The sequence below is a fragment of the Mya arenaria genome, chromosome 6 (assembly GCF_026914265.1).
Source record: "Mya arenaria isolate MELC-2E11 chromosome 6, ASM2691426v1".
In the NCBI taxonomy this organism is placed as follows: domain Eukaryota; kingdom Metazoa; phylum Mollusca; class Bivalvia; order Myida; family Myidae; genus Mya; species Mya arenaria.
This window is the reverse complement of record NC_069127.1, coordinates 48,628,311-48,747,628: the sequence shown is the minus strand read 5'-3', so window position 1 is coordinate 48,747,628 and position 119,318 is coordinate 48,628,311. Positions and strand designations below refer to the sequence as shown.

At 36.1% G+C, this 119,318-nt stretch overlaps 5 protein-coding genes across 10 annotated transcripts; 2 read left to right on the top strand and 3 right to left on the bottom strand.

Annotated features, from left to right (window-relative positions):
* Positions 1 to 4,174: 4,174 nt before the first annotated feature.
* LOC128239279 (uncharacterized) lies at positions 4,175 to 17,138 on the bottom strand. The gene is made up of 4 exons (XM_052955854.1): positions 17,040 to 17,138; positions 14,167 to 14,375; positions 13,021 to 13,151; positions 4,175 to 10,789 (listed from the first exon to the last, which is right to left on the bottom strand). Exons 2-4 carry the CDS (start codon positions 14,225 to 14,227, stop codon positions 10,247 to 10,249), a joined length of 735 nt encoding a protein of 244 aa, XP_052811814.1. The 5' UTR covers positions 14,228 to 14,375; positions 17,040 to 17,138; the 3' UTR covers positions 4,175 to 10,246.
* A 1,176-nt stretch (positions 17,139 to 18,314) lies between these two features.
* LOC128239436 (uncharacterized) lies at positions 18,315 to 51,465 on the top strand. Of its 6 annotated transcripts, none has more exons than XM_052956064.1 (7): positions 18,315 to 18,846; positions 45,554 to 45,699; positions 46,601 to 46,814; positions 47,200 to 47,643; positions 48,021 to 48,602; positions 49,131 to 49,233; positions 50,308 to 51,465. In XM_052956064.1, the coding sequence occupies exons 1-7, from the start codon at positions 18,801 to 18,803 to the stop codon at positions 51,035 to 51,037; spliced, it is 2,265 nt and encodes a 754-aa protein (XP_052812024.1). In that variant the 5' UTR covers positions 18,315 to 18,800; the 3' UTR covers positions 51,038 to 51,465. The 6 variants fall into 6 exon arrangements, with proteins under 6 accessions (XP_052812024.1, XP_052812023.1, XP_052812026.1 ...); XM_052956063.1 differs by lacking the exon at positions 18,315 to 18,846 and adding an exon at positions 19,850 to 20,380; XM_052956066.1 differs by lacking the exon at positions 18,315 to 18,846 and adding an exon at positions 27,272 to 27,684.
* A 2,899-nt stretch (positions 51,466 to 54,364) lies between these two features.
* On the top strand, positions 54,365 to 57,239 carry LOC128237852 (heparan sulfate glucosamine 3-O-sulfotransferase 1-like). Its single transcript, XM_052953431.1, has 2 exons — positions 54,365 to 54,483; positions 56,125 to 57,239. Exon 2 carries the CDS (start codon positions 56,127 to 56,129, stop codon positions 57,237 to 57,239), a length of 1,113 nt encoding a protein of 370 aa, XP_052809391.1. The 5' UTR covers positions 54,365 to 54,483; positions 56,125 to 56,126.
* A 1,698-nt stretch (positions 57,240 to 58,937) lies between these two features.
* On the bottom strand, positions 58,938 to 80,486 carry LOC128239220 (synaptotagmin-12-like). The gene is made up of 10 exons (XM_052955767.1): positions 80,161 to 80,486; positions 73,209 to 73,377; positions 72,297 to 72,462; positions 71,221 to 71,356; positions 69,821 to 69,953; positions 64,825 to 64,917; positions 64,421 to 64,540; positions 63,182 to 63,302; positions 61,879 to 62,012; positions 58,938 to 61,395 (listed from the first exon to the last, which is right to left on the bottom strand). Exons 2-10 carry the CDS (start codon positions 73,374 to 73,376, stop codon positions 61,225 to 61,227), a joined length of 1,242 nt encoding a protein of 413 aa, XP_052811727.1. The 5' UTR covers position 73,377; positions 80,161 to 80,486; the 3' UTR covers positions 58,938 to 61,224.
* Positions 80,487 to 82,836: 2,350 nt separating this feature from the next.
* Positions 82,837 to 115,268, bottom strand: LOC128237851 (CUB and sushi domain-containing protein 3-like). Its single transcript, XM_052953430.1, has 62 exons — positions 115,127 to 115,268; positions 114,815 to 114,982; positions 114,504 to 114,671; positions 114,098 to 114,265; positions 113,813 to 113,980; positions 113,445 to 113,612; positions 113,143 to 113,313; positions 112,821 to 112,988; positions 112,509 to 112,676; positions 112,198 to 112,365; positions 111,792 to 111,959; positions 111,507 to 111,674; positions 111,139 to 111,306; positions 110,837 to 111,007; positions 110,515 to 110,682; positions 110,203 to 110,370; positions 109,892 to 110,059; positions 109,486 to 109,653; positions 109,201 to 109,368; positions 108,833 to 109,000; positions 108,531 to 108,701; positions 108,209 to 108,376; positions 107,897 to 108,064; positions 107,586 to 107,753; positions 107,180 to 107,347; positions 106,895 to 107,062; positions 106,527 to 106,694; positions 106,225 to 106,395; positions 105,903 to 106,070; positions 105,591 to 105,758; positions 105,280 to 105,447; positions 104,874 to 105,041; positions 104,589 to 104,756; positions 104,219 to 104,386; positions 103,917 to 104,087; positions 103,595 to 103,762; positions 103,283 to 103,450; positions 102,972 to 103,139; positions 102,566 to 102,733; positions 102,281 to 102,448; positions 100,876 to 101,043; positions 100,562 to 100,729; positions 100,269 to 100,436; positions 99,733 to 99,903; positions 99,323 to 99,490; positions 98,951 to 99,118; positions 98,246 to 98,413; positions 95,202 to 95,369; positions 94,538 to 94,708; positions 94,197 to 94,364; positions 93,899 to 94,069; positions 93,609 to 93,776; positions 93,296 to 93,463; positions 92,634 to 92,801; positions 92,322 to 92,492; positions 91,800 to 91,967; positions 91,266 to 91,436; positions 90,726 to 90,893; positions 86,490 to 86,522; positions 85,985 to 86,023; positions 85,356 to 85,462; positions 82,837 to 85,046 (listed from the first exon to the last, which is right to left on the bottom strand). Exons 3-62 carry the CDS (start codon positions 114,571 to 114,573, stop codon positions 83,214 to 83,216), a joined length of 11,352 nt encoding a protein of 3,783 aa, XP_052809390.1. The 5' UTR covers positions 114,574 to 114,671; positions 114,815 to 114,982; positions 115,127 to 115,268; the 3' UTR covers positions 82,837 to 83,213.
* Positions 115,269 to 119,318: the final 4,050 nt, after the last annotated feature.

Below are 119,318 nucleotides of genomic sequence, written 5' to 3'. Positions count from 1 at the left end.
TGTCCACGAGCCTACCCCTACATGGATGACGTATATGCCAACGAGCCTAACTCTGCATGTCTGCTTAAGATGACCACGAGCCTACCTCTGCATGTTTGACTTAGATGACCACGATCGCAACCCAGCATGGATGACATGGAAGACCACGAGATTACCCCTGCATGTTTGATTTAGATGACCACGAGCCTATCCCTGCATGTTTGACTTAGATGACCACGACCCTAACACTGCATGTTTGATTTAGATGACCACGACCCTAACACTGCATGTTTGACTTAGATGACCACGACCCTATCCCTGCATGTTTGACTTAGATGACCACGACCCTATCCCTGCATGTTTGACTTAGATGACCACGACCCTAACACTGCATGTTTGACTTAGATGACCACGACCCTAACACTGCATGTTTGATTTAGATGACCACGAGCCTACCCCTGCATGTTTGACTTAGATGACCACGATCCTTCTCCTTCATCGATGACCCAATTGACCACTAGCATACCCCTGCATGGGTTACTAAGATGACCACGAGCCTACCCCTGCATGTAGGACTTAATTGACCACGAGCCTACTCCTGCATGTTTGACTTAGATGACCACGAGCCGAACCCTACATGGATGACATGGATGACCACGAGCCGAACCCTGCATGGATGACTTAATTGGCCTCGAGCATGCCCCTGCATGTCTGACTTAGATTACCACGAGCCTACCCCTGTATTTTTGACTCAGATGACCACGATCATACCCCTGCATGTATGACTTAGATGACCACGACCCTAACCCTGCATGGATGACTTAATTGACCACGAGTATGCCCCTGCATGTTTGCCTTAGATGACCACGAGCCTACCCCTGCACGGATGACTTAAATGTCCACAAGCCTACCTCTGCATGTTTGAGTTAGATGACCACGAGCGCAACCCAGCATGGATGACCACGAGCCTACCCCTGCATGTTTGATTTAGATGACCACGAGTATACCCCTGCATGTTTGACTTTGATGACAACGACCCTAACCCTGCATGTTTGATTTAGATGACCACGAACCTACCCCTGCATGGATGACATGGATAACCACGAGCCTACCCCTGCATGGATGACTCAGATGACCACGAGCCTACCCCTGCATGGATGACTTAGATGACCACGAGCATACCCTTGCATGTTTGACTAAGACGACCATGACCCTAACCCTGCATGGATGACTCAGATGACCACGAGCATACCCCTACATGTTTGACTTAGACGACCACGACCCTAACCCTGCATGGATGACTCATTTGACCACGAGCCTACCCCAGCATGGATGACTCAGATGACCACGAGCCTACCCCAGCATGGATGACTCAGATGACCACGAGCCTACCCCAGCATAGATGACTCAGATGACCACGAGCCTACTCCAGCATGGATGACTCAGATGACCACGACCCTAACTCTGCATGGATGACTCAGATGACCACGAGCCATCTCCTGCATGTATGACTCAGATGACCAAGAGCATACCCCTGCATGGTTGTCTTTGATGACCACGAGCCTTCTCCTGTAATGGATGACTTAGATGACCACGAGCCTACCTCTGCATGGATGACTTCGATGACCACGTGCCTACCCCTGCATGTTTGCCTTAGATGACCACGAGCCTACCCCTACACGGATGACTTAAATGTCTACGAGCCTACCTCTGCATGTTTGACTTAGATGACCACGAGAGCAAACCAGCATGGATGACATGGATGACCACGAGCCTACCCCTGCATGTTTGATTTAGATGACCATGATCATACCCCTGCATGGATGACTTAGATAACTCTATGCGTAGCCCTGCATGTATGACTTACATGACCACGAGCTTACCCCTGCATGGATGATCACGAGTCTACCCCTGCATGTATGATTTCGATAACCACGCGCATACATCTGCATGGTAGACGTAGTTGACCACGAGCATACCCCTGTAAGTATGACTAAGATGACCACGAGCATACCCCTGCACGGATGACTTTAGATGACCACGAGCCTACCTCTGCATGGATGACTCAGATTACCACGAGCCTACCCCTGCATAGATGACTCAGATGACCACGAGGATACCCTGCATGTTTGACTTAGATGACCACGAGCATACCCTGCATGGATGACGTAGATGACCACGAGCCTAAACCTGCATGGATGACTTAGATAACCACGAGCATATCCCTGCATGGATGACCACGAGCCTACCCCTGCATGGACGACTTTATTGACCACGAGCCTACCTCTGTATGTTTGACTTAGATGACCACGAGCCTACCCTTGCATGGATAACTTCATTGACCACGAGCCTACCCCTGCATGTTTGACTTGGATGACCACGAGCCTTCTCCTGCATGGATGACCTAATTGACCACTAGCATACCCCTGCATGGGTTACTAAGATGACCACGAGCCTACCCCTGTATGTTTGACTTAGATGACCACGAGCCTACCTCTGCATGGATGACCACGAGCCTACCCCTGCATGGACGACTTTATTGACCACGAGCCTACCTCTGTATGTTTGACTTAGATGACCACGAGCCTACCCTTGCATGGATAACTTCATTGACCACGAGCCTACCCCTGCATGTTTGACTTATATGACTACGAGCCTTCTCCTGCACGAATGACCTAATTGACCACTAGCATACCCCTGCATGGGTTACTAAGATGACCACGAGCCTACCCCTGCATGTTTGACTTAGATGACCACGAGCCTACCCCTGTATGGATGGCATGGATGACCACGAGCCTAACCCTGCATGGATGACTTAATTGACCACGAGCATGCCCATGCATGTCTGACTTAGATGACCACGAGCCTACCCCTGCATGTTTGATTTAGATGACCACGAGCCTATCCCTGCATGTTTGACTTCGATGACCACGACCCTAACCCTGCATGTTTGATTTAGATGACCACGAGCCTGCCCCTGCATGTTTGACTTAGATGACCACGAGCCTTCTCCTTCATCGATGACCTAATTGACTACAAGCATACCCCTGCATGGGTTACTCAGATGACCACGAGCATACCCCTGCATGGTGGACTTAATTGACCACGAGCCTACCCCTGCATGTTTGACTTAGATGACCACGAGCCTACCCCTGCATGGATGACATGGATGACCACGAGCCTAACACTGCATGAATGACTTAATTGGCCACGAGCATGCCCCTGCATGTCTGACTTAGATTACCACGAGCCTACCCCTGCATTTTTAACTCAAATGACCACGATCATACCCCTGCATGTTTGACTTAGAAGACCACGAGCCTACCCCTGCATGGATGACTCAGATGACCACGAGCCTACCCCTGCATGGATGACTCAGATGACCACGAGCCTACCCATGCATAGATGACTCAGATGACCACGAGCCTACCCCAGCATGGATGACTCAGATGACCACGAGCCTACCCCAGCATGGATGACTCAGATGACCACGAGCCTACCCCTGCATGGATGACTCAGATGACCACGAGCCTTCTCCTGCATGTATGACTCAGATGACCACGAGCCTACCCCAGCATGGATGACTCAGATGACCATGACCCTAACCCTGCATGGATGACTCAGATGACCACGAGCCTTCCCCTGCATGTATGACTCAGATGACCACGAGCATACCCCTGCATGGGTGTCTTAGATGACCACGAGCCTTCTCCTGTAATGGATGACTTAGATGACCACGAGCCTACCCCTGCATGGATGACATGGATGACCACGAGCCTAACACTGCATGGATGACTTAATTGGCCACGAGCATGCCCCTGCATGGATGACTTAATTGGCCACGAGCATGCCCCTGCATGTCTGACTTAGATTACCACGAGCCTACCCCTGCATTTTTAACTCAAATGACCACGATCATACCCCTGCATGTTTGACTTAGACGACCACGAGCCTACCCCTGCATGGATGACTTCGATGACCATGGGCCGTCTCCTGTATTAAGAACAACGAGTCTATCCATTCCTTTTTGGCATAGATCTAGCTCACAAATTTAAATATGTACCCAATACAATCTTTTAACATTTACAAAGTACACAAACATGGGTGAAGTTATATCCAGAAGATACAAAACACATAGAAGTCGAGTTTCCCAACCGCCCTCATTTGTCGGACATAAACATGAAGAACACAGATGTGAACTGTCATTTGCCATTTTATTCAATACGCAGAATAGGATTACATTTTACAGGCAAAACTAAATCACAAATACATCAATAAACATTTATCACGAAATATTGCCATCACGTATTATTCTCTATTACACACGTGTAATATAACATTGCTCTTTGTCTATTGGTCAGAAAATGTATCACTCCACATGTTTGAAAAGCAAACTAATAGGCAAAGATAATTGCTTGATTGGCAACATTAAAGCCAGTCACACCTTTATTTGTTATTTTTGTATTGATGATGACGATTTTTTGAATACAGAAGTACATTTTCAATCCAAATCTTAAAAGGAAAGCATAATATGTTGTGTTGATTCCATGAAACACATTTTTAAAGACGTTCGATCTATAATATATTAAAACCCGAAAGGATGTCATGATCGAACATATAACAAATTATGACATCATCTTACTGGATATACTAGTTAAAAGTATAATGCTTTAGTTGTAATTAGTTAGTTGTAATTCTTATTGGATATCATCTTAGTTTGCATTCTTCTTAACATAATTATATCTATCCGTTGTATCTGTGGTTTTAAATTATTCCGGGAACCACAGTTATGCAATGCATGTAGCGCGGGAAACGGCATTGCTTTGTGGTATTCGGGTCATCAATTGAGCAGGTGAAACAGGTCGGTCGTTTTTGCTATTATTTACTGTTCAAGCATGTGATAAAATGAATCTGACTCTCGTCGTCATATATAATACACAAATTAATTCAACTCTACCAGGAGATATGTTAGTAACCTCACCAAAGGCTTGCTTATTAGACTATTTCCTGAAGTCATTAAAAAATAAAAAAAGTTGTGTAGTAAATGACGACTCCTTCAAGATTATATATATGTATACATATATATATATATATATATATATATACACAACAATTCCTAATACATTGACATCTTGTAGAAATAAAAGCAAAACTGCATATATGTCTAAAGAGCTGGCTGTTTTTTTAAAAATAAAAATAAATCCTAGATGTTTGTTTAAAATAGTTGAAATAAAAGTTATGATACATTTCCAAGCCATTTCTAAAAATATGTTTTTTAAAGAACATTGTATCCATGCAAGCATACACCAGAATATAAAATCTGAAAATAAAAGTAAACAAAATAAAAAATGGATATCACAGTTCAAAAACACTTATACACTACAAAAGGGACTGATATAATACAGGTATAGGAAAACACACACTTTAATACAACATATTCAACAATATACATTGTATTATTATTCATAGTAAACAAACACAACATTGTCAAAGTTAATTTTTCTACACTGTATTTCTACACACTTTTTACACAAACATTATTTGGAATTATGTGCAATAAACAAGAAATATTCAATTCAAATAATTAACAATGAAGAAATAAACCATTTAAATGTAAGTCAAAAATGAACAATAGTATACAAATTTCTATAAGTATATAATTGAAGAAATGATTTGTACACCCCATTTCTTTGAAGAAAATACTGGTGCAATGTCAACAGAATAACAGATATTATACTGATGCAATGTCAACAGAATAACAGATATTATACTGGTGCAATGTCAACAGAATAACAGATATTATATACATACAACCAAAATGTATCCATTTATTTTAAAAGTAATCTTAATTTTAAAATCAGCTGAAAAAAGGCACAGCTGTGTAAAATACTATTTTTCACATGTTAAAGTATTTGAATGAATGTGTGCCAACAAGCATTTTCAGTGAAAAGATATCCCCCGCCAACGATGGCTTGTTTGTGCTTGATGGCTTGTTTGTGCTTGAAGGTTAAACAAATCTCAGAAAGAAAAAGATAAGCACATTGGTTTTACTGAGAAACGGCTGCAAACAATGATTTTTTAATAAATCAAGGGCAATAACTCTAAGGAAAATTGACCAATCCAAAAGAAAAATAGACAGGCATCATCACAGTATGTTAGTTCTTATTTATTCCAAGTGTCATGAAATTCTACCAGCTAGTTGCATAGAAAAGCCTGCAAACATGGAGCTTTTAATAAATCAAGGGCAAATAACTCATGTAGAAATTACACAATCCAAAATATAAATAAACAGGCATCATCGCAGTATGTTGGTTCATATTTATTTCAAGTTTCAAGAATTTCTACCAACTAGTTACTGAGAAATGGCTGTAAATGAGTTTTTCAAAAAATCAAGGGCAATAACTCCAAGTACAATTGACCAATCCAAAAAAAACAGGCATCATCCCAGTATAGTAATTCATATTTATTTAAAGTTTCATGAAATTCTGCCAGCTAGTGACTGAGAAATGGCTGTGAATGTGCATTTTTCAAAAAATCAAGGGCAATAACTCCAAGGACAATTGACCAATCAAATTTTGTTTTTGGACTGGCATCAATCCAGTATAGTGGTTCATATTTATTTTAAGTTTCATGAAATTATACCGGCTAGTTACTGAGAAAACGCAGGTGACGGACGGACGGACGGAAGGACGGACAGAAGGACAGACGGACTACGCCATTTCAATATCCCCCTCCCTATTTCATAGGCGGGGGATAATAAATAAGTATGCTAGTATCGTGTATTTCATGAACACAACATTGTTTACACATTGCAATGAATTAACTTGTAATCAGGGACTTCTTCCAAGGGTTCAAGCAATAATAAATGGAAGCTAACTCACATTAATTTACCTATAACAAAACTATAAGATACACCTTTAATTCAATGATATCATACAATTCACTTTTTATGTCAATAATTAAACATGCTCAAAATGCAACATTCCAGACAAGAAATTGGTTAAAATACTGTAGAGGTGTACCCCAAAAGCCCTTGCCAACACTTTAGACCACTTAATATTCCGTTCTGAGGGAGGAACGAATGTCAAAAGGTTATGTACCTAAGTTATGCCCCCTCTAACGTCAATCCGCCCATGGGTTAAAGTGTTTACACAACAACGAAAATAACTACATGGCATCAAGGCCATGCCATTTCTATTCCAAGTTTTTTTCTTCAATGAACAGATGAGCTTAAAATGCAATATTAAAACAAGTAAAATGTTCTTGAGTATATTACTTGGAAGCCTTTACACCTACCTTTAATACAATTTTCCACAGGTATGAAAGAACATTTTGGAAGACAACTAATAATTATTGACAATCAATACAAAAAAAACAACCTTTACCACTAAACACTGAACACTTCATATGGTCATGGTAATTATAAATACATGTACATTTGTATTAAAAGATATTTATAGCACTTTACAAATCACAATAAACTCATGGAAATTCTCCTATCAATGTTATAGAACATGTAGATATAGACTTAATATATATATATAACATATAATATCTATGGCAGCATGTGTGACATTGGATATTGTCAATAAAGAGCAGAATGTTACCCGAGGCGTTAGCTGAGGGTGACATTCTGTTTCGAGGGTTGACAATATCAAGGTCACACATGCTGCCATATGATATTTATATATTATACCGTACAAAATTAGTACATAAAAAAGTTTTATAATGTTTTTAATTCATTAAATAAAACAAGTTTAACAAGGTAAACAAAATATAACATAATAAAATAATTATATATAGAACAAAATTCAACCGTTAATTTTCTGTCGTATGATGTTTTTGTGTACACATTGAATAGTGACGTCACTACTGTATCTGTATAAGGGAGGCAATCAGGTCATGATTTAGCTAAAATATTTAAGCATTTATTTGCACTTATATGACATTCAAAATGTTATTGTGGTCACTTGACTTGACAGTGAATTTTCGCTTGGTCACATGTCAAAAATGTTGCAAATGTTTCTGACAGTCAAAATATCTCTTTATCGGGTAATGGACCATTGTGGACAGAGCGAGGTATAATAATAAGCAACTGAATGTACAGGTCAAACAAAGAAAACCATGTATGCAAAATCAGCAGATAAGGTCTTTAACTTATAAATTACATGTACATGCAAATAATTATGGGACTTGGTTTACTTGAAGAAATCAGTTCAAAACTAAAAGTTGTCATGGTAATCATGTGATATAACATAAGTGCTTTAAGGTAAGCCATCCATCATTAGAATGCAGGGATGTGTTTGTGCATTTATAATTAGATATTAACACCAAGATTATTTCTATGTTAAATTTATAAAGATTTATTATAATTAACAATTTTATTAATTCTTTTCTTAAATAACATAACGTCTCTATAAAAAAGAAAAGCTGTCAGTAAAAACTTTAAAAATATTCAAACTGAACATATTGTGATCTTAAAATGAAACTTTACCAGGATCAATTTTTTTGTATTTATCATGGATGGCTTACCTTTAATACAAAATGACAATTTATTTAAATGCTATCACAATTAGCTTAAGTTTTGTAAAAAAAACTTTCGACCGGGAGGAATGAAACTGTGCCTTCTATCTGGTATATCTTTACATAGGTAAAATTCTTATCAATCTAAATACCAAAGACAAAATACCAAAAAATGAACAGTAAAAGTTCAAGACAATACTTACACACACACGAGTACTTAATGCATGTTTATATATAAGATTGTGCATCACAGTACATGTACATGCATTCATGTACAATTCTTCAAACAACTCACCGGGTCTATAACTACATTCATGTACAAATACATACATGTAGGTTTGTGTGTGTTTCAAAGAAATATACAAAAGTTGTTTTTAAAGGATTTTGCATGAAACCTGCACCATTTTCATTTCATAATACATTGATAAATAATGTTCTCAAATAAGATTTCAACTGATGCTAAAATAAAAGTCATAATACACACTATACAGCAACAGCTATCACACAATGATAAATACCCCCCCCAAACACCATCTTTGCACAGGAATGTTTCAAAGTTGTGTTTTGGAATTATTAACATAAGCAATAAAATTGAAAAACATTTGTCTATTTTTTATACCATTATTTACAATTCAAAGGCCATAACTATTATTATACCAAGTGAAATGCCACACAAATCATAGGTGCATAATTGCCCATGGAGACTAACATTCCTACAAGGTTTCAGGAGTATAGGTGCAACACTTTTGGAGCTACATGTAAATGCTTCACAAATAAAATCAGTGATGTGACAAAATCAGACATGACTTTGTGATAGATGGTGTGTTTTAAAAAATGCATACCGTAATCTAATTGAATTATAATTTGTATATTTTTAATTGAAAATATTGATTTTAAATATCAACTGTTCCCTGAACACCTGGAGGTTACACCAGGCGAGCAACGTCAAAGAAAAGTTTCAAAAACTTACATAATGCTTCATTGTTTGTTTTGCAATGTCATTCGAACAATGAATCCAGGTTATTTCCTCATAATGTGTAATCATTATAATTAAATTGTTTCCCCATTTATTTCCTCATTACAGTAAAGTGTATTAACAAAAACAAATATATTTGTTTCCGTATTATCAAAAAAAATGTCTTTTGAATGCATGTATACTAAATATTTTATCATTGAAGTGCACAGAAACTTTTCTTTGGTGATCTAGATGCAATGTTAAAATTAATGAAGAACTAAATTATATTATCTATTCCCTTGATACTAAAATGATGTTGCTGTATTTGTAGGAAGTCTCATTGAATTTGACCTGATGGTTTCAGGAAAGATGTATTTCAAGCAATTATTTACAACCTAATGCCGGACAAAGACTGATTCTAATAAAAAAAAGCGATGAAATATGGTGAATATCGTCACATTGGTCCAACAGCAGTATTTTCAAAACAAAAGCAGGACAATGAAAGCAAGTTTCAAGGCAATCCCTTTTTTTAAACAAATCACAATAACACAAAACACCAACATTCTGGTAGCTAACAAGGTAACAGTTAAGACAGTGCATATATGGAGTTTATAAAAGCATTATACAGCATAGTATATCGCCAGTAACCATATAGAATTTCAATCAACTCTCTCAATCCAAAGACAAAATTAAACTTGAATGAATAAGAATTTAAACCATTGCAGATTAACAGTTATGAAATAAACAAAATGGATGCAAAACATTTGAGCAACAGAGGAACTGTTAACACTAAACATCAGCCTCTAACTGAAATCCTGGGTACCCTTCTTTCGAGTCAACGCTATCGCAGAGAATTTCCCCGTCAGCCTCTAAGTCATCGTACGACTGTGAATCCAACCGTACACTTTCTCGATTAGTACCGTTTACTGTGGCACATTTAATATCACAGTCAATGTCTATACTCGAGCGCACACTACTTTCACTGTCACAAAAACGATCACTGGTAACTGATCTCGAAACTAATGCTGTCAATTCTTGTTTATCATTTTTAACACCCAAACCATCCACCTCTCTTTTATCTCTTCGATTCTTTTTATCGTTGTTTATTTGGTCCTTTCTGGATTCAACTTTAATGCTATTCTTTTGAGTATTTTCAAAAGCATTGGTGTATGCTGAGGCATGTTTCAGCTCTATTTTCGTTGGACTGGAATGCGGATTATTATGAACTGCAGTGGAAGTGTTTTCTGATTGGCTAATGCTTGTCCCAGAACATATTTCACCATCAGTTGATCTGTTCTGATTATGCCTTGGTTTTCTTTCATGAACTTGTCGCTAAAACAAAAAAGCCCTCAAAATTACTTGATAACAAACAAACATGTCAGAATGTCAATAATAATAAATGGAATGAAACATTAATAATGCTGGAATCAATCTATTTTAACTTAATTTTGATGAAAGCTAACTACAAGATAAGTACTGATAAGAAGCACTCATGTGTCTGTTTTCTTGGTAGAACCAGTACTGGGACCATGATTCTGAACAGTCTCAAGTCCGAGTTCAGACTCAAGTGGCAAAACTCCAAATCTTCGTTTTATTAACTTTCTATTTGAGTTTTGATGATGAAATTTGGTGAACTTTATTACTGGTACAATTCGAAATTGCACAATTATTCACATTTCCTTTTGTAAAACAAATGGCATGAAGAATGATAGTTTTTTGTAATTAAATAAAAGTACTCTTATGAGTCTAGATGTGAACTTGAGACTGTTAGTAATTATGAAGTGGGCCCTGGTGTCCCTTCATAAAAACTTGATGCATTTTTCAGACATTTTTAAGCTGGACTTGATCAATTAAAAAGACAATTTTCATTTTCTTTTCTTTCCCAACATGACAAAAGTAAATGCAAGATGACATTTATGTTAACAAGAGCTGTCATAGAGACAGTGCGCTCGACTATTCTGCCGCTTTTCAGTGTAATGATTGAAAAGTTTTGGCGAAACATGCATGGATCACTGTTAGAATAGATTTCAATGCAATGCATGATGTGCTGGGATATTAACATAAATGTGGTTACATGGAAAATTTTAACCAGAATTTTTAAGTCTAATAATAAAGGGCCATTATTTGCAAAATACAGTTATCTAACTTGGTTATTCAATTACGTTGAGTGGTTGAATACCATTGTATCAAGTCTCAATGCAATACATCAAGTAGTTGCTGAGATATTATCCTATGTGTGCTAACATGCAAGACCTTAACCAGAATTTCTAAGTTGCATAATAAAGGGGCAAAAATTATATAATATGAAAGATAGAGTTATCTTACTTGATTAAAGAAGAAGGTTAAATGGTTGGGAGCCTGTGTGTAAAGTTTCAATGCAATACATGATGAATTTACTGAGGTATTGACTTAAAAGTGGTTACATGCAAAACCTTAACCAGAATTTCTATGTCAAAAAATGGGTCATTATTTGAATTTAATGCAAACTAGAGTTATCTAACTAGGTTAATTAAGTAGGTTGGATGGTTGAGTACCATTGTATAAAGTCTTAATGCAATACCTCAAGTAGTTGCTGAGATATTAACCTATGTGTGCTAACACGCAAAACCTTAACCAGAATTTCTAAGTCAAATAATAAAGGGCAATTTTTTATACTAAATGCAAACTAGAGTTATCAAACTTGGTTAATCAAGTAGGTTGAGTACCACTGTATCGAGTCTCAATGCAATACCTTACGTAGTTGCTGAGATATTAATTATATGTGTGCTTGCACGCAAAACCTTAACAAGAATTTCTAAGTCGAATAATAAAGGGCAATTATTTGGATTAAAAGCAAATAAAAGTTATCTAACTTGGTTAATTAAGTAGGTTGGATGGTTGAGTACCATTGTATAAAGTCTCAAAGCAATACCTTACGTAGTTGCTGAGATATTAACCCATGTGTGCTTGCACGCAAAACCTTAACCAGAATTTCTAAGTCAAATAATAAAGGCCTATTATTTGCATTAAATGCAAACTAGAGTTATTTAACTTGGTTAATTAAGTAGGTTGGATGGTTGAGTACCATTGTATAAAGTCTCAATGCAATACCTCAAGTAGTTTCTGAGATATTGACATATGTGTGCTTGCATGCAAAACCTTAACCAAGGTGTTACGCCGATGTTTGGGTGAGTAGTATAGCTCTCCATATTCTTCGAATAGTCAAGCTAAAAATGACCATTTTTATCTGAATTTCTCACTTGAGTAACTCAAAAGTTCTTCATGGGCTTTTGCATATATACATACATAATTCTTATGTGCTCATCATGCACTTGGTTTTGTAGCAAAGGTAATTTTTTGGAACTATTGATACTTGAAGATCAATCCTGTCTGACTGAGAAATGACTTAAATATCCTTAAAAATTCTAGATACATACATGTATGATGTGAAACAAGTAGTATGTACACTGTTGGAACACGCTCCTGGTGGAGCTCGAACATTCACCTGAGGTGACCTCTTTGGTAAAAGTCTGAACTCAATACCACTCTGACCCTTATAAATCACAACAGCTTCAATAACATACCTTACTCTTCTTCCTCTTCATGTATTGACAGTACTCGCCGATACAAACAATCAACATGATTGTCATAAAGAACACAAATGTTGATGTGATTGTTATCAGAGCGATCAAACCTGGACTCAATGGCGCCTTTCCTGAAACCAAATAAGGCAAACATAACTTGAGGTGTCTTTTTCAAGACTTGCAATCCATTATGGCTATTTCGGCATAATTGACTTGTATCTGTGCTTATTAAATAGGCCTTTATATTTATTTATTAAAAAAATTGCTTTCAAACAATGAAATATCAATTTGACATTTTCACTGTTTTAAAGTTTTATCCTGCTTTCACCCCCAAATCAAGTTCGGGGTGTGCCACACAATTCGAACATCATTTCAGAAATAACGTAACGTTTTCATACAATTTGTTAAGCTTTTCTTAAACACTACACTAAAATGCCTTTTTTTCTTTTTAAAGCATAAAAAGAAATCATATTTGTTTATGTGTATGCATCGCATTATAAATTTATTTCAACTCATTAACAACAAAAGTAAAAATTTCACTCCTGGCTTTCCCACTAGTGAAATATATAGATTTTGGTCCTCACTGGGTGAAATATATTTATATTTCAATCTTACACTGAAACAAACAATTCCGCCTTATCATTTATTAGCAATAAGTAGAAATGGATCGTTAAGTATTTGTTTTAATATTCACTTATGGCATTGTATGAAGTATGTTCTTTTACAAGAAATGTAAATTACTTCAAAAGAACCGGACATTTAATATTCATCACACCATGGGAACCTCTATTTCCATTTAAAGTTAACTATGACATAATCTTGTTTGCTTTTGTCATAACTGAATAAGTCTTAGACAGCCATTTGGACAAATACATATTTAATCACATGTACTGGTAGGATAAATGAATCATTTTTTTAAGGTTTAAAAATGAAGAAAGGAAACTTGACAAGTACACTGTTGTGATATAAACTTTACACAGGGCTTTTAACCTAAGAGTGTGACTGTGAGACCAAAAGAGCAATTTAAGGGAAAGCATTTGTCCAACTTTATGTGTTATAACTGCATAACTTAGTCCAATATGAAAATGTGAGTCAAGATACTGCCAAACGTGAGTAGACTGTATTACACAGAGTGCCCTCTCTTACCATCTTGGTCTTTAACTGTAGTGTTGACAGGTGGGGAGCTGAGTGGTATATCCATCGACATGAGTGAAAATGATGCAAGAAGAATCGGCAACAATGAACATTACTTCGGAGATCGAATCCCACTTTAGTATTCAAAGAACGTAACAGGTCAACAGTCTTAAATTGGAGAAGTGACTGTACACCACAACCTTTCATGTTAATGGTGAAATCTGAAAACAAAACAAAAATAAAGCATTTTAATACAAACTTAAAAACCTATTGGTCTTAAAAACAACAAAATTATCAGTCTGTTAATACTACTTTAACTTATTGAAGTGCACAACTCACACAATAACTTTATATATGGCATACATTTCTTTGCCTGCTCCACAATGATAAAAATCGCAACTGGAAAATCAGAGACCTTCTTGCTATAGCAAACTGTGCAAAATGGGTGAGAAAATCTTCAACTGAGGATGATAAGTAAGAATTTTTTAAAGGACTGCATTATGGATTGACCCCATTGCATCACCCATGCAGTTAAGAAGTAATCAGGATTAAATTTATCATCATATGTGCTGATGGGGTTAATTTAGCTCCCCAAAAGTGATAAAATAATTAATTATATCCATAGTCTCAAGTTTTACACAACTGAGAGAAGAAAATAAAGAGGGGTTTGCACTAGCTGAATGAGTGCTCGTGTTCACCTGGGTTTGGTCGCAATGAATACCCCCAAAGGATCAGAGCCTGGACTAAGACTATCATCCTTTCTGATGAAAACCAGAGCTGTCTTGTGAAGTGACCTTCAACTGCTTGTATTTCAAATTATAAAGCCTTTGTTATCAAGCTTCCTATGCTGTATATAAGTTTTTTTGAGTGGTACATTGTTAGTCTTCTGATACTATTTATTAACATAAAACATAACATAACATAAGCTGTCAAAAGACAGTGCGCTGGACTCAGAGGAACTTCAGCCTTCATTGTGAGATTCAGATTCAACTGTTTGTTCTTTTTTTAGTAACAGTGGTCTTGACCTTGACACCCTGGGCCCCATGGAATTCCAAGGAAGTCCTAAATAAACTCTTCCAAGGGCCATAATTTGTATTCAGGGTTGATATCGAGTTATGTAACCTAATTGTGTGATGGCCGTTAACAACTGGGTGAAGTATTAAGTCAATTGAATGAAAGGTAAAGAGGTCATTAGTGAAAATCCAAACTTGCCCTTAAATTTTAACTGGACACAATGTGCCCTAAAGCTCACCTAAGTTCCTCAATCAATACAGGGCCAAACTTGTATTTTTTAACAGATGAAAAGTTGTTATTTAACCTAATTGTAAGATGGTGATTAATAATTGTGTGAAGTATTAAGTCAATTGAATGAAGGGTATAGAGGTTACTAGTAAAAATCCCAACACACCATAAAACTTTAACTGGACTTTGACCAAACTCCTACAAGAGGGCAAGTAGAAAAGCCTCCTTATTATTCCAATAGTTGAGCTAATAAGCAAAATGCAGTGCAAATATATTTTTTGATTGTTGCAAGTATTGTTTGTGGCCTTCCAAGTGTTAGTATGGAAATGTACTGTACAGTCTTGCCTTAGAGATAGAATGTTTTGTACAGGACATACATGTCTGGTAGAGCATCCACTTTAGGTGCAGAAGGTTCCAGGTTCTATCCCTGATTGCGTCATACATTTTCCTTATTATCAGGCTAATGAACTTTTACAATTGGTACCAGTAGATCCCTGACCTGGTACTTGGCATGAGCGGGTAATACTGGGAAATTTCGAGGACTCAGTACTGGTTTAAATGCAGGAATGTTGTCTCTGAGTATCAGTACATTACTACAGGCACCTTGAAAAACCAAGAGGTCTATTCCTAAAGAGCTTATGTTATCATACTGGAATCTCCTTATAACTCATTCTTTCTTCAACTCTCCTGGTAGCTAGATGGTTTTGGAAATTTTTAACTCATTTCACTCACAGCAAGCTGTAATGGCATCACGGCAGGGTCATTTAAATTAGTTACAGCACACTTAACGAGTTAGACCTACTTTCCTCCATCTAACTCCATGTGATAATGTCGATTACCACGGCTTCCTCCAAGGGTAAAACTGTTTCTATTGCTGAAAGCCCCAAAGTTCTTCCGACAGGCTGGTTAACTGCAGAGTTTAATGCACCAGTCAATTGTAACCATGGTCTCCCCCCTCCCCCCCCCAGGTCCGGGGAATAGCAGGGACTTTGACATTTGGTCCAGCCATGCCCGGGTAAAATCCCCACCATGGGGGGACAAACTGCTGGTAAAATCCCTGCCAAATTCCCCAAGGATCCTAGGTAAGGCCCATTTCCCGCTATTTTGGGCGTGAAGACAAAACCACCAAATTCACCCGGCACTTCAGCGCCACCTGGAAGGTTACTTGTAATTGACTGGTGCATAATATGAAGTTTCACTCAGTTTACCGGTTGACCCCTCTGCGCAATGCTGCATTAGTAATTCTTCTGTCTACTGATCAACCTACAAGGGCCGTAACTTCAAACTCCATGAAACACGGACAGTTAATAAAATCATTGTGTAGGCATGAGAGTGAAAATTCGCGCAGTGAAATGGAAAGTGGGTCTAATTGAATGGACTGTATCAATTGGCCTCCATTGATCAGGAATCTTGTACTAGTGTTAAGATTAATATCCAGTGTAATTAGATGCCATAAACATGCTCATATTTTCAACTTTGTATATATATGACTATGACTGAGAGTTGGATCTGCAACTGAACATTACGCTGTACATAGTGTTAAATTAAGCAGATATTTTATAAAGAACAACAACACTGTCAGTTCATTGTCAGTTAAAATATGGGTTTATCTCATACATAATATCCGTTTAATGAATGCTCACCATTCTTTTTCAAATTTGTATCGTTCTTTGGATCAGAAATCTGCGAAATATTTCAGAAATCGAAAACATTACTAATCTGCAAGGGAAGTCACTCTTGCTGAGAAAATATATTTTGTGAAATTTGCCACAAGGCTACATCATACCCGGGAGTTGATCGTACACGAATGATGAATGAGGATGTAATGATGATGATGATGATGATGATGATGGTGGTGGTGGTGGTGGTGGTGGTGCTGCTGCTGCTGCTGCTGATGATGATGAAGATGAGGAGGAGGAGGAGGCGGAGGAGGAGGAAGAGGGCGATGAGAATGATGACATTCTTCAATTTAATCATGTTTATATGTCCATAATATAACAAACAAACGCATAAAAACCAGCTGGTCTGATTTCAATATTTTAAACAGACTGCATCCAAGACAAGTAACTATTTATTGCATTTTGATTAAAAATATTGCAATGTAATGCAGAGCGAATACCTCCTGGTGAATCGTTTCAAAAATGTCTTCTTCAATACCTATCACGGATGAGTGTCAAAGGTTTTAATTCTTATATTGACAACCATTTTATAACACGTACAATTAAAATAGTAATTTTCTATTTTATAAATTATAAATATATATATATTATATAAAAAAAACCGTTATCATATTTTTCATGTATTCAGCGCATTGGTTGTTTGATGTTTGAAGAAAATCTGTTTGCCGGTATTTGATTCGGTTTTCAAAAGTTTACTATTGTGCTCTAATATTTCAATGTATGATGTTCTCAGACTGACAGATTTAAAGCATTACCATGCCGACTCTAATCTGCAATGTAGTTATGTTGTACAAAGTGTTAAAGTGTGCATTCGAAACAGGCCGACACGACTTTATAATCACAACGGCAGTATGGTTGATCTACGCTTCTATAAAGTATTCATTGTTACATTGAGTTAAATCCGGACGCTTCAACGAAAACAAAAAGAAGAAGAAGAAGAAGAAGAAGAAGAAGAAGAAGAAGAAGAAGAAGAAGAAGAAGAAGAAGAAGAAGAAGAAGAAGAAGAAGAAGAAGATTTGGTTTCAAATAATTCAGAAAGGCGACTGATATACTAGATTTTTTTAAATATGGCAATGCATGAATGTTAAAACCAAATATTGCTATTTGATAACAGAGGCTCAGAAATACCACAACTCGTTATTGAATACCACACCATCCTGGTCTATCTAAAGTTTATGTTTAGCCAAATTATCATTGATGTTGAACAATATCGGCTGATCGGGTCACAAAAGCAGTGGGTGACTTGTTAAATCTAAATGCACGGATTGAGATTTTATTTACTTCAACATTAGATTATTGTGTGACTAATCGGACGAAAAAAGTGTACACACATTTCATTAAGAAGCAAGCCACTCTGGAGTAAACGGACCATTTTAAATTAATTTATTTTTAAGATGTGTGAATGGCTCACTGCAGAGTCTCGTATATTAAAGTAATATACTTTTTATATGCTGATGCAGAGCATATCTTGACAGTTGACAAGTTTTAAGAGAAGTGCATTATCATTATTTTATAATATTTACCAGAGCACTAGTTGTTCATTGGTATAAAAAGTACAGTGTGATGAATCATATGGATTACGTAAAGTCCTAAAAAAGTAATACTTATAGACAAATGATATTCTGGTCTCAACTCAACGTCAATCAGTTGAATGGATGAACTACAGAACTAATACACTTTAAATACTCTCATGGTATTATTTTTTTACAGAACTTCTAATAAAAAATGAATGGACTGAAAATGGACAAACGATGGATTATTGTTATAATCGGTGAGTGATAATGTTTCCTTTGTATTATCATTCGTAATTGTTAACAATTGAACATCATTTTCCACTGGGACTATTACGGTATGTAAGCATTTCTTTCTTCGTATATAATGATGCCATGACCATATGTCGCCTTATTTTGTGTCGAGTTATAACATTACTGCATGGGCGTGGAAGTTTTTTTCTCTTGTTGTTTACTTAATAACTGGATATAAACTCCACGTTTTCATGTCGACAAAGTGTGTGTTTTGGTTTATAAATGATTAAGCCGAACAAGTTTGACAACTTGTCTTGATATAACTCCCGAATCATATATTCAACTTAATGGAGACATTACTAATGCTTATATTTGAGTTTAATTTAGTGAATGAATGACTACGCTATCAAGTGGACAACAGGCATACACAAATGCACGTAAAGCTCATGCACGCATGGCAGTTGCCAATTAAATTGCTCACCGTTCTGAAGTTCAACATGCATTGTAAATATTTGATTGCACAAATCTACTCAGTGTTGCCTTAATGAAAATATAATATTTCCCTGTTTTGATCAATACGAAAATGAAATGGAATACGTAAAATCAATCATAAAAGCGATCATGGGATGACGTTATCAATATTTTAATGGACTATATTGAACAATTGATACCATTTCTGTGCGACTTTAATACATTTCGGAATGACCATCCTACTTAACTTAAAAATATAACAATCAATATTTAAACCGGAATTTAAAATTTAAGTTTCATGAAAATGGACAAACGTTAGATTATCGGTGGGCAGATTTGTGAAGTTTGCTATTTCCGTGATACGAAAAAACCGTACTTATGTTACGAAACAGTAGGTTTATTTACCATGGGCACATGCATGTGCAAATGTGAAATACATGTGCTAGTTATAATGAACAAAGTTTGAAGCATGATCTTCCGATTGTGACCGTATCCAAAGTGTTACGTATGCTTTTTATAAACAAAATGTGTTGCAAATCGTTCGATATTCACTATAGTTCATAAATATAATTGCCATAAACAATTGGTCGTTTTTACCACATTTTTTATTGCTATTTATATTCCTTTTAAATGAAGGTATGGTGTTTGGATTAAAAGAGTGTATATTTTAACAGTGCAGTAAAAACAACAAACGGAGACATCACTGGATTTATTATGCAAAACAGAATGTGTTTTATGAATTTCAGATAATTTCTCATCAAAAACTGAAAGGACAAAAACATGCATTGGCATTAGTTACACAGCACTCTGCCTTGTACATTTAATTTAGTTTAAAGTGGAATCAATTTATCATTGTTTTGTCAACACATATATAGTCACCTGCACTTGGAAAATATAGATTTCAACCCGGATTAAGATATAGAACACCGAAAACTCATTAGGAAGTGTAAGAAAAGCGCAATTATGGGCTTATGATGTACTTATTTGTGTCGCGCTAAATTGATGTATAATAAATGATAGTGTTTTTTTTAAATTTGAATATGTTATTCTACGGCAAAATGCACAAGCAGTGGATTATTCTATTTATACGTAAGTCAGTTTGTAAATATTTTATTTGTACGTATTTTCGAAGAGAAAGTTTGGAGTATACTTATATAATTAATTTGTTTAAAAAATATTAGAGGTGTCATATTTTTCAAAATTATATTTATTTTTACTCAAATTCTACAGTTTATCTATGCATTCTATAATTATTTTATGATGAAGTATATAATATCAATACCCCAAAACTTGAGACATTCGGGAAACGAGATTCGATGGTAATCTATACTTTAAGCCACTTTTGAAAAGAATGCTACCTGAGAACCTTACCATAACCTGCACTAAATTAGCTTTTACTGACTAAAACGGATATTATGAGTTGTTTATGTTCATGCCTTTATCTAAAGTAATTGAAATTCGAAAGCTTACTTTTGCAAATAATAAGGATTTGACACTACGTATAAATATATATCTAATACTATACCGATAATTTTCCAATTTATTGTTTAAATGCAAACCAAATACTTATAAGGGAAGCCAGACTGGCGCATGACATTTAACACCAAGAATTGATATAAAATGCATACAGCGACCTTACGAAATCCAATTGCATACCATAGAAGAGGTTGACTCGAAAGAATATTTTGGCCTCAACATGCACTGATCTTTTACTTGGAATCACCATTTTTATCAACTCTGTCAACATGAACACGGACAACACCCGCTCTGCATTGGCTAGAACGCCACCATGGTCTGGGAACCTTTCACGAATATCAACATTCGTCGGTCAACAAGAATAGTTCAGATGCATTGAGCTCAATTAAGCCCGGCCAGGCAAAATAACGTGCGGGTGATGTTAGCGTCCCAGCTAGTTAGCTACTGTTGTACAAAGAGTTGTCCAATTCCTCTTTCTGAATAAGTTAAAACCAAATCTTCTTCTAGTTGCGGAACGGTTACTGGGAATGAGGCTTTCTATTATGTCTGATTTGTGTTAATCATATGTATAGCTAATTGTTTCATCAAGATATCTCACTTAGAATTGTTTCTATCGGAAACACGACATAACCGCACAAAACATACGTAACACTGTGGTCACGGTTACAATCGGTTGATCTGTTTCATAATTATGCCCCCCTTCGAAGAAGAGGGGTATATTGCTTTGCACAGGCATGTCGGTTATGTCGGTCGGTCGGTTGGTCGGTCGGTCCGTCGGTAGACCAAAGCTTGTCCGAGTGATAACTCAACAATTCCTGGACGTATGGTCATCAAACTTCACATGAAGGTTGGGCCTGACCACTAGATGACCCCTATTGATTTTGGGGGTCATCAGGTCAAAGGTCAAGGTCACAGTGACCTTTAATGGTAATTTTTTTTAAAGCTTGTCCGAGTGATTACTCAACAATGCCCGCACCCATGGCCCTCAAACTTGACCTGGAGGTTGTGCCTGACCAGTAGATGACCCCTATTGTTTTTAGGGGTCATCAGGCCAAAGGTCAAGGTCACAGTGACCTTGAATGGTAAAAGGTTGTCCGAGTGATAACTTGACAATGCCTTCACCCATGGCCCTCAAACTTGACTTGGGAGGTTGGGCCTGACCAGTAGCTGACCCCTATTGTTTTTTTGGGCTCAATGGGTCAATGGTCAAGGTCACAGTGACCTTGAATGGTAAAAGGTTGTTCGAGTGATAACTAAACAATGCCTGCACCCATGGCCCTCAAACTTGACTTGGAGGTTGGGCCTGACCAGTAGATGACCCCTATTGTTTTCGGGGGTCATTGGGCCAAAGGTCAAGGTCACAGTGACCTGGAATGGTAAAAGGTTGTTCGATTGATAACTCAACAATGCCTGCACCAATGGCCCTCAAACTTGACTTGGAGAATTGGCCTGACCAGGAGATGACCCCTATGGTTTTTGGGGGACATCTGGCCAAAGGTCAAGGTCACAGTGCCCTGGAATGGTAAAAGGTTGTCCGAGTGATAACTCGACAATGCCTTCACCCATGGCCCTCATACTTGACTTGGAGGTTGGGCCTGGCCAGAAGATGGTCCCTATTGATTTAAGGGGTCAATTGGCCAAAGGTCAAGGTCACAGTGACCTGGAATGGTAACAGGTTATCCGAATGATAACTTGACAATGGCTGCACCCATGGCCCTCAAACTTGATTTGAAGGTTGAGCCTGGCCAGAAGATTGTCCCTATTAATTTTAGGGGTCATTGGGCCAAAGGTTAAGGTCACAGTGACTTTGAATGATAAAAGGTTGTCCAAGTGATAACTCAACAATGCCTGCACCCATGGCCCTCAAACTTGACATGGAGGTTGTGCCTGACCAGTAGATGACCCCTATTAATTTTAGGGGTCAAAGGTCAAGGTCACAGTGACCTTGAAAGCAAACTCGACAATTCTTGGACCTATGGTCATCAAACTTGACATGAAGGTTGGGCCTGCCCAGTAGATGACCCCTATCGACTTAGGGGGTCATCAGTCCAAGGTCAATGTCACAGTAACCTTTAACGCAAAAAAGTTAACAAATCTTCCCCCACTGATATCTCAACAATGCCTGAACCTATGATCATTAAACTTGACATGGATGTTAAGCCTGACCAGTAGATCACCCTTATTGATTTTAGGATTCATAGAGCCAAAGGTCAAGGTCACAGTGATCTTGAATGGTGAAAGGTTGTCCGAGTGATAACTCAACAATGCCTGAACCCATGGCCTTCAAACTTGACTTGGGAGTTCCATCTGACTTGTAGATGACCCCTTATGATTTAAGGGGTCATCGGGTCAAAGGTCAAGGTCACAGTGACCTTGAACGAAAAAAAACTTGTCTTGTGATAACTTGACAATGCCTGCACCCATGGCCCTCAAACTTGACATTAAGGTTTCTGGTGACCAGCTGATGACTTTGGATTTTGAGTTCATAGAGTCAAAGGTCATGACAGTCATAACACACTTCATCCTCACACTTTAATGGTCATAATCTTATAAATCAGCAACAAATCAGCTGTCATTTCGGTCCATGCATATTTCATTCAATTGTCCATATAATCCTGACAACATGGCGCTCAGGGGGGCATAATGTTTGACAAACATCTCTTGTTAATTCAGTGTTACAAGCATCTCACTTTTTCAGATGAATGTGTCCATTGATATACCATCATCTGCAGATATGTGATTGACAAATTAAAAAAAGGTACTGAGTGGCTGGAAATATAGATTTTACTTTTCTTGAAATTAATGAATGTTTAAAAGTCTTTAGCCTAATTATAATCTTTGAAAACAATGAATTATACTAAATTTTCTTCGGTCTACTAATTTTCATAGTTTTAGAGAAAGACGCAACACTTACGATGTTAGGCACAATACTCCAACTATAGTCGAAACATGGACAATCATAATGAAACATAAGTAAGGCCATTGGTATTGGCTTTTTCGGGTCTTCACCATCGAACGTCATATTCAAACTATTTTACATGAATTGACCATATTAATTAAGGTTATATATGAATCAACAATATCGAGGACAAGCAAATTACAATTGATGATGAACAAAAACGGTCAAAAATAGATGGAAGCTTGTTTAATCTTAAAGCATGGATAAAGCACAAATTTAATTTAATTGCAACATTACTGAGGCTTTTCTACGAGTTTATGTTTGTGAATGAGTGACTGTGTACGCTATGAATCATAAAAAGTTGACAAGCATGTATGAGTAAAAGTACATATAAAGCTCTTGCGTTTCAGTTGAGTAGTTAGACATCCTAAATATTTTATGGCACCTGACAACACAGTTTTCCTTAATTGAAAATATAACATTTCACTAAAATGATCAATAAGAAAATGATATGGAATACGTAAATCAATCATAAAAGCAATCATGGGATGACGTTATCAATATCTGAATGTACATTATTGAACAACTGATAACATTTCTATGCCACTTCAATACATTTTGGGATGACCATCCTATTAAACTTTTAATAAAGATTGGAATCGGAATTTCAAATTTCAATTTCACGACAATGGTCAAACATTGAACTTTTGTTATCATTGGAGGATAGATTTGTGGACGTTAGTGTTACCGTGATACGAATATACATACATATACAACACATTTATTTACCATGAACACATGCATCTGCAAAAGAGATATGCTAGTACCAATGAACAAAAATTATAATTGAAACGGATCTACCGATTGTAACCGTATCAAAAGCATGGTTTTCATGAACGAAATGTGTAGCAAATCGTTTAATATTCTCTGTAGTTTTGACAAATACTTGCCATGAACTATTGGCCGTACTCTACCACATTTATAGTGTTATTTAGATTGCTTTAAAATGACGACGTGCTTTAGGATTGAAAGAGTACATTATGCAGATCAAAATTCGTTCAACGAATTTAAAAATATTGCTCAACGAAAACTGAAAGGTCAAGAGAATGTATTGACTTCAGTACTGCAACACTCTGCCTCATTCCTTCATTTAATCTAGTTTAACTGATTGGAGAATCAATACACTATTGTTTCGTCAACATTTAGTTTACTGCGCTTTATATTTGCATCTCGGAAAATAAAGTATTCAACTGGGATTACGATATGGAAACTCGAACAATCAATAGGAACTCGACCAAAACGCAGTAATGGGCCAATGCTATACATGTATCTACAGATATGTTCTTAGGAAATTGATAAAATGTTTGTGTCTCGCTAAAAACTTAATGATAGCTTTTTGAAGTTCTACGGCAAAATGCGAAAGCAGTGGATTGTTCTATATACAAGTCAGTCAGTTTGTATACATTTTATTTCTGTCTTACTTATTCTTTTAATGTTGTACATTAATTGATTTGATTGTACATGTTTTCGAATAGAAATGCTTCGGGTATATTTTTATATTCATTTCATATAAAACACGACTAAAGGCGTCACATTTTCCAAACTTGGTTACATTTATATACACATTCTGTATTTAATTTTATGGACTAAACATTTATAAAATTGAGACATTCGATATATTAGATTCGATGGTAATCAATACTTTTTAAACCAAACTTGAAAATACTGCTACTTGAGAATCTTATAACATTAAACGTACACAATTAATTATTACTAACAAAACAGAATTATTTTAATGATACGTGGTTTCTGTTAAATATGTTAATGCATTATTCTTAAATAATTGATATTCAAATATAATATTGAATATAATAAGGATTTGACACCACATAGAAACTGATAAATATAGATCTAATTCAATATCGAAATATCCAATTCATTGTTCAAACGCAAAACAAAAACCTATTTTAGGATCGTCATACGATTATTTAAGATGTATGGAGTGCATGTCCGTCTTCCACACAAGGCATTGGCCATTCACAGATAGGCTTGAACATAGGTAGCGATATCATTAGATTCAAGATTGAACACATTTATTTAGTAATTTAACACATCATTATTTCGTGACATAACCTGTTATACAATATAAACATACATTCACCGATAACATAAGAGGTATGCAATTGAAACTTTCGTTTTTTTTATAAAACGGGGTAAGAAGGCGTAAAACACAGGCTAATTTTGTATACTGAGAATTAGAGAGACTTGCATTATATGTTCATCGCTTGTCATCCATCATCTGATTTTGGTTAAAAATAACAATGAAAGTAGAAAGAACATGTTATCAAACCTACACATTACTCAATGTCAGTTTAAATACAAAACAATGCACCAAACACCAACTATGCAACCATTGTTTTTTTATGATTGGCTTAACCATGGGCTAGGAAACATACTTTTATTTCCGCATAATTATATCAAGCACTAAATTATGTTATATGCAAATATGGAACGAATACCTTTAGAAATGATCATTTATATTTTTTCCAAACTTTAAGTTTCAGTTAAATTAAGACACGATACAAAATAAGAAGTTCAGAACAGCGTCTACACGGCTTCACATAAATCAGAAATAGTAACCGGTAGAATGCATAGATTAAAAATATTAACAAGAAACAAAAATGTCAATTTTGTAATGCACTCGAGGATAAATTTGATTTGCGCCTATAATGGCCATTTTATCATGATTTACGAATGGTATGTATTAGGCAATACTACTGACGCTAATGTTTCATTTATTGGCATAGACTACCACCATTTACCAAGGCTGTAGCATAAAAATATAATGATAAAATATTCATTGAAATTGAATTGAAAACTGTGTGTTTTTTCTCGACTTTAGCTTGCACAACTCCAACTATCACACACATCATCGCTACTATCATGAGCATACTACTACTACCGCAGTTGCCATATATAAAGCGGATAGAATCGTGCACTACCACTAGTTACACCTGGCCCCAATTTCTCGAAACTTCTTAAGGTTAACAGGCTTAAGTAGCTTATTTCAATAAGTAAAAATACATAGTTAAATTATTTTTTTATAAATTAAAAAAGGTTTTATGTGATTATCATAAAGATACATCCTCTCTGAAATATAAAAACTTTTAAAGAAGTAAAAATTAAGCAAATCACTGAAAAACAAAAATAGTGAGTTTAGCTTAATCCTGTTTATAAGGGACTTAATAAGTTTCGAAAAATTGGGGCCAGTACCTAAATAGTGCCTACTTAAAAGTGTATGTATATATTTAAATCTTACAATACATAAACGTTAGAAAGAATATTGCTTTTTGTATCCAAACTCAGAAATACCACAACTCATTATTGAATACCACACAAAGATGGCCTAGATCTAAACGTGATGTTTATCCGAATTACCATTCATATTGAACAATATCGGTTGATCGGGTCACAAAAGCAGTGGGTGACTTGTTAAATCTTAATGCACGGTTTGAGATGTTATTTACTTCAACACTTAATTCATGGAATGACTAATCGGACGAAAACATTATACATACATTTAGTTAATAAGCAAGTAATTCGTGAGTAAACAGACCATTCTAAAGGATTCTTTATTGACGTTTTGTAAATTCTCATACATTAAAGTAATATACTTTTAATATACTGATGGAGAAGATATATTGAAAGTTGACAAGTGCATTATTATTATTTTATTATTATATTTATAACAGCACTGTTAGAACACGCTGAAGTGGTTAAGAAGAAGTAAAAATTACAGTGTCATAGATCATATGGATTATGGAATATTTTATATTAGAAAGAAAATGATAATATAGACATGATATTCGGGTCTCAACTCATCGTCAATCAACTGAAAGGGTGAAATACAGAAAATACTAAACTTTAACACCATCTTGGTGTCAACTTGTTACATATATATTTTTATAATAATTTAATGGACTGAAAATGGACAAACGATGGATAATTCTTATAATAGGTGAGTGATATTGTATCTCTGCTTCGTTTAATTACTTGAACATACTTTTCTACTGGAAATAATACAGTTTGGAAGCATTTTCTTACATCGTTATGCTATGACCATATATAGCCTTGTGTTGTGTCGAGTTGTAACATCATCTGTTATGTAAGTATAATTTCGACTTATTTTTCACTGAATAATTGGATTTTTAACACTTTTCTGCGTCGACAATGAGTGTTCTCCGGTTTATAAATGATAAAGTCAAATAATTTTGACAACTTGTCTTGATATAACGCGTCGAGTCGCCATTAAACAGATAGACAAGACTATAAGTGGTCCCTGCTATGAGCGCGTGTATATATTCTTATGCATACAACTGATTTAATGTGAGAATAAACGATCCGGGCTTCAATAGATATTCATATTAAATATTCAACGATACTTTATTTTAATGTATTGAAGCATTTACAAAATATTAAAAGGCAACTCTTGATAAAAAACAACACAACCCAAGGCACTAGAGTTGGAACACAAACAATCACAATGGAACTTAGGTGGGGTTGTTGTTGTTGTCGCTGGACTCCGCAAGCCGTGATCATCGACACGTCATTGCATAAACTTTTATATATAAATAAATCACACTGACTAAGGATTCATAAAAAAATAATCATGATGTTTGAGGTTGTAGATAAATTAATAATCCTGATTGTGGTTATATTTAATTAATAATACTGAGAGTGGTTATTGTGGTTATAGATAAAATGGTTGAGGTTAAAGATGAATTAATTACAGTTATTAGGGGCAACTAAGTTACAATTGATGTCAGGGGTGGATCCAGGATTTGACGTTAGAGGGGGTTTAACTAAGGAGCGTAACCTTTTGACTTGCGCCCCTCCCTCAGAACCAAAATTGTTTTGTTTAAAATTCTTGGCAGGGGGGTTGTGGGTACTCCCCATTTTTTAACAATGTCTAGTCCCAAATTGTGCATTTTTTGCGTATTTTGTTACTCCTTCAGTGAATAAAATGTAAATTTGGACGATGTAAGGTGGGACCAGGGGACGCGCCCGGTGCGCCCACCCCTGGTACCGCTTTTGGACGTTAAACAATAACGATCACAATGGTAGATGGGGCCTTAAAGTGATAAAAAAACAAATTAAATTAAACAGTGACGGAAGGTTTTATTTGAGTTTAATTTAGTGAATGAATGACTGAGTACGCGATAAAGTGATTGACAGGTCCTGCATAGCAGTTGACAATTATCATGCTCACCATTCTGAAGTTCAACATTCATTGTAATTATTTGATTTTTAACCAGGTTTTCACATAGTGAAACCTGGTTATTAGAATGAAAAACGTCGTTGTTCGGGCGGGCGGCCAGGTGGCTGGGTGGCCAGGCGGCCGGGCGGCGTCAAACTCATTTATGAAACTGAATAATTCCATTAAGGGTTGACATATCTTGAGCAAACTTGGTCTATAGGAAGAGTTTATGGATACCTTTCATGTGATTGCGGTTTGGGTCCCAAGAGTCAAGGTCAAGGTCACTGTTACTAAAAATAGAATAACGGTTGAAACTGAATAACTTTATTTAAGGTTGACATATCTTGCTATATGAATACAGTATTTCCTTAATTTATTAATTGTATTGGATTTAAGGGGGAACATGCGTTAACTTGACATTACTTAATGGAAACATAATATTTCTCTTTATTAATCAATACGAAAATGTTATGGAATACGTCAATAAATCATAAAGCAATCATGGGATGACCTTATCAATATATGCATGGATATATTGAGAAAATGATAAAAACTGTCTGTGCGAATTTTATACATTTTAAAATGACCATCCTATTTTATTTAACCAGAATTTGAAATTTGAATTTCATAAAAATGGACAAACATTAGATTATTTTTATCATCGAGCAGATTTGTGGAGTTTTGTGATACCAAAAAACTTAGCTATATCATAGAACATCGGGTTTATTTACCATGGATACATGCGTCTGCAAATGAGAAATACATGTACTAACTTGACAGTTACAAATAACAAAAATTGAAGTAAGAACAATCGATTGTCACCGTATTCACAGTGTAACGTATGCTTTCATAAAATGTATTGCAAATCGTTCGACATTCACTATAGTTCATACTTCAACCTGCCATAAACAATTGGCCATTTTTACCACATTTTTATTATTATTTAGATTCCTTTGAAATGAGGGTATTGATTTTGGATTGAACGAGTGTTTTATTTCAACAAAGTAGTAGAAGCAACAGAGATATGTCTGGATTTATTATGCAAATCAATATGTGTTTAATAAAGATGCTTCAGATTATAACAAAACAAACTTAAAAAACAAAAACATGCATATATTTCAGTTCCACAGGCCTCTGCCTAATTCCTACATTAAATCAATGTTAAATGTGGACAATCAATATAATTTATCATTGTTTCGTCATCACGTAGTCTTCTGCACTTGGAAAATATAGTATTCAACTGAGATTAGGACACAAAACACCTAAACGTCGATAGGGAACGCGGCAAAAAGGCAGTGATGGGCAAAGGGTGTATAAACTTCTGCAGATAAGTTCTTAGGAAATTGTTAAGATATTTGTGTCTTGCTAAAACGGCGTATTAAATGATAGCTTGTTGAAACTGGAATATGTGCCTCTACGGCAAAATGCACAAGCAGTGGATTGTTCTTTTGATTTGTAAGTCAGTTTGTATATATTTTATTTACTGTCTTGGTTATTGTTTTGTTGTCGTAAAATAATAGTGTGTACATTATTTCAAATAGAAATGTTTGGAGTATATATTATGTTTAAAACAAAGTCAAAGTGTCACATATTTCAAACTTTGATTGATTTATACTCAAATTCTCTATTTAATTAATGTAATTCACATTTATTTTATGATCGAGTCTTTACGATCAATACCCATAAACTTGAGGCGTTTGTAAAACGAGATTCGATAGTAATCTATACTTTAAGCCACACTTGAAAAGAACGCTACCTGAGAACTTTACCATAACTTGTACTAAATTAACTACTACTGACAAAAACGGATATTTTAATAATGAGTTGTTTCTATATATATGTAAATGCCTTCTTCTAAAGTAATTGATATTCAAATGCCTACTTTTGAAAATTAAAGCAATTGACACTACCTAGATACTACGTTTTAATTAATGACCTCATGCAATATCAATATATTCAATGTATTGTTCATAATCAAAACAAAAACCTAGATAAGGGTCTTAAAGATGTTTGGAATGCATGTACGCCTTCAATACCGACATTGGCCATACACACAAACCCTTACACATAGTTAGCGACAAGATTCTAGATTGAAAACATTTATTAAGTAATTTGAACTCTTATGCCCTCCTCAGTATATGTATACAATGATAACAAGATGAAATAGAAACAAGATAGGAATATTATTTTATCAATAAAAACAATGGGGATAGACTAACAAACAGACACACACAGAATATAGGATAATTATAGAGGATAGACTAACAAACAGACACACAGAATATAGGATAATTATAGAGGATAGACTAACAAACAGACACACAGAATATAGGATAATTATAGAGGATAGACTAACAAACAGACACACAGAATATAGGATAATTATAGAGGATAGACTAACAAACAGACACACAGAATATAGGATAATTATAGAGGATAGACTAACAAACAGACACACAGAATATAGGATGATTATAGAGGATAGACTAACAAACAGACACACAGAATATAGGATGATTATAGAGGATAGACTAACAAACAGACACACAGAATATAGGATAATTATAGAGGATAGACTAACAAACAGACACACACAGAATATAGGATAATTATAGAGGATAGACTAACAAACAGACACACAGAATATAGGATAATTATAGAGGATAGACTAACAAACAGACACACAGAATATAGGATAATTATAGAGGATAGACTAACAAACAGACACACGGAATATAGGATAATTATAGAGGATAGACTAACAAACAGACACACGGAATATAGGATAATTATAGAGGATAGACTAACAAACAGACACACAGAATATAGGATAATTATAGAGGATAGACTAACAAACAGACACACAGAATATAGGATAATTGTAGAGGATAGACTAACAAACAGACACACAGAATATAGGATAATTATAGAGGATAGACTAACAAACAGACACACAGAATATAGGATAATTATAGAGGATAGACTAACAAACAGACACACACAGAATATAGGATAATTATAGAGGATAGACTAACAAACAGACACACAGAATATAGGATAATTATAGAGGATAGACTAACAAACAGACACACAGAATATAGGATAATTATAGAGGATAGACTAACAAACAGACACACAGAATATAGGATAATTATAGAGGATAGGCTAACAAACAGACACACAGAATATAGGATAATTATAGAGGATTGACTAACAAACAGAAACACAGAATATAGGATAATTATAGAGGATAGACTAACAAACAGACACACAGAATATAGGATAATTATAGAGGATAGACTAACAAACAGACACACAGAATATAGGATAATTATAGAGGATAGACTAACAAACAGACACACACGGAATAATATAGGATAATTATAGAGGATAGACTAACAAACAGACACACAGAATATAGGATAATTATAGAGGTTAGTCAACAGACACACAGAATATAGGATAATTATAGAGGATAGACTAACAAACAGACACACAGAATATAGGATAATTATAGAGGATAGACTAACAAACAGACACACAGAATATAGGATAATTATAGAGGATAGACTAACAAACAGACACACAGAATATAGGATAATTATAGAGGATAGACTAACAAACAGACACACAGAATATAGGATAATTATAGAGGATAGACTAACAAACAGACACACAGAATATAGGATAATTATAGAGGATAGACTAACAAACAGACACACGGAATATAGGATAATTATAGAGGATAGACTAACAAACAGACACACGGAATATAGGATAATTATAGAGGATAGACTAACAAACAGACACACAGAATATAGGATAATTATAGAGGATAGACTAACAAACAGACACACGGAATATAGGATAATTATAGAGGATAGACTAACAAACAGACACACGGAATATAGGATAATTATAGAGGATAGACTAACAAACAGACACACGGAATATAGGATAATTATAGAGGATAGGGTAACAAACAGACACACAGAATATAGGATAATTATAGAGGATAGACTAACAAACAGACACACAGAATATAGGATAATTATAGAGGATAGACTAACAAACAGACACACGGAATATAGGATAATTATAGAGGATAGGCTAACAAACAGACACACGGAATATAGGATAATCATAGAGGATAGACTAACAAACAGACACACAGAATATAGGATAATTATAGAGGATAGACTAACAAACAGACACACAGAATATAGGATAATTATAGAGGATAGACTAACAAACAGACACACAGAATATAGGATAATTATAGAGGATAGACTAACAAACAGACACACGGAATATAGGATAATTATAGAGGATAGACTAACAAAAAGACACACAGAATATAGGATAATTATAGAGGATAGACTAACAAACAGACACACGGAATATAGGATAATTATAGAGGATAGACTAACAAACAGACACACGGAATATAGGATAATTATAGAGGATAGACTAACAAACAGACACACGGAATATAGGATAATTATAGAGGATAGACTAACAAACAGACACACAGAATATAGGATAATTATAGAGGATAGACTAACAAACAGACACACGGAATATAGGATAATTATAGAGGATAGACTAACAAACAGACACACGGAATATAGGATAATTATAGAGGATAGACTAACAAACAGACACACGGAATATAGGGTAATTATAGAGGATAGACTAACAAACAGACACACGGAATATAGGATAATTATAGAGGATAGACTAACAAACAGACACACGGAATATAGGATAATTATAGAGGATAGACTAACAAACAGACACACGGAATATAGGATAATTAAAGAGGATAGACTAACAAACAGACCCACAGAATATAGGATAATTATAGAGGAAAGACTAACAAACAGACCCACAGAATATAGGATAATTATAGAGGATAGACTAACAAACAGACACACGGAATATAGGATAATTATAGAGGATAGACTAACAAACAGACACACGGAATATAGGATAATTATAGAGGATAGGGTAACAAACAGACACACAGAATATAGGATTATTATAGAGGATAGGGTAACAAACAGACACACAGAATATAGGATAATTATAGAGGATAGGGTAACAAACAGACACACAGAATATAGGATAATTATAGAGGATAGACTAACAAACAGACACACAGAATATAGGATAATTATAGAGGATAGACTAACAAACAGACACACGGAATATAGGATAATTATAGAGGATAGACTAACAAACAGACACACAGAATATAGGATAATTATAGAGGATAGACTAACAAACAGACACACAGAATATAGGATAATTATAGAGGATAGACTAACAAACAGACACACAGAATATAGGATAATTATAGAGGATAGACTAACAAACAGACACACGGAATATAGGATAATTATAGAGGATAGACTAACAAACAGACACACAGAATATAGGATAATTATAGAGGATAGACTAACAAACAGACACACAGAATATAGGATAATTATAGAGGATAGACTAACAAACAGACACACAGAATGTAGTATAATTATAGAGGATAGACTAACAAACAGACACACAGAATATAGGATAATTATAGAGGATAGGCTAACAAACAGACACACAGAATATAGGATAATTATAGAGGATAGACTAACAAACAGACACACAGAATATAGGATAATTATAGAGGATAGACTAACAAACAGACACACAGAATATAGGATAATTATAGAGGATAGGCTAACAAACAGACACACAGAATATAGGATAATTATAGAGGATAGGCTAACAAACAGACACACAGAATATAGGATAATTATATTCTGTGTTATGCTGAGATATAAAAATATTTAAAAAGTATTATAAAATTCTGAATAATCAATGTTTTGACGACGCATGAATGAAGTTGAACAGTCTATTCCGTGTCTCGCATGAGACCAATGAAGTTCATCATGAGATGTGATACAATTGAAGGAAAGAAAGGTCAGTTCCTATACTAAATGCATTGAAGGTGCGTAAACAGCAACAGCCACATTGCTAGGACCTTGATACGACAAAAATCTGACAAATCCCAAATCGTTACCTATTGCGGGCACATAGGGGACGACATTTGTAATGTGTTTTGAAAAATCACTCATAGTCTTTAAACTTGGGGATTCATAAAAAATAATCATAAACTGGAAGTGCCACGTGTATTTTCGAACTTTTGAAAAATGTTGCGGCGCCAAACGATGTGACCAAACCATACATGAGGCCTATACAAGTCTATAGTAAATCAATCTGGTATATTCGTATATCCATCACTTTCTTTTGCAGGTAAATGCTGATTTTTTTTGTCACAATTCAGTACGAATAATGAACGATTTAATATATATGTGCTACGTGTTGAGTTTGTTTACGCTTTTGCTATAGTTTTGTGAATTAACGCCTTGCCCTCCACAAAGTAAGGCCTGACTTGCTCATGGCATTTAACATCAAGAAATGCTATTCAAAGCATAAACGTCATAACGAAACACAATGACACAACTATAAAACATACACACTTGTGGTCATACGATAGAAAAAGTGAACTCGCCAAATATTAAGGCCTCAACATGCACTGATCTTTTACTTGGAATCAGCTTATGTATCGAAATTGTCACCATGAAAACGGACAATGCTCGATCCTTCTTTAACGTAGCATAAGTAACAATTGTCTTGAAAGAACAAGAACTCTGCCATGGCGAGGACGCAACCATGGTCTGGGAACCTTTCACGTATATCAACATTCGGAAGGTGGAATGGTGCAGCGCCGGTTAACAATAATGGTTTAGATACACTGAGCGCAAAGTCCATCCAGGCGAAATAATGTGCCGATTAATGTTCTAGCCGGTGAGCTTCCCAGCCTTGCAATTAACACAAATCAGATGTATATTGAAGTCCTCATTCCAAGACAGCGTTCTGCAAGATTTTGTTTTAGTTATTTCAGATAGGCGACTTGCACAACTCTTAGTACAACAGAAGCTTACTATCTTCTACTCTAAAGTTAATTTATATATATTTTTAAATCTGCAAATGCATGCATGTAAGAACAAAATGCCTTTTGTATCCAAACTCCAAAATACCACAAGTCATTCTTGAATACCACACCAAGATGGCCTATCTAAACGTTATGTTTAGCCATATTACCATTGACGTAAAATAATACCGGGTGATCGATTAACAAAAGCAGTGGGTGACTTAATAATTATCTAAATACACGGGTTGAGATATTATAACTACCATTTAAAAAATTCTTTGCCTAATCGGGCGAAAACCTTGTACACATACTTTGTTAAGAAGCAAGTTGCTCTGGAGTAAACGGACATTTTAATGAATTTATTTTTAAGATATGTGAATGGCTCACTGCTGAGTCTCATAATTATATTGGTATAATTAACTTTTAATATATTGATGCAGAAGATATCTTGCCAGTTGACAATATTTAAGAGGTAAAAGTGCATTATCATAACTTAATCATATTTGCAAGAGCAATGCTGGGACACGCTGAATTGTTCACTGGTTTAGAAAAAAGGCACATTGTGATATATCATATGGATTGTGTTAAATCAGCAAGAACAGATTAAATATAGATTAACGTTCTGAAGGTCTCAACTCAACGTCAATCAACTGAACGGATGAAACGCAGAAAATAATATAGTTTTATCACTTTGTTGGTATTGTTATAAAACGTTTTGTTTCACTTGAATGGACTGAACATGTACAGACAGTGGATTATTATTGCAATCGGTGAGTGATATCGGATCTCTTTTTCGTTTCATGTTATAAGATGATATATTATAACTTTTATTACTTGAACATCATTTTCCACTGGAAACAGACCGACACGAATACCTGATCACAACCCTAGCATATACGACAAAACTTCCATTAGTGCATTATTTTCATGAACTTAAACCTTAAAAATATATTGAATGCTATTTTTTGATGGATACAACTCCAGGCACTACAGTTGGAACATACACACTCACAATGATAGTGGGGTTGTTGTTGTTGTTGGCCTCCACAAGCCTCCGCCATTGAAACTTCATTTAATAAACATTTATAGATAGATGAATTAATCATATTTATTGAGATTATAGATGAAATGATCATACTGAATCTACAAATACGATTATCACACTGATTAAGGACAACCAAATTACAATTGATGTTAAACAATAACGGTCACGGAATAAGACTTGTCAGCTTTAAATGCACTGATAAAACACAAATGAAATTAAATTGAAGCCTTGCCGAGGTTTTAATGTGGGTTTAATTTAGTGTATGAATGAGTGAGTAGGCTATCCAGTGGTTGACAGGCAGGCATACATGAGGTTAAGTGCATATAATGCTTCTGTATAGCAGTTGATGATCAACATGCTGAAATTGAACATGCAGTATAAATATTTGATTGCACATATTAACGCAGTGTTTCCTTAATCAGAATATAATATTTCGCTGTGATGATCAATACGATTGTGATATGGAACACGTAAAATCAATCATAAAGGCAATCATGGAATGACGTTATCAATATCTGCATGAATGTTATTGAGAAAATGATAACATTTCTATGCCACTTCAAAACTTTCGGAATTAACATCCTTAAAGTATCGATATAGATTTGAACCGGAATTTGAAATTTCAATTTCACGACAATTGTCAAACATCGGATTTCTCATCATCGGAGGGTGTAACTGTGTACGTTGGTGTTTCAGTGATACGATAATACGTATTTATATTACTGAATTTATTTACCATGGACACATGCATCTGCAAAAGAGATATGCTTATAACAATGAACAAAGTATGAAACGAATCTACCGATAGTACCCGTATCCACGGTGTAAAGTATGTTTTTCATGTCAAAGTGTGTTGCAAATCGTTTGATATTCTCTTTTGTTCTTTCATCTACTTGCCATAAACATTTGGCCGTTTTTTTTTACGAAATCTTTATTGTTATTTAAATTCTGTTTAAAAAGCTGTACAGTTTTCCGATTGAAAGAGTATACTATGCAAATCAAAATGGGTTTAATGAATTTGAAAATATTGCTCAACGAAAACTGTTAGTACAAAAACATGCAATCTTAATTCAGTTCCACCGCACTCTGCCTTATTCCGATGTTTAAACTAGCTTCGTCATCTCTTAGTTTACTGCCCGGAATATTTGCACTTCGGTAAAAATATAGTATTCAACTGGGACGAGATGTAGAAAACGGAACAGTCAATAGGAAACGCGACAAAAACGCAGTAATGGGCCAATTGTGTACCATTTATATCTGCAGATATGTTCTCAAGAAATTTATCAAATATTTGCTTCTCGTTAAACCGGCTGGTTAAATGAAAGCTTTCTGAAACTGGAAAATGGATCTCTAAGGCAAAATGCACAAGCAGTGGATTGCTCTTTTTATAAGTAAGTCAATTTGCATACATTTTAATAACTGTCTTGCTGATCGTTTGATGTCGTACATTAATGGATTGTGTTTTACATGATTTCGAATAGAAATGTTTGGAGTATATTCTTATACTCAGTTTGTCCAGATTAAAGGCGTCACATATTTCAAACTTGGATACATTTATATACGAACAAGTTAATGGATTTCACATTTATTTTATGATGGAGATTAAAAACCAATAAAATTGAGACATAAGAAAAACGAGTTCGCTGAAAATCTTTACGACTTATACCTTCGAATCTTACCATACTTAATTTTGCAGTAAATTAATTAATATTTACAAAACGGGTACTTTTCAATGCTACGTATTTGTTTGTGTGTATAATGTTAATGCTTCTTGTAAAATATTACCGCGCCCATAGCATTTTAACGATTTCAGCCCTTTCATTTGATCATTTGTTCAAACGTTTTGCGAAATGTAGCCGTGTTAGCCAAATGCTTGGTATAGGGACAGGAAGATATTCAAGTCATTTACGGGTAAGAAAACTGTGTAAACTTTTTTGATAATAATTGTAGATGTAATTGAATATATGTATACTGTTATCATTGAATGTAAGAAAGAAACTAGAATATGAGGTATTGTAACGTTCATCTTAAGGCGGAAATGCGTTCGTAATACGTTTATGTACTTAATTATATGCAATTTGGCATAACCAGGTCTCCGTGTGGATGGATAATATATGTATATAAAAGACCAGGTTACTCGTTTGGGGTTTAGCATGCTTTTCTCTGAATGGATGTCTTGGCCTTGTTGGCCTCGGACGTCATTTAGACAGTTGTATGACAGATTTCTGTATTAGAAACAAATTGTCTTGTATTTTCTCAGATGAGCATTTTAGACATGTTTTTTTTCTTTATAGAATACTTGATTGTTTTAATTGATGTTCATACATTAGTGTTGATAGCAATCATGAAAAACTGACACTTACCATGAGAGGAAGTGTGGGGTTATGAGTGTTAAAATAATTGATTCCTTAAATTGAATGCACAGATCTTACGTACACGTTCGTAGATGTCTTAACATTTGATTAATACAGAGATATTACCGATCATTGCGTCTGTTGTCCATAAACTATTATACTGCTGAATGTTAAACCGGCCAGTATATGGACTAACCTCGCTGAGGCCTATTCCATTCTTAAACCCCAAATAATCTGTAAAGTAACAAACACTATCTGGGCGTCGTGTACGTCCTCCTAAATGTGACCGGGCTGGTAGTCGTTTGTAAAAGAAACTTATTGGTCACTGGGCCACCAAATTCAACCATTGTGGCACGATTTGATGCAATTGAGATGAAGCCAGAAAGCAATGCCGATTACGATTGCGTTTAAATGACAAAAATAAGGTATACTCCTCATGTGCCTTTAACGACTAAATAGTATTTCAGCACTTTCTGACATATGGATCTTCCGCTCAATTAAACATAACTTATTTTACATATTTATAGTCGGATACCCAGGTTAAACACTGTATGTCATGGCGTTTGTTATTAATGGGATTATAACGTACATAACTCAACGATGTGTAAAAGTGCAGCCAGGCAACAAAATATTTGTAAATCGAAAGATTTTACATGATTGTTCAAGAGAAACAACTGAACATTGTTCCATCAGTGTTGGCAGACAATATATGCAATACGAATAGTCAGTATGATGTCTTAATTAAAACGGAAGTGTTTCTCATAGTTTCTGCATTTGGCAAGGTTAATTTACAACTGAACTCACGTAGGATCCTCACACAATATTAGTGGTCAACATACTATTGTGTCCAATGACTGCAAAGGACAGTATTTTTTAAGAACTCCAATACTTTTATTTCACTAAATCAGCAAATAGCCGTTATTGATTTCACGTTAAGCGGTATCAACATTGATGGTGGGTAGTTTACACAATATTATGTAGACCACAAACTACCACTTTAAATATTGTAAGGATGATTAAGATTAGCATGCTACTGTGTCGCATCGAACCAATTATTTTTCTCTGTACATATTAACAACAATCTTTAACTATTATATAAAGTAAGTGGAACAAGAACCATGCGACTATGTTGAGAGAGAACATAAAACGTGACAATCCTGTCTTATCTCAGTGCGTCTATTGACCTTGAAATCAAATCTACTACTTTCATCAACAATACCACTTAAACTGTATCACTTAGAATTATTGATAAATCATTCATATGATACTTCAGTTTTCATAGGTTTTACATTACTCCTACAGACCCAATCATCACGCTACTATCATGATATGCATGTGCTTACGAGCATATAATAATAAGTAGGCGAGAATCCAACACAAATTAGTTACCATATTAGGGGGGAAAATCGCGCACAGCAAAATCTCAAACCCTAATTGGTTATCTTTCTTGTTGTTTTAGACATCTGTTTCACTGTGCTCAACGTTAAGACTGGAATCATGCTCCTACTACAGGCATATTTCATTCGAACAAAGGCAAATAACTCTGATACATGAATGAGTGTAACCGCTGATTTCTGCCATTTTCGTCGTTTTGATTTGTCGTTGGCGTCAGCAGGAATCATCTTTATTTGTAGTGTTGTCTTCCTTGAATTCCTAGGAAAAAGAGCAGCTGCACTATTGTAATCACTACATATATGTACAAGGCATGGACGAATATTCGTTTGTGTTGTCAATTCGATGGGGTGCAATATATGATATTATATGCAGCCTATTCTAAATGAGTGGCTTTTGCCAACGGTATAAAGCCTGACTGATTATGAACTAATAAGATCAATCGGAACCGATATGGGTCTATTAAAAGAAAAAAAAAACCATTTACTCTGTAACTTTGAATTCCTATAATATATCTGGATTTTTCATTATACTGGGTTGCAAAAGCGAACATATGCGTCTAATCATTCAAGTATCTCATTCCAAGATGGCGGCCACGGTCGGTAAACAAAAGGCGTCAAGAAATCAATAATTGTGTTCTCTGGTATACGAAACTTATTGTTACTGATGGCAAAACGATTTCTCTTAAATATGAGTGAAATTTAAAGAAGCTTGCATGTAACCTGGCCAAAATTCCATTGGATAGTTGCTTAATACACCGGTAATTGGTACATCCAGGATACATTAACAAAATACAAGTTAAAATATAATAATACTCAGTCGATTCGGAAGAAAGCAATTTGGCCTTTTATCAGTTTCTCGCTTTGAAGAGATCATCGGGTTAACCAGTCAGTGGCAGCAATAAATCGATGAAAAAAAATTCAACGCATTAATCCGATCATCTTTTATTACTTTTTACATTATACCCAACCATTGCATGTACACATTTATTTAAAGCTCTGAATAAGAAAACAACTGCGATTCTTGTTTTCATTGGCTATAGATATTACAGTATGATATCAGCAAGATCCAGTTTCAATAAAGATCGTAAGGCATAGATAGTAAGTTTCCGGGTGTAACCTCGTTATGGCGTCAACTGCGTTTCTATAAACACTATCGTAAGGACATTTTTCGTATAGATTCTGCCCATAAGTTTAAGGGTATACCTTAGCACTCTTCCGCAGCCAATGTTTACGACTAAGATATATAAAAAAAACATATTGAAATGGAGCTGAAAAAATATGCATCATATGCAAATATGCAATATGACATCCGTTCCGGAGTAATAAATCCTTTTAAAGAGAACGCTTGATGTTATCTCATGTTAATATCCTATTCATAGAGCTGATTGTGATCTTCAGTATTTGCAAAACTATGACAATCATGATTACCATTCTCATATTCATGCACTATATGTGTAGTTTGTTTTGAAATGCCCAGAATAACTAAGGTGTAACAACCAATCGTAAAATGTGGTTAAGATGTGATCGTATGTAGGTGAAATTTCATACAAAATCAACAAAACTATACATTTTGTGAGATTTATTATTGGCGATACATTAGATTTTTAAATTTGTATTAAATATTTTAATTTCGATGAAATGTTCTTTAAACACGAGACCTCATGCTTAAGTTTCAAAATTAGTTATTCTATAATTGATCGGAATCTGAGCGTTTTTATTGCCCGCAAACAAGGAAGTATTTGAATAACTATATCAATGCATATTTTTGAATGCGTCATCTAGTCCATTATACTTTATTGTGCAATTTTCAAACATTTATTTGGTCTCAACATCAATGGCAAATACACTGAGTATTCATTCACCTTTATAAAAGATGTTCGCTTTAAAATTATAGTCGATAATTGTAGCGTACAGTGTTACAACCGGTTACACAAAGAATGGGCTCTTTATGGGCTTGTCTATTCAGCTCAAAGAAAGCCCAGGGTAACCCAATAGCTGGCAATGTACGCTTCATGGTCTCTGAATACCTAATCTTCCTGGTCATATTTGAAGAGCTTTAGCGATTAGCAGTCTTTGCGAATATATTTACACTAAATAATTTCGTTATTATCTATTCGTCTATCCGTAATTCTGACAGTGAGTTTTGAGACAAAGATACGTTTGAAGGATTATCATAAACGGTTGTGTTTGGAACTAAAACGAGAGACTTTGAGAAGATTTGTTCCTGCATGGGCGTGTCCCGTGCGCCATGGATCGAAACAGTTGTTTAATTGTGCTTTCTATCATTACAGGTATATTCGCGATTTTTTTGTATTATGTCTCTGGATGCAAACCTATTTATTCTCTTAAGTCTTTTTGCGCAAAATAAAAAAAATAAAATACAAACTGTATTATTCTATGTCGCGAAAAAGCGTTTGGAAATTAACTTTTCGTACATAATTGCAGAATGTACTGTAGGTGATACTTGTTACCTGATATTAGTAATATACTTATTTACAGCATCTCAGTCAACAAGCGCAGTCTTTAAATAAATACCAAAATCGAACTCGGCTTTGAATTGATTTTGTTTACATGTTTAACCTAAATACGCTGAACTTACTGTTTAATGGTAGATTGAAAGTATCTGAGGCTATATTAAGATCGGCCATGATCTGAGTACGTTTTTGTAAGATGATACAAATCGTGATTTCAAATATCGATCAAGCGAAACTTTCAGGGTTAGAGAATGCTTTTAAATTACTTGGTCATAGAATGAATGAAAAGCAAAATCGATCAGGAGTGCAACTAGCAAATACCAGATTGTTCACTCTCCTGCTTTTCCTTGTTGTAAGCCAGTATGCACTATTATGATTATATAGTTGTCCTGGTATTATTCCGTGTAATTAGCATCATTATATAGATCAAAACAATCGGTTAGAATATAGAGTATTTACATAAAATGTTAAACCATATGCATAGTTTATTACAAATGCAAAACAAGGTAATAATGTTTTATAGTCCATACATTTCATTCCCATTTAGTTGCCTGTCTTGCATTCCATTGCATGGCTCGCTAACTCCCAGTCCATCAGCTATCCAGATTTAAATCTTACCTGCTAAAGCTTAAAAGCGACGATCTCTTAAAAAATGTGGATGGTATGTATATTTGAAGCGATAAATTATCCATGAAAGTAACATTGTAATAGTTGGCTTACGGAAGTTTTTCTTTACTATCTAGAAACAAAATCCATCCAGTCTAGAACACGTACTCATAGCAACGTTTGTTGAAACAGAATACTTGTACTTTCTAGAGAGCGGAAAGTACTAATTGAAGTAAAATTTACATTGTCAGTAATTATTTAACATAATTCCGTAAGTTAAACCATCGTGTTGCCTTGTTTTTAATCAAGCAAAATATAAATATATATACATGTAGTATAAGCTCTTTTACGACTAAAGACTACTTAAAAATCATTTTGAGGACTATCTAAGCTACCCTGATAACGCATCAGACAGTGGGACTTGTGCCATGAACTAAGTAAGGTAAGCTGCATAATAACTGTAAGCTGTTTTCCTGCACATTTATTGAATACCTTGTCGGGCAAAGGTCTTGGCGCCTTTTTAAGCATCCTAGCCTTTTCCAGGCTAAGGTTAAAGAACATTACTCTGGTTATTTGGGTACCTTGGCATGGGCGTAGCTAGGCCTAATATCGTGTAGACCCGATGGCTCTATGTGAGTTTGGGGATAGGATCTCTTTCTAAATTAGAAGCAAAGTAGTGCAATTTGGGAGCGTTCCTGGAGAAAAAGAAAAGGCAAAATTACATCCATTTGTATGCACATTACACAAAATTAATTGTTTATGCAATGATTACAATAAAAGCAAGCAATACACCTAGCACATAGTTTAAATAAACACCAGAGTTGCTTTTGTTATCACACCTCTATATAAAACTTTTGAGTTGTAATTAGGTTTAATTTCATGTTGGGGTTATTTAAATTTTGTTATTTTTCAAAAAAGTTGAACACCCAGGCCTACGCGGCCTATATGTAGCTACGCCACTGCTGGAGGACCTTAATTTGGATATACCGAGAGTTTTCAGTCTACCATGGCTTCACTTCTAGCTTCTTCAAAGAGAGATATAGGGTTTAAGTAAAATCGAAAATGACTCTTGTCTAGTTCTTGAGAATAATAATAAAGATATTTTAACACTTTTGAAGTAATTTATGTAATTGACAATGTTGAACAGCTAAGGTTTGAGTTTGTTGGTTTAAATTATTGACCGGTTTTTGAAGATACTGTAACAATTAGTGTTTTTAATCTCTTAATCGGCTGTCCCTGATATCGCTAATGAAACTCATTATTTCTTGATTGTGTCTCTTAACAGGTCAGTACGTGCGATTACTGTGCTTGTTCCTGTAGTTGTCATTTTATTAATAAGAACTAGTTTTAAAGTATTCACAATACTATTTGACTATTAAATATTACGTTGACCAAGCTCTGACTGCGTCCTGTCAGATGTTTGCGGAGCGGACGTAGTGGAAACGTGGCCTCGTGTGATGGGGGCATTAGTAACCTTGGTAGTCAAAAAGCCGTCAGATTGTCTTCGCTTGCCGTTTTCCTAGGACGTCCATTTCCGGTTGGAGTCAACATCGTCTGTAAAAATAAAAAATACATACTACGAATTGTGGTTGATGAAAGAGACGATCCTCCTTATGCATATTTATACGTCAAGATTTACTTTGCAGAAAACCGTCACGAGTTCAATAACATGAGGTTATAAAACCGGTGTTGTCATTTAAATTCTAGATGTGAATGTTTACGGACGTATTGTCAGCATTCAACTAATCAAATAGCTTTTCCTTTTTCAGTACTAGCCAGCGCCCAAGACAGCAGCGGTTTGATTGGCAATGCTTGCTATGGGACTAATATTGCATGCGATTTCTACAGCCTTCAATGTCCAGAAGGAGAAATCATTCACCTCAATAATCTCCTCGCTGGGGGGAAGTCGGAGCCGGTAAGTTTATACTTTAATAGGCGATCTCTGGTTTGTATCGAAAGAAGAGAGTTGTTATTTTACAAATTGAGTGGGTAAAACTCAAGTTGTTTACGCGCATGTATCGGATAAGTTATTTTGATGCTTGTGTGGTCTGCTTGTGGTGTTTGTATTTGTGTATGTGGTGTTTGTATTTGTGTATGTGGTGTTTGTATTTGTGTATGTGGTATTTGTGTATGTGGTGTTTGTATTTGTGTATGTGGTGTTTGTATTTGTGTATGTGGTGTTTGTATTTGTGTATGTGGTATTTGTGTATGTGGTGTTTGTTTTTGTGTATGTGGTGTTTGTATTTGTGTATGTGGTGTTTGTATTTGTGTATGTGGTATTTGTGTATGTGGTGTTTGTATTTGTGTTTGTGCTGTTTGTATTTGTGTATGTGGTGTTTGTATTTGTGTTTGTGGTGTTTGTATTTGTGTATGTGGTGTTTGTGTATGTGGTGTTTGTATTTGTGTTTGTGGTGTTTGTATTTGTGTATGTGGTGTTTGTATTTGTGTTTGCGGTGTTTGTATTTGTGTATGTGGTATTTGTGTATGTGGTGTTTGTATTTGTGTTTGTGGTGTTTGTATTTGTGTATGTGGTGTTTGTATTTGTGTTTGTGGTGTTTGTATTTGTGTATGTGGTGTTTGTGTATGTGGTGTTTGTATTTGTGGTGTTTGTATTTGTGTATGTGGTGTTAATACGTTTGTGTCTATAAATCACTGTCGTTTGGCCCTTGCAGAGTTTATTCTTTGAATGTTCGACTATTGGGCTAGTTTTCTTTGTGTTATTTAAAACTATTCCGAAAATATGTAGATGTTTTGTGAAGGTGTTAAACATTGGAATCAAATTTTGGAGTATTCATATACGTGTTTATTTACCATAGACATGTCGATCCGAGCAACACTGCTCAGGAGGGCTTGACTGCTGTTCGTATAGCCAAGGGGACCTAACCTCTATTTTCGACCTAGAGAACACGTACCATACATACAGAAACTGTTCTGGGCGACAATCATGTGCAGCCATTCAGGCTCCCTGGCAGCGCTTGGACACGCAGACGTTTTCGTCTTATGTTCAGATAGAATACAACTGTGAGAGAGGTAAGACATGTTTAAAATGGTTGAGGAAATCCAAAGGAAACGAATCTCATTTTCTGATTATTGTTTTGGTGTGGAATCATAGACGAAACCGGTTTGCGTGTTTTCTGACCATGTGGTAACAGGTATAATTTGAGTGCTTTATCCAATATTTTTTTTAAATGATGTAAACGTAGTTTTGTAGTGTGTCGTTATTCAAGGGGACTTTGGAAGTGAAACACCTACGTACACTTTATGTCAGTGAGCAGTTTCAGTCAAACCGAGGCCGTTTTGTTAATACTTTAGACGTATTTTGAACTTCTGACGATTCTTTATTACATAATGTATCAGAATTAATAAATATTCGTTTGAAACAAACTCCAGTTCATCATATTCTTTATATTTCCAGCTTCAGCGAAGATACCTATGTGTGGAAGCAATACAGGCATTTACACGTCGTCAGCGGAGGTTTGGTTCGACGGCTCAACAGAAACGTTTGACCCAACCAAGGCCAGCAAAGAGTGCAGATGTACTGTCAAGAATAACCAAATAGGAAGGGGTCTAGAATTGTTCATGTATCTACTGGATGTCCGACTTGAGAGCCACTATGTAGGGAATGTCTCTTCCGCAGCGTGCTCCAGTGCGCTCTTCTCCTCAGAAATGATTGTCATTCAATGTGCCAATACAACTCAGCACTGGGTGACTAATTTCAAATATTACGATTCAAACAGTTTAACACATCAGTATTCAAAAGTATTACGAAATCAACAGACAACAGACATTGGACTTGCAAGCCTTTATAAAAATGGACAAAGAGACGCCCCAGCTATGGTTTGGATTAAGATTGCTTCAGGTAAGCATAACGTTTCTATAGGTATAAATATTTAAACATAACATTATTTTCGAACGTCAATTCTGACCTGTGACAGCGTTGCTTCTACCCGGTAATTCGTTTTGCTTTAGATGAGGACATTGTTCATGCTGTTCCAGGATGGATTCTAGATGATGGGAGTAGTTTTTTTTTCTGCACCAGCTTAAACAAAACACATACCTAATTATGTTTAAGGAGTACCAACACTAAAACTGATTTTACACGTACATCTATTTTTTTTTAATTCTCATTGTCCGTTTTACTTATTAAATTGGTTTCAGAATAAAAATTTTTACTTTAGTTTTTTTTTGTTGGCACCGATTTTAAAATCCTGTTTGTCATTTGTTTTCTTAAAACAGCAAGATCGACAGACACATTTGAGATAAAGTGCGATGAAGTAACTCCTGCAGACTTCACAACTACAACAACAACTGTTGCAACAACGACGACAACACCAACTACTACAACAACAACTCCAACGACTACAACAACTCCAACGACAACGACAACACCAACTACTACAACACCAACAACTACAACGACAACACCAAGTACTACAACACCAACGACTACAACCACAACTACAACAACGGCAGCACCAACGATTACAACAATACCAACTACTACAACGACAACGCCAACTACTACAACGACAACGCCAACAACAACAACACCCACCACCACATCAACAACACCAACGACAACTAGAACGACAACTCTAACCACTACAACGACAAAGACATCCACTCCAACTATAAAAACAACAACAACAAAACCTGCGTTGACCAGCAAACCTACAGTTATAACAGCCCCAACAACAACATCAACATCTGTACCTACAACAGTTATACCTGTTACACCAATGCCTTCCGCGACGACGAGGCGAACAACTAATGCACCAAGGACAACTTCCGGTTCCGCCCCATTGGTGAAAGACAGTGGTATAATATGCGCAACCTTATATCTATACGACGAATTCCTTCACCAATCATTGATTTTGCCGAATTATTTCGAATTTCCTTGAGAAAATGATGGTATTTACTCGGTATCCGAATAAGTGTCTTTGTCTCATATACGAGTATATGTGTGTCTCTATACATAAGTGAAGTAACCACTTGAATGATTTGCACTACATCTAGTATAAATAAATTATGTATATATTCAGCACAAAATGTTCAAGTGAATGCTTCACTTATGTAGTACATTTATATAAGCTCGTACAGTACATTTAACTTTCATAACATTTATGATTGCCCGATATAGTAAATGGTATATTATCACACACTTTCAGCTCAAAGTGAAATAACTTCAATTTACAATGCGTTCATTTTCACAACTCTAGTCCCATGCAGACAGTTATGTGAGTCTTTCTTTATAAATGTTAACCTATTATGATCCATGCATGTATGTGTTAGTTTATCGTATGGCATACCCGAGTTCTTAACACAAACACTCACCTTTGTTTGCAGACGACAATGACACGAAGACAAAGATATACCTCGCCATTTTGGTTCCGATCGCCGCCGCCATCGCATTCGGAGTGATCTTCTGCATGTGGCTATACTGGAAACGGTACGAGTGTTCATACGTGTCCATCATCGAAACACACTTTTTATATTCTGAATATTCTACATTATACATTCAATTGAGTTCTATATACGTTATGAATGACTGGGTATCGAGGGTGACTTGTGGGAAATAATACATCGTTATAAAAGTCGACTGTGTCTCACTATTGGTCATCTGATCAAACGAGGGTGCTACAAAATATGAGTAAGATCATTTATTTCATGTACAAGATACAAGATACAAGAATCCTTATCTGTATTTGAAGTCGGGTATGTGTTAACAAGAACCATAAGCTATTTTCCGACATGAATAACAAACATACAGACCATTTCAAAACATAACAATGAGCTTAATAATAAATGATAACTATTTTGAACATTTGTTGAAACTTTTACAAGCAAAATCAAATAAACTTTGCCTGAACTGACCGATAAAATTGTTAGTTTCGAAAATAGTATACAGAAAAAGCTCTCACAAAGCGATTGGACGATAAGTGCGTCGATAGGAAGGCCTCAATAAATGTAAAAAATTATATCGCACCTAAAATAAGATTGTTTTAGATTATGTCCGTTTGTTTATGGGGATGTATCAAGGTCATATTATTGATAAGGGAACTGTTTTTGCTACAGAGCATAACAAGAGTTGTTAAATACTGCGGGTAATTGCAACATAAACATTTCGAAGCCCTGACCCATGTATGTGCTAATATGTGCATATTAACAAATGCATATTACGAAAATAGCAAGAGCATAATCTTTACATGCGAATAGTTTGAGTTTGTCCGTCCGACAGATGAAAGCCATTTGACGATTCTATACTATTAAACAGGTATTTTAGCTGCCAATGCGTTTAACATAGTAGTGAATATGTACAATCTTTTAAGTCAATTAACTATAATTGTTAACACATCGTACGTATCATTTTGAACAAAACTGGCAGATTTGGGCGTCACTGTAAAAGTACAAGTATAAACATGTATGTTATATCTACCATTTCTTAAACAATTCTCGTGTCAGCACAAGGAATATCAAGAACGAGAATGAACGTCCATATATAGTCGAATTATTTTCATTACAGAAATAACAAAAGACCATTGAAACTTCTTCACCAGAAGAAACAAAGAACGAAGTCCGAGATATACAGGGTATTTAGTAATCCAAAAGGAGACAATGTTCTTGAAGATATAATCAAACGTGAACACGGACTGAGGACTCCGTCACTACATGGGTCAAAGCCTGCGTCGGTGTTTGGGTCAGACCAGCCGTCCTTCAGTCATTACGTATCTGGCGTTCCAGATCCGTACGAAGATGCGTTTGTGGTCGGACCCTCGCATGCGCACGCAAATCCAATCTATGAATACGTCGATGACAAAAAATCGCCGGATGGGAACGGCCCATATGTTATACCATTGAACGTTACTGAGGAAAAACCTGACAAACTTCCCGAGCCCCAGTCTAATGGAATAAGACCACGAACTACTTATATCAAATTAAAACATGCTCGACCATCTACTAAAAGCAACGTGCCAGCGACTTCAGATCTTACTGATTCTACAAAAGATATTGCAGATGTGTACGAGCCCGGCGAAACCAAAGGCGACTTACAAAATAGTGCTAATAAGATTCCAGGCACTCCACGACCGATAGTTCATACTAACCCAGACGGGTCGGTGACAGTGCATATTGACAATGTAAGCAATCCAAGTGTGCCAAACTCCGCACGATCCACTCCTGGCGCGTCTTCGCCCGTCTCCAGTAGAACAAGGTCCCCGGAGAGGGGAGGTAACGGAGCAGTTATACAAATTTAATCCGATTGTGGTTATCTACTCTGAGAGTTAAAAGCAATTGTCCTATCGTATGACGTCATATTTGGATTACATGTATAGAAGGGTTTTCAAACAATGATGTCCCCAGTTTTTCATTTGTGTAGGCTTCATGCCGAGGTGCGATAAATAAATAAAATTAGTTTTATGTATTCGGTATTTCGAATCAAGTGAACTAAAGTAGCGGAAGAGATTCGTTCTTCAAGCTTAAGTATATATTCATACTAATATGACACATATTTTAAGTGCTTTGTAATTATTTTGTTTAAAGAAAACGATACTGTGATGGACATAATAAAGATGTTACTAAGTTTGTTTTTGTATATAATTTGTATTTTCATATTTCAATTATGCCCTGTCATTATAAAATGTATGAAACTTCTTTATTGTACAAATAAATATTTTGAAATAAAGATTATTAATAATGTACTGTAGTCTTAACATATGATGTTGACATGACTAGAGACCAGATACAAACATTATGTTTACTATTTATTTCCACGGTTTGGCTATACAGACATTGCTGGATGCAATCGAATAATAACATAAGATATTGTTTGCATTAAAGCTGCACTCTCAAAGATTTATCTTTCTAAAAATTTTTTTTTTTTACTTTTCGTCTTTGAATGAGCCATTGTTTTTGCGTAAACGTCTGGAAGCAGTGATGCAAGGCTGCGGACTAAAGATTGGATCGAAGTTTTCATATTTGCGTTCGAAAATTAATGACTATGGCTAAGAAAAATGCAATTTTCGGCATTTTAACAAACAGTTGAGATTTGTTATTTTGGAAGTTATCCAATATATCTTGAATCTTGAATCTATGACTGAATTAGCGAGCATTTATGCCATAATCAGCCCACTCAGAGACAAAGAAAATCAAAAGTGTCAAAACTGACAATCTGTGAGAGTGCAGCTTTAAAGACACAGAGGCTGTGATTTTGATATAATATTCAAATTTAAAGCATATCTCGAGCAAATATGAAGAACATATCAATGTCAAGAGATGTAAAATGGAATTTATTTTAAAACGATATAGGTATAAAGGGTACCGGTGTCCTTTCGGTATAAACATGCCATGTTGCTTTAGGAAACCGTTTATTATTTTGGAAGAATTTGCAAACATTCGAGCTAAAGATGTTCACTTTTCAAATATTTATGTTTATGTTTTGTAGGCTGCTTGAACATGCCTTTGAACAAAGTTGTCAATGTTCAAATGTCGAGAAATTCGTCCGAATGTACTTAAGAAGTTTTGAAGAGGCAAACTGCAATCAGTAATCTATTTATTTCTAAAAATAATTATATAATGAAATGCACAGGTCAAACTTTGTATTAAACAAATAATATACAATACACTTTATAAAAGATATTCACCGATTTAAAAGCGAATGCGTGTATCAAGCCTAAGTCCGTTTCAGGGATCAATGCCGTTATTGAAATGTCAATATGCATGTTCGAGTTAACCATCATTGTAATGTTCTGTTCTGATAAAGTGCCTAAGTTGCTGTACCAATTCTCCCTCTGGCTTTACCTTTAGAATAGAAACTTGAAATATCAGTCGCGATTTGTCCTAAAATCTCTTACATCATTACAAATATTCATCTATTGAATATAGGCGATGTTTATTGAACTCGTTAAAATCGAACAAAACGTATTAAATATGATCAAAGATATCGCAGGGTGTAAGGGAAAGGATCCTATCTGCTTCTTTATTTTATGCAACTAAGTACCTGCTCAAAGTTTATAATAATATCGCCAATCAATGTAAGGTAATCCGTTTCTTTCTCCTGATCATCGAAATTTAGTGCAGGTCGTTAAGCCTTGTTTAATGTGTTTGTTTCTGCTGTTTTACATTTTCTGAAATATTACCCGGCAGGTACACGTGTTTTCTTTATGTAGGAGCATTTCTTGTTATTACCAATTAAAATAAGCCCATAAAATATGACAAAAAGTCATTATTAGAGAACAGTAGTGTACAGTTTAACCCCGTTGACTCGAACTCCCAGTTATCGACGATAATACCTCGAGCCTCGGGTAATTCGAACCAAGCGGGACTGCCTACATTCAGTTAAAAAAAAATCGGTCCTTTACAACCAGTTCGAGCCAATCGAGTTCGAGCAAACGGGGTTCGACTTTAGTTACAGTATACTAAGCATTTTCTTTATTTTATATATAAAACCTGATTATGTTTCAAATGCATTTAATAGGCATTTCTGGAACGGATACAGAAACTATAGAATTTTAGAAAAAAAGTCATATTTGTCCTTTACATTAAGCGAATGAAAAAACGTACCTTACGTTTATTGTTTGAAGAAAAAAATCGCCAATTGAAAGGACCTCGGACACTTCCCATCATGAGTGTGAAAAAATGAGCGTTCATAAACATATGCTTTAATGCATGTGTTAAATTTATAGATGAAGATTCTGTATGTTATCTAATATTTTAAAATAAAAAAGAAATGAAATTATTTGCTGAAAGTAAATTCTAAATAATAGTTTCGATTAAGAGTTCTGTATTAATTATTTTCTTCTAGATTCAACTTTGTATCCCCCCTCCCTCCCGAAGCCCCCCCCCCCCTCCCCTCCCGGCGTGCAACAAGAAGTAGGTCTGTACACATGTGAAGCATATCAAAACTCATATTTGAGGAAATATCTTGTTGATTTTCTAGGAGGAGGTGGGGGGGGGGCAATACTTTCATCCAAAACAAATTGTTAATTGTAATTAATATACCATCTCAGTTGTTTAAACCTACTGTAAAGGTTTCCCTCGTTTTACGCTCTTTTCCAAAGCTAGTGAAAATCAATACAATGTAGTTTATTATCATGAATATGCTATACTGAACACATACGAGGAGTAACGTAACAATTAATATTGTAATTGACAACCAGCTATTGATTGGTTGAGTTCACAAGTAAATAATTCAAAACTCGAGTTCACAATTAAGACCAATAGCATACTGGTTGACTACTCTATATATGAATTTAATGTACGTGTAAACAAAGAACATTCAATGTGTCTGTACCTCATTATTACATCTCCTATCACACTTTACCCGTGCGGAGATAATGACCGTTTAATCAGTATTATCATTTGTGTCAAGTTTGTTTTCAAATAGTTTGTAATCAATTATAAATACAAACGAACATATTACAGTATACCCGTACCATATAAAACTAGTGAGCATAACTTTGAACTGAAAAGTCAATTATTTGTTAGATCTGTGAGCCGACAGTTTGTTTTCCTCCGATTGTTAAACCACAGCTGGATTTGCCATTTAAACAACTATGTGAGCTTATCATTGACGGATGTGAATACTCAGCGAATATGGAACATCTTCAACGGTGACTATTCTTATGGGAACTGACAGTGGAGAACAAACAATGGATGCGATAAAAATAATTTTAAAAAGATTATAGTACCTGTTAAGTGAAAGGTAAGTTATTTAGTGTTTCATTTAGTTATTAAAGCTCTATATACCGCCGAAATATAGGTGACTTATAGGCCCGATAGCCCGATAGTCTGGGTGTTAATGTTAAACTATTGATTATGAAATGTGTTTTTGCTATGTACACATGATGCCACTATAAGAAATAATTTACTTACTTCCTTATATGCATGCATTTGGTGTAATATAGTTTTATTTAATACTATTAAAGATATCTGATTGTTTAATAATTGATTTGATTTTATTATATACAAAGCACAAAGCACATTTGTAACCTGGACCGTTTTAATTGAGATAAAGTTTATACTGTTTGGATGGGATATCATCTGCATCTCATAAATAATTATCATATTGCTAAATATGTTAATCACAAAACGGAACTTGAATTAATTCGATTTTTGTCCTGATAATGCTCACTACAATTAAATTTCTTTTATGATGTTTACTACGTATCGAATGAATATAATGAATTAATATATTTTCTACATATTATTTTGTTTAATTTCTTACATATTAAAGTCAATGGATAAATTTAACGTTTTCTTTTTTTAACAAAACATAAGCGTGTGAAATTCCCATGCCATGCACACATTATATATGGCCTTCGTGATCCTCTCTGCTCTAATACACTTAAATGTTTATATTGTCCTGAAAGAGCACACATTCTAAACTATCAGCCGTGCATTGACGCAGATTATAATTACTTCATTGGCTCGAAAATGGTCTTGCATGACTTGCATTTAATTATTGAACGTATGTTGACAATACTGTGGATTGCTTTAAGTTGTTCGTATAACTGTTATACGGTTCAAAAATTAGATTTGTGTAAAAGCTTGCATTTGGCACAATGTTTTAAAGACGGATTGGATTACATGCATCACACTGTGGACATGTCCGGCCTTGTAGTATGTATTTGTTGGATCTTATAGTTAACGTTGACTAACTATAGAAATAGTAAATGCCATACTGATCGTGATACTCACATTTATTCAAGTAAATCATTAAACACAACCTCATTAAAATCATACTCGAAAACTGCTGATCAAGTTTTACAAATCAATGAAATACATAATTAATGTCTAGATTGACAACTGCGACGCAGAAGTAGTTGATAATTATATAGTAACACGCATTATAAAAAAAAATAAATATATTTTGCTCTTTAAGTAATGGTTCAAGGTTATAAACATGTATTTTCCAAAATACTACGTTTGGTTCGACGCATGTTAAATAACTTTTAATGTTGTTAATGCATGCTTACAGCTCTATAACCAGCTTAGTGGTCGAGATTATATTTTGTCCACTGGTCCAGCCTTTGTTAAATCTACCGATTAATTAGCAGTCAGTTGTATCACACTGGATAAGTTATGCACAGGTTATCTTTTGGTACGTTTGCACATTAATGCAATCAAAAAATAATATGGCCAACCTTAACCAAATAAAAAAAATAACCAATTTTATACAATTGGCTGCCGACCACTAAATGTATATATGATCATACATGTATGGTAATTTGCGAACTCAACGTTATCGCAATGTATTAAGTTCGATCATTATTACTGCTCTTTTTTAACAAACGACCTTACATCTTAAGGTAAAAACTTACAATCAATTACCATCATTTTTCAGAGATGAAGTCATGCCAAAGACTTTGTATATCTATCATCGCCATTTCTACTTGCTTGTGGTTAGTGTTTTTCTACACACGCACGGCAAATTATTTCAACTATGACAACGACAAGGAAGGCAATCCTTTAAAAACAAAGCTTTTTGTAAAACGTTGCACATATGCCGATGTATTAAAACGGATTTCTAAAACACATGTGGCGAAATGTAACAAGGGAATTATGACTCCGAAACGGCATACTGGGATAATTCGAACAGTAACACGCAAAGTGCAGTTTGTGAATTCAACGGCAATGACTCATGTTAAAATGTCTATGGAGTGTTACAAAGAACTTCCAAAATGCCTTATTATCGGTATTCAAAAATGTGGAACCTTAGCACTGGCAGAATTTTTACGAATCCATCCAGATATTGCTATAGATGCGCGACAGACATACTTTTTTTCAAGCAATTACTCGAAGGGCTTGACCTGGTATCTTGACCAGTTGCCTTGTAGTCAGAAGGGACAAATAACAATGGAACGTACCCCGCAGTATTTTTATATGCGTGAAAGTCCATGGAGGGTATTCTCGGCACGACGCGATATGAAGTTGCTAATCATCGTGTGTAATCCAGTCAAAAGGACCATATCGAACTTTGCGATGGCTCAATATAGGAACAGAGAGCATAGAAACGCAAGATTTGAGGAGGAAGTGTTCAATATCAACGAGGAAAACTTCACCGTCAATGACAATAGCCTTTACGTTGACAAGTCAAGATACGCGAAACATTTACAGAAATGGTTAGAATACTTTCCGCGCAGTCAATTGCACGTAATCGATGGTCAACGATTCACACAATTTCCAGCCCAAGAACTGACAAAAATAGAAAGATTTCTTGGATTACGCCCGTACATTAATCAGTCTTGTTTTGTGTATAATAAACGTTCGGGGTTTTATTGCTTACGAAATAATACAGATGTATCCAGTGTTACAAATATAAAGTGTCTTCCTCCGACTAAAGGTCGACCTCACCCGTTAATAGGGAAGACGTATTTAGAACGACTGAAACAGTATTTCTCTCCTCAAAACGATGTGTTTTTTAACCTAATCATGATGAAAAACTGGTTTCAGTGGTGATCAATATCCTTAGACTTTCTTAAAATGTTCTGTTTTAAAGTATTCTGATATAATGATATTATGAAACGATATAGTTTAAAATAAATGTATCGTACATTTTCTTCTTGTGAAGTTGTTATTGTTAACAAGGATATCTTGGAACGTTGTATGTTCCTTTCTCGTTTGATGTAGGCCTCATTGAGCGTCTATTTGTATGCGTTCTTACATTATTATACTATTCAAATATTCATTTACTCTCGCCTATGACAACAGCTTAACAGTAACAAACGTTACGCTCGAGTCCTTTTCCTGTTATCAAGTCACGGTGTCATTCGGAACTCCTCGGCCATTTTCTCGAAAACAACCTCGGATGTATGCCGGTACATCAGTAGAAGTAGTTCGTATTTTTTTTTGATTATGTCATTAATTAAATGTAGTGTTTTAGCTTGTATTTATTGATCTGGCCCCGATTTCTCGAAACTTCTTAAGCTTAGCAGGCTTAAGTAGCTTATTTCAATTACCCCAAAAACATACTTTAATTGATTTTTTATAATTGTAAAATGGTTAATTGTGATTTTCATAAAGATAACTTCTATCTTAAGTATAAAAACTCTTAAAGAAGTTAATATTAGGCAATTTATTAAAAACCAAAAATAATGAGATTAGCTTAATCCTGTTATAAGGGACTTAAGAAGTGTCGAGAAATTGGGGCCTGAGTTTAAACTGATTGCCATTGATGTGTATTATTGCAAACATGATTAAGAGTTCAGTCATTAAGCTTAACTGCTAAATAAAATTACTACGCGATCCATATGCAGCGGACTTAAACATACCGAATTCTGAGTATGTAAACCGTCCCTATACATCCGAGTTTTTTTCGATAAAAATGGCCTAGGAGTTCCGAATGTTTACGGTGTACATATGGAGAGAAACGACAAAGTGCGCTTGTTCGGGGCTCCTGCTAGAAAGACGAACGGACTCCTATACCACCATTCAGTTATCTTGTCCACACTGATGTATAAAGTACACATAAAGTGGTTACCAGACGAACAGGGAAATAAAACAGAATGTAACAGTAAGATAAAATTTATTTCAATATAATATATATTTATGTGACGTACAAAAGGAAAGGCTTAACACAACATATGAACACATCTAAAGGAAACAAGAATATCGCTGGAATCGATGGATGCTCGCCATGTGCCTATTTTCTATAAAATGGCAGAAATTGTAATACATTGTGCTGGTGAAAGGTTAGTGGTTGTAGCATTTTATACACACGTTTGAAATATATTGGCAGATATGGAGAAAGAAATGGTTAGGTTTGAGAATTAACTTTCAAGAAATGAAACAAACTCCGATTTTCGAAAACTATCAAATAAGGCCAATATGTCATATGTTAGGGAAGATAACTTCAATGTAAAAAGGTAAAGTGTTTGTTTATTATAGTGTCACCCCTCTTAGTTAAGGGCCAGCCCGTTGGGCTTATGAGACACTTTCATTCGTGAATATCTTCACCCCAATTCCTATCCCATCAATATATGCAGGGCAGAATCATGGTTCTTGTGCACTACACTTTCTCTAATTGCCATCTATCTATATTTGAGCTTCCATTTTAAACCATTTAGTATTTTCCAAGATATGGCCCGGACAAGCACCAATCATGAAAAAAATGGTAACGGAAGTAACTTAAATAATATGCATTATTGTGCACTGCACTTGTACTCATTGTCATCTATCTATAAAACAAGTTTTATTTCAACCCCATCAGAAGTTTGGAAGTTATTTTCCGGAAAAGGGTGCGCAACTACAAATTATGTAAAAATGGTTAGGTGGAGATAACTTCAAATATATGCATGGTAGGATTATGGTTACTGTGCACTGCACTTCCTCTCTTTGCCACTTTTAATTATATAAACCAAGTTTTATTTTAATCCCATGAGCAGTTTTTAAGTTATAGTCCGGACAAGCATCAATTGCGAAAAAAAGTTAAATGAAGAGGACTTAATTAAAATGCATGATAGGATTATGGTTCTTGAGCACTGCACTTTGACTCATTGCCATTTATCCATATATCTAAGGTTTTTTTATCAAAATTATTTTGCGGAAAAGGGTGTGACGGACGGAAGGCCGAACAGATCAACAAAGCGGCGACTCCCTTGAGAATAAAAGAAATGAATACAATAGACTGTTTAGCTATTTGACAGTGTTTGTTAGACTTAGTGTGCGTCTGGTGAAACAGGGTTTACTTCAACCTTATTTGACAAACAAATAGGTGGAATTTGACAAATCCTTTTAATGTAAATGGATGTGAACTTATAATATTGTTGTGTTATGCTGATGCGGATAATGCATTTAACGCGAAATAGTTATATACAAATGAAAACCTAAATATGTTTGGAGAAATTCCCATTTGTATTATTAAGATGAACAGGATCAGTCCGTTTTTGATTACTTTTCAGATCTATTTACATTTTACAATTTTGGTTCCATGTAGAAAAAAGACAAAAATGTACATACAAAATATAATAGAATTTGACTTCGTGGTTGAGGTCAAATACACAATGTAGATGCCAACGGATGAGTCCAAATTCTCTGAATGAATTTGGTTATTAACATGTTCTTTGTGTTTTAAAATTGTTTTCAAAGCTAGCAGTTATCAAAGCAAACAATAAAACATAAAGTAGGCAAAATACGGAAAAATTGATACACGAACTAATCATGGAACGTGTCCATTGCAACCAATCAGCGATGTATCTACAAATTACAACTATGTTGAACAAGGGCTTACACTTGAACAACTGTACATTCGGGAAAATAACCACGAACGGTAACCATTGGAAGATTGCAGACGATTTCCGAAGCGTATAAATAAGATGACTCACTTCTTTTAACTCCGCTGGAAGTGTTTTGATAACGAGGTCTTGAAGTCTAGAGAAATATTCATCTGCCAAATGAACATGCTATGAATCCCCGACCATAATTGGAACGACGAAATACGAAATAATGATTTAGAAGATACGTAGAGATTGAATTTCTTTGGAAAACACATGTATACTGGTTGAGAAGCAGTTTCCGACGGAAAGCAGTTTCCGACAAATCGCTTGTTTGCGTACTTTCTTTAGATTTTTATAAAGAAGGTACTGCAATTCAACCATATGGTAACTAGGCAATCAAAAGTTGAAATTCTTACCGAGACACGTAAGTAACTTTTATTATTATTTAATGTTTAATGTTTATTTTTCATTTTGTACTTACACGTGGGGGATCGGCACGCGCAGAGTATTGCGCATGCGTGTGAACCTAATTTGCATATCTATGAATAGCTACAAGGTTTTCTTAAATTGACTTATACAAACGATGATCATTGTGTACATATTTGTGCACGCTGGTGTCATGCTTGTTTCGCACCCACAATCACTTAAATGTATACAAACACAAGTTTCTATCAGAAATGAGTCAAAATATCATTGATTTTCAGTGTCTGCCTGATTTCGACTATGAATTGACTGTCGTAAATTTTAAGGTTTAAATTTTTCGTAAATGCTGAGAAATTAAATACTATTTTTTCTTATTACAGTCTTATATTTAGTATATTGAATAAACGGATAATAAAAACACACAATAGGCATCTTAAATCTGCCCCGCATTCGATTTGTCGGAAACTGCTTCTCATCACAAGCTATAAATCAGAACAGTGTAAGTACCCTCTTTGCGCCCCTATTAGATACACTATATGTGACGTCACACATGTGAAAAATATATCGACAATAACAGCTTGAGCTGCAGTTATCTAAAATGTGAACAATTTTAGTTGGTATTTAAACACGTAAAAACATTTCAATTAAAACGTTTAAAAACTGTCGGAAACTGCTTCTCAACCAGTATAGCTTGCGTATTTTCGATACAAAATCTTCATGAGCATTTCGTAGATTCATTCGATGCTCTTTGCATTCGCGGTTAAAACTTTGGTAAAATTATGATTATGACATATTTATCTATAAAATCATTTTCTTAGATAATGCCACATTGCAACTGGCTTTCGCAGTGACGTCATCATTTGATTCCAGTGAGACACCTCCGTACCAGATGTACTAGCACCGACGATCACGTGACCTAAAGACGGTGTCTTGTTGTCTGGCAATAACTCGGCAACTGTTATTCTCAACTGTACCGTCTGCAATTTATACAAAAATAAAACATTGCGTTAAGATTTACAATGAAGACCAAGTTACATAAGATATGTATTTATTTTATAACGAATAACATATTTACAGTTTTAATAAGCTGCATTACACATGCTTTCAAAGTCCATTTAACATTCCTTGGTTATAACGAGTACCTCTATGTACTGTAATGATTTGAAATGTTAAATATATTTCAAAACTTTTTATCTAAAATTATTCTATAGTAAAAGTTAGACTCAATGAATCATAAAATGTAGCACTTAAATTAACTCATAAAACATTTAAAAGTGTGCAGACGGCAAACAACCAAACACATTTTCCCTACACCAAGGCAAAGTATTGCAAAAACAGGCAACACGTAAACGTAGTGTTTAACAGCCTCTATCAAAACACTTGATTTAGAAATGGACCTTGTCCGAGAATAATCTTAATACATGGTGTTCATGGGTCGTACGATATTTACTCAAACTTACAGGCAGGGCCGACGAGGGAACAGAGAAGATCATCGCTTCATTGAATATCGGGTTTTGCTCGCCTCTTTTCACGGTGGTTTTCTTTTTGTTAACTTTCTTTCCATTTTGCAACAGGTACACTTTAACAAACGGGTCTGTAATAGAAACCATATATACTAGTAACCCTTAATTTTCAATAGGTTGGGCCAAAAACGCTCCTAGCACGATGTCCTTTGCAGTGAAAATACTTTATTGCGTTCGGAATGTCGGGTGCAGATTCGTTCGCCGCAAGTAGTTTTCACTGTCACAGAGTTTTACCAAGTGGGCACACAAACTGTGACGCACGTGCGTTGAAATGATAACAACCTTTACCATATAGATATGTGTGTGCAGGTACATTGTGTGTCATCATACACCTATTTTACAGTATCACGTTATTCTGATTATAGAGCATCGTGTAATGTTACATTTGGTCAGTAGGTCTGTGTGTCAGTAAGTCAGTAGGAAAGTGCACCATGTCATGAATACAATTAGAAAATAAATGAGACAAAGGAGACAGAAGAAAGGTATTGGTTGTCATGAAAACGCTCAAATTTCAGTTTAGATAAATTCATGGGTTTTATTTAGGAATCTTATGTTCAAAAGGTCATTTTCGCGTAATTTAATATTTCAAGTGCCCATTAGTGCATTATCTGGGTAGATAATGGTACTGTTCTATATAACACAGTAGGTTCATGCAAGCAGTTCATCATCGTTACTAACTACAGTGGCGGTTCAAGGATTTGACGTTAGAGGGGGCGAACATTAAGTGCGGAACCTTTTGGCTTGCGCCCCTCCCTCAGAATCGAAATTCAGTTGGTTAATTGTGTTTGCAGGGGGATGGGGGTAGTCCACCAAGAAAATTAAAACAATTCCTAATACGAAATGGTGCATTTTGGGCGTATATTACCTTTTTTCTCCTATATTTAAATAATAAAGTAAACTTGGACGATTTTATAGGGGAAGGGGGGTGATCGCGCGCGCTGGGTGCCCCCCCACCCCTTGATCCGCTAGTGAACTGAACCAGCTTTGAACAAAAAGCGGGAATGTAAGGGAGCGTATTTTGCTATATACACAACAACATTGCACAACTGATAATTGAGGGCTGTCAAGGAGTAACATATTTGCTTTTCAACTATTTCAATCAGTTTAAACGGTCTATCTAAAAGCACGACACCGTGAAAACAGTTATTTGATAAACCATTGGAGAATAGTTGCAAACATACGTGACTATAGTTTTTGAAGAGAGATTTGGTTACACAATATCATAACCCGCCAAACTTACCTCCTGTATCTTTTCCTGCATTCCATTTAAGGTTCCTGGCTTTCACGATGACGATTGTCAGCCTTTCCGCCGTCGGGAGATAGCTCAGTGAAAACATTATATCGCCGAACTCGGTCGGTTTCTATAACAAAGAAAGTCTTGCCATTAAGAGTTATATCATATGATTCCTGTAAAAATAATTACCGAAAGTAGTAAAACAAACACGCTTCTTTGGCCTTCACATATTGCATTATTATAAGTTACGGCGTTAGTAGGTGACCCGATATTGGATATACTGGGCAAGGAAAACCAAAATATAGTAATGGGCAGAGGAAAGCATATAGGGTGAGAACAAAGCTCGAACCCCAATATGGTTTCCTGCGCCCCATATATCCCACATTGGGTCACCTACTAATCTCGAAAAGTATAGATCACGTCGATTACCTGTTTACATGTTTAAATGTTTCATCGGAAAAAGACGCCATATTGGTTTGATATAAATTTGGTGAACCGATATTGAAAAATATGGGGTCACCACGTGACCTGTACTAAAACAATGGCGTTGCTTCATTTATGTTGCAGTCGTGATATATGTCATTCACGTCCGATTTTTGTTGAAACAATGACCAACTTTACAAACTGTTATACTTTAATGTATGCTGTATGTTCGGTTATTTCTTTTATTAGTAACCAGTAAACAAATACCCAAACGATACCATGATATGGGTCACCGGGTTATAACAGTTAACATGTTTCAATTTAATACAATTTTGTACAAGTGCGAAACATTGGAATCAGTTAAAAGCTGCACTCTCACAGATTTACCATATTTATAACTTTTATATTTTTTGTCTTGGAAAGAGCAAATTTTTGTGTAAATATCTTCAAACCAATAATATAAGATTTCTGACCAAAAATCAGATCGTAGATTTTCATATTTCCTTTCGAAAATGTATGTTTTATGGCCTAAACCGTTATTAACGGTTTAAGAAAAATGCATAAAACATCATTTTTTGAGCGTAAAAACAAATATCTGCGATCTAATGTTTTGTCAGCAGTCTTATTTAACTTGTTTCCATGGATTTTCGCAAAAATTGGCTCGTTCCAAGACAAAAAATAAAAAAAGTTGTCAAAACGTTCAACCGGTGAGATTGAAGCTTTGAAGAAGTACTTCATGTATCGAAATGTGACTTGATTTTAATGGATTCACATTTGTCGAATATAGTTCTAAACAAATCGCATAAAAATGTTAAATCTTACGTCATCAATATCACGAAGATTAAGCCACATTTTGATCGGATTTCTGAGGTCCACATCTCCGATTCGCAGGTCAGACTCCCCGATGACTTTATGGCGTTGGTACTTGTCGATAGCAAACAGCTGAAATATAAGACTAAAATCAACCAAAGTATAGATCACGCAACTAATACTTAATGATATTACTGCATGCCACAATGTAATATTATTTCAATATGTAATGGCATCAATACTCATTTAATTCATTGCATATAAATAAAATTAAGAATTCTCAACACGGATATCAGAAATCCTAGAAAAATGTTGTCCTTAAGTTTCCATGTAGAAAAGCATACCATATTTCTCATAAAACAAAACAAAAATAAGGAATATAAAAGGTATATAGATAAAAAAAAGTCGTGTATAACCTGGAATTGAAGAATGCGTTCTTCGAGTGTCTCTGATGGAATGTTAAACAGGAACCTCTCCTTGTAAACCGGATCTGTGGTATTACGTTGGATCTGGATTCAAGAGATGTATATGTATAAATACTTAAGGGATATTCAAACGATGCTTTTTTATGATATTATTTATTGCTTCTTTCAGAGAGGAAATCGATTGATTCCATGTCCCCTACATTTTGCTTGTGTGTTTATTCCCACGTAATAAAAACAGCTTTTTAAATGAATTCCATTTACTCACCTTGATTTGTCGATTTAAAAGACAATGTTGAATGAGATTTTTTTTAAATGTTTATTTCGTCAGGCATTGAAAATATGTATAGAGCCATCAGTAAACATCCTGAGTGCATGATTGGTAATAATCATACTTGCCGAAAGTGTGAACAATGCAAATATCACTAAAAGTGTAACTTGGGGCGACGTTTACATTTGCTTTCAGATGACATTTATCAAATGTCCTTAGACTGAAACCTTAGACCTAGCATTTAAATGGTATTGGGTTAGTAAGGAACAAGCAATCTAAAAGTAATCTTTAGAAAGCGTAAATTTTAACCGAATGATGAATGTCACAATACTTCGTTGAGGGCGGTATTTTCTTTTCAAGAATCACTAAGCTATGTTATATTCTCAAAGGACTATGAAACAACACTGGTGATGTTAAAGAAGTATCAGTGGGATTGAATGCTCTTATAAGACTCACGCAACACTTAATTCACACTTATTCTTCAAATCCCTGTGGTTTTCCGCGTCAGTCGTCTTTTACGTAGAAGCTTCTTCAATATATAATGAACACTCACATGTATTGTCAATGTCAGCAAATTATCACTATGTAAATATTATTTTTGTACAAAGAATTAGTTCACATCAATCCAATGTATAGTGAAATAAAAAAGTTTCAAGTTTTATTTACGCTCAAAACATATATATGTGTGTATATGTAGATAAATATACAATACTATAACACATATAATATAAAAAACAAAAACAAACTAATGAACCAGGCGGTCAGGGTCAAGAGTTATGACTTAGAAAAGGCATTATATCAGAATCAATTTCTATAAATATAAACAGACACCTTATAAACACATATTTGGCCATTAGTATGACACATGTATTATTACAGATAAAAAGAAGAAAACGCTTGGCTTGACCTGCTCCTGTTGCCGGTATGTCGCTTTGGCACGAGGGGTATGCGGGCATGCATTATCGTACTGCAAAATCCCACGAAGAAGAAAACGATTGGCTTGACCTGCTCCTGTTGCCGGTATGTCGTTGTGGCACGAGGGGTATGCGGGCATGCATTATCGTTCTGCAAAAATCCCACGAAGAAGAAAACGCTTAGCTTGACCTGCTCCTGTTGCCGTTATGTCGCTTTGGCACGAGGGGTATGCGGGCATGCATTACCGTACTGCAAAATCCCACGAAGAAGAAATCGCTTGGCTTGATCTGCTCCTGTTGCCGTTATGTCGCTGTGGCACGAGGTGTATGCGGGCATGCATTGTCGCACGAAGAAGAAAACGCTTATACGAGTAATATAGTAACAGCCCCTGGAGTTAACACCTGCTCTCTGAACGTGATAGCATTTGCATTCCCGTTAAGAATAAGACGGTCAGTTTTATCGAACTTTATAATACCTCCAAGACATGTTCATTTAGACTCATCGGTTAAAAATGTTTTGCCCCACTGACATCTCGTCCATAGAGCATGACGTCGACACCAAGCCCGCCGGTTCTGACGATTTGTTGGACAAAGAACATAATCGACGAAGGACGTCTAGCGTGTTTTAGTCGACGACGGGTTGTCGCTGCATTGATGAGATGTCTTAAAGAAAACACAATATCAAGCATTAAATGTTTTTAACTGGTTTCAATATGAAGATTTTCCAACTTTAAAGAATGTGTTTATCATTGTAATGTCCTGAATATAATATTACCAGTGATGATCCGTTTTGAATAAAAATATTGTTTAATTAAAACGCATATTGCGTATAAGCGTGTTGAATATATAGAACACAAAACACCTGTGTTTAAGTGGTAATATGTTGAAGACTGACGAATTTATCTTTTCTTATTAAATAAATGAATAATAATGTCGTGCAAAATCAAGAGTTGTACATTTCCTAGTAAATAAGTCAATGCAAAGGTATTTTGGACAAAACTAAATGATTTGCAAAAAATATACCAAACATTTAAAAGTGTGAAAAAATAATAATATCAACCTTAGATATGAAAAATCCTATCCATGTGTACCTACAATGTGAAGTGAGGTATCTATGGCTGGTTGAACCGGTTTCTGATGCGAGTCTTCCTCATAAAGGCGTCTTGTCGCGGTGCCAAAACTCTTCTTGGACGATCTTTTACTGTCGCTACCGTGTTATACCAATGCAACAGCTTTTTAAAAGTTAATGGAAGTTGTCCGCAACAAATGATCGCGATGTCCCAATGAGCAACATTCCAAACGCCGCCCCCGAACACTGATTTTCAGTGAGTCTAGCCATTTGATTTTAATTACAGTTTTAATTGTTTGAGTGTCTTTTTGTTACTGTCCCTAAAATCCATTTTTATTTACACAAAATAAATTGACCAATTGAATAGAGTACATGCCCGGTTTCAGAAAAATCTTTCTCTTTTTTTATTCAAACTCATAAGCACAGGGAACGGTTGCGCTGAACTGACGACTGATAGTCGGTTTATTCATAAAATTACACAATATAACTTCACTTCCATAAGTTAAGTCTAAGAAATATGAAAACAGAGAAATTGTAACGTTCTTAATTTTGTCACTGAGTGTACATATTAAACACACACTAACAAATCCTTCTGTTTCATCTTTTTACAGACGGACAATAAAACATCAGGGTCGCCGCCTTATTCGTAAGAATGGTCGAGTTACACAAACTAGAAGTACTTTTAAGAAAATTTCTTTAAATCAAGAAAAAAAACTAATCTTATGGGTAATTTAGAAAGTCCAAATAAAGATATGTCCTTACGCCGGACACAATACCACAAGGGAACACAGTTCCATTGTCTGCCATTAATAACAGATATGTAATACTCCATTAAACCTCTAGTGGCTGGTAATTTGAACTTTATTGTCCATAAATATCTCCTGGTCCGACTATTCCTCAATTCTATGTGGGAAGATAATGCTTCCAACGGTTTTGATTTCTTTTTAAATTACGTAAGCTTCCTACAATTCTAGCAGCGATCGTTTGTAAGCTATTACATATAGTTTCAATGACAGTATGATCCGATAAATAGTCCAACAATAAGTTTATTTATTCATAATATGGAATATATGTAATGCACATTTTATATGCAGTGTTCTCAGATAACACAGTATAAGCAGTTGAGCTTCATTCGTTAGAAAAAAGTCAAGGAGGCGAACAAGGTTCTTAAAAAAATAACAACAACAAAAAAACAGTAAATGCTCTAACTTAAATGATATAGCAGAAACAATAGGGACACGCCCAGTAGCCAAACTTTGAAGGATAACTTTGTTAAAGGGACTTGACCCAAGATGATACAATTGCAAGAAAAAAAGTCGAAAACTTACATACAATTGATATCGTTGAGTACAACACATTCAATCTGACTGATGTATCACATGTTTCTATCGCAGTTTTGCGGGGTTTTTCCAAGTCGAAATTTACTGGGTTTGTCTACCATGTTCATGACAGAAAAGTTTAAAATATCATCGGTATATTTATCTGAACTAATCACGTGACTTCCACATGCTAAATATACCGCTATACAGAGGAGCTATTTTTAAACGGGTACACTCAGCTAAGACAGCGAAAAAGTATTCTTAGATTATGTAAAATCTATAATCAGCACATTACTAGCTCATTTTGACAATTCTAGGTTAGTTTTGAGGGAAATACTGTATTTGCCGATTATGGGACCATCTGGTGTCTAGTCCTTTTAAGATGACCAAAAATAACTTTACGAGAGAAACAACCTCACAATGCTACGGTGACATAAAGCGTACACATGCAAAGATCTTGCGAAAAAAAAATTGGGTTCACAAACTGATTTGCAGCACCATTTTATATTATCGTTTCCATTTTGCGGACTCGTTTCAAATGAAACAGAACAAAATTATTTTTTGTTCATTACAGAATGCTTAACGAGTATTTTGTAATTAATAATTATATGGTTAATTTTGGCATATAAATAAATAGAACTATATCTACCCATTTCCTCCGATTTTTCAGTATCAATAAAAGTGTACTCACAATTTTTTTACACTAAATGTACGTTATATCCTTATATAGAACTTTGTATGTAATATCATTATACAGAACTGTGTCTACATTCATTCAATATCCTGCGGTCTCGACGGATACGTGTTTACACACCGAACTCGACGTGATACAGGTCACCAGAAAAACGTCCTATCATAATATCTCCTATATATCATTATATAGAACTGTGTATACATCCATCTTACGTTATATCATCATATAGAACTGTGTATACATCAATCTTACGTTATATCATTATATAGAACTTTGTCTGCATCCATCTTACGAAATATCATTATATAGAACTGTGTCTACATCCATCTTACGTTATATCATTATATAGAACTGTGTCTACATCCATCCTACGTTATATCATTTTATAGAACTGTTTTTACATCCATTCTACGTTATACAATTGTATAGAACTGTGTTTACACCCTGCATACGTTATATATTATATAAATTTAACTGTTTCTATACCCGTCCTGCGTTATATAAGTTTACAGGTACATCTTTTTTACGGAGTCTATCAAGTATATTTTTGGCAATGAAATTAGAAACAAACAGTTATCTTATTTGTTTGGCCTAAGGCAATTTTGATCTGCGCGGTAAAACCATTTATCGACTGCCACTGGATTGTGTCGTTCATTGGTGTCTTGAAAATGAAATAATATGGTTTAATTCCAAGTTAAAATGGCTGTACATATCTCAATATACCTTGGTCTGCAGTTTGAATTCAGCCTCGGCGGGTTGGATCATTCCCCGTATATAGGTGTCCAGGGTGCCTGTGTACTGGTTTGCAGTGAGGTCCCTCGCCTGAATGACACTAACTACCAGCTCGGATACTTCCCTGAAATAATCGCACATAAAGTAGACTTTATCCATGTATATCGGCCAGTCTTATCGGTCTAATTATGAGTTCGGATACTTTCTTGTATAGTAACACAATGAGATGACTATAAATCTAGGTACAAATTGGCAATCTTATCTCCTGGAATCATAATCATTTCAAATTCTCCGAAAGTATGACATGCCTTATATTGAAGTGTTTAATATGTCAGCCGAATCAATACGAAATTCTGAAGCTCTACAAAACTTTGACATGATCTTAATAGGGTTTCAAATTCAATGTTTTTTTTTATTTGAAAACATTCGCATAGCAGGCTGCTAACTTGTTTCATAATGGTTTACTTTTTTACATTTTCTCCACATAGAGAGTTCTCCTACGCAATATATTAAACACTTCATTAAATATATTTTATACATTTAACCAATGTTACGTTTTCTTATCATGAAGAATATCTTTATACCCTTCCTGAATATAATGTGTATACGTGGAACTTTCTTCATTTACATGTAGTTTGGGGTCGTGACAACTTAGGAATCAGTGTAACTTTGTCTATAACTGTTCAATTCACTGTATAATATATAAAAGGGGAATGTATTTATTTATTTATGACCTGTAACCTTGATTGTCTCTAAACTCATACTAATAATGATACATGGCTTTGGTGAATTTATTACGTATCTGGTAATTCATCAAACAGTCGCAATGACAGTATTTCAGTTGTTATGAAGATCAGCATGCCTAAACATGCCCCACATTGCCATTTATATTCATTCAAGGCAGACTCTCTGAAACATAATATTGTTGCCGCCTGAAGATTTGTAAGAATTCGGTTGAAGTCAACAGTGTGATATCTTATACATCTGTATTGGCGAGACAACACTCCGGTAATTGGCCACCATCACAGATAACATCACGGATATTGGCATAACATTATCAAATTAAGAAACCTACTCGTCTTTCACAAATGGGAAATTTGAATACTTTACAAAAATCTATTTAAATATGGTATAGCAAATATTTGTCGTCTTAACGAAAAGGTACTTCATATTCTTAAGGCATTACGCAGAAGTGTTTCGTACGAAACTGAACAATTTACATTACACTTCTGTAATTGTTGATAATTATGTTATGATAACTACAAAAACATGGTCAGGTATACAGGGAAATACAGGGAATACTATTAAAACAGTTTACTCCATGTATTTTTCTTTGTGACTTAATAAGGGCAAGTAAATTCAAACATTATTTCACTTGAGGTGACAAATACCTGTCATATTCGAGGGCAAACTCGAGCTGTCCGAATTTTGGCATATCCGGCTGCATTTCAAGTACGGAAGAATCGGATGCCACGCTGTCGCAGGATTCTGCTCGTTTTATACCGTGACCAAATTCGGCGTCGGAAGCTGAAAAATAAATTGAAATGTATTGGCTTTAAGAATTATCTTTCACCACATGTGGAGCCATCGCTATGACGACGTTGATGATATGGATTTAAGACACCAGAGAGTATGAATGGCATTTGTGAAACCAATCGTAAAAACTCGGCCATCTCCGGCAAACTTCGGGATATGTCTCGTATATAGGCTTAAAGATGTACGAAAATGTGATGAGGACGCCGGCGATTAACTGAAGTATTATAACGTACAAAATACATATCCGATAACGAAAACACTGTACTGGAATGAATGACACGTTGGATAATGGTCGAGGTGTTCCGAAAGCTGACAACGTGTTCGTGTTAACTCTGTTTTCAAAAGCGGCGGTATTATTCCTTACGAAACAGACTTCTGCATAACACAATTAAAGCTTGTACTCAAATGAATCCTACCTACAGTGGCCAGAAGCAAACTATTTATTCCTAGCCTATATATAATAGTTTCCTATCTGTACCTCGGTTACATCAAATAGTTGATGTCAGGCGCGTAGCTGCATTTAAGCGAGTACGCGGCTGAATCCACATGATTTTAACGGAAAAAAACAATCATCCAAAAGAGCAGTATACGTAGTTGACTACATGATCATAAAACTGTCTATTTTCCAGTCCTAGATAAAACACCTCAGAACAACAAGAATGCACCAGACTGCACCATGGTTTCGAAAACTTTCCAAGGGGACATGCCCATGGACCCTATAGCACAATTATGAATCCACAACTAACATGAGGGCTAGCATCATGTAATCATTGACAGGCTTGACTTTATTTTTCAACAAATTTCGTATAAGATAAGATTTTTCTTCGCTTTTAAATTTGAAAGTTATTATTTAGAAATAGGCTCATTTTCAGACTGCCTTATGCATACTATTAACAGCTCAAATAGTTTGCTACTGTCTAGGTTATCATACCCATAGATCCAGTCCCTATCGAAACTGGGCTGCTCCGGGCGCTCTCCTCCCTGGGGGGCGAGTGGGACTCGAGGTCCACGTATCGGGGGTCAGTCTGTAGCGTGTCGTACTCGACATACTTGCCCGCCCCCCGGTCCGCCGTGATCTCCGATGACTCGGAACCAACCTTAAACAAGAGGAAATTAACCATTATTTATATCTCGCTGATTAATACAGATCCACCTTGGTTCACTCCAAGGCTTCCGGACGTCATTCCGAAGCATTGGCGAATCAGGGTTTGGTTGGTGGTCGATTGGTCCTAGTTTCTTCGACTCTTTCGCTCATAAAGCTCCTGTCGAGACATATACTTCCTTTGAGGCCCCAAACCGGACAAGTCAGTCCAATTATTTGTACCAGAACGGATTGTTTTACGATTTTGTCATGTTAAGGGATTAAAAGAATCCCGTTTTAAACGCCTAGTATTTTAGTATACAGCATATTCATGTTGTGAAGTGATAAACATGTTATATAGACATGCAATGCCAAAACAACACGAACAAAAAAGTGTTGACAAATGCAAATTAAAAACCTTTTTAATTAGATAGAATCAACACACTCCTGTCAGCAATTTTAACTGTCTCGTGTGAACACTTTTATGAGAGATTACGTCACAACAGTATATAGCGACCAGTCAGCATATAAAAAGCTATTATAGTTATGATTATCAAGACTATTGTTAATCATGTCTGACAAATGTCTTTTATTCGATATCTCCCTAAAGTAAAATATGACAGTCTCGCGTAACATCTTGCAAATAAGCCAAATATTATGTATTGGTCCTTGAAATAAATAAATTAAAGATAGTGCTTAAACAATTTTACACAAAACATAACATGACGATATTTTATTGAAATCTATGTTTTAATAACTTACCATGTATCCATTGTATTGCTCGTTCTTTGTCAACACAGCCTTTTCCTCGCTCGTAGCAAAACAGGAAGTTATTCTGTAGACGCCGAATATACGAATTAATACGGCCAACAACACAACCGCCACAACTATCAGGGCTACCACCAACATCGCAATACCAACGTCACTCATCCTGAAATGTTTAGTGATAATAACTTACACGCCCACAACACAATCACGACCATTATTAAGGGCTTTAACCAACAGGAAAATACTGACGTCACTCATTCTGGAATGGTAATGGATTATAATTGACACGCCCACAACACAATCACGACCATTGTTAAGGGCTTTTACCAACAGGAATATACTGACGTCACTTATCCTGAAATGTTAAGGGATAATAATCGAAACAACCACAACACAATCGCCACCACTGTTAAGGGCTTCAACCAACAGGGCAATAATGACGTCACTTATCCTGAAATGATAAGGGATAATAATTTTCACGGCCAACAACACAATCGCCACCACTGTTAAGGGCTTTCGCAAAGAGGGCAATCCTGACGTCACTTATCCTGAAATGTTAAGCGATAATAATCGAAACAACCACAACACAATCACGACCATTGTTAAGGGCTTTCGCAAAGAGGACAATCCCGACGTCACTTATCCTGAAATGATAAGGGGTAATAATTAACGCGGCCAACACCACAAACGCCACCACTGTTAAGGGATTCAACGAAAAGAGCAATCCTGACGACACTCATCCTGGAATGTTAAGGAATAATAATTGACACGGACAACAACACACTCACCAACACTGTTAAGAGCTTTCACCAACAGAATTAAAATCTAATTTTTTATCCTATAATTTAATTCCAGATTGTAAGGTGATAGCAATTGTCTTGCATTAATATGTTCGAATATGAATGAATGTTATTTTTTATTATTATTCAAATGAGGGAAAACATAAGATTAAACGTTCTAATAAGTGATATAAAATATACGTTAGGTCGATATCTAGGTGCGTAATCGCTTTCTATGAGTTTATAAATGTCTTCCTTTATCAGTTCTGAGCACCTGATCATTGCCGTAAGTCCGAGACTTGTACCCTGTGTTTCTTATCGCTAATAGTTACGACAGGAATGCGTTTGAATGAGTAGAGATATTCAAGCACAGTGATTTCCCTTAACAATTGAGAATAAGCACTATGTCTGACAAGCGACCAGTCTAAATACAAAGGCAGCGAATATATTTCCATTATAGCTGTCTGACTAACGTTTCTTTGCAAAGTCGTATTTTTAACGGTGTTTTAACTATCCACGGACTTGATATCAAAACGGTTTCTTTACAACATAGATAAGGGAAATTGAAAGAAATGTGTTCACGTTTCTTTCAGTCTAAAATGGTATCCATGCAAAATTGCCCTAATCCGTTTGGAATTGTAAGCATGTATCCCTATTGACCCGGCCTTAAGCTTATTCTCTGAGAGATCTTAACATCCTTTCACTGTGCAAAGTTGGCTTGAAATAACAAAACATTTGTTTTAAAAGTCATTTTTATTGAGTTTTGAATAAAACCTTTTATCGTAATACATACTTTGAAAAATGTGAACGTGTACGAAAGAATGCCTGGTGATGAAATAAAAGTAAAAGTGAAAGTATCATGAAAAAGGCATTTGCTTCCTTTAAAATTGATATGTAAAATTAGTTATAATAATCATTATACAGAATATATTGAAAGTTATTACAATGTGTATATTTGCCCTTGAATGTATCTTAAACCGAACATTCAAATATTTATTTTTCTATCCTTGAAAGCCAAAGCAATATATATATATAAAACATAAGATTAAACGTTCTAATAAGTAATATATTTATATATATATACTTTTTATATTTTTTAGTACTTTTTACATTTTTTATGATACCAATCTACTATGGGATCATCAGACATCCCAAATACACACATTTTCGGGTCGGATTTCTTAATGCTGCACATTTTCGGGTCGGATTCCTTAATGCTGCACATTTTCGGGTCGGATTCCATAATGCTGCACATTTGCGGGTCGGATTCCTTAATGCTGCACATTTTCGGGTCGGATTTCTTAATGCTGCACATTTTCGGGTCGGATTCCTTAATGCTGCACATTTTCGGGTCGGATTCCTTAATGCTGCACATTTTCGGGTCGGATTCTTTAATGCTGCACATTTGTGGGTCGGATTCTATAATGCTGCACATTTGCGGGTCGGATTCCTTAATGCTGCACATTTTCGGGTCAGATTCCTTAATGCTGCACATTTGTGGGTCGGATTCCTTAATGCTGCACACATTTGCGGGTCAGATTCCTTAATGCTGCACATTTGGCGGTCGGATGCAATTTTTAATTTATGTTGCACATTTGGCGGTCGGATTCCTTAATGCTGCAAAGTAGTCTGTCGGATTCTTTAATGCTTCACACTTAGCGGTCGGATTCCTTAATGCTGCACATTTGTGGGTCAGATTCCTTAATGCTGCACACTTGGCTGTCGGATTCTTTAATGCTTCACACTTAGCGGTCGGATTCCTTAATGCTGCACATTTGTGGGTCAGATTCCTTAATGCTGCACATTTGCGGGTCGACAAATAATGTAACTTCTAGGAGTCCAATTTTTCAAAACCTTGTCACTCTTTGAATTTATGAATTTTAATGACTGCGTCAATGTCTACTTTTATGTTTATGATAATTATGTCCATTTATATTTCGTCTTTCCACCAGTATGTTCTTTGATAAGAATTGTTTAAATGTAGAAAAGTAACAACTTTAAACTAAACATAGAAAAGCATGTTAGTCTATGGATGGCTTGAGTACTTTAGGTGCTTGTGTGGGTATTCTAAGACATTAGAGACAGTAAACCTACACAAACAAAATTGACATTTTCTTCTTTTAAAGGAATAAATGTCATTGGAACGGAAATAATGAAGAACCCGCAATATTATCCGGTAATTTCATTTGAATTGCAAATTGTCTGAGACTTCGCGTTCTAAATAGGCACTCCTTTTAACTAAAATCGAAGTCAAATAAGTATTTTGAGTATACTGTCATCGATCGATTACATGTTTTTTATTTTTATAGTTAATGTATTTCAAGGTTTTATAGGTAATTTAATAGAAAGACACTTAAAGGCCTAGTTTAAGCCTTCTATAAGTGCCCCCCCCAAAAAAAAAAAAAAAAAAAAAAAAATAAATATAAAAAAAAAAAAAAAAAAAAAAAAAAAAATAAATAAAAATAAAAAAATATAATAATAAAAAACAAGCTGTGTACAGTACACAACCTGTGTGTTTTGATCTTAATCTACTTGCCTTGATCCCTCTTATCAGATCTCCGATTTGAGTATCCTGCTGTGCAGTTTTGGAAGTTTTATTAATAGAAATGGACCCTGAATGGCCCTAGCCAATAAACGAATACACAGGAAATTGGCCCCTTCTGTGACACCAATGCAATTAGCAGAAGATACACATGAGGGGATTATCATGCCAAACATTCCTTTAACTAGGCCTTTAGATATAAAATGGTATATACATGTATAAATGGTTTCAAACGCGTTTATCATGCAGTTATTATCTAAAAATGAAAGGCAGTTGGTTCGAATCATCGTTGGATATTCATTTATGTTCCAGTAAGGATGGTGACTTGTTTCAATAGTTAAATTGTAGATTAAGTTAACTTTCAAATTGATTTCGTTTCCAAAGTATTGTTGTCATTTAATTAAGGTTTCAATTATTCGAGAAAACAAAGTGAAGTAATTATCGGTAATAATGGATGCAGATCCGCCGTTTAATGATCCCTTGATGACAGACACTAGTCCGGAAATATCGATTGCAAATTGCTGTCTTTAATTTACATAATCTAGTTAGTACGCTTATGCTTTCGATCACGATGTTTTATTTATCAATACACCAGGACACAATTTGGAAAAACACATGTTGCTTAAAACCACTTCCACGACATATGTGCAGGAAAGATCGGTGTATTACCCAGCAGTTTAACACCACTTCCACGACATATGTGCAGGAAAGATCGGTGTATTACCCAACAGTTTAAAACCACTTCCACGACATATGTGCAGGAAAGATCGGTGTATTACCCAACAGTTTAAAACCACTTCCACGACATATGTGCAGGAAAGGTCGGTGTATTACCCAACAGTTTAAAACCACTTCCACGACAAATGTGCAGGAAAGATCGGTGTATTACCCAACAGTTTAAAACCACTTCCACGACATATGTGCAGGAAAGATCGGTGTATTACCCAACAGTTTAAAACCACTTCCACGACATATGTGCAGGAAAGGTCGGTGTATTACCCAACAGTTTAAAACCACTTCCACGACATATGTGCAGGAAAGATAGGTGCATTACCCAACAGTTTAAAACCACTTCCACGACATATGTGCAGGAAAGATCGGTGTATTACCCAACAGTTTAAAACCACTTCCACGACAAATGTGCAGGAAAGATCGGTGTATTACCCAACAGTTTAAAACACCTTCCACGACATATGTGCAGGACAGATCGGTGTATTACCCAACAGTTTAAAACCACTTCCACGACATATGTGCAGGAAAGATCGGTGTATTACCCAACAGTTTAAAACCACTTCCACGACATATGTGCAGGAAAGATCGGTGTATTACCCAACAGTTTAAAACCACTTCCACGACATATGTGCAGGAAAGATCGGTGTATTACCCAACAGTTTAAAACCACCTCCACGGCATATGTGCAGGAAAGATCGGTTTATTACCCAACAGTTTAAAACCACTTCCACGACAAATGTGCAGGAAAGATCGGTGTATTACCCAACAGTTTAAAACCACTTCCACGACATATGTGCAGGAAAGATCGGTGTATTACCCAACAGTTTAAAACCACTTCCACGACATATGTGCAGGAAAGATCGGTGTATTACCCAACAGTTTAAAACCACTTCCACGACATATGTGCAGGAAAGATCGGTGTATTACCCAACAGTTTAAAACCACTTCCACGACATATGTGCAGGAAAGATCGGTTTATTACCCAACAGTTTAAAACCACTTCCACGACAAATGTGCAGGAAAGATCGGTGTATTACCCAACAGTTTAAAACCACTTCCACGACATATGTGCAGGAAAGATCGGTTTATTACCCAACAGTTTAAAACCACTTCCACGACATATGTGCAGGAAAGATCGGTGTATTACCCAACAGTTTAAACGTATTATAATATTTGTTTAGAATTACGGAAAAATGTTAAATATAATATCAGAACTATGAATTCAAAACGTACATGTAAGCATAATTATGGCACAAAGTACTTTGTTCCCTTATTATTATTATTATTATTATTATTATTATTATTATTATTATTATTATTATTATTATTATTATTATTAATTTCAATTTGTATCTGTTCACAAACAAAACATTAACTAAACATATATCAATTCAATAGGAGCAGAATCAAAGATAATTTACGTAGCCACCTTTAAAAACGTGCGCCCTCCTGCGATATGTGAGGAGTGTCATTTCAATACCAATAGCCGGAAATGTTTTTCTTACGAAACGCGAGAAGCGGAAATAAAAGAAAACAGCGGTATCCCACAGGGACACACTTATGGAAAATAGCTTTTCGATAAAAGGTCATGAATTACTAATAGCAATCTTTACAGTTGGAACTGTTCTAAAGTAAAGGTAGGTTGATTCCAGCGTTGCTGACACCATACTCGAACTTAGAAACACTGTCTTAATGGTATCTGTGTATATAGATATATAAATATTCAGTGAAGTACATATGTCGATTATCTGTTAACATATATAAAGAATATTTCGATAAATTAAACATTCTGAATTAAATAATGCCCACCATAGTGGATAACCAACACATACAAACAAATAATGATACAAATGTTATATCTTTTCGAATCTTAAAGTATTGCCAAACAAAGCTGCACTCTCACAAATATACCATTTTGAAAACATTTTTATTTTTGTCTTGGAATGAGCCAATTTTTGCGTGAATATCTGCAAACCAGTGATAAAAGACTGCTGACAAAGATGAGATCGCAGATTTATATATTTTCGTTCGAAACTAATATCTTATGGCTAAAAGCGTTACTAATGGTTCAAGAAAATGCATAAAACATCTCTTTTTGAACTTAAATATAAAAATCTGCGATCTACGTTTTTGACAGCAGTCTCATGTGATTGGTTTCCATGCATTTTCTCATTAGTCGGTTCGTTCTCAGACAAAAAATAAAAAAGTTGTCGAAACGTTCAATCTGTGTGAGTGCATCTTTAAACGCGAACCTGAGATATATAAGTTTGTATAAGATTGTTCTTGCATTATTTATTTTTTTACTTTATTTAATCGCAACTTGCACATATAGATACTAAATAAAACACTGTATGTTTCAAGAAAAGCGTTATAATAGAACTATCTCGCACGGTAATTAAAAATATTTAAACCCTATGAATGTACTCGAGCTAGGATCTTCATACATTCGTTCAATTAACTTTGAACTGCAAATTGTATTTTATAACACGTTGAATGTTTTTCACAAATGCAGTACGAACCTAAATATGGACTCTTACACAATTGTAACCACGCCCCCCCCCCATGTCCGGGGAATAGCGGGCACTTTGACTTTCGGTCCAGCCAACACCGGGTAAAATCTCCGCCCTGCGGGAACGAACTGATGGTAAAATCTCCGCCAAATGCCTCCGCACCCAAGGGTCCCTAGGTTAGGCCCATTCCCCGCCAGATTTTGCACGATGACAAAACCACCGCATTTATCCGGCACTGCGGGGCCACCTGAAAGGTAAAAACACGGCCCATTTTCCCGGCTATTTCCGGACCGGGGGGGGGGGGGGCGTGGTTACAACTGACTGGTGCATCATTGTAAACGTACAAATAAAAAAAAATCTGAACAGTGTCCGAATATATTTACCTTGTATAACGACTTTAAATGATCCTTTTTTACAAAGTCTACACGAAATACAGTCCGCGTGAAGTTTCTAGAACCGTAACGATCTTTCAGCAAAATCCAACAGTGATAAACAGCATCTATTTAGAAGTCAACACAATCGTCATATATAGGCTATTCAAACACACGTTCGAACGACCATAAGTTTCCGACATGGTACACTCCACTTCACACGAATATCGCACCACACCATATAAATATCAATTACTTTGATGAGTTTATCCTTTAAGCCCACACTATGACCGTAGCTGGTGCAGGAATCGGCCGAGAAATGAACCATTTATCACAAAAACAACTACACGGGCATAACATATGGCAGAAATGCTCATCTATGGCAGAAATCGATGATTCTGTAAGTCGTTCAATACAATTATGCTAAACTGCCATGATACAATAACGCGCGTCCGTAGGTGGAGCAGAATGGTCGATACTATTGGAAAGACCTTCTCAATGTGCTAAGGAAGTCTGCTATGTTTGTACATTCATATCTATTTTCCGGTTCTCGCAAGAGTTGTACCTCTGCTGGATGTTAATCTACTACTTCCGTACTGGCTTATAGAAACTTTAATTTCCGACGTTTGTCTCAATGTCATTCTTTTTATATCTGGTTGCAGTTATTCTAATATCTTGGTCAGCCCCCTCCCCCCTTCGCCCACACACGCCTACTGAAAAGTGCATTACCATTTACAGTGAACGACAGTAGACAGTAACATTTTTTTTGGTTTACATATACATGTATTGATAACTGTTAATAACTGGATAAGGTCGAGTACCCATAACTCTTGTAAACACCCAATGAAACACTGTTTCCCTGACCGTTCTAAGGCAGTAGCCCCAACATTTATGAGAGAATATACTTGGCTAAACGTGGGATTTCAGTGTCGTTTTGACGTCGTTTTTCTCATGTTTAAGGTATGTTACACGAGCGGGTCCAGGAGGAGGAGCGCACCCAGCGAGCGCCCCCGTTAAATCGTCCAAGTTCACTCTTTATTTCAATAAAGGGGAAAAAAGTTAACAAAATACTCCCAAAATGGGCGAGTACCCCCAGACTCCCATGCCAACACTTTATACCAAATAATTTCCGGTTCTGAGGGAGGGGCGCAAATCAAAGGATTGTAGCACCCTCACTATTAAACCGCGTCCTATACACTAAGCCGTTCAATCGTATAGTTATAAAGTCAAAACAACCACGTCAGATGATACGAGTTTTATTATTAGCAATTATTTGTTTCTTAGTTGCAATTAATTTGTTCTATTAAACAAGAGCAAGGCTGACTTTGAGATCTTAAGCTGGCAGACTGCCTAATCTCGGTCCGTAGACCTGAAGATTTACACCCAGTTACATTCTCGACTATCCTAACGAGAGGCAGACTCCTAACTCTCTTATGCTCCGGATAAGTGTTTTTATATTTCTCAATTGACCCAAATTGCAGTTGACCATTCAGAAGTGTTTCCTAATTTTCCTTCGTAGTTTAACAATATCAGGTGATACATTTGACCTCACGTGACCATACTCAAAGTATCTTACTGGCTATTGCCACAAAAAGGAGCTTGTCAATCAATATATCTAGTGACGTCAAAATGGACTAGACCAAACCCCTTTGATAGGATTTTAGTAAACAAGGTAATTAAGCTCATCTCTTGACAGTAATTAAATTAGCCATTAGCGGTTGACCTTGGCCGTTGCTGATTGATCTTCGATGGCACCAAGTAATATATGAGTTTATCAGAAAGCAGATCATTTGATAATAATTATTCAAGCCTTAGGGCCGTTATTAACATATGATAAAGAGATTAACCTTTCCATCTATTTTTAGGATACCTAATTGACACCTGCCGGTAACGGTAATGAAGCTCCAATGAAAATAACGCTATGGCATTTTGACCACTTAGTAGCTAAAGAAACGAGTAATGACCTTAGCAGATTAGCGAGGGTCATTGTGTTACAGGATTACGTCTCTAGGTTACGCCCCCTCTAACTTTCAATCATGGGTGCGTCCCTGTGTTAGGCTTTAGTAATGTGCTTTTTAACAGCGCATTCGTTGAGTATTAGGCTACTGGGCTTGTTCCTGTAGTCGTTTCCATGGTGTTATGTCTATAGTGGAAATATTTTCATATATAACGTGGTATTCAATATCATATATCCTCGTTTAAATCATGCCAAGTAATAGATCTGTACCGTTACATGAACCATTTTATTCCCATGTTTGCCATTTGAAAACACATGCAGTGTAATCGTTGTATCTTCTATTTGATAATAGAAATCCGTAAGCTGTTCGCGCAAAATTCTACGATATAAACAAGTCGTCATACACGTTCTGTTTAAGCTGTATATACAATTCCTCCATAAGGATGGAATTAAAACACTACAAAAATTGTGATTGTGATCAATTACCGTGCTAATCTTTTGAACAGTAAAAACAAAACTTTTGTTTCTTGTTTGAATAAATAATATGCGGGAACGAGATCACAAGAGCAGATATATGTGACATGTACTTCGATTTAAATTTTTCATTTATAATGTTTCAGGCCCCGTAGAGAATACTGTAACGCAAAGAATAGCGTAATTTTCACCGCATTTGGTTTCCTATAAGATTCGTTTCAGATGTGTACAAAATTAACACAAATATTTACACACACTTTATTTTCAAAACTAATAAAAAAAGGGTAAAAAGTAAAAAGAGTTAAATACAAAAGGTAGAAAATGCACTTGAAAATATCACATTTCTAATTAGTTCAAGATGCAAATTATTTATCGATCGGTCATTTATAACAAAATATATATCACAATGTATAATTATTCGGTTTTGATATAAATATATATGGACGGATTGAAGAGAGATAGCGTTAATAATATCATATCGGACGGTAAAGATCAACACACATATAAATATATATATATATATATAGGACATAATTAACAAGAAAACCCATATTACTGTGTTTCGAATATCGTAACACAATTCAAAATCAATAATGGCATTATTAAAAAGTCAATTTCAAAAGTCGTTTGCAGACTAGTGTTTTGGAGGTTTTTCAACCTTATGCGTTTTCCCGTACACGGTTGACATCGCGTTCATTCTAACGTTTCTCTTCCGCTTTGTTTCTGCCTTTCTTAGTTCATTCTCCAGCTTCTTCTTTTCTTTGGTTTTAGAACTCTCCTTCGTTTTCTTCTCAGTGCCAGGATTGTAGACCTTTACAGATTCGGTTCTAGGTCCATAGGACGACGTCAGTAATCGCGAGGACGCTTCTGTCCGACGAGGACCAGCAGTGGACTTGGAGGATTTCGGAGTCCTTTCCGGTGAGATTTTATCCATCACATGGTCATGTTGCAAAAGCCTTGATGTGTCATGCTTAACCGGAATACTCTTGAAAGGATCAGGTTCTTCAAACAAAAAGTTCTTCTTAGGTTTAGGTGCAGCCATCTCAATGTCGGTTGAAGAAGAGAAAGTATCAGAGTAGGAGTAATTATCCTTGCTCTCATCTTTACTTTCAGGATAATAGTCTGAATCAGGACCCTTGTCCGAGTTTGACGACGATGTCGGTTCAACCAGCAAAACATTCTCGACGGATGGCATTGTCTGAGGGGCTTTTGAAGAGATGCTCGCTGTTCGCGACAAGCCGATTCGTTCAATCTGTGTTTGAATTCTCGGCGCATCATTCAGACCAGATGCTTCGGGAGTGGGAACTCTGAGGTGTTTCTTATCACCAACCTTTTGTATAGGTGTAGGTGTAGACACCGGTGTAGGTGTTGATATTTGGAGTGAAGGCGCGATCGGCGGTTTGTCTTCTGCCTGTTTCAGAATCGACGGTGAAATACTAAGCTTACTTCCAGCGGAGTTCACGCATTCAACCTTGCTCGTATCAAGATCATAAAAGGCATCGGCACCATCAGTCAGTTTAATGCTTTCGTCAGGTGTATTTTGCAGATGAGAAACGATTGTCTCGGGTGTGTCACACTTTGTAAATACTGGAGTCTGGTTGTTCACAGGAGGATCAGATAACGGCGTGGGTGGTTTTAGTGAAAGGGGAGGTGTTCCGGACGGAAAATGTTCATTATGTACATCATTGGCTGGAATTACTATTGACGCTGCAAGATGCGGTTTGTCGCTTCCTTCTATATCAATGATTGTGTCTCTATGCTCATTCTTTTTTGTAGACTTATCCACATCAGTCTTTTTTTTAGCCTTTACTTTAGTAGGAATTGCCACTTTTGTTGCAGTTTTAATGATATTCTTGGGTTTGGTCGAGGTCTGTAGATTTTTCCTTGCTGTTTTAACTTTTTCAGATGGCTTAGCCCCTGCCTGCTTTATTGGAGTAGTTTTTGGATTGTTCTCACGGACAAATCGCTGTGTTTCAACGCTCGCAGTGGTTAAAATTACAGACGAATCACCGCGCTCTAAATCAGTACTGAGAGTGTTAACCTCCAGAGGTTTATTCGTTCGGTTGGGTTCCTCAATTTCATCCACAGGAGCATTAATTTCACCAGTAATAGGCATGCGCTCGATGGGCGAGACATTTCCCCCCGGTATAGGCGCAAAGTTGTCATGCATTTGTCGAACATCAGAAGGAACTGGAGGCAAACCTTTCCGCTTTCCAAATATCTTAGATGGAGTCGGATGCTGCGAACCCGTCCCAGCAGCAGCCTTCACATCATCAGGAACTGACTTCTTTGTCATAGGCGGGACGACGTTGACATTGCTTTTGTGGGAAAAAAACATTGGTGGCAGAGCTTCACGGCTGTTTGGTGGTGGATGGGTAAGAAGGTCGGGTGGATAGAAATCATCGTCATCCGACCAATCACCATGGGGTTCGTGCCCGGCAAACTCATTCTCGTTGATCCGTTCAGGCTTAAAACAAAAGAAAACATTTCATGATGTGTTTGTTTAATTAAATCAAGTGATTTGACTTTATATGTTTACGTAGAAATTAATACAGATATACATTTCAATCGTTCGCCTCTACAGTGGCTTTCTCATTTGACCTTACCTCATTTATCCATGAACTTATTATTATGCAATACTTCGATTAGTTATTACACATGTGGTCAGTAAATTAATGAACCAATATATATATAATGACGATTGTTTACTGTAATTCGTACAGTGCCCCAATGTAGCAGTTTATATTGTAAAAATACTTTTGATCAAGCTACTAACCTCTCCCTTGTTCTGTTTACACCGCTTGGTATACCAGCACACAGCGGCTATGATGGCGGCGATTAGCACGAAAAGGCCAAGTATCAGTCCAAATATTAAAGTAGTCTCTGAAACATTAGTACATAAATAAATTTACTTTTGGTCGCTGAAATACGGTGCCATGTTTATGGAAATTATATTTCATTTAAATAAATAAAACTGTGAAGTGTCTTATTTTCAAATGATAATCAGTAAAGAAGAACTACCCAAAGAACGTTATAGGTAAGATTATCCGTAATGTGTAAAACCGTTCACTATGTTTGGTAATGTGTAAAACCGTTCACCATGTTTTGTAATGTGTAAAACCGTTCACCATGTTTTGTAATGTGTAAAACCGTTCACTATGTTTTGTAATGTGTAAAACCGTTCACTATGTTTTGTAATGTGTAAAACCGTTCACCATGTTTTGTAATGTGTAAAACCGTTCACTATGTTTTGTAATGTGTAAAACCGTTCACTATGTTTTGTAATGTGTAAAACTGTTCACTATGTTTTGTAATGTGTAAAACCGTTCACTATGTTTTGTAATGTGTAAAACTGTTCACTATGTTTTGTTGTTTTAAGTAAAAATATTCAAAATAAAGCAATACCGAAGTTGAATGTTGAATCCGTCTGGGTTTGCGTTTCAGCTGAAGAAGAGACAAAACGTTTTCAAACGCATCTTCATCAATAGTAATATACTTACAGCGTAGATGTATTAAAAGGAAATATGAGTTTTATTCAACGGACAAAAAATTATATCTTAAATTGGTATGGTCATCTGATGTTTTTCATCAACTTCAAAGAGTTCGATCAACCCGTCGTGTAATTAAGCAATCTTTTATATATACATCACTCTTGTTAATAAAGCTATGATTTTCTCTTTAAATATATAAAGTAATTATGCACTCTTTGAATGGGTTAATTATCAAGGTAGTTTATGGAGTTACAAACACATCTTATGAAATGAGCTGTGGATTTCCCTTTATATATGAACTATTAATGCACACTTTCGATGGGTTAATAATTATCAAACATGCTCATGTGCGGGAAATGTTAGAAACATCATGCAATAGGTCTGGTCACTATGTGAATACACGCTGGAATACGCCTTACGTGATGCTGTTGAAGATTCAGGAGAGGTTGAAGCTAATTTATAAAATAGTTTTGTTAATGAAATAAGACATGGAGTTTGCATTCAAATTCAATCTTTTAAAAAGTACAAACTTTTGAAATATTCGATACATTTAATGTTACAAAAAGTATTTAGGAAAACATATACACGTAAGATTCAGTTTCAACTGTTATTTTAACTGTTATTTTAATAACAGTGACCTTGACCATGACCTTATGGGTCCCAAACGCAATCTAATCAACGGTCTCCATGAACTTTTTAAAGGTCACAATATGGCAGCACTATTTAAGTTGTTCAGTACCAACAGTATTTCATTCTATATTAAGTTACAGTGACCTTAACCTTGACCCTAGGAGCCAGAAACGCACTCCAATTTTAATGTCTCCATAAACTCTTCCTATCTATCAAGATGGGTCTCGATATGACAAGTTTGCTTGAAGTTATACAATACCAACCATTTTTATATTTCCAATAACAGTGACCTTGACATTGACCCTAGGGACCCTAAACACGATCCCATTTAAGATCTCAGTAAACGCTATCTCTATACCAGGTTTGATCGCAATATGTCAACCCTTACTTAATTTATACAGTTCCAACTGTTCTCAATAAACTCTTCCTATTTACAAAGTCTGGTCACTATATTTTAAAACTGTCTGAAGTAATTCGATACTATAGGTTAGTTTGACAATGCTCTCATTTCTATGTACGTGAAGTTAGCGGCCTAGCGGCCTAGCGGCGTGAAGTTAGCGGCCTAGCGGCCTAGCGGCCTAGCGGCGTGAAGTTAGCGGCCTGGCGGCCTAGCGGCCTAGCGGCGCGAAGTTAGCGGCCTAGCGGCCTGGCGGCCTAATTATTTTTTTCTATTTCAAAGCCATTGTTTATGCGTTTTTTTTTAAAAAACAATGATAAATCAAGGTTTTTTATTCATATAGTTACAACGGCCTTAAATTGTTATATATTCAGAATATTTTTCTTTACCTTTTATTCTATAACAATTTTAAATTAACTGTTTTATGCACAAATGATCACTCTGAAGCGTTTTCAACTTTTTTTTCAAAAAAGTCGATTAAGCACTTCAGCGACCTAGCGGCATAGCGGCGTGAAATTAGCGGCCTAGCGGCCTTGCGGCCTAAATTGAATCCTATTTCAAAGCATGTATACATGCATTTTCTTCTAAAACAATGACATTTTAACTGTTTTTATGCACAAATTAACACATTGAAGCGATTATCAACAGTTTTTTTCTCCAAAAACGTCGATAAAGCAGTCAGCTATTTCAAAGCATTTAACATGCCTGTTCTTCTTAAACAATGATGTATTTACTGTTTTTATGCACAAATTATCACTCTGAAGCGTTTATCATTTTTTCCCCAAAAAAAGTCGATCGAGCACTTCAGCGGCCTAGCGGCGTGAAGTTAGCAGCCTGGCGGCCTAGCGGCCAAGCGGCCTAAAATGGTTTCCTATTTCAAAGCATGTATACATGCCTTTTCTTCTAAAACAATGACATATTAACTATTTGAATGCACAAATTAACACTTTGAAGCTATTAGCGATTATCAACATTTTTTTCAAAAGCGTCGATAAAGCAGTTAGCTATTTCAAAGCATAAAACATGCCTGTTCTTCTAAAACAATGATATATTTACTGTTTTATGCACAAATTATCATTCTGAAGCGTTTTCATTTTTTTTTTCTTCCAAAAAGCCGATTGAGCACTTCAGCGGCCTAGCGGCGTGAAGTTAGCGGCCTAGCGGCCTGGCGGCCTAAAATGCTATCCTATTTCAAAGCATGTATACATGCATTGTTTTTCTAAAACAATGATATATTAACTGTTTTAAGCACACACTATCACTCTGAGGCGATTATCAACCTTTTTTTCAAAAAGTCGAAAAAACAGTCAGCTTTTCAAAGCATGTGAACATGCCTATCCTTCTCAAAAATATGTTGATAATCGCCTCAGAGTGATAGTCCGTGCATAAAAACAGTTAACATATCATTTTTTTAGAAGAAAATGCATGTATACATGCTTTGATATAGGATAGCATTTTAGGCCACCAGGCCGCTAGGCCGCTAGGCAGCTAACTTCACGCCGCTAGGCCGCTAGGCCGCTGAAGTGCTTGATCGACTTTTTTTTAAAAAGTTGAAAAACGGTTCAAAGTGTTAATTTGTGCATAAAAAACAGTTAATATGTCATTGTTTTAGAAGAAAATGCATGTATACATGGTTTAAAATAGGAAACCATTTTAGGCCGCTAGGCCGCCAGGCCGCTAACTTCACGCCGCTAGGCCGCTAGGCCGCTAGGCCGCTGAAGTGCTCGATCGACTTTTTTGGAAAAGAATTGAAAATCGCTTCAGAGTGATAATTTGTGCATAAAAACAGTAAATAAATCATTGTTTTAGAAGAACAGGCATGTTTAATGCTTTGAAATAGCTGACTGCTTTATCGACGCTTTTGAAAAAAACTGTTGATAATCGCTAATAGCTTCAAAGTGTTAATTTGTGCATAAAAACAGTTAATATGTCATTGTTTTAGAAGAAAATGCATGTATACATGCTTTGAAATAGGAAACCATTTTAGGCCGCTAGGCCGCCAGGCCGCTAGGCCGCCAGGCCGCTAACTTCACGCCGCTAGACCGCTAGGCCACTAGGCCGCTGAAGTGCTCGATCAACTTTTTTGAAAAAAAATAAAAAACGCTTTAGAGTGATAATTTGTGCATAAAACAGTAAATATATCATTGTTTTAGAAGATCAGGCATGTTTAATGCTTTGAAATAGCTGACTGCTTAATCGACGCTTTTAAAAAAAAATGTTGATAATCGCTAATAGCTTCAAAGTGTTAATGTGTGCATAAAAAACAGTTAATATGTCATTGTTTTAGAAGAAAATGCATGTATACATGCTTTGAAATAGGATACCATTTTAGGCCGCTAGGCCGCAAGGCCGCCAGGCCGCTAACTTCACGCCGCTAGGCCGCTGAAGTGCTCGATCGACTTTTTTGAAAAAAAGTTGAAAAACGCTTCAGAGTGATAATTTGTGCATAAAACAGTTAATTTAAAATTGTTTTAGAATAAAAGGTAAAAAAAATATTCTGAATATATAACAATTTAAGGCCGCTATGTAACTATATGAATAAAAACCTTGATTTATCATTGTTTAAAAAAACGCATTAACAAATGCTTTGAAATAGAAAAAAATAATTAGGCCGCCAGGCCGCTAGGCCGCTAGGCCGCCAACTTCACGCCGCTAGGCCTCTAGGCCGCCAGGCCGCTAACTTCACGCCGCTAGGCCGCTAACTTCACGCCGCTAGGCCGCTAGGCCGCTCACTTCACGCCGCTAGGCCGCTAGGCCGCTAACTTCACGTACATAAACATCTCATTTCTGTATAAAGTAACAGTGATCATTACCTTAAGCATGGGGGCCCCAAATGTAATCCAATAAAAATCCTTCTCAAACGATTTCTACATGCCAACCTTAAGATATTCAATTTCAACCGTTTTTAATAACAGTGACCTTTACTTTGATGTGTACTATATGGGCCCAAAACGCAATCTCATTAAAGTCTCAATATACTCTCAGAACCAGCATTTTGTTTTATTTTAAGTAACAGTGACCTTGATCCTAGGGGCCCTATATGCATAACATGAATTTCCCCCATTAAATTTTCCTATATACCAGGTCTGGTATGTCAGCCTTTACTAGAGTTATTCACTACCAACCATTTTCTATTTTAAAACAATTACCTTCATTCTAGGGACCATACACATAATCCAATAAAAGATCTCCATAAACTCTTCCTATATACCAAGTTTGGTCATAATATGGCAACCCTTACGAAAGTTATTTGGTACCAACTGTTTTTTTTCTAATTTTGGTTACAGTCACCTTGACCCTAGGGGCTCCAAACGAAATCCCATCGATGGTCTCCATACACTGTCCATCTATACTAGGTTAGGTCGCAAAATTCCAACCATAACCAAACAGTTTCAGTTCAAATATTTTATTTATTTTTAGTAGCAGTGACATTAACCTTGACCCTAGGGGCCCAAAACGCGGCCCCATGAAAGTTATTCATAAAGTCTTCCTAGATACTAAGTTTAGTCACTATCTGTCGAAATTAACCAATCGTTTTTTGATACCATAGATAAATTGACGTCGCGATTCCGCCCGCCCTCCAGCCCAAACAACGACGTACGTCATTCCAATAAAGTAAATAACTTACTCGTTACACAAGTCGGTGCCTCGCTCCATTCACCAGTAGCAACACATTTGATCAACGAATCGCCTAGCAAACGAAATCCATCATCACAGTTTATAATTGCTATTGCCCCGTATTCCGTTCCGTCCGGAAGAGTAGCTGTGCCATTGGATGGTTTCGGATCTCCGCAGTCTAAAGTTAATTTTATCACTTAATATATTTCGTATATGAAATTATAACTGTCAATAGCATAAATAGTTAAACAGTAAATTGTAACACTAGTGCATTACATCCCAGTGAATAGTAAGCTACGTTAAAAATGACGCAAGTGCATTAAAGTTACTGTACATTTATCATTTAAAACGATGCAGGTACAAGAAAACTAAGGGCAACAGTATAGTAATCTTAATAAACAAGCACTGAATGAATATGGTCAAGGAATATTGATTTTATAATTTATTTATCATGCATTGCTTTTCTGTTTATCTGGCATACAACAGGAAACGATGTAAACCTTACATGGAAAGGACAGACCATTGGCAATTATATAATAAAAAGTCATGCCTAATATTTCACATTTTGCGTTGCCTGTCCATCCATCGTGCTTGCACGTGAACTGTGTGTCAATGCCTGAATTTTCGTATCCAACATTGCAAATAACGTTCGCTACTGCTTCAAATAATGTCCCGTTCACTGGTGTTACTGTTCCCAATTCAATTGAAGGAGTCCCACAGTCTAAAACAAAGAATACAACTTTTTAATGGTGATTCTATTTTAGGTACCTCATATATTACTTATTTGTACAAAGTTTAATTAAAAGTGTGTACTAATCTTTGATATTTTATCTTTTGGGGAAAGTTACACGAATGCATTATGTTCTACACTTGCTGTTTACAAGGCGATTCATTTAGTTTACTTTTATCACTAATTATCATAAGTTGTATTTTAAGTCGAATTTTACCAATCACAAGTTAATACATATATCATAACGTGTAAATAGATAAAAGAACATGGTAAAGATATAGCATTGATATATTCTCATAACATGCACATTTTGTAAAAAAAAACAACACGCAAAATGTTATACAAAACACTTGCTTCTGATGCATTGGGGAACCACACTCCAAGTTGGTCCTAGTTCACAGGTGATGATGGTATCTCCGATCAGGTCATAACCAGTATCACAACTGACACCTGCCACAGAGCCAAGCGTCGTTCCTTCGGGCGTGTCCGACTGTCCGTGAACAGGCGCGGGGTCATCACAATCTGCAGAATACAATTGCTTTATTCTTTATAATGTCTTTTTTTTTATTAATGTTTTCCAAGATGATTAAAAATTGAAAACAAGATAACGTTCTGTTTTGCGAACCATCGCATATATGGTTAAATATAATATGATTTACGAAACTAAAACCTAAGTTATAAAGATAAATAATACCCTGAATGAAATTAACGTAATTAATTTTACAATGGCCTTAAGTACAGTTATCTCATTTTTTTGGATTTAATCTGTTAACGCTATAACATAATATTATGTATGTTTGGTCCTAAGTAATGAACTTATGATGATACTATTACATAGATCGAAAAATTAATACAGGAAGGGTAACCGATACTCACCAATAGAAACACATATCGGGTATGAACTCCATGTTGATCCTGGATTACAAGTAATCAATGTCTGACCATTGATAACAAAGCCTTCATCACAAACTATCAGTGCAACCTCGCCGTATGTAGTGCCTTTCGGGTTATTTGCGGACCCGTTAGCGGGTGACGGGTCACCACAGTCTATAAATAATAAATAAATAAACGTTTATAAATACACAAAGTATATATGATTATGACAAGAAAATAGCTAGATTTTAAAGCAATCGTTGTCACATGCAACTAATGAATATACAATTTTTAATAAAATTCCAAGTTTCAAACCTTGAATAACACAAGTCGGAAGAGTATCCCAACCACTATCTTTACAGGTGATAACGGACGGTCCACTGATGTTGTATCCCGGATTGCATGTTATTGTCGCTGTTTTATTTTCAGTAGTGCCGAGTGTAGTGTCTGCATATCCGTGGAGAGGGGCTGGGTCTCTACAGTCTGGAAAATAAAACAGTTGTTGTTTTTTACTTTAACATCCTTGAAATCATTTTAAAAATGTGTTGCACCATTGCTTTATAGCGAAATTATCAAGCACAAAGCGTGTACCGTATGTGTGTAAAAATGCTAATAATCAAATATTGAATAACACACCAGACAATGTACACCATTACATTAGATGCTGATTTATGTCGAACAAATTATTTGTTGTACATAAACATAATGAAACATTTTAAAGGCAAAATTAATCCATGCGACATTTTCACTACGACTGCAGAGATAGTGGCGAATTTACTTGTTTGTTTTAGCGATACGAACAATATATATTAGATGTAATCGTAGTGCTGTAATGGAGTGTGAACCCAACTTGAATACAGACAACCCACAGAAATAGAAATGCAAATGTTTCAAAATCAACAAAACAATGTTTTACTGTAGCGCTACTTAGTATTTTAGCCGATGCATACACGACTGTTGCTTTTATTGCTACTCACCCCTGATACAGAACGGAAATTCACTCCATATAGGACCACGGAGACATTTGATGGCACTGTTTCCGACAAGAACATAGTTGTCGTTGCAAGTCACATAGGCAGATGCTTCGAAAGTTGTACCATCTGGTATGTTAAGAACGCCATTGGACAATGGTAGGGCACCGCAATCTGAAATATGATGGATTTTTTGGTTTTGGCTCAAATTGCACGGTTTATTTTCTAATTTAGTAAACGCATAGAATATATTGTCATACACAAATGCTGCAAGGAAAAAGGTGACACTATACAAGTATCATATTATTATTTTCCCAACCTTGAATGTCACAAGATGGAAGACCATCCCAACCACTGTCTGCACATGTGATAACAGACGAGCCATTGATATTGTACCCCGGGTTACACGATATAGTCGCCGTCTGGTTTTCAGTGGTGCCCATTGAAGTGTCAGCGTTACCGTTGAGTGGGGTAGGGTCTCCACAATCTGTAACAGTAAAACAATGTGTAAAATATTTCTAAGATTATTCTGAACTTAGTTCAATATTTTATCGTTCTTCCTAATAGCTTACACAATGCCACGATCTTATACTCACAAAACATTATTACCTCGGATACATATTGGGTAGCTACTCCATTTTGGACCATCAAGACAATGTATCAGACTGTCGTCGCCTACAAGAACGTAGCCAGGTGTACACGTGACCACGGCAGTAGATCCAAACAGGGTTTTCTGTGGCGTGTCGGATAGCCCATTATCTGGCGTGGGATCACCACAGTCTGCAAAAAAACAAAGTTTGGATACAACGGCGACTATATCATGTAACGACGGCTTATGTTTATTGTAAACGATATATTTTATTAGGATCCAAAAAGGCGAACCTTTAACCTAATTATCTTCTCATACCTTGCATGATGCATGTCGGGAGTGCGTCCCAGCCGCTGTCTTCACAGGTGGTCAATGTCGGGCCACTTATATTGTATCCGGGATTACATGCTATTGTCGCCGTGTTGTTTAATGTAGTTCCAAGAGAAGTGACTGCCAAGCCGTTTTCAGGAGTTGGGTCTCCACAGTCTGCAATAGATTCATTTAAATGACGACATAAGCATAAGGTGCATAAGGTGTTGATCATAAGGAATTAAATGTGATGCTGTGCAAAGTTTATATAAATGTGTATTCATAAAGTTCTTTACCTTTATAGACATGTACAGTTTGTAACTCAGATATGAATCAAATATCACACTTACCTCGGATACATATTGGGTAGCTACTCCATATTGGACCATCAAGACAATGTATAAAACTGTCGTCGCCTACAAGAACGTAGCCTGATGAGCACGTGATCACGGCATACGATCCAAACTGGGTTCCCTTTGGTGTGTCGGACTGCCCATTTGCTGGCGTTGGATCACCACAGTCTGTAAATATTAAAATTTGAAATGAAATTGAAATTTGTCTTCGTGCAAAGAAGTACTAAAATTGCAAACGATGCATTTAATTCTGAATCCCAACCATTCCTGAAACCATCTTTAATTTCCAACCTTGTATGTAGCATGTCGATAGCGCGTACCAGTCGATGTATTTACAGGTGATTATTGACGTGATACAAATATTATATCACGGTTGTGTCGCTGTGTTATTGTCAGTAATGCAGAGTGTATTTCAAGCTTAAATTATATGTGATTTGTTAAAGTAATCCTTGTTAAAACTTGAAAACTGTGTTTCCAACAAAGGTATACTTCTTTATACTTGCCATGAGTATCGTGATGTTTTAACTGACTGATTGGGCATTACATGCATGAGATTCCCCTCGACGGGTACAGGAAGTCAACAATGTGTCTCAACCAGTCACATTACAATATATCTTAAGAATAAAAACGACCAAGATATTGAAATAATCTATCAACCAGCCTTGGATATCACATGTAGCCAGTGCGTCCCATCCTGTGTCTTGACAGGTGATATTTGACGGACCATTAATATTATATCCCGGATTACACGAGATTGTCGCAGTGGTATGTTCAGTAGTGCCGAGTGAAGTGTCCGCAAAGCCGTTGAGGGGCGTTGGGTCTCCACAGTCTGAAATATATTAGGATATGTATGTGCATTGTGTGTTTAAAAGTGTTTGATCAACTTTAAACGATATTCGTAATAAATCTTAGAGCATTAACGTCTTAAACGTCGCGTGGCGACGTCCATTTGGATAGGTTTCAAAGTTGTGACATGGAGCAACACGTGATAAAAAATGGACCAGCCCACAGTATAATTTTAAAATAAAACTAAAAAATATGTTTGTTAAAAACAACCTATACGAAACAAACAATTGTATAAACTGATTAAAGAAAAAAAAGAAACAAATCTGAAAATTCAATGACAACCATTACGTTTAACAGTGTGAATTTTATAGTCTAGGAACTGTACGTAGCCAAATCATGCAATAAGCATGGTCGTATCATTGTCTTATTACCTCATTTAACTATTTTATGAATATTACAGTGTAAGTATGATTATTTTGTTCAAAGAATATTTTAACGAATTACTTCTTAGTAAAATATGAAAATTAAGGATAAAGCAATAGGGTACTTTTTGCATTAAAGTGACATTCTAATTCAAAATCAATACATACACATGTATGAGAAACGTAAATTTTGAGTGACAAACCTTAACTACTCACTAAATAATCCATTTACGGAAAATATTAATTGCTAAAAACAAGATTGTAATGGTGTATTTAAAAGCTTAAACATAAACAGATATTAAATGATTGGTGAGTGATAAAAGATTTACTGTGATCTGCTTTAGTCTCATAAGGTAGGAATACCATGTTTTCTGCATCTTTCTTCCAAATTAATATCGGTATTCTTCATAAGAACCATTGTTACCGACATCTTTTCATCATTTTTTTGTTTATTAAAACATTTGTTTTAATTGTGGTAAATCTTATTCGTGAGTAATAGTGCATCTTTAAGAAAGTCACGTGATATGCAAATTTCGTAGTGACGTTGTGCGCGCTATATATAGACTATACTTTCGGTTTTGTTATTGCGATAAATGCATTTTTCATTTGTCATTTCGTTAAGACTACATATCTTAAAGATACTGGGACTTTAAATATTTAGAATATGTGTGTTTGAATTAAGATAAATAAATAAATATTACTATTGTTTCTATGTTTAAACAGTTAAAACATCTTAAAGTTATAATATTATGTTGATAATACATGTATGTTATTATTATTTTTGCGTAGATAATTGAAATATTTAAAATTTATTTGAGATGCTTTTGTAAGGTGCCCTGTTGTTTTTCTATTATTCCTCACCATACAGTACAGTTTCTTTATTCAGACAATTGTATTATTGCTAATTGTTGAGTAAACAATCACGTGATGTGACCTTGAACATTTTAGGAAATCGATTAAAGTTAAGAAATAACTAATAAATAAGAAGTATCTTAACTGAAATTACTGCGATTTGATTGGCTGACGGGTTATCGTGTGAGCCTACATGTATGTAATTGTTGGGTTACGTACAGTTCCTACATTTGATCATTGATACTGTTATATGTACTAAATTGTCCTTGACTTTTCAAGTTTACCAATTTATTCAAAATCAGATTAGCAAAACATCCCCCGATTTTTTTTTCTGAGTTTTGATGAATCGGGTCTTAAGGTTCGTAAACCAAGCTGTAATAAACCGGAAGCGTTCGAAATTGAGGGCGAGTTATTAAATACCCATTAATGCGCACAAAGGTTTAAAAAAACGTATAAAACATACGTTTTTTGTGTCTCGATGTTTCCTTTTTCTTTAAATAGTTTATACAAGGGTTGATTTTTATCAAAACATATTAAGTTTATTTTACAATAATAATTTGGCTTGTCCATTTACATCATGTGATCGTCCATGGTACAACATTGAGACCTATCCCAAACTGACGTTCCCTAGATCACGTGATCGTCCATGGTACAACATTGAGACCTACCCCAAACTGACGTTCCCTAGATCACGTGATCGTCCATGGTACAACATTGAGACCTATCCCAAACTGACGTTCCCTAGATCACGTGATCGTCCATGGTACAACATTGAGACCTACCCCAAACTGACGTTCCCTAGATCACGTGATCGTCAATGGTACAACATTGAGACCTATCTCAAACTGACGTTCCCTAGATCACGTGATACTCCATGGTACAACATTGAGACCTATCCCAAACTGACGTTCCCTAGATCAAGTGATCGTCCATGGTACATAATTGAGATCTATCCCAAACTGACGTTCCCTAGATCACGTGATCGTCCATGGTACATAATTGAGACCTATCCCAAACTGACGTTCCCTAGATCACGTGATCCTCCATGGTACATAATTGAGACCTATCCCAAACTGACGTTCCCTAGATCACGTGATCCTCCATGGTACATAATTGAGACCTATCCCAAACTGACGTTCCCTAGATCACGTGATCGTCCATGGTACATAATTGAGACCTATCCCAAACTGACGTTCCCTAGATCACGTGATCCTCCATGGTACATAATTGAGACCTATCCCAAACTGACGTTCCCTAGATCACGTGATCCTCCATGGTACAACATTGATACCTATCTCAAACTGACGTTCCCTAGATCACGTGATCCTCCATGGTACAACATTGAGACCTATCCCAAACTGACGTTCCACGCGACGTCAATAAACTGAAATCATATTCACTCGGCATCAAGGACTAGCACATCAGTTGATGGCCACTTTTTCCCAGCCTGCATACAATACCAGTTTCGATAATTATTATTGATTTATATTATGTTCATCGTTTTTCAGAGAGAGAGAGAGAGAGAGAGAGAGAGAGAGAGAGAGAGAGAGAGAGAGAGAGAGAGAGTGAGAGAGAGAGAGAGAGAGAGAGAAGGGGGAGGGGGGCGAATGCACGTATCTCCTCCCAAAGCTATGCACTGCTGTACCTCTTAGACATGTAGGCAACGAACTCCATGATGGGCCATCAGTGCACACAATATGTGAATGTCCAATCAATTTATATCCCTCGTAGCATGATATGATCGCTATTTCATCATATGTACTGCCTTTTGGTAGCTCAGCTATTCCATTGGCGGGGGATGGGTTACCGCAGTCTGCAATAATAATTTGTTAAATCGTTATCTACAGTTCGTATCACTCTTTACATAATCAACATAGTGTATGATTAGAACAATGTTTGAGAGGGTTTATTAACTTCAATATCGGAACAGTAGCATGTAGGCGGAGATTCCGTATCTAGCATGCGAATAAATTACAACGCTATTCACGTATGCCGCACGCTAATTATTGAATAAAAGTAATCGTGGCCACTACAATCTTGACTCAAAAAGGAAACTCGCGCTCGTGATAACTTTCAGTAACTCGGGTTGTGGGTGAAGAAATATTACTGATATTGCGAAATATAACAAAAGAAGAAATGTATGCTTTTTGACCAATAACCCGATGTGAAAGATTTGGCAACGCTATTATCTTGTAATCGGCAAACGTCGATTAATTGTTTCGCTAAGTTTGAAATTCGTGACCTTGATAATTGATTTGAGAAAAATCAACAATACGAGTATCAAAACCTTCTTATATTAAAACAATCTGCATTAATAACAAATTGAATATAAATAAAACAATATTCTAACCTTGAATTAAACAGGAAGAACTTGCGCTCCATCCTGATAGCAAACACTCCAAATAAGGAGGGCCATCCAAATCGAATCCTTCATGACAATATATCGTGGCGTTTGCCCCATACACTGTCCCATATGGTATGCTCACATTTGCATTCGGTATTGATAGCTGTCCACAGTCTGAAATAATTAGTGGTTTTAATGGTTACTCAATAAAGATTTGCTTATTTCTTGTTCTATTGTTTACTTGATAAAGTTTACCTGCGTGTAACTTATATGAATTTAAAGCGTCATGACTATGGCTAAACATCGTCTCATCTTCAATTCCGTTTGATAGATTTAAAGGATAATGTTCACAATTTCGCTATGAAAATGGAAACAAACCGTCAGGGGAACATGTTGGAGAATAGCTCCAGGCGCCATCAGCTGTACAGCTTACTACAGACGGTCCCGAAATGACATGTCCTGTGTCGCAAGTAACGGCGAGAACAGAACCATATACTGTTTCAGAACTGTTCACATGTCCAAGCAGAATGTTGAAGTCGCCACAATCTGTAAAAATGTTGTAACAAAGAAATATGCATTGCGTCCCGAAACGACATGTCCTGTGTCGAAATTAACGGCGAGGACAGAGTCATAATTTATACTGTTTCAAACCTGTTTACAAATACAAGCAGACTGTTAAAGTCGCCACACTGTGAACAATAGAAGTTGTAACAAATAAAACATGCATTGTGTAAATCTTCTTGAGATTAAAACATCACGGAGGACAGGAGTTGAATAATTATTATTACCCTTGATTGTACAATCGGGAATATCGCTCCAGTAAGGACCATTGCCGCATGTAATGAACGAACTTCCACTTCTTTCGAAACCGACGTCACAAGAAACAATTGCAACTTCCCCGTATTTCGAACCTCTAGGCGACTCCACTGTTCCATTTGCGATGACGAGTGAACCACAATCTAATTAAGAAAAGGACTTCAAGTTATGTCCAAATGCAAATGGGTAATACTTCTAACGACACTATTTTACAGTGAAAATACATTATACTATTAAAACATTAGGATAAATGCTTGTAATACGAAGGTTACGACAAGTTATTACAAATGCTCGTACAGAGGGTAACAACGTAATAAAATTGTTCGAAAAAAAACTTATATGTACTGATCATTGTTAATCCATGATATAGAAAGACAGAAGGGCATGTCTGAAACCGTTAATATGTAATTTAAGAAAGCTTTGGTTCATTTAAAATATTGTATTCAATGATAAATATTTTCTGTCCGCTGGATTGCGTGTAAACAAACACGCTAACCAACTACCTTACCTTGTAAATCGCATGTTGGAGCGTCGCTCCATCCATTATGAGAACATGTTAAAGATGACGGTCCGCTAATGTTGTATCCTGAATTGCAACCGACGGTTGCTGTCTGGCCGAATGTTGTTCCAGTCAAATCCATGACATAGCCGTTCACAGGTGTAGGGTCACCGCAATCTGAATAAGAATGAAGTCCATCAGAGCAGATAAGGGGTAACAAAAACCGATTCGAATTTTTCGTGTTGTTAAAGTTTCGATTATCAAGATCACCACAGCTATATACTACATGTCTGTATGATAACCTTTTAAACATTCCGGAATCGTATTCCACAATGGACCAGCTAGGCATGTTATTTGTTCGTCGCCTTGTAAAATGTAGCCATCGTCACAGGATACATATGCTACTTCTCCGAACGACTTTCCCTTTGGATAAAGAGCCGTACCATTTTGCGGCGACGGGTCGGAACATTCTGTAAAGAAAACATGACTATTTAGGCGCCTGAATATTACATTTATACGCCACTAACTACTTTTTATTTTTCATAGCTGTACATAGAAATGAATTAGAATGCATTTTCAGAACGATTACACCGAATGCTGTCAATTTGATAAAAACCTTGGATGGTGCATGTTGCCGTGTCATTCCAGCCATCAAGCTCACATATTAAAACCGAGGCACCGCTTATGTCGTATCCCGAATTGCAAGCCAACGTCGCCGTTTGTCCGTATATCGTTCCACCAGATGTCAAAGCATCACCATTTTCAGGAGATGGGTCTCCACAGTCTGAAAGGAATTATGAAATTATTTAGGAATTGAGTATCTTTTTCCATTTGTTTATGATAAGTTAACTATCGCATATGTTTTGGATAGTTGATATATCAATATATGTATGAACTATTATGTTCATATCTATAACAACATTTAACAAATGTAGTTCATTTAATTAACATTTGCTATTCCGTTGTTTAAAGATGGCTGTGCATATGATGGATGTAATTCAATAGTTCAAACTGTGTACTGTCACAAGCTATAGGCAACACAATTAAAACTCACAAAATGTTATATAAGGCTTATACTTGGGTAAACTCTATTAGGTTCACAAAGAGCTGTACTTTGTGAACTCTCACTTTAGAATGGTCTACTTCACAAGGTATGTCATACCATGAGATGTTTGGCATAGCCTTGTGGTGCTTCTAAAGAGAGTTCGGTTAATGTTTTGACTACTAGACCTATTGTTTCCAAATGGTATCTAAATTTTAACTGTATTTTTAAGAAATATTTGTTGTTAAATGTTAATTATTGTGTATCTTTTTTCATTTCCAGATTTAAAAGGGGTTTACAATGAGAAAAGGTTACTCGTACATTAATTCAATTTCAAAGCATTTGATCGATTAAAAATGATCTTGTAAGAGTTGAAAATTTGACTCCCACTTCGAAATCATGTTAAACTCAAAACAATTTAGTAAATATATTTTGTTAACTCTGATACAAAAAACATTTTCACGATAATCTAAAAACAATATAACACAGTTGTCTTCTTTTTCAAGAAACTACCAAAACAGGCACAGTTCTATAATGTTCAGGTAAACAGTGATAATCATGAGAAATACTATAAAAATCATTTACTGTATAATATAAACTTTCACATTGAGGCAATTTAAAGTATTGCAGTTACAAGTTGTTCACATATCGATTTGAGTTTCATTTTTAACACTGCATACGTAGATTCTTCGTGTTCAATGTAACAATACAAACCCAATACACGTAACCCGGAGTTCAGATAACAGTGTTTTCCCATGGCGGTACACATAAAAAGGTTAAAAACAAGCCATTGAATTTAATGAAGCGGATCAATGATTCTGCTGTTTCCAATGTATCGTGTGTATATTAAACGTTACAATTTTGCTTTACAGTGGGATAAGCTTGGGAAACCAGAATATGTAGTCTTGCGGGCGTCTACTATACAATCTTACTCACGCATACATTCACGTAAAAAACACAACGGTTATTTTCTACATACCTTTTACGCATGTTGGGCTGGAACTCCACTTTGGCCCGTCTATGCACACTATCAGCTCATTTCCAACAAGCTTGTATCCATCATTACAGGAAATAACGGCAGTGTTATCATAGGTTTTACCAGACGGTAACGAAGCGAGGCCATTTATTGGAGATGGGTCGTCGCATTCTAAATCAAAAGCACAAACATAGATTGCAGATTTGCGATGTAGAACTGAATTTACAAGACAATTTAAAACTCGTTTGAGCAATGGCATATATTCTGACTATTATAAAGTTTATTAACCTTGAACTGTGCAGTTTGTTGTGTCATTCCAGCCGGCATCATTGCAGATGATGTAGATTGAACCACTGACGGTGTAGCCTTCATTGCAAGATATGGTGGCAGCTTCACCCAGTGTTGTGCCAGTTGGTGTGCTTGATTGGCCATTTTCTGGCTTCGGACTGCCACAATCTGAATGAAAAGAAACATTTGCAGATATGTTACTTTAGCATAGGTATAAAACACATCCATCCATTTTTGTATAAGCATTAATGTGTTCGTCACATAAATAACAAGGAACGTCTTAAATGACATTTTGCTAGTTTGTGTGGCACATGTGCTGTAAGAAGGCAAGTAATACAATCAGTCAAATACAAACACTGAACAAGACTTTGCCTTTCCATAGGAATTGTTCATATCAAACGCCTACCTCTCAAGCAGGTGGGAATGGAACTCCAGTTTCCGTCAGCATTGCACACGGTGTATATTTCTCCAATCATTACGTAACCAAAATCGCATGAAATGAATGCGAGTCCTCCATACGTCGTTCCAGTCGTTAAAGAAGCGGTACCATGTTCAATGGATACATCAAAACAATCTAAAAGTACACAAATGTTTATAGACGTGATATTTTACATCACACTCAATCTAAATGGCATAAACAATTGAAAAACAATAGTGTATGTGACTGTTTAAAAGCAATACAATGACAATTCAGAGATATTCAGTGGTGGAACAAACCTATTATGTCACAAGATGCCACTGGATCCCAACCAGTCGAAAGACACACTGATTGGGTTTGTCCATTTAACGTGTATCCATCGTTGCAGGCGACTGTAGCAGATGCTCCCAGCAATGTTCCATCGGATACGGTAACGTTTGCATTAGCAATTGATAAGCGTCCGCAGTCTTAAAATAAAGTCATGAATCGTTTTGAATGGTATTTCCCTATCCATCATTATAAAACACTTGAAAGAAAACGCATATATATGCAACATAAAGCCAAACACATAAACATAAATGGAGTATAATCAACACTATAAAGTACGATACCATTTTCCACACACGTCGGAATGTCATTCCAGGTACCGTCAGCCTGACATGTTATTTCCGCTGAGGCGGATAGGTCATATCCGTTATCACAAGTTACAGTAACATTTGCACCATATGTTGTAGTAGAATCGGAGACGCTCCCATTCACTGGTGTAGGATCTCCGCAATCTAAATGTGATAATGTACCATTGTCAACAGTTCACAATTGAACAAAGCTAACAAAAACATTGGTATGTATGATAAATATAAGAAATCAGCACACCCCTGACAAATCTATCAATCGAGAACATGTACATTATATCAGCAGTGGAACGACAAATACCCTTGATATCGCATGTTGGAATATCGCTCCATGACGGCCCGTTCTGGCATATTATGAACATGCTACCGGCCAGCTGGTATCCGACATTGCAGATGACAAATGCGTATTTTTCATATTCGGTTCCTCCTGGAGCCTCCACGAAACCATTTGGCACCGACAGTTGGCCGCAATCTGCAATATGCGCTTAACGTATAATACTAACAGACAAAAACAGTTATTTGATCCGTTCTTGACAATTGAACTTCGTAGAATACTGAACTAAAACTCATGAACACAAACATTTCATTTGTACAAGAAAATACCTTGAATGGTACATGTTACATTTGCATCCCAACCATCAGATGTACATGTAAGAGAATCTGGTCCAGTGAGGTTGTAGCCAGTATTGCACGTGACTGATGCCGTCTGATTTAATGTTGTTCCAGAGTTAAACGTTGCTACACCATTCATTGGCGACGGGTCTCCGCAATCTACAAAATTGATAGTAATGGATAATACATTGTGTTTGCAGAACAGATAACACATATAACATTACGTTACATTCCAAGAAATCCGTCTTACTGAAGGAACTCGCCACTTAAACCCAGGTGTTTAATTAAATAGTACCAAACCAATACAATCTTACTCACCTATGTATTCACGTTTACAAACCAACGGTTATTTTCTACATACCTTTTACGCATGTTGGGCTGGAACTCCACTTTGGCCCGTCTATGCACACTATCAGCTCATTTCCAACAAGCTTGTATCCATCATTACAGGAAATAACAGCAGTGTTATCATAGGTTTTACCAGACGGTAACGAAGCGAGGCCATTTATTGGAGATGGGTCGTCGCATTCTAAATCAAAAGCACAAACATAGATTGCAGATTTGCGATGTAGAACTGAATTTACAAGACAATTTAAAACTCGTTTGAGCAATGGCATATATTCTGACTATTATAAAGTTTATTAACCTTGAATTGTGCAGTTTGTTGTGTCATTCCAGCCGGCATCATTGCAGATGATGTAAATTGAACCACTGACGGTGTAGCCTTCATTGCAAGATATGGTGGCAGCTTCACCCAGTGTTGTGCCAGTTGGTGTGCTTGATTGGCCATTTTCTGGCTTCGGGCTGCCACAATCTGAATGAAAAGAAACATTTGCAGATATGTTACTTTAGCATAGGTATAAAACGCATCCATCCATTTTTGTATAAGCATTAATGTGTTCGTCACACAAATAACAAGGAACGTCTTAAATGACATTTTGCTAGTTTGTGTGGCACATGTGCTGTAAGAAGGCAAGTAATACAATCAGTCAAATACAAACACTGAACAAGACTTTGCCTTTCCATAGGAATTGTTCATATCAAACGCCTACCTCTCAAGCAGGTGGGAATGGAACTCCAGTTTCCGTCAGCATTGCACACGGTGTATATTTCTCCAATCATTACGTAACCAAAATCGCATGAAATGAATGCGAGTCCTCCATACGTCGTTCCAGTCGTTAAAGAAGCGGTACCATGTTCAATGGATACATCATAACAATCTAAAAGTACACAAATGTTTAAAGACGTGATATTTTACATCACACTCAATCTAAATGGTATAAACAATTGAAAAACAATAGTGTATGGGACTGTTTAAAAGCAATACAATGACAATTCAGAGATATTCAGTGGTGGAACAAACCTATAATGTCACAAGATGCCACTGGATCCCAACCAGTCGAAAGACACACTGATTGGGTTTGTCCATTTAACGTGTATCCATCGTTGCAGGCGACTGTAGCAGATGCTCCCAGCAATGTTCCATCGGATACGGTAACGTTTGCATTAGCAATTGATAAGCGTCCGCAGTCTTAAAATAAAGTCATGATTCGTTTTGAATGGTATTTCCCTATCCATCATTATAAAACACTTGAAAGAAAACGCATATATATGCAACATAAAGCCAAACACATAAACATAAATGGAGTATAATCAACACTATAAAGTACGATACCATTTTCCACACACGTCGGAATGTCATTCCAGGTACCGTCAGCCTGACATGTTATTTCCGCTGAGGCGGATAGGTCATATCCGTTATCACAAGTTACAGTAACATTTGCACCATATGTTGTAGTAGAATCGGAGACGCTCCCATTCACTGGTGTAGGATCTCCGCAATCTAAATGTGATAATGTACCATTGTCAACAGTTCACAATTGAACAAAGCTAACAAAAACATTGGTATGTATGATAAATATAAGAAATCAGCACACCCCTGACAAATCTATCAATCGAGAACATGTACATTATATCAGCAGTGGAAACACAAATACCCTTGATATCGCATGTTGGAATATCGCTCCATGACGGCCCGTTCTGGCATATTATGAACATGCTACCGGCCAGCTGGTATCCGACATTGCAGATGACAAATGCGTATTTTTCATATTCGGTTCCTCCTGGAGCCTCCACGAAACCATTTGGCACCGACAGTTGGCCGCAATCTGCAATATGCGCTTAACGTATAATACTAACAGACAAAAACAGTTATTTGATCCGTTCTTGACAATTGAACTTCGTAGAATACTGAACTAAAACTCATGAAAACAAACATTTCATTTGTACAAGAAAATACCTTGAATGGTACATGTTACATTTGCATCCCAACCATCAGATGTACATGTAAGAGAATCTGGTCCAGTGAGGTTGTAGCCAGTATTGCACGTGACTGATGCCGTCTGATTTAATGTTGTTCCAGAGTTAAACGTTGCTACACCATTCATTGGCGACGGGTCTCCGCAATCTACAAAATTGATAGTAATGGATAATACATTGTGTTTGCAGAACAGATAACACATATAACATTACGTTCATTCCAAGAAATCCGTCTTACTGAGGAACTCGCCACTTAAACCCAGGTGTTTAATTAAATAGTACCAAACCAATACAATCTTACTCACCTATGTATTCACGTTTACAAACCAACGGTTATTTTCTACATACCTTTTACGCATGTTGGGCTGGAACTCCACTTTGGCCCGTCTATGCACACTATCAGCTCATTTCCAACAAGCTTGTATCCATCATTACAGGAAATAACAGCAGTGTTATCATAGGTTTTACCAGACGGTAACGAAGCGAGGCCATTTATTGGAGATGGGTCGTCGCATTCTAAATCAAAAGCACAAACATAGATTGCAGATTTGCGATGTAGAACTGAATTTACAAGACAATTTAAAACTCGTTTGAGCAATGGCATATATTCTGACTATTATAAAGTTTATTAACCTTGAATTGTGCAGTTTGTTGTGTCATTCCAGCCGGCATCATTGCAGATGATGTAAATTGAACCACTGACGGTGTAGCCTTCATTGCAAGATATGGTGGCAGCTTCACCCAGTGTTGTGCCAGTTGGTGTGCTTGATTGGCCATTTTCTGGCTTCGGGCTGCCACAATCTGAATGAAAAGAAACATTTGCAGATATGTTACTTTAGCATAGGTATAAAACGCATCCATCCATTTTTGTATAAGCATTAATGTGTTCGTCACACAAATAACAAGGAACGTCTTAAATGACATTTTGCTAGTTTGTGTGGCACATGTGCTGTAAGAAGGCAAGTAATACAATCAGTCAAATACAAACACTGAACAAGACTTTGCCTTTCCATAGGAATTGTTCATATCAAACGCCTACCTCTCAAGCAGGTGGGAATGGAACTCCAGTTTCCGTCAGCATTGCACACGGTGTATATTTCTCCAATCATTACGTAACCAAAATCGCATGAAATGAATGCGAGTCCTCCATACGTCGTTCCAGTCGTTAAAGAAGCGGTACCATGTTCAATGGATACATCAAAACAATCTAAAAGTACACAAATGTTTATAGACGTGATATTTTACATCACACTCAATCTAAATGGCATAAACAATTGAAAAACAATAGTGTATGGGACTGTTTAAAAGCAATACAATGACAATTCAGAGATATTCAGTGGTGGAACAAACCTATAATGTCACAAGATGCCACTGGATCCCAACCAGTCGAAAGACACACTGATTGGGTTTGTCCATTTAACGTGTATCCATCGTTGCAGGCGACTGTAGCAGATGCTCCCAGCAATGTTCCATCAGATACGGTAACGTTTGCATTAGCAATTGATAAGCGTCCGCAGTCTTAAAATAAAGTCATGAATCGTTTTGAATGGTATTTCCCTATCCATCATTATAAAACACTTGAAAGAAAACGCATATATATGCAACATAAAGCCAAACACATAAACATAAATGGAGTATAATCAACACTATAAAGTACGATACCATTTTCCACACACGTCGGAATGTCATTCCAGGTACCGTCAGCCTGACATGTTATTTCCGCTGAGGCGGATAGGTCATATCCGTTATCACAAGTTACAGTAACATTTGCACCATATGTTGTAGTAGAATCGGAGACGCTCCCATTCACTGGTGTAGGATCTCCGCAATCTAAATGTGATAATGTACCATTGTCAACAGTTCACAATTGAACAAAGCTAACAAAAACATTGGTATGTATGATAAATATAAGAAATCAGCACACCCCTGACAAATCTATCAATCGAGAACATGTACATTATATCAGCAGTGGAAACACAAATACCCTTGATATCGCATGTTGGAATATCGCTCCATGACGGCCCGTTCTGGCATATTATGAACATGCTACCGGCCAGCTGGTATCCGACATTGCAGATGACAAATGCGTATTTTTCATATTCGGTTCCTCCTGGAGCCTCCACGAAACCATTTGGCACCGACAGTTGGCCGCAATCTGCAATATGCGCTTAACGTATAATACTAACAGACAAAAACAGTTATTTGATCCGTTCTTGACAATTGAACTTCGTAGAATACTGAACTAAAACTCATGAAAACAAACATTTCATTTGTACAAGAAAATACCTTGAATGGTACATGTTACATTTGCATCCCAACCATCAGATGTACATGTAAGAGAATCTGGTCCAGTGAGGTTGTAGCCAGTATTGCACGTGACTGATGCCGTCTGATTTAATGTTGTTCCAGAGTTAAACGTTGCTACACCATTCATTGGCGACGGGTCTCCGCAATCTACAAAATTGATAGTAATGGATAATACATTGTGTTTGCAGAACAGATAACACATATAACATTACGTACATTCCAAGAAATCCGTCTTACAAAGGAACTCGCCACTTAAACCCAGGTGTTTAATTAAATAGTACCAAACCAATACAATCTTACTCACCTATGTATTCACGTTTACAAACCAACGGTTATTTTCTACATACCTTTTACGCATGTTGGGCTGGAACTCCACTTTGGCCCGTCTATGCACACTATCAGCTCATTTCCAACAAGCTTGTATCCATCATTACAGGAAATAACAGCAGTGTTATCATAGGTTTTACCAGACGGTAACGAAGCGAGGCCATTTATTGGAGATGGGTCGTCGCATTCTAAATCAAAAGCACAAACATAGATTGCAGATTTGCGATGTAGAACTGAATTTACAAGACAATTTAAAACTCGTTTGAGCAATGGCATATATTCTGACTATTATAAAGTTTATTAACCTTGAATTGTGCAGTTTGTTGTGTCATTCCAGCCGGCATCATTGCAGATGATGTAAATTGAACCACTGACGGTGTAGCCTTCATTGCAAGATATGGTGGCAGCTTCACCCAGTGTTGTGCCAGTTGGTGTGCTTGATTGGCCATTTTCTGGCTTCGGGCTGCCACAATCTGAATGAAAAGAAACATTTGCAGATATGTTACTTTAGCATAGGTATAAAACGCATCCATCCATTTTTGTATAAGCATTAATGTGTTCGTCACACAAATAACAAGGAACGTCTTAAATGACATTTTGCTAGTTTGTGTGGCACATGTGCTGTAAGAAGGCAAGTAATACAATCAGTCAAATACAAACACTGAACAAGACTTTGCCTTTCCATAGGAATTGTTCATATCAAACGCCTACCTCTCAAGCAGGTGGGAATGGAACTCCAGTTTCCGTCAGCATTGCACACGGTGTATATTTCTCCAATCATTACGTAACCAAAATCGCATGAAATGAATGCGAGTCCTCCATACGTCGTTCCAGTCGTTAAAGAAGCGGTACCATGTTCAATGGATACATCAAAACAATCTAAAAGTACACAAATGTTTATAGACGTGATATTTTACATCACACTCAATCTAAATGGCATAAACAATTGAAAAACAATAGTGTATGTGACTGTTTAAAAGCAATACAATGACAATTCAGAGATATTCAGTGGTGGAACAAACCTATAATGTCACAAGATGCCACTGGATCCCAACCAGTCGAAAGACACACTGATTGGGTTTGTCCATTTAACGTGTATCCATCGTTGCAGGCGACTGTAGCAGATGCTCCCAGCAATGTTCCATCAGATACGGTAACGTTTGCATTAGCAATTGATAAGCGTCCGCAGTCTTAAAATAAAGTCATGAATCGTTTTGAATGGTATTTCCCTATCCATCATTATAAAACACTTGAAAGAAAACGCATATATATGCAACATAAAGCCAAACACATAAACATAAATGGAGTATAATCAACACTATAAAGTACGATACCATTTTCCACACACGTCGGAATGTCATTCCAGGTACCGTCAGCCTGACATGTTATTTCCGCTGAGGCGGATAGGTCATATCCGTTATCACAAGTTACAGTAACATTTGCACCATATGTTGTAGTAGAATCGGAGACGCTCCCATTCACTGGTGTAGGATCTCCGCAATCTAAATGTGATAATGTACCATTGTCAACAGTTCACAATTGAACAAAGCTAACAAAAACATTGGTATGTATGATAAATATAAGAAATCAGCACACCCCTGACAAATCTATCAATCGAGAACATGTACATTATATCAGCAGTGGAAACACAAATACCCTTGATATCGCATGTTGGAATATCGCTCCATGACGGCCCGTTCTGGCATATTATGAACATGCTACCGGCCAGCTGGTATCCGACATTGCAGATGACAAATGCGTATTTTTCATATTCGGTTCCTCCTGGAGCCTCCACGAAACCATTTGGCACCGACAGTTGGCCGCAATCTGCAATATGCGCTTAACGTATAATACTAACAGACAAAAACAGTTATTTGATCCGTTCTTGACAATTGAACTTCGTAGAATACTGAACTAAAACTCATGAAAACAAACATTTCATTTGTACAAGAAAATACCTTGAATGGTACATGTTACATTTGCATCCCAACCATCAGATGTACATGTAAGAGAATCTGGTCCAGTGAGGTTGTAGCCAGTATTGCACGTGACTGATGCCGTCTGATTTAATGTTGTTCCAGAGTTAAACGTTGCTACACCATTCATTGGCGACGGGTCTCCGCAATCTACAAAATTGATAGTAATGGATAATACATTGTGTTTGCAGAACAGATAACACATATAACATTACGTACATTCCAAGAAATCCGTCTTACAAAGGAACTCGCCACTTAAACCCAGGTGTTTAATTAAATAGTACCAAACCAATACAATCTTACTCACCTATGTATTCACGTTTACAAACCAACGGTTATTTTCTACATACCTTTTACGCATGTTGGGCTGGAACTCCACTTTGGCCCGTCTATGCACACTATCAGCTCATTTCCAACAAGCTTGTATCCATCATTACAGGAAATAACAGCAGTGTTATCATAGGTTTTACCAGACGGTAACGAAGCGAGGCCATTTATTGGAGATGGGTCGTCGCATTCTAAATCAAAAGCACAAACATAGATTGCAGATTTGCGATGTAGAACTGAATTTACAAGACAATTTAAAACTCGTTTGAGCAATGGCATATATTCTGACTATTATAAAGTTTATTAACCTTGAATTGTGCAGTTTGTTGTGTCATTCCAGCCGGCATCATTGCAGATGATGTAAATTGAACCACTGACGGTGTAGCCTTCATTGCAAGATATGGTGGCAGCTTCACCCAGTGTTGTGCCAGTTGGTGTGCTTGATTGGCCATTTTCTGGCTTCGGGCTGCCACAATCTGAATGAAAAGAAACATTTGCAGATATGTTACTTTAGCATAGGTATAAAACGCATCCATCCATTTTTGTATAAGCATTAATGTGTTCGTCACACAAATAACAAGGAACGTCTTAAATGACATTTTGCTAGTTTGTGTGGCACATGTGCTGTAAGAAGGCAAGTAATACAATCAGTCAAATACAAACACTGAACAAGACTTTGCCTTTCCATAGGAATTGTTCATATCAAACGCCTACCTCTCAAGCAGGTGGGAATGGAACTCCAGTTTCCGTCAGCATTGCACACGGTGTATATTTCTCCAATCATTACGTAACCAAAATCGCATGAAATGAATGCGAGTCCTCCATACGTCGTTCCAGTCGTTAAAGAAGCGGTACCATGTTCAATGGATACATCATAACAATCTAAAAGTACACAAATGTTTATAGACGTGATATTTTACATCACACTCAATCTAAATGGTATAAACAATTGAAAAACAATAGTGTATGTGACTGTTTAAAAGCAATACAATGACAATTCAGAGATATTCAGTGGTGGAACAAACCTATAATGTCACAAGATGCCACTGGATCCCAACCAGTCGAAAGACACACTGATTGGGTTTGTCCATTTAACGTGTATCCATCGTTGCAGGCGACTGTAGCAGATGCTCCCAGCAATGTTCCATCAGATACGGTAACGTTTGCATTAGCAATTGATAAGCGTCCGCAGTCTTAAAATAAAGTCATGAATCGTTTTGAATGGTATTTCCCTATCCATCATTATAAAACACTTGAAAGAAAACGCATATATATGCAACATAAAGCCAAACACATAAACATAAATGGAGTATAATCAACACTATAAAGTACGATACCATTTTCCACACACGTCGGAATGTCATTCCAGGTACCGTCAGCCTGACATGTTATTTCCGCTGAGGCGGATAGGTCATATCCGTTATCACAAGTTACAGTAACATTTGCACCATATGTTGTAGTAGAATCGGAGACGCTCCCATTCACTGGTGTAGGATCTCCGCAATCTAAATGTGATAATGTACCATTGTCAACAGTTCACAATTGAACAAAGCTAACAAAAACATTGGTATGTATGATAAATATAAGAAATCAGCACACCCCTGACAAATCTATCAATCGAGAACATGTACATTATATCAGCAGTGGAACGACAAATACCCTTGATATCGCATGTTGGAATATCGCTCCATGACGGCCCGTTCTGGCATATTATGAACATGCTACCGGCCAGCTGGTATCCGACATTGCAGATGACAAATGCGTATTTTTCATATTCGGTTCCTCCTGGAGCCTCCACGAAACCATTTGGCACCGACAGTTGGCCGCAATCTGCAATATGCGCTTAACGTATAATACTAACAGACAAAAACAGTTATTTGATCCGTTCTTGACAATTGAACTTCGTAGAATACTGAACTAAAACTCATGAAAACAAACATTTCATTTGTACAAGAAAATACCTTGAATGGTACATGTTACATTTGCATCCCAACCATCAGATGTACATGTAAGAGAATCTGGTCCAGTGAGGTTGTAGCCAGTATTGCACGTGACTGATGCCGTCTGATTTAATGTTGTTCCAGAGTTAAACGTTGCTACACCATTCATTGGCGACGGGTCTCCGCAATCTACAAAATTGATAGTAATGGATAATACATTGTGTTTGCAGAACAGATAACACATATAACATTACGTACATTCCAAGAAATCCGTCTTACAAAGGAACTCGCCACTTAAACCCAGGTGTTTAATTAAATAGTACCAAACCAATACAATCTTACTCACCTATGTATTCACGTTTACAAACCAACGGTTATTTTCTACATACCTTTTACGCATGTTGGGCTGGAACTCCACTTTGGCCCGTCTATGCACACTATCAGCTCATTTCCAACAAGCTTGTATCCATCATTACAGGAAATAACAGCAGTGTTATCATAGGTTTTACCAGACGGTAACGAAGCGAGGCCATTTATTGGAGATGGGTCGTCGCATTCTAAATCAAAAGCACAAACATAGATTGCAGATTTGCGATGTAGAACTGAATTTACAAGACAATTTAAAACTCGTTTGAGCAATGGCATATATTCTGACTATTATAAAGTTTATTAACCTTGAATTGTGCAGTTTGTTGTGTCATTCCAGCCGGCATCATTGCAGATGATGTAAATTGAACCACTGACGGTGTAGCCTTCATTGCAAGATATGGTGGCAGCTTCACCCAGTGTTGTGCCAGTTGGTGTGCTTGATTGGCCATTTTCTGGCTTCGGGCTGCCACAATCTGAATGAAAAGAAACATTTGCAGATATGTTACTTTAGCATAGGTATAAAACGCATCCATCCATTTTTGTATAAGCATTAATGTGTTCGTCACACAAATAACAAGGAACGTCTTAAATGACATTTTGCTAGTTTGTGTGGCACATGTGCTGTAAGAAGGCAAGTAATACAATCAGTCAAATACAAACACTGAACAAGACTTTGCCTTTCCATAGGAATTGTTCATATCAAACGCCTACCTCTCAAGCAGGTGGGAATGGAACTCCAGTTTCCGTCAGCATTGCACACGGTGTATATTTCTCCAATCATTACGTAACCAAAATCGCATGAAATGAATGCGAGTCCTCCATACGTCGTTCCAGTCGTTAAAGAAGCGGTACCATGTTCAATGGATACATCAAAACAATCTAAAAGTACACAAATGTTTATAGACGTGATATTTTACATCACACTCAATCTAAATGGCATAAACAATTGAAAAACAATAGTGTATGTGACTGTTTAAAAGCAATACAATGACAATTCAGAGATATTCAGTGGTGGAACAAACCTATAATGTCACAAGATGCCACTGGATCCCAACCAGTCGAAAGACACACTGATTGGGTTTGTCCATTTAACGTGTATCCATCGTTGCAGGCGACTGTAGCAGATGCTCCCAGCAATGTTCCATCAGATACGGTAACGTTTGCATTAGCAATTGATAAGCGTCCGCAGTCTTAAAATAAAGTCATGAATCGTTTTGAATGGTATTTCCCTATCCATCATTATAAAACACTTGAAAGAAAACGCATACATATGCAACATAAAGCCAAACACATAAACATGAATGGAGTATAATCAACACTATAAAGTACGATACCATTTTCCACACACGTCGGAATGTCATTCCAGGTACCGTCAGCCTGACATGTTATTTCCGCTGAGGCGGATAGGTCATATCCGTTATCACAAGTTACAGTAACATTTGCACCATATGTTGTAGTAGAATCGGAGACGCTCCCATTCACTGGTGTAGGATCTCCGCAGTCTGTTTATTAATTACAAATGCCGGAATGAATTTAAGATATGAAATTGATGTAAGATGCTAGAATAATATTTAATAAACACTTACAGAATATACCTATCTTTGATCAGCTATTATGTTCTTGAAATACCATTACTTCAAGAAAGGCATAGCAGAGACACGACTTTTTCAGGACCACCTTATACAGTAAATGACTGATAATGAGGTAGATATCCCGTTTTATTGACTTTTGAATGGGGATATCTAGTCCATAAAACGGTGTTTACACATTTATGTCATCAGTTATAATTGTTTCAAATTATGCTTTCAGTAATAATCTCAATAATTACGTCCAAACATCTCCGTTTAAAGACAGGATGTAAGTGATGTTAATTCTTATTCTAGTCGTCATTTCTTCGCTTAGTGTAGCAAATCGTGATGTAATATCCTGGTACACGTGCGGTTGATTAATATCACTTTTGTCAGTATATATCACATTCGTTTGTATGTCACGTGACAGCCTTTAGACCAATGAAGTTGCAAAAATATACCATGCATTTTAGTCCCAATGATTATATATCATAGTCTGTCAATTAACATAAGTCATTAGAAATCTCAAATCGGATACCATTATCTTAAAGCTGCACTCTCACAGATTGACCATTTTAACAACTTTTTTTTTTTTGTCTTGGAAAGAGAAAATGTTCGCGTAAATATCTGCAAACCAATGATATAAGATTGCTGACAAAATATCAGATCGTAGATTTTCTCATATTTCCGTTCGAAAATTAACCGTTACTAACGGTTTAAGAAAAAATGCATTAAACATCATTTTTGAACTTAAATATAAATGTATTCGATCTGATTATTTGTCAGCAGTCTTATAGTACTGGTTTCCATGGATTTTCGCAAAAAAAATGGCTCGTTCCAAGACCAACAAAAAAGAAGTTGTCAAAACGTTCTATCTGTGAATATGCAGCTTTAAATACCTTTTATTTCACACGAATATGTGCCACTCCATGTACTGTTACTCTGGCACGTGACAAATGAGTTGCCGACTAAAGTGTAACCAGTTTTGCAATAAATCAATGCAAGCTCTGTGTACGTAGTTCCTTTCGGGAATTCGGATGTTCCGTTTGTAACAACTGGAATACCACAGTCTGAAATTAAAATTTCATTTTTAGTGACGTTTAAATATTTTGTAATACGTGTAATAAGCACCAATTTCTTCCCAACGACAAGTATTATTTAAACCTTCGATTGTGTATATTCCCTAGAAAGCTTGGTCGTATGCTGCTCTCAAACTTGTGCAGTTTTATATATATATATATATATATATATATATATATATATATATATATATATATATATATATATATATATATATATACACTTTTGAATAAGAAAACACGCGCCATGAGGAGGGGATGCCAATAAATGTCTCAATTGATATGTAGGAATGTTACCATTGATGTCACACGTGGCTGAAGAGTTCCATCCGCCGCCTGTACATACCACTACCGTATCGCCCGAAAGTGTATACCCGTTGTTACACGCTAGCGTCGCTGTCTCCCCCAGTGTAGTAGCTGTGTATGTAGAGGCACCATTTTCAGGTACAGGGTCTCCACAGTCTAAAGACAAATAAACAAGTTGTTAAAGCATTATACACAACCAACGTAACTTAAGACGTAAATTCTGTGCCTGAGCTTGTCTAAGTATGTAGGTAAAACCCTGAAATATGAGAGTACAGTGCTTTATTAATAATAAAGTTATAAAATGTTCCATACTGTAAAACATTCGTCGTCATGATATTCTCTCGAGTTATGAACATCTTAAACAAGGTCGTTCAATCACTATACATGTACCATCAAAACGCAGGACTGAACATCCAAACTAAAAGAAATTGCTGATTGGGAGGACAAAACAGGTTCAATTTCAAGATTGAGATTATAAGCAGTAAGAAACGTTGCATTCTCTTTTATTTTAGTCATATTTTTACTCCCATATAGACAAAGAAAAACACAAAGACATGACATGTTATTGTTTGCTATGAGATACAACAGAGACTAGGGAGTCCGTGTCATTACTAAAAGGCATAGTTTAAGCCTTATATAAGTGACCCCCCCCCCCCAATCCGTGTTTAGTTCACAACTTCTGACTTCTGTGTTTTGATCTTAATCTTTGTTGCCTTGTGCTATTTATCAGATATAATATCAATATAGAACTAAATGGACAATACACTTTGTCTTTTAGCTGTTTTTGCTTTTTTTTAAATAATAACAATAATATTATTGTAATGCCTTAGAATGAGAGTATGAGTAAGGTCATATGTGATAGCCCATGAATATGATTTAACCATGATCCTCACAATTTCGATATAACAATGGTGACCATGCATTTAAAGTGGGTTCAGTTCTAATAACTATAATATTTATTCATAATGATACGTGGTCTAGTTGTAAAATCAGGGGGGGGGGGCGCAGGTTCGAATCCCCGCCGCACCACTGAAAAATACTTATTGTTTTCTGGGAGGGACGTTGAATTGGGGTCCCGTGTGACAGTGTCATACACTGGTGCATGTTAAAGAACCAGGGTAGCTCTAACCTGGGTTATATTATGTCTGTGAACTATGCTCAAAAACCTTAAATGACTAACACCCTTTTAGGAGCACTCGCCGAATGGGCAAGGCTCGAGTGCGAGTATACATAAGCGTATACACCAACATCCTGGAATGTGTAAATAGAAATAAGAGCAGACGGTGTCAGAGATGAAAGACATTACATCAAACAGAAAGATCATATAATCAGATATAACTTTATCATCGTAACAGTAATGTACTATAACTTAATAAGCATCAAAACATAATTAAATAAACAAATACACTATATACAAGACTACTAAAAAATTGGCTCATACAAATCAATCTACATGCATTTTAATGAGATCATTGAACAGTAACTCGATAACATTTATTGTTTTCACATATTAACTTATGAGCCGATTGTTAAGAACCTTGTTTAAGTGAACAACTTTGTACGTCGACGTTATTAACTTGCATAGCTTTACTGAACTGAACGTTTAAGGGATTCACTAGTGATCTGCAGTATTTCGAACAAGATTTGAGACAACTGCTTAGCTGTACTTTAGCATATTGTTCACGTTCAAAAGTTAACAACGATGTCGTTAATCACGTTGTTAACTTTAACAAAGTCCTGTGTAATCGGTCCAATAGCATTAGATACATGAATATACATGTCAATAGAAGTCAATCCTTGACACGTTCAACTACCGCCGGGGGCAGAAACAAACTATTTTGTTTATTCAAACCTATATGTATATAGAGTACTCTCTCTCTATATACACATACAGGCTAGAATAAACAAAACTAATTTGTTTCTGCCCCCTGTGTTTACTACAAAAAAAACTCATTTGTAACTTTAAAAACAAAATCAGACATTTAAGTAAGGGGTTAACAGAATTTAAAACAAGCGTGACTGCTTTAAATAACAACCATAACGCTTTAATTATACAGTCAGTATGTTTTTATATGCCATGCATTTCGACGACGAATTACACGGCACGCATATTTACCGTATGGGTTACATGTCGGTGTCCCAGACCACGCTGAGTCTGCCTCGCACGTGATAATGGGGGACCCGCTCAGTACCCAGCCCGTGTTACATGATATGCTGAGCACCGTACCGTACGTAGTTCCCGTATCGTTAGCGGACCCGTCACTCGGTACGGGGTCACCGCAATCTGAAGACATCAAGTGAGTAAATAAAACTAATTGTCGAAGTGTTATAAACCTTTTTCAAGGTTTAAACGTTGTTTGCATTGCTATTAGCTGAGTAAAAGTGGGATTTACTAATTCAGTGGATTCAGGCGCAAACAACACCTTATTTATAATTTGTGTTTGTTTAAAGGTTTAAATATTTAGACATATTTCAAATGAAGCCCGTCCCATAAAGCGCTTTTTGTGTTGTTGTTGTTGTTGGGGTTTTTGGGGGGTTATTTTGATTTTGCTGGACTTTTGACGTGGAAAACT

What these genes read in the sequence shown, in the direction of transcription:
- LOC128237852 (XM_052953431.1), top strand. Translation starts at nt 56,127, where the DNA reads ATGAAGTCATGCCAAAGACTTTGTATATCTATCATCGCCATTTCTACT.
- LOC128239436 (XM_052956063.1), top strand. Translation starts at nt 20,305, where the DNA reads ATGATAGTGTTTTTTTTAAATTTGAATATGTTATTCTACGGCAAAATG. An exon ending in GTGGATTATTCTATTTATAC is followed by an intron (nt 20,381 to 45,553) that starts GTAAGTCAGTTT and finishes TTCCTTTTTCAG; the next exon opens with TACTAGCCAGCGCCCAAGAC. An exon ending in CCCATTGGTGAAAGACAGTG is followed by an intron (nt 48,603 to 49,130) that starts GTATAATATGCG and finishes CTTTGTTTGCAG; the next exon opens with ACGACAATGACACGAAGACA.
- LOC128239279 (XM_052955854.1), bottom strand. Translation starts at nt 14,227, where the DNA reads ATGTCGATGGATATACCACTCAGCTCCCCACCTGTCAACACTACAGTT. An exon ending in TACAGTTAAAGACCAAGATG is followed by an intron (nt 13,152 to 14,166) that starts GTAAGAGAGGGC and finishes ATTTGGTTTCAG; the next exon opens with GAAAGGCGCCATTGAGTCCA. An exon ending in TGAAGAGGAAGAAGAGTAAG is followed by an intron (nt 10,790 to 13,020) that starts GTATGTTATTGA and finishes TTTTTGTTTTAG; the next exon opens with CGACAAGTTCATGAAAGAAA.
- LOC128237851 (XM_052953430.1), bottom strand. Translation starts at nt 114,573, where the DNA reads ATGATTGGAGAAATATACACCGTGTGCAATGCTGACGGAAACTGGAGT. An exon ending in TGTAACATGTACCATTCAAG is followed by an intron (nt 111,008 to 111,138) that starts GTATTTTCTTGT and finishes CGCATATTGCAG; the next exon opens with ATTGCGGCCAACTGTCGGTG. An exon ending in GGCACCGACTTGTGTAACGA is followed by an intron (nt 86,523 to 90,725) that starts GTAAGTTATTTA and finishes TTTATAAATTAG; the next exon opens with CTTCAACCTCTCCTGAATCT.
- LOC128239220 (XM_052955767.1), bottom strand. Translation starts at nt 73,376, where the DNA reads ATGAGTGACGTTGGTATTGCGATGTTGGTGGTAGCCCTGATAGTTGTG. An exon ending in GATAGGGACTGGATCTATGG is followed by an intron (nt 71,357 to 72,296) that starts GTATGATAACCT and finishes TTTATTTTTCAG; the next exon opens with CTTCCGACGCCGAATTTGGT. An exon ending in TTCCCTCGTCGGCCCTGCCT is followed by an intron (nt 61,396 to 61,878) that starts GTAAGTTTGAGT and finishes TATAAATTGCAG; the next exon opens with ACGGTACAGTTGAGAATAAC.